The following is a 144,179-nucleotide window of genomic DNA, read 5'->3' as shown; positions in this document are numbered from 1 at the left end:
CGTTTTTAGCCCAAGGAGTGTTTTTGTGCAAAACTAACGGTTTGACTTGGTCTAAATTGGTTAACTGCATTAGAAACAGCAAAGCAACTGCAGGTGTTCTCTCTCTGTGCGCGTGCGTGTGAGTACATACAGTATGTGGCCAAATTTGACTGAGGGACTGCCATTGGATTTTTTTGAATTTTCGTTTTTTCATGTCATAAAAGCAGGGAATCATAGCTTCAAATTGACATATTGGTTGTTCAGTTTGACCCACCAGTTTTGGAGATATGGCTTTAGAGTAATGTTTTAGAGATGCTTTAGAGAAAACAGGCTCAGGTTCACTTCTGTGGTCTCTAACATTACACCGAGCTACATGTTTAAGCATTTATTTCATATTTACATGTCGATTTCAGCTCTGACACTTATTTCAGACATGCTCTAGTATGTGAAGAGTCTGCCTGTGCTATTAACTCATTTTGGATAAAAAGTACATACAGAAGCGGGGGAGAAAACACCAGTGATATGAAATTAATGCCTAGAGGGGAAACTACCACCCCACCCCCACCCCACCCTAACCCACCGCCACCACCACCCCCCGGCCCATACTACCACCCCACCCCCACCCCACCCTAACCCACCGCCACCACCACCCCCCGGCCCATACCCCAGCAAATCTGACCACCCTGAACCATTAGTCTGGACTTATTAGGATGCAGTATACAGTATTAGATCTGACCCGATAGCCTACTGCCCTACACATGATGAGGAGAGCAAAGCCCTCTCTCTCTCTCTCTCCGCTCCACAAATAGCCATTTTGGCATACTAGTACAGTAAGCGCTCAAACAATTTCACCTGGTTTCCTGCCAGCCATAGCCACCAAAATGTGCTGACCTCATCACATTTGTGCTGACCTCATCACATTTGTCATGACGTCTATGGCCGTTTTTAGCCCAAGGAGTGTTTTTGTGCAAAACTAATGCTTTGGAATGGATTCAGAATCACGAAAAACCCCCTAGTTTGACATGTTGTAACGGTTTGACTTGGTCTAAATTGGTTAACTGCATTAGAAACAGCAAAGCAACTGCAGGTGTTCTCTCTCTGTGTGCGTGTGCTCTCCCGTTTTGGTTAAGTAAGTTTGTATGGTCTCGTGTCATAAGATACGACACGTGCGTGTGAGTACATACAGTATGTGGCCAAATTTGACTGAGGGACTGGAGTTTTTTGAATTTTCGTTTTTTCATGTCATAAAAGCAGGGAATCATAGCTTCAAATTGACATATTGGTTGTTCAGTTTGACCCACCAGTTTTGGAGATATGGCTTTAGAGTAATGTTTTAGAGATGCTTTAGAGAAAACAGGCTCAGGTTCACTTCTGTGAACCTGAACCTTAACTGCATTAGAAACAGCAAAGTAACTGCAGGTGCGTGTGCGTGCGTGCGTGTGCGTGCGTGCGTGTGCGTGCGTGCGTGCGTGCGTGCGTGCGTGCGTGCGTGCGTGCGTGCGTGCGAGTACATACTGTATGTTGGGCCAAGTGGAGCGGGGAGGTCAGAGGCTGTTAGTGTCCATCATAATGATTAGTACTCCAACATGACGAATGGGAAGTGGCCGTGCCGGCGAGTGGATAGATAGGAAAGACTTTCCAAGCAGATCAGATTACACTCATCTCATCTAGCGGACTGCTTCTTAAACATTTTCACCCACAATCGCCACGGTTCAACTCGCAGAATGGGAACCGCTTTTTTTTGTAATTTCAGGTTTTCTGAGCTCAATTGCACCCAAAAGAAATCACACCCGTGTGAAGTAAATGGTGCAACTCCGTGTGGGGGTCCCACACCCAGGGTGCCGGCCCGATTCTGGCGAGCCGCCCCGCGTCCGAAACGGTTGAGAAATGACAGTTACCGTGTGGGGGTCCCTCTACTGTACCCTCCACTGTACTGTACTGTACTGTACTGTACTGTACTGTACTGTACTGTACTGTACTGTACTGTACTGTACTGTACTGTACTGTACTGTACTGTACTGTACTGTACTGGCACACCTGAAATCACCATATATACAGTTAATATGTGCCTGTGTGTTTGTGTGTGTGTTAGGTTGCACACAGGTGGTGAAAAACAACCATGCTGTTTTCGTGCTCATACCCAGATACCCAGACACCCACCCAGCCAGCCACCCACACACATAGTCACTTAAGGAAGTGGTTGCACCACTTAAAAACATAACTTTTAACATTCAGTAGATTTTCTGTGGTGTGGGGTTTTCTGGCTGTTTGTGGTGCTCTGAGTTTCCTGCTGTTTGTGATGTAAGAGACAGAAAATCCCATATATGTCAATGGGATTTGCTAGCAGATTTGTTTTCACTGTTTTGCCTGTTTTCATTGCAGCTCAGAAAGACTTCCAAACCCCAGAGAAAGCTCCAGACCACAGAAAATCCACTGAATGTGGGGTCATAAAACCTAAAATAAAAATGAAAAATAAAAATAAATGAAAATGAATGTCATGAAACCTTTAACAATGATTGTTAACACATTGATTGTCGGGTATTAGTTAATTAATTAATTCTTCTGCCGCTACCAGTTGTTTTTCAGTGTTTTGACCTCATTTTGTCGACCCACGGGACCCGTGATGTGTCCATGATGTAAACTAAGGCTGTCTAGAGCGGTGGACGATCGTGGTTTAATTCCACTATCAAGGTGTTCCAACGACCAGGAGCTGTTGTTTACATGACGTGTTGTTTTAACCAACACAGAAGCGTAATGCTGATGATAAAACAAAAACTCAACTAGAAAAAGTGCCCTTCCGGGCACAGGTCTCCACCAGGAGGATAGGAGTGTGTGTGATGTTTGGCAAAATGTTTAGGAGGATGTTTTGGGGTTTTTTTGCAACAATTTTCTACATTTTGTTGAGGAAATGCAGAGCCAGATCACTCATAGCATCTCTGAGGATAGAATTCTGGATGAGCAGGACATGTGCAGCATTTTGTACAAAACGGGCCACTCCTGAAAACTTAGGAAGGCAATCTTAGCCAATCAGTGTACATATCTGAGAAATCCAACAGACTCGTCTTGATCACATGACTACAGAGATCATGTGTACCGATTGCCATTTCTTCATACGCCTTTGATGGCAATTGGATGATTTGAGGCATTTTGTTCCAAAAATGTGTTTTGCAAAAATCATCCTGTTGGTGGCGCTATAACAGGCCAATGTGAAAAGGGTGGGATATATTCCTCAGCCTAGTAAGAAAATGTGTGAAAGATTTCACGTAAATTGCATGCTGCGTTCATGATTTGAGGCTATTGTTCAAAACGGGGCAATCTTGCAAACTATGAAAGCCAATTATAGCCAATTAGGATGGAATATGAAATATCAGACAGATCCGACTTGAGCACATGACCATAGAGATACTGTGTAACGATTTGTGAGATTTTTGGACAGAATCTGGAGGAGTAATATCAAAAAATGTGTTTTACAAAAGTGGGCCTCCTGGTGGCGCTATAAAAGGCAGATGCGGAAAATGCAGGTCAAAGGTTTGTCCTTGGCCTCTAGGGAGTGTGCATGCAACGTTTCACGCAGATCGGTGCAGTTTTAGGTAAAAAATGTGAAAAGCTTCCTCATGGTGGCGCTATAACAGGCCGTTCTGGAAAATGTGGGGCAGAGGTTCATCGTTGGCATCCAGGGAGTGTGTGTGCAAAGTTTGGCATCGGCCGGGTTAACGGTGCCGGAGATTAGCTGTACACAGACGGACGGAAGGACGGACGGACGGACACACACACACACACACACACACACACACACACACACACACGGACGGAGTGCAAAACATACTCTCTCCCCATGCATTCGGCCTGGTGGAGACAATTACAAGCCATTGGAAATTTCACTTGCACTACTTTCACTTCACTATACGATCACTCTAAGTGTGGGTTGGAGCTCATGAGCCGTCTCTCTCACATGCTGTAACTGCATGAGGTCAGAACGTCCTGATCGAGTGGCTGAGAAAAAAACGAAATGTCTGAGAAAATCCCCTGCTATTCATTTGAGCCTTTCACTGAAACAGACATGGAGGTTAGGCTATGTGATGAGGACATAGGACAGACATGGAGGTTAGGCTATGTGATGAGGACATAGGACAGACATGGAGGTTAGGCTATGTGATGAGGACATAGGACAGACATGGAGGTTAGGCTATGTGACGAGGACATAGGACAGACATGGAGGTTAGGCTATGTGATGAGGACATAGGACAGACATGGAGGTTAGGCTATGTGATGAGGACATAGGACAGACATGGAGGTTAGGCTATGTGATGAGGACATAGGACAGACATGGAGGTTAGGCTATGTGATGAGGACATAGGACAGACATGGAGGTTAGGCTATGTGATGAGGACATAGGACAGACATGGAGGTTAGGCTATGTGATGAGGACATAGGACAGACATGGAGGTTAGGCTACGTGATGAGGACATGGGACAGACATGGAGGTTAGGCTACGTGATGAGGACATAGGACAGCACAACAGACATGGAGGTTAGGCTATGTGATGAGGACATAGGACAGCACAACAGACATGGAGGTTAGGCTATGTGATGAGGACATAGGACAGACATGGAGGTTAGGCTATGTGATGAGGACATAGGACAGACATGGAGGTTAGGCTATGTGATGAGGACATAGGACAGACATGGAGGTTAGGCTATGTGATGAGGACATAGGACAGACATGGAGGTTAGGCTATGTGATGAGGACATAGGACAGACATGGAGGTTAGGCTATGTGATGAGGACATAGGACAGACATGGAGGTTAGGCTATGTGATGAGGACATAGGACAGACATGGAGGTTAGGCTATGTGATGAGGACATAGGACAGACATGGAGGTTAGGCTATGTGATGAGGACATAGGACAGACATGGAGGTTAGGCTATGTGATGAGGACATAGGACAGACATGGAGGTTAGGCTATGTGATGAGGACATAGGACAGCACAACGCAAGTTTGAAAGAAGTGAGACAACAAACGGCTGTGATTCCAATCAGTGTTCTGTGTGTGTGTGTGTATATATATATAGTATATACACAGTATTACACACACGGCGACTGTGGCTCAGGAGGTAGAGCAGGTCGTCCAATGATCCATGGGTCGGCGGTTCGAATCCCGGCTCCTCCTGGCTACATGTCGAAGTGTCCTTGGGCAAGACACTGAACCCCAAATTGCTCCCGATGTGCTGGTTGGTACCTTGCATGGCTTAGCGGATTCGACCGTTATCACTGACAAGACCGCAGTTATCAAGGTGCATGGCTTCCGCTGCCATCGGTGTATGAATGTGTGTGTGAATGGGTGAATGTAATGCACAATCTATGTAAAGCGCCTTGGATAAAGGCGCTATATAAATGCACCATTTACCATTTACACACATGGACATCCTGATAGTGGAGTACCACATGGGCACTATAATGGTGAAAATAAATTAATCTTACATTTAAAGTTTTCAGAGCCCAGATTCAGCTGGCTTTTACCTTGTTGCCAAATGTTGGCTTATACTCTACCTTAATCATTTACTGTTTTCTATGAAGTAAATATATAAAGTATGATTGGAACAATAATCTCTTTGGGTGTGAAAGTGAAACCTGCGAAATCCCCAGTCGTTATGGTCTAATTCCAGTAAACGAATCTTAGAGCAAATATTTATCAAGTTATGTACAAGTCTAAGTTAGTCATTTCCTTGAAAGTCCCTAAAATCACCTGGTTTCGTACAAGCTCTTGCTAGCTCACATACATCGTAATACAAGTGTTATGCATAAGGCCTTGAGAAAGATGTCACAAAACAACTTTTATTATTTTTATTATGAATAATGTCTCTGCATTACAATATACTCTGGGAAAACAAAAACGGAAAAATATAAGAACATGCCCTTTTTTAATTCACAATTCATTTTCCTTTCATCAACAGAGCACAATGCTTCAGATGACAATGATTTGAATATCATGTTTGGAATGAATAAAACACTGAACTTGCATAATTGTTTCCTAATTATTCATCAAACATTATAGACTGATTAATGGCGAGAAAATGTCTTTCAGAGGATATTGCCCCATTCAATTAGATCTAACCCTTTTTCCACAACTTTCTCATATTCGATTAGTGCTCTTTGCATCCTCTTAATTTGGGCCAATGACAAACATGGCTCATCAAAAACGAGGACATAATATGAGCAGAATTATGCTGAAAGAATGACTCTTTTCCAACTAGTCCCTGAAAAGTTGAAAATTGTTTCACACTGAAGAGGGTAAGAGGGTGATATGGGTGTATGGAAAGAACCGTTGTACAATGAATCTCATTTCACCATGAAGCACTGAAGTCTGCCACCCACAGCACAGCAAATGCAACTGCTTTTAAATATTTGATTCCAATACTAAACTGCCGTTTGAAATTCACACAGGATTTTAGTTCAACCAAAAACATAATAATAATAAAAAAGAAATCACAACATTTTCACAAAAATAGTACAAAAAAGAAAAAGAGGAAAAAAAAATCAGTCTCCTTGGAAATAAAGGCAAAACAAGGCAAAGATTAAACAGTAGCCGGTACCATTGTGTATGATTTCTCTTTTCCTGAAATGTACAGGAGCAACAACTACAAATAAGAATAAAAGATATATACCTGAAATCAAACGGAATTCACTCATTTAAGGAATGTGAAGTGCCATCAATGCTCACAATGGAATTTATGATTATACCATTAATAACAAAAGGCTGACATATTACTGCATCACATTTATAGATAAAGGTAGTTTTTAGGGATAGGTGTGTGTGAGGGGTTGGAGGCCAGCCTATTATTGGTCTTTCACGAATCCCTAAACTAGCCAATCAGAAAGCTTTACAACATCAACAACAATGCTAATTGGTTTCTTCAACATAGGGTTTAGGTTCTCTTTTAATAATCTATGTGGCCCCACGATTACCAATCATTCACTCATTGGTCCATGATATGGAGAGAGGCTTCGACCGGCTCACTAGGGTGAGAGACGGTCTGGTTTGGCTGTGTGTTGTCCTGCTGCTATGAGGTCCTCTAGGGCTGCCAGTGCGCTGGTCTAGGGAGTGCACTGACTGAACCCGAGCTTTAGACCAGCTCTACATAATTGGCTGGGAACATTCCAAAATGGCCACCTGGGCCATAGCCTCGCCACCAACCCTCGTCGATCATTTCGATGCCAGTTATGATTTCGTCAGGATCGAATGAGATCTCGGTGTCATCGGCTGAAAAGACACGACAGGAAAAAGGGATGAATTTCTCTGCAATAACACCCCAACCCCTCATTCAAAAGAAAAGGTTGAAAACCAATTCGGTATTTAAGTCCGACGTCATTTTGTAGTCCTACGTTAAGTCCGGGTCCAAGTGGCACCAGCTCCCGTCCGCTTCTCATTGTAAATAGCAATATCGAAACGCGTGAATCTTTTTACAATAACGTTATTTTTCAGAAAGGAAGCCATCGAGGGTTAAAATGGGTCTTAATGCTTCCAACTCCAGTAGAATTATTAATGTTCTGTACAAGTGTCCATGACAAAGAAAATATATGATGGGGAGACAACAAAGTCTATTATTATCATTTATATTGAAGGTGGTAACAGTCCATTTGCTCAGTAGAATATTTCGGGGGCATATGTAGAATGTGTGCAGGGTTGAGTAGGATTTAGTTGACACAATGAAATAAATTGGCGATAGTATTCAGTGTGTCACAGCCAGATTTGGGAGACCAGTAGCTTTGTTGTTGCAAGGAAAGCGGTAAAATGTGACTGTCGTGGTTATTTTAGTCTCAGATTTAGTCTGACAGAGGGACACAGTATAACTCTATGGGGGACACAAAAGCAAAATAAAATTAAGAATTAGTGACAATAGTTACTTCATGCTGCATTGTGAGCTTGTTGAACTGATATTTTCACTAGTTTGCCACTGATCTGATCAACATCATACGTTTACAGCAGGGCTGGGCAACTTTGATGATGGAGAGGGCCACTATATTTCCACACTCACTCCCTAGAGCCATATATTACTGTCGTAGGAAAAATAGCCGATCTACAAGGTCAAAACGCGTCGCGCTGCGACGCGTTTTGAGCTTGTAGATCGGCTATTTTTGCTATATTCTAATTGAAATCTTGAATTATTTTTTGCTATTTTTGAATTGGAATCCTGAAAATTAAAATGTTTATGTCATTTCAAATGCCTTTAATTATACTCGTGTTGAGCATTGAGCCACTAATTTAGACTGAAGTAATTAAAGCGGGTCATGTTTGCATGTTGTGGAATTGTAAACAGCTGAAACCAATATTATATCAGTATTCTGACATTAACCTGAGGGCCACATTAAGTGAAGGTGGGGGCCGCATGTGGCCCCCGGGCCGCCAGTTGCCCACCCCTGGTTTACAGCATCCCAGCTTCAAAGCTATCCATACTGCCAGGTGTACCAACCCAAATGGGAGTCCACAATCACAGAGCTTAGAGATTGGCTATCATCATCTGTCCCTTTGCAGAGTGTAAAACATTGGTTTTCAGCACAGCAGTTGAGTGAACAGAAGACAGACATACCAGCCTGGTAGTCATACAGGGCTCTGGCACAGATGCCTCTATCAGCAGGCATGTCGTCTGTGTTGTTCTCCTCCACCTGGCAGAAACAAAAAAACAAAACATCACTTTTGTAAAATTATCAATACTGCAACGTAGAAGACTGTTACAAGAAAACAAAATTGGAATTCTAAATGTACTTATGTAAAGTACAAATGAGGGGCACGGTGGCACAGTTGGTAGTGCTCACAGCTAGAAGGTTCTGGGTTCGATTCCCGCTTGGGACGCTGTGGGGTGGCGCTGGGGGCATGTTCCCTCCTACGCGTCTATCAGTGCCCATACCCGAGGCGGGGTTGGCGGAAGTGCCTTTCTGTGTGGAGTTTGCATGTTCTCCCCGTGCCTCCTAGGGTAGGTACCCTCACAAAAAACATGCAGTAATCCTGGTCTCTAAACTGCCTCCCCCTGGCCAGCCGGGGCGTCTGATGGAGGGAAAAGGAACTGGTCGGAATAACGTGTTCCTTCCACGCGCTACGTCCGGCTGGTGAAACGCCCCCGTCAGGTGAAAAGAAGCAGCTTGGACTCCTCATGCATAGAAGGAAGCATGAGGTCAGTCCGCTGCCCCCCCCCCCCCCAGGTTGGCAGAGGAAGTGTAGCGCCCAGGATTACATTAGATAATTGACACTGGGTGAATAAAGTGGGTTGCAAAATCGTGGGATCAAAAATATTTAAAAAGAAAAAGAAAAATGTAAAGTACAAATGTATTGGCATCAAAATGTACTTAAAGTACCAAGAGTAAAAGTACTCATTATGCAGAATGTCACGTATCAAGTTTTCAAATGTATATTTTGAAAATATCCGATCTACAAGCTCAAAATGCGTTGCTGTGTGCGACGCAATGTGAGCTTGTAGATTGGCGATTTTCTAAAGCCTGAAATGGCCTAAAATGGTTAATGCATGTTTTGTAATAATAATTTAAAAAATACAAATCTACAAAATAACTAGTAACTAAAGCTATTGCTTTAGTTACTAGTTGCTTTGATGCTTTGATGCTGTAATGCATTGCTGCATGCTTGCTGTATGTCATGGCCGCCCCAATGTATTTCCAATGTTAGTCACATGGTTTGAGGACTACATTTTCAAGCTCATAGCGCGCTACGAGCTTGTAGGTCTGCTATTTTTGAAAAATCGTGAAAATGTGGTGCAAATCTTTGAATATATATTCTTTCAGAGCGAATGTTTTTAACTCAAATATTTGCTTCTGGGGGGTCCCTGGAACACCATATTTTCAGATGGGGGTCGGCGGCCAAATCCAGATATTTTTGGGGGTCCTTGACATGAAAAAGGTTGAGCACCACTGACATAGAAACATAGGTTTTTCAGAAAACTCTGTAGGATTTAGAAGACATTTGTAGATGTCAAAAGGTCAGGTCAAAATGGGTTAAATCAGTGGTTCCCAAAGTGGGGTCCGGGGACCCCTACGGGTTCTTGAGGGAGTTCCAGGGGGTACCTAGGTCAATTAGAGATAGTTAGGAACCAAATGGACCTTTATGGGTCTGTAACTCTGTAGAGCTGCCAACGAATATTCCATATTCGAACGAATTTTCGAATCAAAAAAATAAATTAATAACTGAATATATAAAATTAAGATTCGAATAAAAAAAAAAAAATGCTGTGCAAGTTTTCGCGAGACGGTTCCGTGGGTAAGCGTTGTGAGCTTGTAGATTAGTTATATTTGCCACGCGACACGCCGACACCGGCATACATTGAAGAATAAATCAGCTGCCTCGCACTCTTCCTAAACGCAGACTACGCAGGCTGCGTAGATCCGATTCACAAAAGGCCCCCGCCCGCCCTGCGCAAAGTCGGCAAAGAGCGCACTACGTTATTTGCGTACGGACGGTGCGCTAATAACGGTGAGCACAGGGCGGGCGGGGCCTTTTACGTTATTTGCGCAGTGAGTGTACGCTGCTCAGAAGGGTGAAATCTTCCGTCAACAGCGTACCTAGTGATCAGAATCAGAGACAGGCCTGGCCTACACCGAAACTTATTTTGCTGTGTTGTGTTGTGTTGTGTTGTTTCGGACGGACGGGAGAGTATATTTTTAGACAACAACACACAGATCTATCACTCATCAATCTTCAATCATGAAGCGACTTTATCCTTCAGGAAATTATAAAAAGAGAAATAAAATGCGTAAGGATGAACTGCGGCGCCGGTCCGGCAGCAGCAGCAATGCCGTGTTCTGTTCTGTGAATTAATACTGCCTCCGTGCCGTGAAGTTTTATGGGAGAAGGGAGAATGCATGCGTTGTGTTCCAACTCGGTTTTCAGCAGCGCCAATGCGCGGAGAGAGAGAGTTGCGCCAGCAATGCGATCTTAAATGTTATGTCTCAGGTTGTATTGGTGTAAATATAATTATTAAAAAATCCGAATGGCCCCGAATCGGAATCGAAATCCGAATGGGTTGAATTGCTCGAATCCACGTGGGTTTTTAAAACGAATATCCGAATGTAGTTTTTGGACAATTCCGGCAGCACTATAACTCTGAGAGTGTACAAATGGAACCAAATGGACCCGTAACGGGTCCATTTGGTTACATTTGTACAGTGGTTACAATTAACACCATGGAGGACCCGGGGCGGAGATCTCCGTCAAGTTCAAGTTCATGGTCAAGTGCCCAAGGCGGAGATTGATAAATAGGACGGAGATTCATGATATCAAAACCGATCGCATCGCTCCACAGCCTAGGAGCGCTTGTTGCCCAATCCTCGATGACGCGCAAGAGTGACACGTCATCGAAAATGTTCCCTGCCTGTTTAGCTGACGAAAACGAAAATCTTAAAACGTTCATAACTCCCGATCTAAATCATCCAGTCTAATTCTGAAAAAAAGATCCTGTGTTTGACGGCCTTCCGCGGTCCAGTCGCTAGTCGCGATAGATTTATTCTTACCTCTCGTTGTTGTCGATCGACTCTAGAGTGGTGTGGCTATTGTTAGCTGCTACACAGACATTCACAACAACTTCCGGTACGCCGGTAAAAGTGGTCTGGGCGCTATAAATGATGGGCACATTTTAGTAATGGATTAAATAGGTCCAGGCAAGCAAGGTGTTAAATCGGGGGTCCGTTGCATAATGCGTGTGAAACCGGGTTCCCCCCCATGTTTTCAAATGGGGGGGTCCGTGGCCTAATAAATGTTGATTTGGGGGTCCTTGACAAGAAAAAGTTTGGGAACCACTGGGTTAAATGACATCAAACTGTTGCTATACTGCAGTAATCACCTGAGGTGGCTCTTCGTAAAGTTCGTTGACGACGGGCGCCTCCGGGACCGGAGAACGGGTAGCCGGCGGCGGCTCCTCTGAAACAACTGACACATAACAAGACACTGTCGGTCAATTACCGGGATTCAAACTAAAGCATTGGTCTTATTCTACCAGCAGGTGGCAGCAGCTGATCCTGAAAGCAGAAGACCTCCTGGGTTAATATGAGGGATGGAGAGGTATGGTATGGTCATGGTGAAAATACAGATGGTTATTATAAGAAGCAGATGGATCCATGTGACCCTGATGTGTATGTACAGTATAGTATAGTGTAGTGTTACTGTGTACAGACAGAGACTGGAGTGTGTGTGTGTGTGTGTGTGTGTGTGTGTGTTGAGGCGTGCAACAGTTAAATTGATTTAATTCATTTAAAAAAGAAAATTTAATTTAAATAGTAAAGGAAATTACTTATTTCCCTTTTTTTCTTTACAAATGGTTGAGCTGATCTAAAAGCTTAGAACGTGACCTGCCGTGAGCTTGTTCATTGTCTATTTTCACCATCTTGTGTGAAATTGTTGTATGATTTGATATATGAAAAATAAAGAATAAAAAAAACGGATTCTCGGTTATTTGATTAATCGTAAAAGTAGTGGACAGAATAATAAAAAAAACTATGGTTGCAGTCGCTGTGTGTGTGTGTGTGTGTGTGTGTGTGTGTGTGTGTGTGTGCGCGCTTGTTTGAGTGAAATGGGTCCCACCTTGTGGCGGCTCTTGGGGAATGGGTTCCTGAATTTGGGGAATGGGTTCCTGAACTTGAGGAATGGGTTCCTGAACTTGAGGAATGGGTTCCTGAACTTGGGGAATGGGTTCCTGAACTTCCTGTTCATCATACTCACACCCGGTCAGCTCCTCATCGTCCACATCAGGCTCTTATCACCGCAACAACACAAACACAGACGCACAACGTACACACAACCAACACATGATGCATGAAGTTCACCACACAAACATAGGGAGGGGCATGACTGGGATTCTTTTCTTCTTGTAGGTCGGGAGTGGCTTATTGTCGGGAATCAGCCGGTAACACGCGGGAGTCTGTACCCGTTACAATGCGCTAGACCCCTGGGAGATGGATTGCTGAAGTGGAGCGCCACACCTACCATCAGCTCAAAGTACTTTCCGCACGACTTGCCGCACCCAAGCCGTGCTACTCATACGTTGAGTTGGCGGTGCCCGGGATTGAACCCATGAATTTGTGGTCCAAAGGCAAGAGCTCTACCGACTGAGCTACCCAGACACTTTTCTGGAAGCCGGGCAGAAATGTATTTTGCAGAATGGACAAGAATGCAGACAGGACAGCTGATGCACAATGCTTAAAAATGATCATGAGGATGACGTTACACAGAAACTAGAGAGAAATTAAGCAGAGCTTTTGATGATATTTAAAATAAATGTGGGCGACAGACTTTAGTTTTGCATGAGTCAGCCTCCAAGGATTATCCGACCGTGTGTGTGTTTATTCTTTATGTATTTATTTATGCATGTGTACATGCATAAATAATATGCATGTGTGCATTCTTGTGTTCATTTTGTTGACTAAGACTAAACAATTTCAGATGACTAAAATAGGATTAAAACTAAATGGTGTGTTCAAAAGACTAAATCAGAATTCGCTGTCAAAATGAACACTAAGGTTTTTGATATTTAGTCGACCAAGACTAGACTATGAATAAACAACTTCAGATGACTAAATAGGACTAGAAACGAAATGGTGTGTTATTCAAAAGACTAAGACTAAGTCAAAATTAACACTGCATTCTTGGCGTACGTGTGTGTGCGTGTGTGCGTGAGAGATCACACCTGTGGCAGGAACAGGAGAGACGGAGCTTGCTGGCACAGGAGAGGCTTGGCGCAGGGGTGACTCGGCTCGCTCAGACTCACATGATTGCTTAGAAGAGAGAAAAGGGCTTTGCAGGCGCCCTGAGACCCGCCCCCAAACACATGATGAACAGGACAGGAGGGGTAAGAAAAAGAACAACAAACAGAAGATTTGCAGACAGGTTGTCCAGAGAAGCAGAAACGTACAATGGCTTGAGGTTTGAGTTAAGAGTCAACTATGATGACTATGAGACAGCTAGACGGTCTGATGGAAAAGCTGAAGCACGGCAAGAGGGCACCTAGAAGAGACAACAATCTGCTCCAGCGTGTTCCGACATGGCTGGGACGAGCGCTTTGACAGGCCACACCCTCATCCCCATACCCGAGCGCTGGGCCAGGGCGTTTAGACCAAAAGTATTTCAAAATATTTTCAAAAAGTAAAGAAAAGCATTTCTAAAAACATTTTCTAAGATAATTTCATTAATAATAATATAATAATAATAATAATATGGCCCTTCCTGCCTGGGGTCTGGCGGGGCAGTGTGTGTGTGCACTGGGCTGGGGCCCTACCTGGCTGGGGGCTGACAGGGGCAGGGGCATCAGCAGCAGCAGCAGGGGCCTCAGAGTCACTGGGAGTCATGCCCCTCTCCCTCTGTTTGAACATCTCTCTGGGGTTCATGGACCGCTGAGAGATGAGAGAGGCTGCCTCCTGAAACCAAACGGGAGTGAGAGGAAATAATAAGCACTCGGAAGCAGTGTACGAGTGGTGTGTGTGTGATGCTCTTTTACTGGAGTCACAAGCACGATAAACTAAAATGTTCTTCTAACCATGCATTCTCTGTAATGGCTGTAGACAGAAGAAAATAGCAAGGAGTAACTGGACAGGTGTGTGTGTGTGTGTGTGTGTGTGTGAACAATTGTTTCAAAGTATGTAGAACGAATACAAGTCAATACGAAAACTGTACTGCTACGAAGGTGGAACCAGAAAAATCAGGGTCCTTAATTTTCAATTAATCAGAAAGCGTGTGTGTGTTGAAACACTAGATATGGTGAGTGACGTTGTTCCTGAGTTTAAATAAGCAAGTGAAACTTCTGTGAGAGTGACTTTAAATTAGGTACAGTTGTGAGGATGAGTTTAAATTAGGTACAGTTGTCTTGACTGTCAGAATTAAAAGGCCCAATCAATCAGTGATACAGACATAAACACAGATTGTATTTGCGGTCTTTTTAAAACGGTATCATGTGCATGTCAATGTAGCACTAATCTGATTAAAGACATCCTGGATTGTGCCGTTAACATAAAGCAGATAGTCCAGAGGAGAGCCGTTGGTTTACAGGTGCAGTAGGTGAGGGGACTCACGTTGGCCTTCTCGATAGATTCACCTCGCTTCACTCCTCTCCTCTGGGTTGCCTGGAACTCCTTCTCCTGCACCTCCTGGTGATGTTAAAAAAAAAGGAGTAGTTCATGCTTTCTGTACTCTTATAATAAGGTTTTGGCACTTTGGCATGCTAGTGAAATATCTATCAATCAGCATCACTGTCTGAAAAGTAAAGCCAGAACAGGAACATTAACCTCTTGTAGTAAGTAAGTAAATCACAACCCCCGATCGCCTTTTGACGCATTACACACAAATATATATATATATATATATATATATATATATATATATATATATATATTAATGTTATTACAAAGTAACAGTGTTATTTATATATTCCTTATCGTCGCCGCCTCGAAAAAACTCTAAAATGACAGAAATTATATTTTATACATGGCCATAATGTGGCATGTTGACACTCAGAGTGACACTCTGGTTAAACAATAGTCTACTCTACACTCTGATTCCACAGTAGTCAGAATGGAATGAACCCCAGATTTTCTGTCATTTGGGCATCAGCAGTGTGCAGTTAGTTGCTTCTAGCTGCGAAGAGGTGAAGCTAGTCTGAACAAATGTCCACTCACACACACACACACACACACACTCACACACGACAGGGTACAACTACACTGTTGCATCAAGAAACACCTAGTCCAGGCGTCTCTTCTGGGATTTTAAACAGCTGGTGGATGGAAATGACGCTCGCGTGCGGCTGCAACTTGACACGGCGGCAAAAAAACTGAAACGCTTTGCCGACACTACAAGTTGAAGCCACACGCGAGCGTCATCCACCAGCCGTTTAAAAATCCGGAAGAGACGACTGGACTAGGCGCTTTCTTGCCGCTTCTTCACGCGTATGTGCCCACACTCATAGCGGGGCAATATGCAAGTCACAACGAGACCAGTGTTGACCGATTATGAGAGAGAAATAAGCAACCAGGCCTATGAAAACAAGCCCAAAAGAAGCGACTAGGGCTAGGCTATTCGAAAATATCGCGGGGGGAATTTTTTTTTTTGTTTTGGGGCATTTTATGCCTTTATTGACAGGAAAGGGGGAGAGATGGGGAGTTACACGCGGCAAAGGCCGTTGGGCTCGGGAGTCGATCCCGCGGCACGCCATCCGGCTGGTCTGGCAGCCTAGGTGCCCAGACGGTTGAGGTAACCGTCCAGGCAAATGTGGAATATTTTTAACAACACAAATCTGTTATGGAGGTCCCTGGACCCTGGCACAAAATATTTTTTAGATGTAGGGTCCTTGGACAAATACATTAATGTGGGACTCCTTGACATGGAAATGTGTGAAAATCACTGGTTTAAACAACACTCTAGAAACAAGCCCAAAAAAACTACCAATATTTACAAGCAACTTTACATAAAAAGAAGCCCAAAGTCGCTTATAATAAGCAGACATGGCAACAGTGAACGAGACAACTCACCCATTGTTGCTTCTCCTGGTCTCTGTTTTCAGCTTCCTGCTTCGCTTGGAACTTCCTGTCAAACAAATGGCCATTTTAGGAGGCTGAACGGTTTGCTGAATGGGAGCTGCTATGCAAAGTGATACTGCACTCACAGGTCAGCAGTCATTGGGACACCTACTTCGTTTGATCAATTTGAGAGGCTATGTCCTTTTCTCTTTTGTCTCTCAGCACAGACTCCTTGGTGTCTTGATCCTTCCGCTCTCTATCGAGAAGTTGGCGGTCCTCCTGTGCCTTACCCTGCTCCTCCTTGCGTCTCTTCTCCTCGTCTTTCTAAAAAAGAAAGGCAAGAAGAGTGCGACTGGTCGATTAGGTTTTTTGGTTGGTTGTAACTTGTACCGTTAAAAAGTAAAGAAACCGCAACACATTCTCACACATGGTACCGTATTCTATTAGGAGCAAAATGTAATGAAACGGTCTTCATCAGGTCTGACCCTAATTTTGTCCTACATTGACTTGCTCCTTAGTTTAACTACACGGTTTAGCTAAGTTTCTGTTTGCCAATTTGCCTTTTTATGCCACTTTTGTGAAGATATCTGGCTCTCCATGTACCACCATTACGGCTGTTAAAATACAGTTGCATAGACCTGCCCCATCCTATCCAGCTATGCATATTAACACACGAGGGAAATTAAATGTATTCCATGAATTGTTTTTCTTCCATTCCTAAGCCAATGATGCTGCTGCTCTGACGAAACTATCTAATCAGCCAACTGATGATATTTCAAATGTGATTAATCCGTTCTCAAATCTTCTATTAACGGCTAGGTGTGCCGTCATGCTCAATTCAGCACGGCTGGACAGCCTATTTCAACCAATTTCTTGGTTAGAAGAACTACCTGTGGTAAATATATCATTCCACTTTTGTCTTTTTTCTTCCTTTTTGGGTGACCAGTGGTACACATACCACAGCGTATATCTATTTTGCGTCCGAGCATCGACATGGTAAAGCCCCGCCTGCCTCTGATTGGCCTACCGACACTGCCCGTCTTGACTGTCCACTGAGGTGGATATAGCTATGCTGGATAGTCTGATGCGAGGTTACTCCGTGGTGAGAAATAATACAAGTACAGTATGATACAAGAGAACTGTAGGTTTTATTTTTGTAGAAGAGGCAAACTAATATTGTTTATGCCGTTTGCTTTGATGGAATAATTGATTGAACATGTACACCGTAATATGATTTGATTTGGGTGTGTTCTAAATAAAGTGTTTGTGTTGATTATTGTGTAACTTATTTGTATGTGTAAACTTGAACTGTACTGTAAAAAGGTATATTTTCCATTCATCTTTATCCTTTTTAGTATAATAGTATTAGTTTACTATAATTAGATTAATACACAATAATCAACACTAACACTTTATTTAGAACACACTCAAATCAAATCATATTACAACGTACACGTGTGTTCAATTATTCAATCAAAGCAAACGGCATAAACGATATTAGTTTGCCTCTTCTACAAAAATAAAACTTACAAGTTAGTTACAAGGCTGCATTCTGTCGCACGTGCCACTCTGTCATTGTCTTGTATTATTTCTAGTTTAGTAACTAAACCTCGCATCGGAGGACAGTCAAGATGGGCAGTGTCGGTAGGCCAATCAGAGGCAGGCGGGGCGTTACCCCACATGATGTTAGGAGGTTGAGAACCACTGGTACAATTTATTATGTTAATGTGAAGCACTTTAGGCTACATTTTTTGAATGAAAGGTGCTATACAAATAAGGTTATTACCCAATTATGTACTGAGTTTTAAACCTTTAAGTTGTTTCAGTCCAGCACCATTTTCGATGTGTATGGCTTGACTACTAGACTTTTATTTTGGAAAACACTCATTTAGATTATATTACAAGGCAAGATTTTGAAGGGAAACCCCCCCAAAACAAACAAAACATGCATGGCAAGTTTCTGACATTTTCTGTTTATTTAAAGCAAAATGGTTGCACTCGGCAAAACCTACAAGTCACAGGACATATGTCACAATAATTTGTTTATTTTGTGCTTTCTTTTACATTATGATGGACTTGTTTACTATTGTGGTAAGGGTTGTTAGCATAAGAATGTTAAGTCTCTGTGATTTATTTTTTTGAGAATGTGTGTGGGTGGGGGTTCTATAATACTATAAGTAATAAATGGTTAAAAACTGCAAGCTCTTGTGCAACATTTGCTGGGAACTCGTTATCTATCTATAAATGCATCAAGTCTCTGTCTGTCTGTGTGTAATCCACGTAACTCGAGAACCGTTCGCCCCACCGACTTCAAATTCGACACACGCGTTCCACACCACAGCAGGGGGTGCAGTGCCCGGTGTCGAGTCGGTCAGACCCACGGTTGTCCAGAACCGCCCCAAAAAGGCCCCTGCCCGGGCTCTGGACCGGGCCCCTGCCCAGCATCCATATATGGAGCTGGCCTGTTCTGACCTCACAACACTCGATATTTGGGCATGCCTGACACAGAACTCCACAAGCTGGCTGCATATACTCCATATTTGGGCATGCCTTACAAAGAACTCCATATATGGGCATAAAAAGGAGACAGGCATTAATATCTGGGTGGGGCATGCATTTCCAACTTGCATCATTCCAAGTAGGCCAGTGTCCAACGGGCACCACTGTAGAGGCCCCACAGGCACCGTTCTAGTTTTACAAATTCCAGGAACGAAGAGGTTTGTGATATTTATCCTCGCCGCGGTTAATCTGAAACTGAAGTATTTATTAGTTGAAAATGTCAAATACATTGACGTACCTCTGCCTGTGCCCAGAAGTTGTCTTTGTTGGTCCTTTTGATTTCTGACATAGCATTGGTCTTCTGGTACACTGACCCCTGTAAAGAAAAGAAAGCTGATGTCATACAACTGGCTAGTCTTAGAACAGCCAGACTATCTGCACCCTCACATTGTGCAGCCTAGCAGAGAGGTGCACTCAACTGTGCCTCAACTTTGCCAGGAAGCTGTTCAAGTCCAACTTCGGAAACTGTCTGTATGTCAAAAAGCAATTAGGCATAAGGCTATACTAAAAATATAGGTGAACTTATTAAAATGACAGGGTGAGGAAACAAACATGTTTGTGACGTCAGAGAATATGACAAACATGTGTTCTAGAACTGATAGAGCCAGATGGCTCAATGTGCTGAGATAACAGTCTGATTTTGTGTCTCTTGCCCCAGACCAGCACAATCCTCATGACTGCCACTAAGCCACTGAATTCTAGCTGAGTGAGATCATTGTAAACACCACACCCCGTTTGGTGACAGAACTTCATACATACCGAGCTAGGCTAATTAAAATCAAATCCTACTCAAATCCTACCGACTAATTCTCAACAAATCACATTCCTGCCATAGGATCATGCCAGTCATCTTGGCTGCTGCAGTGAATACTACATCTATAACAATAGGCTTTAATGAGTGAGATGAAAGTTCAAATCAATATAGCATGCACATATGATTTTGAAATCAGGGTCTCAAGACTTGGGACTTCAACTCTAACTCAAATGACCCTCAATAGGATATCCGATGAAACATTAGACGGGTGGAGGGTAAAGAGAGGAGTGTGAGTGTGCTGTGTGTGGATGCATACCACAGGGCCCTGAGGACCAGTGTCCTTGAAGCGGTCAGATTCTTTGTGGAAGTTATAGTTTGCTCCCGATGCCTTGGCCACCTTTTCAATAATGACCTCGGGCTCCACATCCTCCTCTGCCCTGGCGTTTATTGTGACATGGGCACCCTGTAAATACAAAGCAGGCATTTTAGCTGTCACATCACTGTTCCTTTAATGCTCAAACAAGCAAACAAAGGATTGGGGCCAATTTATCGCTATTATCTTGGTTTTGGCAGGCACCGCCCAATTGCCTGGTCACATGCAGAGATTGCTGGCATGATATAAATTACAATCCAACGCAGCTGTGTTAATCCAACAAGGTTTATGATGCATGGTATTTTTTATCCATGGTTCACTTAATATAATATCCTGTTGAAAACCATTACAAAAATAGACTTTCAAGTGCAGCAGCTTTCTGTCAAACATGAGGGGATTGTGTGGACAAAAAGGCAGATTTACTCCAATATATTCAAACACTGCAACATGAACATACAGTACAATCACCTTGAGAAAATTTGCCATGGAGCTGACATGGTTGGCACACATCCCTTTCCTGGCATCTTTCACTCCCTCTCCAGTCTGGGGGGGAAAAAGGGGGGAAATAAATAATTCTTCAACAGTTAATGGCCTACAAGGACGGCTCCACCAGAGGGGAGTGTAGGCGTGGAGCTGACAATGAAAAACTGACCCAGTTGATGAGGACGTATTTGCACAGGCCAGAGTTTGGATCCTGGACACGGCAGAAAGCGTACATAATCTTCCCACTGTTCAGCTCCTCCACCAACTCCTCCAGTCCTCCATCTGAAACACAAACATTGTGGCAAAGTCAAGTGGTTTGTCGTATAACTGAAGAACCTTTTTTTTTTATCCTACCAAAATAATGGGTGGAGAAACCTAGGTCAAAACTAACATTGCACAGTTCAGAAAAAAAAGTCATGACCGAACGAGTTTAGGCAAACTGCTTGGTAACGATGAACAATAGTTACTCACCCCCCTTCTCTACCAAGCGGATGTCATTACTGTTTCCCTCATACGTGAACAAGGCCCTGTTGAGAATAATGGCAGAAAGACAGAGTCCAAAATAAGCCCACAGACAGAACACACATTCAGACAAGATGGTGAAGATGATGACATAGATTCCAAGTTGGTAACATGCCGTGTGAGGAAGCTTTTTAAACTGAAATGATCCATGTTTTTAAAATGTGCATGTTTAAAACAGCTGTTATTTTATATAGCACTTTGAGATTTACCCAAATAAAGTCCATTATATATTAGTAGTAGCTTAAATCAAATCAATACTTAAAGTTAAAATTGACTGAAGTCTTCAACTTAAATTCCATATTGTAAGCCAATACATGTTTGAATAGCTACAGTATCCCTGTGCAGACAATCATGTCACCACATTGGCTAGCTGGGGGTGGTAGGTGGAAAGATATGTGCTACAGCAGAGAACTAGATAACTCAAAGCAGCAAATTATTCAGTGGAAAAACTATTTCAACGACGTCCTGTCCACAAAGTCTGCGGTCCCAGGGCTGACGAGAAGTGCAAGTAGGCTAGAAACAGGAAGTGTGGTTGGAGAAAATTATTTAACAGTTTTGTCATCAAATCGTGTAGAAAATAAGAGCGATACTATATTTAACTTGAATGTCAGTATAAATACATTGCAATAAAGCACTGAAGCCATTTTTTTTTGGGTTACAATTGTGGGACAAAGAAAATTGTAGTCTTGATAGCTACAATCCATATTTGTCCATCCATTTGTCTCTCCCGAGGGACGTAAATGCAACAATGTCCTAATTAGTAAAATAATGCCGATGCATAGTGTCCAATCCAGTGTGCAGGGTCAACTTCAAATAGCTTTATTGACAGTGTCAAACAGTAGGTGCCCGACAGGTACCTGCAGATGTACCGTTTTATTATATTAACAAAATCGATACAGATTGTATTACATTGTATAATTACAATGTTATAAAATAGCTTAAATTGCTACTGTAACGAAGACTCTGACTAGGACGTTGGGCTATATGACATGTTTAGTATGACAATCCCTATATTTGGGCCCGAGCCGACCTAGTGCTGATATCAGATAGATATGGTAGAACCATATATGGATAGATCTAACTGGCCTAGTCATCGTGACAAGCCTGGTCGGAGAATATATAGAGGGTCGGCTTCAGGGTGAAAGCAGAAGTCGAAGCATCCTGGTTTAAGTTCTAACCGGACACCACTGCGGGGGTCCTAACCTAAGTAATCAGCAATAGAGCCTTGAGCTATTTTATAGCTACCATGCAAAAGACCATCATATTCCATTTCCCATGAATGCCTGGACTCCATTATTCCACTAGCAGTGGATATTCCCCTAAATAGGAGATTGCTGACAGGTACAATATGCTGCGACTCTACTGCAACTATTTTTTTGCGGCAGAACATTCTTATTTATTTCTTTTGGACATCGGACACCACCATACCAAGTGTCATTCATTATGCAACTCCTCTGACAGACCTTTCAATTATTTAAGGTGCTGATTTACAATTACCAGTGACCCAAACAAAAAAAAACAATATTTCAAATAGTCTTTGGATTTTCATTATTTTGGACATGAGTGGCAGACAGTAGTAGTACAATAGAAGGAATGAAGAAGACATGACTGGTCCTTGCTGACACTGAACCCCAATCAGTGCAGCATCACGTTGCTATGTGAGGCCTGTCAACATAAATAGTAGCCAACCAGCCAAGTAGCTAAAACAGTGCTGCTACACTTTGACAGGGGGTTGGCTGGTGTTCCACCAGCCACCAGCCAACATAGGATCTAATCTGTTCAGTTCTAAAATATGTTTTACGGCAAAATGATAATAGTGGCTGGCTGGTGATTTTGGGAAGGAACCAGCCACGAGAAGAAGATTGAGATTGAGGAACAATTACAACAGTACTTTTATGAGTGCATCTGGAGCAGCCAGGGTGATACAATACAAATCCCTAGACAGGAGACACACAGCTGCTCCATGAGATTAATTAATTCAGGTCATCTTTAAACACCAGCGTGGTTTCACCAACAGGTTTCATCCTGCAGTCAGATAGATAGGGAATGGTTCTCATTGCTTTCCCAATTGCAATTCATGACAGGGGTCATCAACATGTCCGTAACTCTGTATACGCCGGACAAATGTGTCTGTGACTCTGTGGCAAAGACTTGGTCTTCTTGTCCTTGGAAAGTTTGTTTTTACACAGACACCACTATAAATAATGATCCTATTTTGACCACAAGTCTATAATTGAATGTCAAGTCTCCAGATTTTCTTCAGAATATGTATGAGACTTATTTACTATGACACTATGGCATAATTAGGAGTCCAACTAGTACTCAAATGTTCTCAAAGTTTTATTTGTGAGGACACCCTTAACTCTGAGAGTGTACAAATGGAGTATGGACACTACAGACATGTTATGATGCAGTGCTAGCTAGCTAGCTCTTTATGAGTTTCTCAGAATATTATTGTCCACTAATTTTGTATATCTGTGGCAAAAACTTAAAAATGTCCACAAGCCAGCATGGCATGACCACCTCTGAATCATGATACTTAATGTGCACTTACCAGGAAGTGGGCTCACATAACAATGAGATGTCTGTCTAAATGCCAATGTCTATATCTGCAATAATGATAGACACGCTTGAACAGAAGCAGATGAAGAGACAAAGGCTGCAGCAAGCTCATTTCTAAAGCCCCTGCTGCTGTTGACTTGTTGGGTCACATTACACCACTTGTATGGATGAATAAGTTAACTTCAGGCTATCTGTCCTAGTGTAAAACAGCTAATCTAACCTAAAGTCAGTCCACCCATGTCTGAAAGGAGGTTAATGTTAGTTAGACACAATTCCACATACTTCCTCCTAAGTTTAGCCCAACCTATATGCTGTCTGATATATAACAGAATCCAAATTAAGCTGCAGGGTAGATAGATCACTTCACACAGATAAACCACTGAGTGCTGCTGATTCTTCTGCTAGCAGCCAACGATGTAGCTAGCAGATCTAGCTGCCCAGATAAGGCATAGGAGGAACCATTTAATTCGCATGTTTCTGCCATCTTACCAGTTGGTGTCGGATTTTTCGTCCACGACCTCTTTGTATGCAGCTGTCAAAGCAGGGCCATTTTTGCTGAGGTTAACTGCCATTGTTACTGTACACTAGAAATAATAGCTAGCCAGCTAGCTATCCGGGATGCGCCCTTCCTCTAGTGGAGGTGTGGCGACGGGCGGTGCTCTGCTGCTCTCTCCTCCTCTCGCTCTGCTGACTTCAAAAGTGACATCCCACAGCCCGGAGGGACGCTCACACTGTGATTGGCTAGTTGGTTGTCAGGCGACCGCCACGTGTCTCCTCCCTTCCCCTCTGGTGACAGAGGCCAACGTCATAGTCTGTGTGATGATGTCACTGTGTGTATTGACTGTTTACATAACATAATATATAGACCCTTTACACAGTGAGATCTTTCAAGTGACAGCAATGAATTGCTGTCACTTGAAATATCTTTTCAAGTGACAGATTTTTTAGGTCTAGAGGTTTTTAGGACTATAGAGGGTTTGCGCATGCATAAAGTCAATGGCAAATCGAGTGGCAAAGTGAGTTTAATATTGTTAACATTGTTTAATACAATCAGATAAGACTTTTCTGGATGTACAGGCTGTCAAGGCCAAAAAGTAGTTTTTGCCACTCAGTAGGCGTTCCTGCATAACTTGATGTGATGTCACGCGCATACCCTCTATTCAAATGACAGTGTGGTTTTATAAAAACTTGGCCAAATTGTGAAATTATATAGGAAAGAGGTAAAAATTGTGAAAATAACTTATCTACAAACTCATATTGGCTATTTTCACAATATTTATCAGTGGAACCAAGTCAAACTAAATGTACTACCTCAATTCCGACAATTCCAAATGCTTATCAGAATGGGGTTCCCATGCAGTTCAAATATGATTATTTTGGGGGTCATCATGGCCTGAAAAGGTCGAGAACCACTGCTCTACGCATCACACTCAAGATGCTCCAATCACGTCTCTCTCATGGGGTGTGGTTCGTGTGTGCATAAGGTAAAGGTTACACCTGTTTCTATTTGTTATAACTGCCAGTATCCATGTTGGCCGTTATAGGTATTTGTAGGACAGAGAATAACATCGACAACAATTATAATCGCTCTAACATCACGAAGGCCCTAGTGCATTAAGTCCTTCAGCACATCCTGTAGTGTAGTGCATGTTGATATTCATTCCTGGCTATCCACTGCAGTACAGTCTTCAATTCAGGATGGTATTGGGATGACAGTTGATAATATATTCCCTCAACTGAAGTAAAAAATAATTACAGACCAGTAAAAGAAAATGAGCTTTATTTGTTTGTTTTTACAGTCAATGGATATTTCCCCATATTTTGTGTATGCAAGGAGTATTTTATTTTATTTATTTTTACTTTTCTTCTTTCTTTAATGGAGAAGCACATAATATTCAAAAATGTATGCATTTATATTCATGTTAGAAGGCTGGTCCTGTATTTCAGAGAAAGCTAGGCTGAACATTTCAAAAATTAATAGTACTATTTAAATAGTCTTATAGCAACTTGCAAGTCTACTTATGAAATGAAACACCCTTTGTAGGGTGGGGGATGGGGCAGCAGCCCTGATAGCAAATTTACAGTTCATGTTCTCTGTACTTATATACAAGATGAGGGTTAAGGCTAAGATTTACTCAGAGGTGTCAGGCAGATGAATTGTAACGAAATCCCTGATATCTGGCAAATGGCTGGGAGAATATTCTCCAGAGTGCAAAGCATGCCAAGCTGCCTACATGAGCTCCATTAAGAGGACACTGGACAAAATGAGCTCTATCTAGTTTAGCATCACTCACACCAGGCTGTCAATGGGAATACAAGGACCGAGGCGCTGTCAATGCTCTCAATCGTACGTACTATTGGAAGATACACGGCTTACAAATAAATAAATAAATAACCACACAAGCAAACAAAACAGTTTTCAAAGATGGTCGGTGGGCAACACAAGGATTTTTGACTGCATTCAGTGGACAAAATGTATTCAATATATATACCCTACAATTTAGGACATCCAGTTCTGACATTTTTATTTTTCTACAGCTCTTCATAATTGAACATAGCATTTGGCTAAGTCCATAGATGTTTTGAAATGTTTATAGCAAATCCCTTCTCTATGAACCCATTGAATAAAACACACACCAGTAGCATTTTGTTATCCCTTTCCAGAAGTTTCAACTCCCTTTATATTGGCAGCAACCAATTTGAGCTCCATAGGCTACTTTAATTCAAAAACTGGATTATGCTTACAAGTCAGTCCAGCACCAGCATGGGATTATATTTAAACCATTATTACAAGACATACTGTATAACAATCATGTTCATTTCCTATGACCAAAAAAAAAGAAAGCTTTTGTATAAGATATAAAAAAGAAAAGGTTGTGAATATTTCACCTAGGCAAACTTTTTCCTGTAAAGATGTTAATACTAAAACAAACAGACAGACCCATGGATAAATTAGACATGAACGTGAAAGATGAACGTAAGAGTACAATGTGTCATAAGATCAATTACTATGAATTGAATTAAGTTACAATGGCCTATGTTATAACCAATTAAATCATGAACAATACGAAGAATTCCCACAAATACAAAGAGATCTTTGCCTCAAGTAAATATCCCAACATTATTTCAAAATCCTACGGTCTGCAAAGTGTCATGTCTGTTTAAGTTCCCATCTTGGTACTGGAAAAAATGGATCCCCAGCATAACCAAAGGCTATTTCAATTTTCAAAAACAGTAGCATGTACAGTACACGTTTGTCAACAGCATAAAAGCTGTTTAAAAACATTCACATCCAAGTGTTGTTCAAAAAGCAATGAAAACCTGCGGCGATGGTGAGAATAGTGAGCAGAGTCCCATCTCAACAGGAAAATGACAATACTTCCAGAACTGTATATTGTGAACAGTTTGATCAGGGCCTATATGCACAAAGTATCTGAAGACAGTTTGACTCTTTTGTCATAGTGTGGTTTCTAGTTTGTCATGTAAACTGACCACTGATCCTAGATCAGTACCGTTTCTTTGAAGAAGTACAGTACACATGTATGGGCCCTGGTCATTTTTCTCACCATGGGTCACGGTAATGCCGTGATTGGCTAGATACCTGAGCAAGTATATTTAGGTGGCACACGGCTGAGTTGTATGCCAAAGTGAAGCTATATTATGTTCATAACTACAGAAAGAGACATAATACAACAGCAGGAGTTTGTGTACTATAACACCAGCCATGGATGGGAATTTAAAATGGGGTAAGGGCAAGGACAATAGGGCTGAACAATTTTGAAAAAATATCAAATTATGCTTTTTCAGACCAATATTGCGATTCGATTTGTTCTTTAGTGTTTTAGGTCAAGCTATTCTATTATGTATTACTTTAAAGTACAGTAAAATTACATTAGATAGTAAATTAGATAGTAAATAGATATTTCTATGATCATAGTGGTTTTATTGCCCATAACCCAATGTCTCTAGAAGGCAAGCATATTTTACATTACTATTGACAGTTTTCCCAACCAAATGTGTGTATGTATATATATATATATATAATTTTTTTTAATAATTCCAGATTTAAGCAACCTAATGTAGATTAAACTTCCAGGTGATAAGCCCACTTCTATAGCTAATATTCATTTCAGCATGATGAAGCCATGTGCATTGGAATTTAATTCATAAAACAAGTTTTTCTCCAGGGACAATTTTCAGCGAGACAAAGTAAATCCACCCCTTCAACTGCACTACATTAATGTAACTAATAAAATAAAACAAATGTAAAAGGTCGGGTCACTGCTATAGATTACTTGTCTCAATCAACTCGCTGCACATTGATTTGCATAACAATGAAATGAATGGACACAATGGCTTTGTAGAGGGTCACAAAAATGGAAAATTGTCAGTAGAAATATAAAGTATACAACATATGACTTTTAGACATTGAGCTAAACATGCAAAAACATTGTTAGGATGAAAATAATATTGTACGTTATTCAAGGACCACATATAACCTAAACCGCTAGATAGAGAATGAATAGCTTGTTTAAAAGTACTGTTTCCTCTCTTTTATGCTATTCATTGCAGCCAGATCTGATTTGGATCTAGACTCCTAGAGCATCATACATTGCAATTTTGATTATTTTTATGACTGTTCAGCCCTAAAGGAGTGGACATAATTGAGAAAAATGGTAAAGGACATTCCCATTGTCTTTTTCCAATTAAGCCCCACAAAAAGCCAGAGTCAGCTACCTTCTATAGTAGCTTTCCAGTCTCCTCAAAATACACCAAATACCAGTACTGCATCTCACAAATGCCATGTGTATGATAAAACAAATCCTTCTTTATCTCTTTCACATTGTTTTGGGGGCTAGAGAGACAGTATACAAGCAAAAGCAGTCTCTGAATGTGAGCAACAGATCAACTGCTGGTTAACAGCCATGCACCGCATTGTGCTCCACAGTGAACATTCTGCCTCAATTGCACATCTAAATGTCTGAAAACAATAATACAGAAAAGGCCACTGCATACATGGAAATACAGCAACACAAGAAGACATCCAGTGGGACACAGTACCGTTGACAATGAGGGAGACCTCAATCTCCTGCATCAACCAAAAATATTTTACCATTCAGTAACACAATGATATGACATTTATATCCACAGTGATCATGATAAGAGTATGTCGATTAACACTGATAGTAATAATCACGATAGCAGTAGTAATAGATTAAGTCTGAGTGTGTAGGTGGTGATAGTTGTTGTGATGGTGGGTGGCAAAGGACCGTGAGCAGGCTCCTGTAATCCGTATGGGAGGGTGTTCAGGAGTTCATTGGGTCCTGCTCAACAGATTCCATAAAAGTCATGAACAGCACACCGCAGCAGCTCAGCACATGGAAGCCAGGTGGCGCTGTACCTCATTGTACCGCCTCCTCCTTGCCAATAGTGTGTAGTGTAATTAGTTTTTTCCCTCTCTTGCTCATTTGCCTTGCGTTATATCACAAACATCATGTTTCTTTACTTCTTTTTTTTTTTCTCTTTTTATATTTTGATTTCACCAAGTTTCTCACATTGCATACTTCTGTGTCCATTCTCTTGCGAGTCTGTTGTACCTGGGAAAGAAATTGAACACATTGAAGTTCACTTCATACATTTCAATTCTAATAAGAGGAAGATCATTGCAACTCAAGTTAATAAGTCTCAATAAGTCAGAGCCAGACAAGATTGATAGAGGCATACATATTTCGACACTCACTTTTCCCTGTCGGCTTTGTATGTGTGAGCAATCTCTGGTACCAGCGGGTCGTCCGGATTTGGATCACAAAGAAGAGAGCAGATAGACAATAGAACTATAGAAGAAAGAAGATGATTAGAAATAAAAATAAAAACACGTTCGCACAATACATGTATACCGATTATGATTGGCCCGGACCGCTGGCCTAGCGGTCCAGGCACCTATGCTCCAATGTAGCCTAACTCGAGTCGCGATCCCAAAGGCCTTTCCTGCGTGTGACTCCCCATCTCCTGTCCTGTCTACCTACTGTACTATCAATAAAAGGCATAAAAAGGCTAAAACAAAAATCTTTAAAAAATCTATACAATAAATATTAATAATGGAAAAAACACTTAACAGGACTGAGCCAAATGCATCCATGTTCCAAAGCTTTGTTCATTGGAGATTCTAAATTCAGATAGTTCAGCTCTGCTTTTAGCCTCTTTATTTGTGCATGCATGCGTGTGTGTTTTTCTCCAGTGCAGAGTTTATGCAGCAGGCATGTATAGTAGCCAGGGTTTGACATAACATTTTTGAGGCACTTGTCCTTCGAACGAGCACATTTCCCATTCACTTGTCCGAGCACAAAAGACACTTGTCCAGACCCCGAGAACATGCATACATTTTAAATCAACTAACTGTAAGTTGGTTTTGGTGAATACATGTTTGTATTCTAAATACACAGTCATAGATCGGTCCTATTAGAAGAATGACCTCAACTTGTAGCACTGTGTGTGCACTCACCCAATAATTAATTGCTAAGACGGAGTCTTTTTCGGGACTAGTTTCATATTCATTTGAAAGTTCTGGCAGAAAACGTGTATTTAGTCAAATATCTATTTCCACAAGCTGCACACAGACGTCATCTTCTCTGATGAGGGGCCCGGAATGAGTGCAGGACTGAACATATCAAAAACTTCCTTTAGGAGGGATGCACACGCAGATTACTGATTAGACACACCAACGGACCAACATGCGGTCAAACATGCGCTGCTCCCATGCCTGCGGTTAGGGTTTGAGGTAGATTGTCGGTCTAATGACAGTCGGACCAATAGTATGTCTAAACTAAAGCCTGTACCCCTTTAGGAAGCACAAATGTATGGGGCACAAAAGGTGTGATCAATTTCCCCACACGAATCGCAACATATCTGTCAATTGTGTGCCTCATACGTTTGTGCTTCCCAAACATTGACTGTTCCCAAAGGGAAGTTTTCTCAGGCCAACTTTTCCTTGTGGATCCTTCCTTTTACTTAACACGTTTTCTGCCAGATCTTTCAAATGGATATGAAACAAGGTCAATATCTGACTCCAAGTCTTAGGAATTAATTATTGGGTGAGTACTGAGTACACAGGCAGTGCTACAAGTTTAAATGCAGACGTGGTCAGTCTGCTAACTGTGTGCGGATAGGTTGCAAAAGGGGTGAAGTGGCCCTTTAATAAAAACAATACTTCTGGTTTAATAAACACCCATAGTGGGTAGAAAAAGATAAGGATCAATCAGTGCTATTCAAATAGCACTACATAAAAAGGTAAATGCACACATAATCAGGTTAGCTTATCAGTCATGCCAGCTTCCAGCATAACATAACATGTTACGTATGATGATTACGAGCGACATGCTTTGGTGTAATAAACCAGTGATGTAGTTCATGCCAACGTTCACCCACACTGTTTCACAGAGAGGATAACAGTGACATCAACTATGTGGGGCTGGAGGGCTTGGGCCCCCCGTGAAGAATTTGTAACTCCTCTTTTGATCATCCATTACTACTGTTATACAGGCGCGTAGCGTGGATGAAATTATTAAGACTAGCGCATCTCCGGCCGATGGGTGTGAACGGTTTTGCCGACTTGCTAATGGAGGACCATTTAAAACAACAAAGGTGGCTTGCATGCTGTGGTTTGCTAACAGAAATTTGCATGCACAAAGGCTGCCAAAGTAGGCTATCTTTTGTTGTTTTTTCGCCACCTCTCTTCGAAGTTAGACTGGGCAAGCTCTAAACTGACCCTACGCCGGTGTATGGTGCTGAAATGTTGAAACAAGTCATGAAACAAGTCATTTGTTCGTTGTGAACTGAAATCGTACCACTGTGTTTATTACAAACCGTAAATAAAAGTACCCAACGAATAGAAACAACTTTGGGTGTGGGGTGCGCCGCGGTGCGTGGCAGGCCCCCATGACAATTATAAGAACTCTTCGTCTCTGGAGGATAACACTGTTACAGTGCCAGCTTCCCTGGATGTGTTCATCTCACGCATGTGCCATTCATCCATGGATAGGCCGTGCACCGTTTTACCATGGAAAATTTAAGTTTATCCTGCGCATGCGCCATTTATCCATGGACTAAACATTGGTGCCCGTGCAAAGGTGTGCATGCACCATATGTCCATGGACATATGCAGTTGTTGTTGCACATTGTTCTGAATTTGGTGTTGTATGCCCAGTGCCCACGGCTTGGGCAAGTTCATTTGGACCACCCTCAGCTTAAAAAAAACAAAACACGGTACTCATAATTACTGGGTATAGGCTGGTTATCTTTGGAAAGTTTAGGGTACTGAAAGCAAACTTTAAAACATATATGTAAAATGTGTATGCAAGTAAATAGTGTTATTTTATTTAACGCAACATTTGGTTGACTAAATATATATTGCTTACTGCAATATTAGGAAAATAAATTATACTCATGCCTGCCAATAAATCAATGTTTTGTTAAACAATCCAATACAAACTCTTTTCTGGATTATGGGACCACGGATCTTGGACAGAGATAAATTGTCAGGCATGGACAGGCATGATGACATTAATAAATCCCATTGCTGGATCAAAATACCAAATATTTACTGTAAATATTCCCCGTCATGACCTACCTTTTGATACAGTTAGCGCAGGTGACCACTGTGATCGCAATATATCCAGACAGATACTTCCGTTGCTGTTGATGTTAGGATGGTAGATCTTTGTTGTGAATGCAACCTGTGATGGAACAGTAACAGAATTGTGTTTTATGCAGGTAATAATGTATTTTAGATTAGCAGATTTCTAGTTTTTTACTAGTAGTAAGAGCACAATAGATGAAGGGAGAGTATTAAGTGTCGATATATATATATATATATTAATAATAAAGTAATAACCAGTAAGACGCCCTAAAGGGCGAGGTCACGGCTGCACTAATAACTTTGGGGCAGGCCCGTCTGCCCCAAGAGTTTGAATGGACAGGTGGGCCTGTTGAGAACTCTAGTTTTTGCTGGCTGCTGGGCGCGGCTGCACTAATAAGTTTGGGGCAGGCCCGTCTAGAGTTTGAATGGAGAGGTATAAGTCAAAAGGGAGACATCGAAGAGGAAGGATGGATGGGGAAGGATCAACATATGGAATATCAGAACAGGTTGACATATATATATATATATATATATATGGAGATCTGAGGTCAGATGTAGAGTTGCTGGCCAATATTGATGGCATCAGGGATCTCCATATATGGGCTTAACTGCGACAGCAGGTCGCATTTACTATGACATCCCTGATGATGTCATGTGATGTCACGATGACCTGGGCACCATATATGGTGGCTGATGTCACGTGATGTCACGATGACCTGGGGGCTTTCCTGGTGTGACACAGACAGGAAATGCAATATTCCATTTTGGAAAATGTTCACCTACAATGACAGCAGTCCATTTGACTTACTTTTGGTGGTTTGAAGGGGTAATCTGTGGGGAAGTGAATGGTGAGGAAAAACACGCCACCTTGATAAGGGCTGTCATTCTGTTAAAATAATGTAAAAACATGGTAGTTAGTTAGATAACTCAGTAATACTCATAATATATAATATCACCTACATAATGTACTTGGTATAACTGAACAGTTAGATTCACTTACTGGGCCCATTATTGTCGCTTGCCAATGAAACACTGAAAAAAAAGGAGGAAAATACAGGCTATAATAACATGACATCTAGTCAAGGCATGTATTCACGCTACATTGCAATAACACAACTGCACACAACTAGTGTGGGTGGCCTCGGTCAAAACAAACAACCCCCGATTCAGAATACATTCTGAGAATAAGTGTGCCTCTCAAGAAACCAAGCACTGTATACACATATATGAAGTAGTGAAATTATGTTTATGCGTTAAGATGAAGAATTGATTGCGTTGTTGTTACTCACAGTCATCTCCAACTGGTCCAGCAGAACACTGTGCAGGTGGGTCCCGCTGTAGATCTGTGAGTTCCTATCCATAATAAAATTAAGACAGTAAAACAGTGTCTCCACCATTAATTCTCCACAATTAATTACCCATCACTAATCTCATTAGACCCTTATGGGGCAGCCGCAGGCATTGAATTCTGGCTATTTTAAACTGTGTAATAAGTAAAAACATCTTCACTCTAATTATTGCCCAAGTACGAGATGAAGGTAAAACCTGTGCTTAAGCCCTTTACTCAAACTGAATGAGAAACAAAAAAACATGGGAGATCTTTTTGCTAGGCAATAAACAGAGTTTAACTGTGTATATGCAACTTTGACATTCAGTCTATTTTTTTTTACAAAGAAGATGCCTTTGGCAAGTAGACAAATGTTTAAAAGGAAATTTCCACCACCAAAATATACTACGCTATTCCTCTTGTGCTGGGCTGGCAATTTCGAACACAACTTCAAAACAATACTGTTATTTTAAAACTCCAGCTCTAATCAATCACCTGTTGTCATGTTGATGACATCATATTTATAACATCGGTCTTGCCAAAATACAGATGGCAGGACAGTGAATCTGAAGTATGAATTCCCCCCAAAAACGTGAAAAAGCACACAAAAAATATTCACAGACGGGGATTTACATCCTTGGCCTACTCTACTGGCAGCGAGCACAAGACCTTTGGCGCTGATCACTGATCAGTCAGAGAAATAGACACACAAATACATTACACACCCTCTTCTAGACAGCTCAGCTCACACAGTAGGAGTACATCAGATTTAATTTGAAACTAATAATAACTCACAACTTTAGTCTAAGTATTAACTCCACCAATGAAGTACTACTGTCCCCCGTCTGTTTGTCTGCCCACTTGCCTGTCTGTTAGGAACAGATTTGCTCAAAATTTGGTTGGTCCTGGCCTGGGCCAATCAAGAACTGGTAACCCTTTTTACACAGACAGACTGGTCAAGTAAAGAGGGGTGTGTGGCGGTGTGGATTAGCAAACTGCCACCTTGGAGGAGATCTGTGTTCTGACTGAGCATATTTTGTAGTTATTGATAAGCCTTTCTTAAATAGATCTTCAAATAGGTCCATGTCAGGTCTCCTGTTGCAGGCCCAAATATTGCATTTAATTTAATTTTATGTTGTATAATTATAATTATGTAATCTGCCATGTACAAAGCTTTTTAGTTGGTTATTCATTTGATCATTGTTTGTGAACTGTCATGTCGGAATGAAAGTAAAGGTGTCCTTGTAAGTCCATATGGGCTGGTCTTCCTTGGAAGCGTGACACTTAAATAAAGAAAAATCAATCAATCATATAACCAGTTTGAATGGTTAAAACTACTTCCTTGAGAATGGAGAAATATAATAATTTAAAATGAATGTTACGCAGCTTTGGCCATTTCAGTGGCAGCCATGATCAGTCCACATTAATTATGTGACTGTTGCCAAGTAGCTGGTGGTAGCTGAGTAAGCAAATATATATAGGCACAGTAAAGACAAGTTAATCTAAAAAATAAAATAAAACGTTAGTATGACAAACAGCTCATTGGCTTGTCATATCAGTAAACATTTCAAAATGTGACCTATTCCTGCTTACTAAACCATTTATGCCAAGTTGCCAACAATACCAACACAAAACTATTATCTAAAAAGAAAACTAGAATTTCTTGTGTGAATTATTACAACTCTTTCGCATGATGCCTGTCCATTCTGTTATATAAATACACACACACACACACTGGCCTGCTCCAGTGCCCCATTTGCCATCCCATATATGGCAACGTTGACGTTGGGATTCAATTTTGGCAACATGCAAACAGCTGTCAAGCAACAAGCACGACCATCTTCGTGGTAAACCTCCACAACAGTTGACAAGATAACAATTTGTATTGTAAATTATAGATGTCACTTGTCAACCAATCAGATCCCTTAAGTCCCCACTAAAATAATGCGTACAACTGGACCACTCTTAATTGTAGCGTGGTGGTGATGATAAAGTCAATGTTAATGTTGTGACTCACTTGCAAGTTGCCACAGTTTAGTGGTAAAGCAGTACGTCTTGTTTAGCTCGTCTTTGTCTAATAATTAATACTTCTTTGCACTACCATGTCCTCTTAAACTTACGTGTTTTCAACTGAAACGCGTCGCCAAAAATGACGTATTTTCGGCAATAAATCAATCAATCCTCAACAGAGGAAAGCGGCGCGTCGCCAGCTCTAGAAGTAGAAAATACATATTTTTTACGTATTTATCGAGTAACATAATCGTGCGAATAAGACACATTCTTTCCCATCGACACGCTCGTGCCAGTAAGTATAATAAATGTGCAACTGTCAAGTATTTTGGGGCACATACACCACCACACAAAGCAAAACAGCGACCAAGTCCTAGTCGAGCTACGGGGAATTTATCAAGAATATTTTCATCGAGTGCCTCGCGTTAAAAAAACGCTCTAGTCAGAAACGAGAACGTGTTCTTCTATTAAAGGACACAAAACAAAAAAATCATATAAAGCACAAACAATATATCGAGCACTCACTACTCACCTTTTGAATTCTTTTCAACGCCATTACTGAAATGGCTATGCTTGCTTGCTAGCTAGCTTGACAGCTAACAGTTAGCACTTGACACCATACGATTTGGGTTTCAGCTAGCTTGCTTTCAAATCACACCTGATGGCCAAGGAACGCGCCGTGGAGCACACTGCTGGGTGAGTCTGAAGTTTCAAGCACAACAATCTCTCTACGTTTCAAATGTTTGATCAATTCTTGTTCTTTTACTTCAGCTTCTTTACAACCACAGCAAACCAGATAATAATTCACTGCCTCTGTCTCCTACTCTTCTTCTCCTTCTTCGTGATGCCTTGCAGGCTTGGAAATATCGCGTTGTTACGAGAGTTGACAAATGGCCTCCATGATTGTAGTTCAACCGTCAAAGCCTAATTTTATCCCATATACACATGGCGACCCCCTATTCTTGAATTCTTCGGCTATTTTCGGCGATTTGGTGTAGTAGACTGAGACCCAGAAGAGGGATAAAATAATAGGGGGAAGAGTCTACAAATAAAACGGAAAGTATGTAGGAACTTGTAAACGTTTTTAAACTGTTAATTGTCCGTAGGAGTGATAGGACCTCAATAGATGTCCACAAAGATTTTTTTTGTGCACAGTATCCTTTTAGAGTAGACCAAGTGTATGGGTCTGACTGTACTGGTGCTGTTTGCGTTTCTTTCTAATAAAGTATACTATTCAATCAATCAATTACAGTATAGGCAGAGTTAATTACACTCCATTTGACTGGCTACAATCAGGGCCAGAGCCGATTATCTATGAGGGGCCCCCATCATCATGCTACCCAGAATGGACACTGTCCATTGATTGGACAGTCGGGCAGGCACGCAAACACAGTAGTAGACCTACTGCAGTTGTAAGGAATGTGTGGGTCAAGAAAGCACCTGTGGGATTTGTCTAAAAGGTCTGTCAGATTATCTCGCACTATAGACTACTCAGGTAGTCAAGGGCCCCTGGGCATTGGCCCCATTGGCCTGGTCTAGAATTTGTCCATGGCTACAATGCCTCTGAAGAAGAATGGTTTTGGAGTCTGAATAGTATTCAATGAATACAGTATGCCCATCACCAGGTTCTTTATTATTGTCTCCACCAGGCCGAAGGTATGGGGAGAGAGTATGTTTTGCACTCCGTCCGTGTGTGTGTGTCCGTCCGTGTGTCCGTCCGTGTGTGTGTGTGTCCTTCCGTCCGTCCGTTACCAGCTAATCTCCGGCACCGTTAACCCGGTCGATGCCAAACTTTGCACACACACTCCCTGGATGCCAACGATGAACCTCTGCCCCACATTTTCCAGAACGGCCTGTTATAGCGCCACCATGAGGCAGCTTTTCACATTTTTACCTAAAACTGCACCGATCTGCGTGAAACGTTGCATGCACGCTCCCTAGAGGCCAAGGACAAACCGTTGACCTGCATTTTCCGCATCTGCCTTTTATAGCGCCACCAGGAGGCCGACTTTTGTAAAACACATTTTTTGATATTACTCCTCCAGATTCTGTCCAAAACTCTCACAAATCGTTACACACTATCTCTATGGTCATGTGCTCAAGGCGAATCTGTCCCATATTTCATATTCCATCCTAATTGGCTATAATTAGCTTTCAGAGTTTGCAAGATTTCCCCGTTTTGAACAAAAGCCTCAAATCATGAACGCAGCATGCAATTTACGTGAAATCTTTCACACATTTTCTTACTAGGCTGAGGATTATATACCACCCTTTTCACATTGACCTGTTATAGCGCCACCAACAGGTTGAGTTTTGCAAAACACATTTTTGGAACAAAATGCCTCAAAAACATGTTTATATTAATCCTAAACATTTTGCCAAACATCTCATCCTATCCTCCTGGTGGAGACCTGTGCCCAGAAGGGCACTTTTTCTAGTTTCACATGTTTCCAAACAAGTGGACTGACATTGTCCCCAAAATACTTCTCATATAAGCAACGTTATTAAGGGGACACATGTTGGACTTGGATCAACTCCTCACTGGTCAACAAAAACACCTTGAAGACCCTAACAGGAGCCCTCATACAAGGTTTCTTCGACTATGCATGCACCTCTTGGTACCACCAGAGGCGGTCTTACCATTGGGCTAGGGTGGGCTGCAGCCCGGGGGCCCCCGACTGGGGGGGGGGCCTCCAAATAAAATGATTTAATGATTATTTGAAATTGTAAAGTATTGCAATCCAACTCAAGTGAGATTTATGTTTAGTTATTGTATATTTAGTATTATGGTTAAAACATTGAGAGCTTCTGCTCTGCTGTCTGCACTGCAGACAGTGACGCTGTGTTGTGGGGTAGCTGTGGAAACCCCTGCCAATGTCGCCTGCCTGCCTGCCTGCCTGCCTGCCTGCCTACCCCAAAATTACAGCGAAATTAAAACAAAATACGCCAATTTTTTCACCGTGCAGCCCAGGGGGGCCCTGAAATGTTGTCTAGCTCCGGCCCTGGGTACCACAGCACCTCAAAGGCCCTTAAAACAAGGCTACTTCATGGTCAGGGGGTTGAGGCTACTACTGGGTCTCACCCCCCGAACCCACTTCACCCCTGCCCACTTTGACAGGCTGGAATGGCTTAGGGTTGACGACAGAGTACAGCATCTTGCAATGGGTCTGGTCCACAAGATTCGATACACCGCCAAGATACCCATGTACCATTGTACCTGTCTAAATACTTCCTTAATGTCAATGAAGTCCACACCCACAACACCAGAGGGAGTTCAACAAATCATGTGCAACCCAGATTCGGCACAAATGAGGGATTAAATTAATTTTGCTCCTATGCCACAAAAATGTGGAACGCCCTACCAACTGTCATTAAGACATGTGAATCCCTTGACTCCTTCAAAACCGCTCTCAAGGGGGCACAGTGGCACAGTCGGTAGTGCTGTCGCCTCACAGCTAGAAGGTCCTGGGTTCGATTCCCGCTGGGGACACTGTGGGTGCTGGGGGCGTGTTCTCTCCTCCGCGTCATCAGTGCCCATACCCGAGGCGGGGTTGGCAAAAGGGCCTTTCTGTGTGGAGTTTGCATGTTCTCCCCGTGTCCCCTAGGGTATACCCTCACAAAAAACATGCAGTAAGCCTGGTCTCTAAACTACCTCCCCCTGGCCAGCCAGGGCGCCTGATGGAGGAGAAAGGAACTGGTAGGAATAACGTTCCTTCCACGCGTTACGTCCGTCCGGGGAAACTCCCCCCTGTCAGGTGAAAAGGAGCAGCTTGGACTCATCATGCATATAAGGAAGCTTGAGGTCAGTCCACTGCCCCCCAGGTTGGCAGAGGAAGTGTAGCGCCGGCCCAATCGGTGGCGTAACCGTCTGGGCACCCGACTGGTAATCCAGTCGCAGTGTGCCACGGGTTCGACTCCCGAGCTCGACACGGCCTTTACTGCATGTCTTCCCCCATCTCTCTCCCGTTTCCTGTCAGCCTACTGTCTGTCCCTTCAAAAACCAATAAAAGGCGTAAGCCGCAAAAAAAATATCTTAAAAATAAAATAAAAATAAAAAAGGAAGTGTAGCGCCCAGGATTACATTAGATAATTGACACTGGGTGAAAAAATGGGTTGCAAAATCATGGGAAGAAAATTACAAGTTAGTGTTGCACAGCCTAACACACAGACACACACAGGCCAGGGAGGAGGGCTTGTACAGTACGTACAGCACAAGTACAGTACAGCACCACTCACTTCAGACTGGTCTGATTTTACCTCCTTTATGATAATTTCCTGTTTTTGGCTAGAAGTGTATATTTCTATGTCTCTACTCTCTAATTGTTATGATGAATTGAAAACGGTGGACCCTTTTGTAAACAAGTGTAATGCTTTATGGTGTCGTCCACTCACAGTTAACAGTTTTTGTATTGAGTTGTGCTTGAAATGTACTGTAATTCTGCAAACTGTTAATAAATAAATCAATCAATCAAAAATGGCTTGACTGAAATGTGGAACCGGTCATTGACTGAAGTTTAATTGCTAATTATACGGTTCCAATATTATATTTATTATTATATTTTTATATTTTGAAATTATTTAAGGCTTATTATGTCACATGATCAATCATTCAAATCATCACCGGCTTTTACATTTCCAATGGGTGATTGTTCCAAACTACATACAGAAAGTGAATATTATGATCAGTCGAATACAGCAGTGATTCAAAACCTTTTGAATTTCAAGATGCCATTACGGACCCCTAAGAGTACATTTGGTTATCATTGAATCATCTAGGGACCCCCTGAAACCCCCCCCCCCCAAGCACATCTGCGGTCCATGGACCCCTTGGTGAGACCCACTGGATTACGGTGTTTACTGAGTGACACTATTGTTTACCAATTGCCATTACATTACTCTTCAACAATACGTGAGGGTGTATGACCACAAGATGTCACTGTGTGAAAAGACGAAGAAGTGGAATTGCCACGTCCAAAAACTTCATGACCAGAGAAGTAGGTTTATTCAGCCCACAGCTCAGTCATAGTAACGAATGACTGCTGGGAAAATGTATGTGAAAAACATTTTGTCCACATATTAGATGAATGAATAAGCAGGAGTAGTCATGAGATTATTTTTGTATTAGTTCTATCTATCTATCTATCTATATATCTATCTATATATATCTATCTATATACATATTAGATAGATAGATAGATAGATAGATAGATAGATATTATATATAATTATTATTATTGTTGTTGTTATTATTTTATTTGACTGTTTAGTAGAAATTTGCATACACTGAATCAGCAATTGCCAAGAAATCAAGCGCACGTATTCTATATCGCCCTTTCAAAGACTGTAATGAAAGACTATAGAATTCTTCATTCAATACCCAATCATTGTAAAGGCATATTCATCTGAGTCAGCTGCGTGCTCCAATTTCTGCACAGCCTTGTCTTGCAAAAGCCTCATGAGCTTCCCTTTATATGTCTTAAACAAGGGTGAAAAAAGAGCTCTCATTATTTTAGTGAGTATCCATGAATGGGTAGCAGTGTTCATTCTTCTTAAATGGCTGATTCAATGTCAGGTTGAGGATCCTATCGTCAATGTGACACTGAGAGGGAGCATTTTCCTTTGGAAGGCTGGAGATTCTTCCAGATAATATCTTATTGTTTGCTCATCTCTGTGCTCTCAATGACCTGACTGTCCTCAGGGGCTGCCTGTAATCAGATTCAGCCAGCAGTAGAGCTAGCAGTTTGAGTCTTGTGGAGCGGGGGCCTTGTGTTCCTAGTTTGTCTACTTGGAAAAGGCCATTTATCAGCATGAGGTTTTCAGGCTCAGTCAAGCCCACACGTTGTTGGCCCGGAGCCTTGGCTCACAACGCTTCCCACAGTCATTTTACTGTAGTTTTTCCTCTGAAATTTCAAAGTGCACTGTTTTGTTAACTGCTACTGTATATGCACTTCAAACTCTGGGGGGTTTGTGACTCCAGGCCACAAGAGAGCCCTTCATAGTTAGCAGGAACTGCTACTACCAGGAGTGTTAACCACGTTTACCCTGGCGTCAAACCACTTTCAACCAGGTGAAAGTGGTGAAAAAGCACTTTTTTGCAATTTTAAACAGGGTTTAAGAGTGATATGAGCTGTACAGAGATAAAGGAGGAAACTCCAAGGCAACTTGTCCATGCATATACAGTAAAATCCAATATTAATTTAACTCTGAAAGTGTAAATCATTTTACACTTTTGTTTAATTAACACGCTGCAGGTTTTACTCTGCACTCTCTTTGTGTCTTGGGTATCTCTTCTCACTGGGCTGTATAGGGAAATCCCCACCTATCCCCTGTACTTGAGGTTTTAGTTACAGAAGGGACTGGCGCCCCAAGATCCAAACTGATGTATGAGCCAAGGTGTGGATGCATCAGCAATGGGAGGATATGGGTCGGGGTGGGGGCTTAGTTGACCTATCCGGTGCTGCACAAGAGCGTAGCCTAGTTTTGTAATTTGAGATCACGCACTAAGCACAGTGTATTACTGATCTGTCTTTCTCCATCACATGGATCATCTCTGGTGGACTCTGTATTGTGCAAACTCAATTTATTGTGCGTCAGACATACTAAAAGCTCTAGCTTAGTTTTTGCATTATCGTCTCTGTGATACGTTTCCCATGGTTGCCATGACAAAGCACATATGCTGACGATAATTTACACAATTATCTTAAATGGGTCCTGCTGATGTCTGAATTATCCAATAAAAGCACAACAAATTAACGCTGAGCACAGAATGGCCTCTGAGAGTCCCTGGAGGTGCTCTACCTTCGGCCAGTCTGTCAGCTTTCTAAGAGCCCTCGCATGAAACAAAGATCCATTGTTCTCACATACTAAGAGATATTTGTACACTCTCTGTATCAATAATGTTCTTGATTTGATTATACACTCAGGCAATATGCGTATGCAGTTCTCATGTTTGCAGTGAAGTCAGCAGCCTTACACAAGCCCATAATTCTCGAGTTACGGAATTGCAAAAAAGGCATTATGTATAGACTAGACTAGTGCAATCACTTTTTCATGGCTCATTTCCTCGGTTGATTTGATTTGGTGTGTCATTGTTTAGGTGGCAGCTGACAGCCGTTTTACCCAGAAGGAGATATCTAAATCTTGACTTTAAACATTCCTATTCCAGTTGCTGCCCTGGTCAGTCACTAAGGATGCAGGATGAGCACTTACAGTAGCCTCCCCTTTTCTCCATATCTGTGGAAATGAATACCATATGTTACATGAGTATGTTAGCCTGCTTTCCTTTCCAGGGTCAGTGGCAAGTTCAGATTTGCAGAGCTTGTTGCAAACCTATGACACAACAGTGCAAACATTTATAGCCTCAAGGATATATTCATTAAGTGGCATTATTTTCTTTAACTGTGGCTGGCTGTAGTCAATTGATCAAATTAGTTAACTGGTGAAGAGGGCTCTTGTATAGAATTAAGTTTTTTTAGTGAAACACTGACCTATTTTCATATAATTAAAAATCTCCAGACAAGGCTATATCCCCAGCTTGAGATAACATGTGGTTAATTTGTTCAGCTCAATGATGTCTTTAAATTAGTTTAACTTGGGGCTCAGTTCAGGTTGTTTGCTGAAAGATTTTCTGAATACGAATGTCGCCAACAATGGTGCATTGTAATAGTAAATAACACACATTTTAGCATTTTTCCCTTCCCCGTGTTTATTTGCAGGACCCTGTGGTGTCGTAGGACAACATAGTTCTGTTGCTGTGACCTTGTGTTTGGTTGGTTAACGTTTCTTTGTTTGTCATATTGGAACGCTCCGTTACTAAAGAGCAAGGAATTGAATGAGAACACAGTGGGCCAAGTCACCATTGTCTATCACCTCTGACTGAGCCACCCTTATCACACTGTGTGGTGGAATGAGAAACGCAACACATAAAGTCATAAAGAACCAGTAATCCTTAGGGGATAAGTACTTAAACAACCATCCCCAGAGCCCCCTTTGTCTGCATGATTCACCTCAGGTCTGGCACGTTGATTGACAGCTATAGCAACTGTTTTACTGTGCTGCTCTTGAAATGAGTGGTCCCCAGAGACTTGAGGTAATAACAAGTCTGGAATATTGTCTAAAATACGCTTATTACCGTCTCTCTGTGTGTAACCATTTATTAAATGTGTTCCAGCTGTTTGAATTTCTATGACAAATTTAGGTTTTTCACAGTTTGTCGAGCTTCCTTGAGAGACAAAGGAGGGATTTCCTCTGAAATGGACAGGCGGTGGTAATGCCAACGAACAGGCTTAGTGCTGTTATCAGATAGAACGTCAGCCTCCGCATAAACAAATATGAGGACGTTGAAATGCATTATGCAATGATAAAAATATCAACCAACTTTGCCAGCGATTGGATGTTGCCTTACATTTAAATGGCCAATAAATATTGCGATTCATATTTCTGGGGACCAACTTTGCCAATCAATCAGAGCAGCGTACTCCCAAAAATCGAACCAATCAAAGCAGTGTATTGCCGAAAACCTAAGAAGGACCAATGAGGCCAGACGGCTGGACACAGAGACCGACCTCGGCCTTTCATCGTGCAAGTTCATTACTTTTCAGGGACACTTTGCTCTTCAACAGCCCAGAGACTATACAGTATATCTATCTATGAATTAACGAAACCTGTCTGTCTGCCTGCCTGCCTGCCTGCCTGCCTGCCTGCTTGCCTGCCTGCCTGCCTGCCTGCCTGCCTGCCTGCCTGCCTGCCTGCCTGTCTGTCTGTCTGTCTGTCAGTCAGTCACGGGTATAGCTCAGGCACTGTCTGACCAAACAACCTCCAACTTTGTGTTTGTCTCATATGACCTGAGGATGTGCAGTGCAACGAGTGGCAATTTGTGTCGGACCAACAGTTTCCGAGAACCGAATGTTTGTATCTGTCTGTCCTCTGTCTGAATCTCAGTGTGTTTTACTTTTGGGGAGTGTGGGCACCAACTTCCCTCCGGCTTAAATGATTGGCCTAGCCTCTTGTCAGACGGACCAATGGAGATGGTGAGGATGCAAGGAGTAGAGGTGGCGAAGGTGAACGAATTGAAATGCCCGGGGTCAACTATCCAAAGTAATGGGGAGCGTGGAAGAGAGGTGAAGAATAGAGTATACAAGCAGGTTGGAACAGATGGAGGAAAGTGTCAGGAGTGATTTGTGACAGAAAGTTACAAGCAAGAGTGAGAGGGAAGATGTATAAGACAGTAGTAGTGAGTAGCCATGCTGTATGGCTTGGATATGGTGACAGTGTATAAGACAGTAGTAGTGAGTAGCCATGCTGTATGGCTTGGATATGGTGACAGTGGCATGTGCACTGACAAAAACACAGGACGTGGACCTGGACATGACAGAATTGAGAATGTTACGATTCTCATTATAAGACCGGAACAGAACGGACTGCATCAGAGAATCAGAAGACTTGAGCATAAAGCAAAAGAGGCGAGGTTGAGATGGTTTGGCCATGTGCGGAGGAGGGACGAGGGGTATATTGGGAGAAGGATGCTGAAGATGGAGCTGCCAGGCAAGAGGAGAAGAGGAAGGCCCACGAGGAGGTTTATGGATGTGGTGAGAGGACATGCAGGTGAGGTGGCTGGAATCGGAGTGACCGACGAAGATGCAGAAAACAGAACCAGATGGAAACTTAATCTGCCGTGGCGACCGAGATGGCAAATAGCCGAAAGAAGAAGGAGGAGAAGAAGTTAATTTAATTTACTTTATTTAAATTTAATTTAATCTATTGTTATTAAAAAATAGTTATTTCAATGAAATAATTTTGGGGAAAACTATTTTTTTCTCCCGAATTTTCAAAAATAGCAGATCTACACAGGTAACTGGGATGTTTCATCACAGTCTTGTTGTCTTGACTCCATTAAACTAAATCTCTACACTGAAGGACCTTAAATAAAGACATACAAAGGACACAAACAGGGACCAGTGGCCTACACAGCGGAGCATTGACCAAAGGAAATCAGGATGTTTAGTATTAAATGGTCAGTGACAGAAGCAGTGACCTCACTGTATTGATGCTGTCCTTGAAACCAGGTAGAGAGACAGGCCTGTTTATATTGAATAAAAACAACAACGGTGGACATGGTTCATTTACTTTCTGAGTCAAGTACAAAGGTAAAGTGACCTGCGTACAATAGAATAAGCTCAGGACCGGAGAATGGGAGAAGAGAACTGTCAGAACTCTGTTCAGTTGATTGCTTCAGACAACTGTAATATTTAATGACTTAGGATGATGAAAAATGTCCTCGGTAGTAGCTTTTGCTAGTAGCGCACACGCACGCACAGACAGACAGACACACACACACACACACACAAAAGAAAAAACATTTACAATTTTTTTTACAAACAGCTGTGTCATTCGTCCACCACTCTTTACTGGGAAAATAGATTTGGTTGTTTAGATGAGGGAGGGATAAGAGTGTAAGGTAACAAATTGTGTCTGTTATTTATTTACCAGAATTATGTTAATATTTGTGTGTGTGTGTGTGTGTGTGTGTGTGTGTGTGTGTGTGTGTGTGTGTGTGTGTGTGTGTGTGTGTGTGTGTGTGTGTGTGTGTGTGTGTGTGTGTGTGTGTGTGTGTGTGTGTGTGTGTGTGTGTGAAAGTATAAGTGAGTGGGACACGGGGGCCTGTCCATCCTGCTGCATAATAAACAGTTTGTTTCCCAGGAGCACCCCTCATGTTCCTGTTGTTGGCTCCGTCGCCACTCACTGGGAAACGTCCTGGCCTCTATTGTGCACGGGGTCAGGGGTCACAGGATGCTCCTAAAGGCCCAAAGGGGGAGGTAAGAGGTTGGATTTGAGGTATGATAAAGAGCCCCCCCCCGCTCCCGACCCCAGTTTAAAAACAAAACTCCAAAATTGGTCCCTTTTTGTCTCTCTTGTCGTGCCATCCTTCACTCTAAAACACATTCATTTCAAGCATTTCAGGAAACTAAGTCAGGGTTTTGAAAGCACAATGGGAGGACTGACCATTTTAATACTAAACATCCTGATTGCCTTTGGTCAATGCTCCGCTGTGTGTAGGCCACTGTTCCCTGTTTGCGTCCTTTGTATGTCTTTATTAGGTCCTTCAGTGTAACGATTTTCCTTTAATGGAGGGCATAGTATGCATGCTTTCCCATGGAAGTATGAGGAATTCATTCTGACCAGCAAATTAGGGGTAAGGCGTATCATTAAAGAAACGGGGGGGAAAAACACAGCTAAGAAAGCTCTATTTGTATCTTGTCACACAATGTTCAGCCAACCTCCGCCACAGTGAGCCCAGACTGACCAAAAGCTATGATATCCACCGCAGTGGATGTGCTCACATTGACAACGACTACTATAGCCTTTCAACAGATAAATATTGTTTTTACCGCTAGATTAAGAATGGCATTTTAGAAAATCAGAATGGAGACACTCCTGAGGCTATACAGGATAGCAGGTGCTGAGGTGTGTGTGTGTGTGTGTGTGTGTGTGTGTGTGTGTGTGTGTGTGTGTGTGTGTGTGTGTGTGTGTGTGTGTGTGTGTGTGTGTGTGTGTGTGTGTGTGTGTGTGTGTGTGTGTGTGTGTGTGTGCGTGCGTGTGCATGCGTGTGCACGTGCGCCTACAGGATAGCAGGTGCTGAGGTGTGTGTGTGTGCCTGCGTGCCTGTGTGCGCGTGTATGTGTGTGTGCGCCTGCATTCGTGCGTGCGTCCGTGTGTGTGTGTGTGCTCTTGTGCATGTGTTGCGAAGTTGCGTGTATATGTGTGCCTAACAGCCTGTATATGACATTTCCTGTAAAGTTATTCCGTTTATTTTTGAAGACTTTGAGAAATATTCTCTTACGTTCTGTTTATTGCACTTGAACTAAAGAGATTTAGGGCCCTGAAGCGCGGTCCACTGCCCAGTGTACTGAGGGACTGGGATGAGACATTACACTTCTCTCTGGACATTTACAGACAGACACACATTCATCTTTTTTATGATGCAAGGGCCACATCTTTGAACAATATACCAGATGCTCCCTCCATAGCATATTGTCATCTTATTACCTGTCTTTTAGTGGCAAGCCATTCATAGTCATTTTTGCAGTGCCTTCAGACAACAGTAATGTGATGTTTGTGTATTATTTTAATACATTTAGATTTTTTTTTTTTATCACTCATTTCCAAATCAGTTTGAAACACGATGTACGGTGCAGAAATGCAGCAAAACATAACGGGGGCCAGTGGTTCACCGTGGTGGAAAAAGTACTTGCATGTTTTATTTAAATATAAGTATCAATACTGCTATGTACAAATACTCTGTTACAAGTTTTGAAATATATTAAAATCTTTTGAAAATAGCAGATCTACAAGCTCACAATGCGTCAAATGCATAAAGGTTGAATGGCCGAAATGTATATAGGGCTGAAGTGGGTTATGTATATTTGTAATAATAATCAGAATCCACAAAGTAACTAGTAACTTAAGTTTTCAAATAAATGTAGTCGAGTAGTAGTACAATATTTGCATCCGAGATGTAGTGGAGTAGAAGTAAAAGTACTGGAAATTGGAAATAGTCAAGTAAATCACAAATACCTCAAAAGAAGTACAGCACTGAAGTAAATGTACTTAGTTACTTTCCAGTTTCCACCACTGCCTTCAGGGGTCCTGACTTTGTAATAACATTATTATTGCAACAGCTACTGTACAACTAGTCCCTAATTTGGGAATGTAATCATCAGCGAAATGTTTAATATATATTTTAATAATAATAATAATTTTCACAAATTGTCCAAAAATAGCAAAATATAGGTTATCTACAAGCTCACATAAATGCGTCACTACACGTGAGCTTGTATGTCTGCTATAGAATACAGGTGTGCCTTGAGATTGCGACTTGCCCATTGGTGTGCCCTCGGCATTAAAAAAAGTATAAAAGCCATTGCTTTAGGCTACATACTTCGATCAGTGGCTACTATAGGCTGCTGCTATCCTTTGCATTCAAAAAGGCTTTCCAAAAACGTGTTGAGCACTGCTCAATGACTGCGCCTTATTTTTAACCTTGTCCTTGTATTTCTGACAACTTAGAATTGTAGCTGTAAAGTGAGACGTCAACGGTAATGCGATCGACGTTTAGGTGTTACACGCCAACCGTGATCTTCACTTTTCTAACCACGGGCAATTCTGAATATAATGCTCATAGTTTGAGTTACATACTCTGCATTTTCCCCCGGGCCTGACCCTCACCCCCCAACCTGCCCTATCGTATCAGGTTAGGAGTTACTGGAGCAGGGAGGTGACAGCTGGAAATGGTTTTGGGGGGGGGGGGGGGGGGGGGGCTTGGGATAGTTTGTTTTCAGACCAGGCTTTGGGGGGGAATGAGCAGGGAGAGGTGGATGACGGACGCGTGTATGTTAAGCCATCGGTTCGACAGTGCTGCTCTCCTCTTGGTGTTAATAACTGCGCGATGTCACTAGTGAACATTTATATAGCACAGAATGTCAGGTTGGCTCCGACGCATCACCCCCTGTGAGCAGGCTGTGTGTGCTGTCCTGGCATGCCAGCAATGTGCCACTATATCCAAGCCAGTTAGACACTGTGTGCTTTGAATTTTCCTGGAGCACTTTGACCCTTCGTGCCTTAATTTCCTGGTCCGTTGTGTTTCTACACACTGTATACGTCTGCGACCGGGGGTCTGGCACAGCACAACTCGCGTTCTCACTTTGCAGTCCCACTCAGATGGTGGGGTGCTTTTCCTTTCTTTATGACCAAATAAATCTGTCTGGTGCCAAAGGAGAAAAAAAAAGGGATTAAAATTCCCCTTTCGCTGTCTTGAGGAGCCCAGCTGCACTGCACTGTTTGTTTTCCACAGCACCGTGCAGCTGCAGAGCAGTGCATTAGAGAGGTAGGCCGAAGCTAAACAGAAATGACTTATTTTCATTGGCACGTACAGTCCCATTCACCGTGTGATAATTACACTGTGGAATTAGAGGATAAGAACAACAGTCTGGTTAACACCATTTTAATGTGGCCAAATATGCACTCTACTTAGATATTCCATACGTGTAGAAGATGGCTTCCTGCACTTTTTTGACCCTACGCTACATGCAATTCCACGCGCTATTTCCGAGAACTGGCTACTGCTACACATTAATGATGAGGTCGGGCTCTTGCATAAGCCTGTTTATTTACTCATTCTATATCTAATTTAAAATGTTTGCTTATCTCTTGGCATCACACGAGGCGTGTTGCTCATTCTGCATAACCTGCAGGAAGAGTTGTATGCATTAAGGATGTGGAGAGAGGTGTAAAGTTAAGGTGAATGATGTTGGGGCAGCTCAACACTGGTAGGAATGTGGGGGAGCCAGTGAGACGCATCTGTGGGCAATATTGTCTATGGCAGTGAGTGTATCCCAATATTGTCTATGGCAGTGAGTGTATCCCAATATTGTCTATGGCAGTGAGTGTATCCCAAACTATTGTCTATGGCAGTGAGTGTATCCCAAACTATTTGTCAGGACCAATTAATTATATGAAGATAGTGTTAAAAATGGGTGAAGTGCTCCTTTACGTCAGTTACTGTGTGCATTGTCAGAGCATGTTATTTATTTTAGTGATCAATCAATAGATTGATTGTGTTCCACCTTGAATCAATGGAACTAACGTAATATTATACTTTAAGTTCATATTTATTGGTATTACTTTTTTGTATTAGTGTTGGATTATCATTCAAATCTTAGTGCCAATTATTTGTGGGGGGCCCATGTGCAATACCCTCGCGGCCCACCAGTGGGCCCCGGCCCACAGGTTGAGGTCCAGGGGTTAACTCCATCTCTGCTTCTTCTCCAGCTGAAAAGGTTTGGGAAGATGATCTATGGCAGGGGTTCTCAACGTTTTTGGCCGGGGACCCCCGGAAATGCTTTGGCAATGTCTCGGGACCCCCGCCCCGCCCCCTCCCGACCCCCAATATAAATTGACTGCTACAATAACCTTAAACCATTTTGGGCGGGAACCCCTTTTGGTGTTATTGTTATAATTTAGCTATTGAAAAATAGCAGATCTACAAGCTCATAGCGCGCCACCGAGTGGCGCGCTACGAGCTTGTAGGTCTGCTATTTTTGAAAAATCGTGAAAATATATTTCTTTATTTTTTATTTTTTTGAAAATAATTTGGGGACCCCCTAAAATAATTTGGCGACCCCCCGAGGGGTCGCGACCCACGGGTTGAGAACCCATGATCTATGGCAGTGGTTCTCTTTTTGTCTCAGGTCACCCCTGTAAATACATATTTCATCCAAGGCATCCCTGAATTACATTGATATATTAAAGATCCTTACATTTATGTCATATTATGGTAGGATATATCAAGATACGGCATGTTTCACGAGGAATACCTGAGAGAATAGTAGTTTCCATTATTATAGGACAGATTTTAAATAACTTTATACACTTGACATTTAACCACTTGAACCCTAGTATCCTTATTCTGGGGGGGAACATTTATCAAAAATCGCCGATCTACAAGCTCACAATGCTCACGTCACGTTGTCAGCAAGGAGTTTTGCTGGTCTGTCTTCCTAAGTATAGACTAAGGGTCTAATAGTTAAACTGAAGTGATAAGTGTAAAGTATTCTGCAGCACCCCTGAACTTGTGTCACGGCACCCACTTTGAGAAGCCCTGAACTATGGCATCGGTTGGACTGTTCTGCTCTAGACTGGAATGGAATAAGTACTCAGATGTGTTACTCGAATACGAGTAGCAATAACACAATATATAAATCAATGCTGTTGTTGGAAGTAAAACCTAAATATATTGGCATCAAAATATACTTAGCCTACAGTACCAAAGTAAAAGTACTCATTATGCAGAATGTGAAATGGGACCATTTCACAAGTTCTTGTTAATGTTTTCAAAATGTGTCAGAATCATTCAAAAATACCAGATCTACAAGCAAACACGAGTTGCATTGCAATGCGTTCTGGGCTGAAGTACAAAATAGGGCATAGATGCTTAAGGTTTGTTTTGTATCAATACTCTGAATTGGCAAAGTAACTAGTAACTAAAACCTTTCTCAGTGGTTGTAAAAAGTACATTATTTGCAGCTGAGTTGAATAAAGTATTGACATATGGAAATACTCAAGTAAAGTAAAAGTACCTCAAAATTGGACTGCAAGTTCAGTACCTGAGTACATTGTAGGCTACTTTGTGAGGCTGACTGCTGAATACACTCACTCAATAGCGCCTGACCTTGGAGTGAGTTGGCCAAAGAAGAGAGACAGTCTGAGCTCTACTCAATACTCTGACATATCCAATACTATTTCGCTCACAAGACTTCTTTTTTTCTCCCCTCCTCTGCCGGCACATCAATTTTTAGTACTCAGAGTTCTATGCCTCCAATCAGCCAGCTTCCATTTCCCCAATATACTGCCAGCACATCAATTTAGTAAATAACAAACACGTTGCCCATTTCACCCCTCTGCATTTAATGATTACATTCAATGTCATTCTTACTTTCTGCCGGGAAATTTGCTCTGGATTTTTCCACAGAAACAGAACGTGTCTCTAGTTAAGTAAAGACAAAAACAATGTCAAGTAGACATAATAATCCAGTATATAGTGTAAACAAAAGTATACTTAAGTTAGAGTAGTGATGATTCGTTACAGCAAAGCATCATAGCGTAATCAGTGTCTCAAAGAGAAAACGAGGATTAACGCAGCTAAATATATGACTTGTTTTTCCACAGCGTTCATCTCCTCCACACCCAGTTTCACAGCTATAATGGACATAGAGTATTGGTACTCACAAGTACGAGTCAACTAACTACTAGCAGAAGACTGTTCTGTAATTCTATGGAGCCAAGTTTTATACACCAACACATAAAGATGATGGCTTCCAGACCCAGCACATTATTCTAACAGAGTGTGTGCTGGACATGGTCTTTCAATACCTAGGAAGAAAAAAAAGACTAATAATAAGTAATCCATGAGAGAAACAAAACCCACCATATAAACTGGCAATAATATCTTCTCCTGTGTATTCGCTGAGGCGGACAAGAGGAAGAAAAAAAAAGGAAAAAAAACGTGGACACTAAAAGTATGCAAAAGACTTGTGGTGCAGTTTCCCAAGGCCAGAGAAAGGAAATAGACTGACAGTTTCTCCCTGACCTCTTCACTACCCCCCTCTAACCTTGTAACAACCCCCATGGGGGATCCTGTCTCTATGTGTAAAACAGACAGTCAAAAAGCATCCTGGAAACTCTAGAGCCACGAAAAAACATGGGGACATGAGGAAGTCCAATAAGCTTGTATGTAGAGGGCTCAGTCAGGAGATAATCTGGAGGCCACACAGACCAGGGCGCCAAGCCTATAGGAGAGCTCCCTAGCAGCATGGTCCCTGGCCCTCTCCACAGACGAGCAGTAAGCCTATAGGAGAGCTCCCTAGCAGCATGGTCCCTGGCCCTCTCCACAGACGAGCAGTGTAGTCATTGTTGTCTTTGGAAAGTAAGCAGCTTTGGTGGGTCCAGTGGTGTGAAAGCCACCTCTCCTCTTCTTGAGTGTCTGCTGCTCCAGACCCGGTTGTTGACACACATGGCAGGTGCAGCTGCTTCTCTGCAGCACGCACGCACGCACGCACGCACGCACGCACGCACGCACCAACAACAACAACACACAACACATATGCAACACAGACCCAACCACTTACGGGCACCGCACAGCGCACACACAAATACTGACACACACATGCATGCACAAGCAGCGTGCATGCTTGTGCATGCATACATGCACACAGCTTGGATGTCACAAGACAGGGGTATATGGACAAAGACAAATCTGCCATTTTCTTTAATATCTCTGCAACAATCAGTAAGGCATTGCCGGGTTAACACAGGGGCCACAGAGATGAAAACAATGGCAGGATTCTTCTGGCCTGAAGATGGCTATGGGAAATGGCAGGGATGCCAATGCTGATAAGTGACCGAGGGGCTCGAGTTACTTCCAGCTGTCTGCAGCCATGCATGCCTCGGCTCTGTGGAGGAACGTATGGTTCACGCATAATGCAGACCATTTCATTCGCGGAACACTCGTAAAAAAATCTGGCGGACATATTAAATAAAGTCAACAGCCTCTCACTTGCATAGGGTTTACATCACAGAACGGAGCATCCGATCCTCCACGGACTACTGCAATGCATCGCTCAGCTGAGAAAACAACGACTGTTAAAGTGTTAAAGGCTCTGGACTCATAACTGATCACGTTAACTGGATCAATAAAACTGATGGTTCGTTCACAAAGTGGGGTCCAGGGGGGGGGGGGGGACCCCCATGGCAGTGCTGAAAAGTAACTAAGTACTGTACTTAAGTCCAATTTTGTACTTTACTTGAGTATTTCCAATTTCCAATACTTTTACTTCTACTCCATTACATTTCATAGGCAAATATTGTATTGTATAAATAAATATTTACTCGTTTTTTTCTTACTACATTTATTTGAACACTTTAATTATTACTAGTTACATTGTAGATTTAGATTATTATTACACCAGTAAGACCAGCGTGATGTCACAAGGCGTGACCATATATGGAGATATGATGGCACGAGGCGTGACCATATATGGAGGCGTGGGTGACTAACTAACTAACGGACGGATGGACGGATGGACGGGAGATGCAGGTTTTCGTACTGACTGCGTGCTATGGTCGCAAAAAAAACATACATTACCCAATTCAGCCCTATATTTCGCCCATTTGAAAATAGCCGATCTACAATCGCTTGTTGGAGGTCCCCAGAAAAATGAGAAACGGTTGAACAATTTAAGACCTAAACAAAAATCATAATGCATCGCATTGCAAGACGTTTGTGAGATTATAGATCTGCTATTTTTGCTATATTGAGATCATATAGGTATCGCTGTCTCCCCCTACAGTACAGAAAGTTGTAGAATGATGTACTAAACAAAAACAATCTCTCATGGGGGTCCCTGGGCTAGCACAACATATTTTCAATGGGGGGGTGGTCTATGGCCTAATATGTATTCATATGGCAGTCCTTGACATGAAAATGTTTGAGATGCACTGAATAAAAACTATAGTGCTAGCAGATAGCATCTGGACAGAGCCTGACTCAGGCATTGTGGATAGCAATTATAGATGTCGCTCAAGTCATGACTCAAATCGTTAATAGTAAATCAGTATTTCTACTGTGAATTGGTGGATGTATTGCCATACTTTGCTCTGTTGGTGTAGTGCGGTTGTACAGTACATTTTCGTGCGGTTTACATTTGTTCTATTTAAAGTGCAAAGCTTGCACAGTTTGTCCGTGAGAGGTAAATAGGAATAGGACTATAGCATATACTTCCTCACTGGCGACATGGAAAACAAGCGACACATTGCATTAGCATCACCTCAGTACCACTGAGGGCCTCTTCCTGTCCATTTGGAAAATATAAGTATGTTTTCAAGAGGCCTCACGTTCAGAAGGAGAGTGCTTTTGGCAGGCTTTGAAGTTCTCAGAAATAATGCCCCTTAAAAGCATCTTCTGCGATAGAGAAAAGGTAAATGACTATTTCAAAAGGCCTGCGTATATGAGCACTTCTTAAGAGCCGTGTAAATTCAGAATTAGGATTTATAGGCTAGACTTGAGGATCCTTTCAATGATAATAACTACAGTTCCTGGTAAAGCAGTATTTATGAGCCTACACTACGGTCATGATATTTTATTACATGTATGGTGTGAACAGACAAAGAAAGTTGACATTCATCAGTGTGGATCATATGGTATTCAAAACGGACAGCACCTGTTGCTCCGCTTTACCACTTCCTCACAGCCTCACAGTGATACATTATGAGCTTATAGAGTTGCTATTTTCACAGCGCGACACCATCGGATGACAAATTATAAAATAGGGCTTAAGTGGATAAGAAACGCCTACAGTTTGAATCACTGCAGAGTACACAATCAACACATTTTGGAAAGGTATACACTGTTAAATCGCAACACGACACCAGAGAGAAGCAGAGGCGGGAATACAATTTCAAAACATGGTCTTTTATTTTCCCTTCTCGGCTCAGTTTAGTGTTTCAGTTACACCCTCCAGGCAGTAAAAAATTGTCATCTAATAGTGTGCTCCCAGTCTTAAATGCCATATACGCCCATGCCCGGCTGAAAAGGGGATCTTTCTGTGGAGAGAGAGAGAGAGAGAGAAGGAAAACAAATGGATATGAGGTTATTTTGGTGAGATGTGTGATTGCATGAGGAGGCCACGAGACACTCCCATCCAGAGTCAGCAGTGTTGAGTGAGGAGGTTGATAGGAGAGAGGTTAGGATTAAGTACTGAGCTAATAGCAAAGAGGTGATGCAAAGCAGCTCAGCTGAAATCAGGTCCTGTCCTCTTAGTTAAACAAAAGAAAGGGGTTCCATTTAAAAGCTAGACAGTAGGTCACTCTGCAGTGCTAATTAAATTTAGCTTAAAACTGACCTTTACGGGTAAATTGACATTCCAGTTTTCACTCTATGGGGGACACTTTTTTTATACAGTGTTACAAAGTGCTTGTATGGTCAAATAAACTGAAGATAAAAATAGATAAAATAAAATGGCGTTGTGCATGGTTTTACCATGGTTCAGCTTCCTAACTTGAGGTTCTGTTCCAGAGTCTATAGGCCTAAAAACGGCCAATGCCGTCATCACAAATTGATGATGTCAGCGCGTTTGGGCAAGTGGGCATGGCCGTTTTAAGCCCAATGAGTGTTTTTTTGCAAAACTAAGGCTTGGAATGGATTCAGCATCATGAAAACCCCCTAGTTTGACACATCACATGCTAGATAAAGCATGATGAAATTTTGAATATTTTGCCTTCTATAGGTTTTGGTATGGTCACATATTATACCAATTATGAAAATTGCTCAACATAATGCAAGTTAGCATCCGGCAGTTTCTACATGCTGGGGACCCATACTAAACATTTATAACATAAAACCTTGGTGTACTCAACATGTCCGGGTTCACTTTTTGGCTACTAGGCTATGGTCACTCGCTGTTTCCCAAACACTGGGTCGGGACCCATTTGTGGGTTTTTTGGGTCCCCTACATTTTGATTTTAATTCTTATTATTTCAAAACATTGAAGAAATCAAAGAACAAAATTAGAAAGCAAATGTTTAAGAAGTAGTGAAAATAGGCGATCTACAAGCTTACAACGCTGCGCGATGCAATGCTTTTTGGGTCTCAGACTAAAAAGTTATGGAACCACTGCGCCTTGGTCACCATTGGTGACCAAGGTGCAGTGACTCACCAACTTTGACAAAGGAAAAATCAGTAGAGCTGTGTCAGATGACCTCAGGTTACAAACTGGCATATATTTAGGAGCTCGATTAGGTAACTAGGTGCCAGACCATGAAGAGCTTTATACGTTAACATACACATATTTTTGTGCAAACTGTCATCCAATATGGTCTACAATGTAACAGACCAATAATACATTAATGTGGCTAAAATCAAGACAAAACAATCAATAAATCACAAATTATGGGATGAAAGCATAGCTGTGTGCGTACGTGCGTGCGTGCATGCGTCTGTGTGTATTTTATATCTGTGTGAATCTACATGCATGTGCTTTTATTTATGTAAAATATATCCCAATATAGTAACCTGACTGGGACATGTGGTAATTTACAAACAAAATAAATCAGCATTACACATTACATCAGCTCTAGTCTGACTCTGTACTCGCAGAGCAGCCAGTCTGCCTGTCTCTGTCTCTTTAAGAGCGTCAGCTGTTAGTGGGGAGGGGGGCATAGTACCATCTACTTTCACCAGCAAAACAAACATTTTAAATTAAAAAATCCGCAATGAGTTCAATATAAATATGTAATATATCGATATCGGCCGATATGACCCTACAAATAATCGGAGATTTGATATTATAGGTCATAATTTCAACATTGTGCATCTCTAATTTAACAACAATTTTATTGACATTAGAGTTTTGTATATATTGCCCAACCATAATTAATTTCAGTTTAAAACTGATAATGTACAGTAGATTTGGCACAGCATAAATATGTCGGACACACTGCAACAGATCAGAGGAACGACACGAGGAAGTCTTTTACACCTCTCAAACAGTGAGGCACAGAAAGAAAAAGAGAAGAAAAAAAAACTGTGATGGAGTTGGTCTGGGAATTACTGCTGAATTAAGCACCGCTTTGATCAGAAACTGATTGACCGATGGTTGGCAAAACATGAAAGGATGACCTTGAATTCTCCAAAGCGAGTATGGATTGGCACACAGCACCTCTAGCTCTCTCTGTGTATGTCTCCCCAATACACATCCAAATCCTCATGCACACGCACACACACACACACACACACACACACAAATGCACACAGAAACAAGATAGTGGAATGGACAAGCATGTCAACACACGCACGCACGCACGCACGCACGCACGCACGCACGCACGCACGCACGCACACACACACACACACATACAGAGAGAGAAACACGTGCACAATCCCTCTTTTTCACACTTATCCACAGTCTCCCTTTTCACAGGGGGTAAAAATGAACACACAGTCACGTACGACAAGTCAGAGTTGAGAGAGCAACTTCAAAGTAAGGCAGATGCGGGGACAGCTCTCACTGAATTAATTTTCTGGCCACCAGTCGATCTGCCCTCAGGCTAAGATTGTGGCTGTTCGCATCTCTCCTGACCCCCTCATCAGCTTCCAGTTAAGACCGATCCCACACTAGCAAGGGAGCCACAGAGAGAGGAAGAGATACAGTAGGTGGATTTAGACTAGAGGAGATGTATATAAAAAAAACTTCTACTGTATGACATGTAGTGTAGTGGGTGTAAGGAATAAAACGACATTCCATTTTCGGTCACTTAGCATAATCTCTGAAAAACCCACGGCTCATTGAATAGTGCAGTAGTTTACCTCATGAATGAAATATTGAGGAAATGGAAGGTTTTCATTCTGAGCACAAGTCATAGGCTAAATGTTTTCAGGTTTTCACTCCACTCCAAATCTGATGTTAAAACAGAACATTCACACTATGGGTTCATGTGGTTAATTTGAGATGGCGCGGCATAGTAATTCTATAATGTGCTTTACTTTTGAGACAGCCAGCAATCATTTTGTAAGAGTATAGCCTAAGCAAAATTTTTCTTCAGTTGGTGATTATCTCGTTTTGCAATGAACCTTCTCAAACACAGGAATATGAGGTGTTTTTTCTTTCTTTCTTTTTTTGGTTTTTCATTTTTCATGGACGTGTCATATCTCAGTGTCCTGTTACAGGTTACTGTGGACAACAGTGTAAATACTACATGCCAATGGCACTTAATAGCACACTACTGAAACTTGTGTATGGGTGAGAAGTGTCAATGTTTGAGAAATCATCTGGTTTAGATTCACCAATGGCCTCTAATGTGTCTCATTGTGATGTTTTTATGTTGATTTGAATTAATATTTGATATGTATTAATCATTCATAAGCATATTCTATAGCCTATGAACACTGAATGTAATTATGCCTGCTGGGACATGCACAACCCGTCATATTTCTCACTTAATACTTTCTCACTTAATAATATCTTTTCCCCAAACTTTTCTACAGTGTAGATGCTTTCACTCTTTTTTATTTGAGCTTAAAAATATAACTTACGTGTCATTGCTGAGGGAAAGCGGGATGGTTGCATCATTAATTTTGAATGACTGAGATGAACATGGCTTGTGTAAGCATCATTTGGAAATTGCAATCTATTACGTTCTGCGCACACTGCCATACAGAAAGACAATGATATGTAGCCTGGAGGGCAAATATTCACCTGCGTGTGCATGTGCATGTGCGTGTGTGCGTGTGTGTGTGTGTGTGTGTGTGTGTGTGTGTGTGTGTGTGTGTGTGTGTGTGTGCGTGTGTGCGTGTGTGTGCGTGTGTGCGTGTGTGCGTGCGTGCGTGCGTGCGTGCGTGCGTGTGCGCGTAAAGAAAACCCGTTGTCCAAGACCACCATGCATTCGATTCATAGTGATACAGTATGGAGTATGCAACCACAGCTCTTAACACACACACACACACACACACACACACCCACACACACACACACACACACACACACACACACACACGCACATGCACCCATGAGGTGTGGGGTTCTAATGAGGCCCGTGGAGACACTGCTGGATTGTCAATCAAACCTCAGCTTGCTGACACGTGGTCGACAACATCAATGAGTCTCTCTCTCTCAAACAGAGGGAAGCCTGTCAAATTGCATCCGAAGCTAAGAGAAATCGGAAGTCCACAGGAGTTTCGCTGAGAAAGGTGAGAGTCAGGGTATGAAAGCGAGATAAAACTTAAGAGACAGACTCAGAATAATAGGTAACAAGGCAGGAGATGTTTTGGCGGAAATGAGGAGGAAAAACCTTGATTTCTGTGCCCATCTCAGAGTTTGCATTGCAGTTTTACTCTCTCTTGCATTTTAAAGCATGCACATCCTCCAAAAATTGCTAAAGTTTTACAGGCAAGTTCTTTTGGCACGAACAAAGAAAGTCACATGGACTTCAGCTCTTTTTGAGAGTGTGTGCAGAATCAGGACTCCAACCCAATTCCTCGAGTCAACAATGCAGCCATGTATTTCAGTCTATGGGGGGGGGGGGGGGGGGCACTGAGCCAGGGCTGTCCTGTCAAGGTGGGAGGCCTGGATCCAACCTGCTATATTGCATGGTTTTTCGCTACAACCCAAGCCAAACCTGCTATGACCGTGCTATAACAGGCCATGCTTATCCCCAGCACTGAAGGGCTTTGCCTTTCCCAGTGTATTGTTTTAGGACACACACAGACATACAATTTACATGGCAGTGTGTAATTATGACTTTCTCACTAAGCCTGGCCTGTCATTATAACACTGCTGAAGGCAACATGGGTGCCGGCGGTAGACACTAAATAGGAAACACCACATGGCCATCACTGTAGTAGAGGCAGTGCACAACAGGGACAATTCAATCACTCAGTCTCTCACGTAACACTTTTTTTTAAAAGTCATTTTGCACTCATGCGTATAGCCTATATATACACGTCCTTCTTGTTGTCCGTTGTGTTTGTTGTGATGTCTTGTGGCGTACCTGCATTAAGTCAAACAACTCCTGTCCATACATTGTATAGGGATGATTTATACACATGTGTACGATGAAGTGTAAATCGGGCAGCAGTCTGTGTCTGTGTGGATAAAGTATTTCACATTCTTGCTTTGCCTTTGAATCGTAACTTTGGGTGAGTTGGATAGTTACTAAGCTTGTCCCTCTGCTTCTTGCAACAAAGAAAGTGAAGTTCCCTTCCCTTTGTCTGCCTGCATGATTCATGATTCTACTACCCTGAATGACTAATAGACCACCCTGCCAAATGGTTCTTACACTAATATTTAGAAGTTTCATCTCATGATTTACACTGGCTGTTTTTGAGAACTGTTATGATTTTGATTCATAGATATATATTTTTTAAGTTTAAGTTTAAGTTATAAATGCCAACCTTCATATCAATAAACAGGAACATAATATCAGCATAATAATGATATATAGCTGATGATAATAATAATAATAATAATAATAATAATAATAATAATAATAATAATAATAATAATAATAATAATTCAGCACTGCACATGTTGCCTACTTTTAACACCACCATAAGCCAAATTGAGTGTAAAATATTACACAAGCATCCACCATGAAGCAATGGTTATTTGTTTATGTAGTCTGTAAAAGTATTCTATATGAGATGAAGACATAATAGCCTTTCTGTCTATACCACCACTTATTCCTGTATGATGATGAAGTTGTAATTAGTTTTATGGTTATGTTGGGTAGCATGGCTGGCTGTATGTTGGTCGTTTGGGGGTTAAGAATAGCTTATCTACATGGTGGTGGTGAATGAAGTGTCGGTTTTCAGTGCAAACTCCTCCTCTACGGACAAGCTGCGCTTTTCTTCCACTTGAACAACCAAGTTGTTTAGAGCGCATTCCCCGGCAGCAATGTGGAGGGAAACAGCTATTTCTTCTAGCTGAAAAAAAATCATTATTATTAATATATTATATTTGTTTGCAACTGGTTTGTTACTATCTTTTGCCGTGTATGGGCTTCGCGCTTTGTAGGGATATTGTGAAACGTTTGCTTGAAAACTTCGGGAAAAGAAAAACCAATCGACTCAGTGCTCAGACAGACAGACAGAAGTCAAGAAGAAAACTGCAGCTAGTTCGCCCCGTGGGTTGTTACAGTAAAGACGTCCTGTCCTGGCTGTCTTTTTGTCTGAACTATTGTTTCTTACACATGGATAACAGGAGGTGACCGGGGCGTCATTCTTCACCAACCTATCAATCGCCTGGACGCTAGTAGAGTTCATTATTATTGTCGCTCTCCCGGGAAACGCGTCGCATTCGTCACAAGGAGATATACAACACAAGGCTACAACAAGTTGACAAACAACCAGAAGACAAAACTTTTTTGTCTGAAGTTAAGTTGCAGCATCCGGCGCACAACTCACGCCACAATTTGTGGAGGACTTCACGGTGGATTATTGGAAGAAGATTCGTCATGGAAAAATTGGAAAATATGAAGAAAAAAGTCAGCATGGAGCTTTAAAGATGCACTATTGATTTCAAAGTTTTTTTTTAGTTTTAGGGATCGACTGTCAGAGCGATTTGGACTAATTTCTTTCGTGCTGATAAAAGTGTCATAGATCTTAGACGCAGTGTGTTTATTTACTTTTCTATAAGTAGGCTAGTGTCCCCCTTTCTTGTCCCCCAAAATGCCACAATTAAACGGAGGCGGTGGAGATGATTTGGGGGCGAACGATGAGATGATTTCTTTCAAAGACGAAGGGGAGCAAGATGAGAAAATATCCGAAAACGTGTCGGCAGAAAGGGATTTGGATGATGTGAAATCGTCGTTAGTGAACGAGTCGGAAAATAACAGCAGCTCGTCGGATTCGGAGGTAAGAGCGTTTTGCGCAGAAATAGTTGCTTGCACACTTTGTACCAATAAGGGTCTTGTATATTATCTAAATGTTGCTGTTTGAATACTTTCACTAGTAGTATCCTTTCCTTATCAGCAAGCTGAGAGGCGCCCCCAAACCAGACCCGACATAGAAAGTTACGAGAAAGCCAGAGATTACTTCCATGAAGGTAAAAAAAAAAGTGTTAAAGTGTTTTTTGTTTGCATGTTTTTCCTGGCGCTTTATTATTATTGTTGTTGTTGTTCTGACATTTGACATTTCCTCGCTTTATTTGTCACACACAGCACTAAGGAGACAGCAAGATGGTGGATTTTTCAAGAGCCCCCACTACCCTGGCTACCCATTTCTAATGATCCCAGATCTGTCCAGCCCATACCTGCCCAACGGCGCGTTGTCTCCCAGCGCAAGAACGGTAAGAAGAAGTGAAACAAAGTATTGTTACTTTCTCCACCACAACCCTTCCCTCCGTCCGTCAAACAACCAAGCAGAGTCATGCTTTGAAAAAGTTATTTCTGCAGTGTATCGGACCGCCATATTTTCCCGGAGTGGCCTCACAAGGAGTAACTAACTACTTCTTTGTTCCTTTGGGATGTTTCCCCCTGTCACCCTTCTGTTTTGACAAGTTCACATGAAGCCCAAAGTTTTCACACTTGACGTGACGTGGTGTTGATTTTATTGCAAGTCGCAGCCTATTTGGGACCGTTTGTGTCTGACAGAATATGCTACTTCTTACAGACTAGCCTACACTTACTTAAGTACGTTGACATTTTGATTATTTAAAGACACCCGTTAGTTCACAAACTTAAATGTTGAGGAGTTTGTTCAGTTTGGTTGTCAGTCACCTCCAAGTGCATCAGCATCCGATAACTGCCTGAGCCCTGTTTCATAGGCCTAGGCTACAAGTGCCAGTAAAAAGTCGAAAAATAGGCGTTTGCATGAAGTCATGTTGTAATATTAATGCTTTTACACACACAACAAGGATTGAATTGTATATGACATCAGCTGAGCCAGTTGTGAAACGTATTAAGTGTACTTAAGTTGTACTTGACAAGGGATGGCAACCATACAGATGTTGTTTGTGGTGGGTTTTAAACTGGTATAGTTGTTGGAATTTATTGCCGTTTGGTTGACCATTAAATCAATTGTGGTGTTTTAAGTGAGGCAAGAGATTAGTTCTAGCCATAGATATGCATCTAGCCAACAGCTGAATTACCATGTTTTAACACAATGTTGCACTTAATAAGTAGAAGTGCTTTCTGGACATGGCATATACAGTAAACACACATTTGAACATGTATTTTGTATGAACAGTGAACCTCTGGTGATGGACACTAGACAAAGTAGACATGTATTATACAGTAATTAACCATGACACCGTGCATAGGTCACTGTAATAACATTTGAAAAGGGGAGGGGGAAAATACTCGTACTAGGTCAGCTAATAGCTAATACAAGAGTATCGAATCTTTATCGCATTTAAATATGTAAAATTGGTGTTTTGCATAGTATATGCGTGGCCTGCATTATGTGATGTGATGCCATCTAAAATGCACTTGAAGGACATGAATATTCAAAGTTCCTTGAAATAACCCATACTGGATTACTCTGTTTCTCAGAGCATGTCCATCCCCCCCAAACCTGCCCCCAGCCCAGCCCTCCGAAAAGAAGGGGAGAAAAAAAAGAAAAACAAGCGCTTTCGTTAGGACCGGGCATGCATTTGACTGAAAAGACCCCCCCCTCCCTCCCTATCTCCTTTTCACTGTTCCAAGCTCACCCCCCTGCCTCCCCTGTACCTTCCATTCAATTAGAAAGGCGTTAGTTGACCATTGTTATTCTGAACAGGCTTGATGGCTTCATTGGAGGTCTCCATCGGGGGGCTCATTAACTAAATGGCTACTCTCCTCCTCTCACACTAGGTGCTGCATAAGGCTCTGTGGAGAACCTGTCATTTGTTTTTGTTTGCTTTTCTTTTTTACCGCCAGAGTTTGTAGGAATAATGTGAGTAGCGTACTTGTGATGCTATGATAGAAATGTGTTTTGTATTATTATTGCGGCGTGCTGATTTATTTATCTCCCTTCAGCAATGATCAGATGTCGTCCCCCCCCCCCCCCCCCCCCCCAGAAAACTATGGCAACTCTTACTATTGACGGAATAGACTAATAGGCTGAAGTAAGTGCCTAAATATGTCAGAAAGCCTTTATCTTGTCGTCACTTTGTTTTGTCTCTGTGACTCATAGAATTTAAAATCCTTTTGCCTCCTTCCTTATATGTATGTGTTTTTTTTGTCTTCGGCAAAGCAAACATTGGAATGAGGACAAAAAGATTGTTCTCATTGCTCACTGCAAGGTAACTAATAATTACTAAGGATTTAAAATCTGGTGGTTAAAGCCCCCATATTAAAGAAGGAATTGAGAATGAGGTCAACGGGCCAGTCTGTGCCTACTATGTCAATCACCACACTGGTAGAAAAGAAAGCAGGCAGACAATGGCTGGCATACTTTAGAATGTATACCAAACTGAGGCATCTTAAGCTGTTGGAGTGTTTGCCATGTTGCAGCAAGGTAAACACACTCCTCACTGGAAATGCTGCGAATTTCAATGATGAGACATTGAACTCTTATTTCATTTTTCTTCTGCGTCATGCTAAGAATTTTCTATATTTGTTCATACAAATCACTGGAGTTCAGTGGCAAGCTTTTAACGGCAAATACTGAGACAGTAGGATTTAGCAGGGACTATTTGCCACTAGCCTGTGTAAACATTGGGTCAACCAGTTAGTTTAACTAATGAGCTCTACTGTGATATGTACACTCTCCCTGTATGTGTATCTGCAGGCTCTCCTAATTGGCTGACAGAAAAGAAGGTTTCTAACTTTAGGAATGCATGCTTTCGTACTCTCCCTCTTGAATCTGTTTACAACTCCCTCCTCTAAAACGAGGGGAATCTAGGGGTGTCCATAGTTCAGCCACATGGCTCATCATTGTCGACCTTGAACTTTGGCCACCAATCTTAACCACATATCAGATATTGAGTGAGTTAATTAAAGACATAATGTAGGAAGTTTCATGACCTTCTGTTGATGATGGCACAGTGTATTGGGTAATAGCAGACAGAGTGACACACACACACACACACACACACACACACACACACACACACACACACACACACACACACACACACACACACACACACACACACACACACACACACACACACACACACACACACACACACACACACACACATAATATGACATTATCCATGAATATGAAAAAGAGCATCGTTGAGTGTTCCTTTCCAGTCGTTTCTATAATAAGCCTTGTGCTCAACAGTCAACGCAACTTTGCAATTCTGCAGTGTGCGCTGCAGAATTACAATGGCTGGTTATGGTTTTAGACATAACTTTTTTTAAGTGTGGATGTAGCAACCCCTATCATGAGCAATGAGAGACAGGCCTAGATGGGATCAGCACAAAGTTCCCCCGAGGGGCAAGCATAACTGATTTAAAGCCTGTTCTGAGTTGACATTCCGCTGTAATCCATCGAGACTGGAGGAGGAGGAAGGTTTTATGCCTGGAAAGATGTTCCACCAGACTTTTGCCTGGTGTGTGGTGGAGGGCCAGCGAGTCCCCCCCCCCCCCCTTGCGTTGAGAGTTGTCAAAATCCCAGTCATTGTTTTGAGGTGTGGTCTAGAGATTCATTGATATGGTTTTTTTTCTTCACTCGCTTGCGTCTAGCGCAGGATTAGTGCAAGGTTTAATTGCCGAGCACAGACTGCTTGACACCACCTCTATCAGCCTCATCAGCAGTCTAGATAACTCTCCTAGTACATCATCATCAGTAAAGAGTGAAATGTCTCTTGTGTGTGAGATGTGGCAAGTAAGTGAGAGGGAGGTTAGTCACTCAAATATATCTTTATCAAACACACACACAGTGGGGACTCTCAAAATCCCATGCATGGTCGTTGAATAGAAAAATTTTCGGGATTGAGCCTCGAATAGAAAGCCTGCATAAGTCTGAACATGTTAGGAGACTACAGTTGCATGCCTCTCTGACGTCTTTTTTCTCCGTTCTTTCTGTTGCTTTTGGTGCTTAAAAATGTGCAGACAAAGAAAAGTCAACAGCGACATTGTCCTGTTGAATAAAAGAGCCTCTCCCTGCATAAGCAAACCGTGTTTGTGTGGAGGTATCTTTTCATCAGGTTACTCACTTGGCTTTTCCACTTAAGCCCGAGATATATACTCAGTTGCGCATGGGTGTCGCACACCGAAAATAGCAGATCTATAAACTCACAACGTGTCTCGCTGTGACGCATTGAGACCTTGTAGAGCTGCTATTTTCGTTGTGCGGTGCACACACGCAACTAAGTTTAAGGCATTACTCTGCTGTGTGTGTGTGCGCAGACTGCGCACGTGTGTATGGTTGTGTGCAAGTATGTCTGTGTGCATGCACTGGTGAGCATGTCTGTGTGTATGGGGGGTGGTAGGGGGTGGATTTCAGGTGAGGGGCTGTGGATTCTGTGCAACAGAGGGAACAGTGTATGGAGCTTACATTCTGACAACCCTCAGTGTTGTATGCCACTGCTGAGAGCAATCCTGAATGTTGGCTTGCAAATATTTTTTTAACCAAGGACTGTGTCAACAGAGCTAACATTTTTGACTAAGTTTATATTTTTGAAAAGATTTCCCCCCCCTCCCCCTTTAAAGGCAAACAAACATCTACATCAATTTAGTCTCAACGTTCAATTAAAAGTAAAGATTGGAGGCAGTCTCCAAAAGACCCGAGCTGGCGTACAGTACATCTTGTTCCTGGGTAATTTATTTATACGTTTTAAATTATTTTAAGACTTGAGGAAACTGATCATGGAGTAGTTTGTTTTAAAATATTTCATCAACCATGGATTTAACGTTTCATTTCTTTGCGTCACATTAACAACAGATTGACTGCATGTTATACACATACACTACAAAATCGCTGGTGTGTTTACGCAGATGTATAACCGAAAAATTACTATATCATATCACGCGAGTGGAATTAAGGTCAGTCACCAGTTTTTAATTACCGAATCGTAAATCAAAGCAATTCAATTAACTCATCAGTGCCTGATGCAATTATAGTGTCATCATAAAATATGAATGCAAGTGTTAACGTTTAGCATCTTCGGCTTTACAGAGTTTTGTGTTTCTTCAGCAAAAGAATTTCCCCACACACACACACAAAAAAGAACGAAAAATTGTCACAGGTCCACAGTATGTGTCAGTAGAAGTTATAGTTGGAGAGAGAATACATGCTCGTCAGTATCTGTTGCACGTTGGACTTTCAGGATGTTCCTGTCCTGTGTGTTGTATAGGAGGATCGTGGTGTGTAGGGCTTTTGCATTTCAGACCTCAGACTTGGGGAGCGAGCTACATGTTCCCTTTCCTAACTGCACTTGTGTAGAACTTGTGTGAAATGGTGTCAGTCCCTGTCTCTCTATCCCTCCCTCCCTCCCACCCCCTCTCTGCTCCGGTCTCTGTGGAAAGCGTGAGCTGGCGTCGGTTCCTCTCGCCACCCCGTAGCCTGCTAGTGCTAGAGTACCTACCCACCCCTCCCGCTCGACATTAGATATTCTGTTTATAGCACTCTCTGGCTTCTCAAGAGCAGGGCCCATCAGGAGCATCTCAGCACCCTTTGAGGCAAGGATAACCACCCCTCTCCCCTCTCTCCAGCCGCATGCAGACTCCCTGCGTTCAGTGACATCAATGAATCCCTTTGATGTGCCAAGATGAATATGTGTGCAAATGTGTTTTTTATCAATTTATGTGTTTTTCTCGTTCGTTATGTTTTGGCCGGTGCTACTATGCAGTTTGAGATCTGGTACACTGCTTTTCCCTAACTCAAAGATATGTTTCGTATATACCTGAGTTGGTTTACAGTATGCATTGTACAGTGTGTGCTTTTCCTTAGTAGGAATGTGTCATTTTTAAGGGCACTTTTTGAGAAGGTGTTGTGACAACGTCCTGACAATGGAGATGAGCCGGAATACACCTGGTCCCGTGTGCTCATTCACTCGCAGTCAATTATCGAAGAGAATCACTTTTTTATGCATATTGTCATTTTCTACTCATATCCGCACACTTCATATTGTTAGCGTATTTCTAATGAATGCAGTCCTCTCATTTTGGATGCTCTCTTTTCTGTCATATGCTTGGGACGGGCTGTCACAGGGCTCAGAGAGTTACAGGAGTTAGACTTGCAGCAATCGAAAACTGCTCAACTTCACTGTCAAGACCGTGACTATAAGTGTAGTTTCCACCACCAAAAAATAGAATTTCCCCTCGATGTCAGACAGGTGATAATCATCAAAAGTGAAAGCACAGATTGTCATGAAAATAAGTGATGGACGGAGGTGTACAGTGTGCGTGTGTGTGTGCGTGTGTGTGTGTGCGTGTGTGTGTGTGTGTGTGTGTGTGTGTGTGTGTGTGTGTGTGTGTGTGTGTGTGTGTGTGTGTGTGTGTGTGTGTGTGTGTGTGTGTGTGTGTGTAGGGGGGGAGTATATGCATGTATCAAGTGTCATGTGAATACCAGCTCAGTAATGTCTGCTCCGTGGTATAATGGTAGAGCCATGGAGAACGAGGGAAACAGTCTCTCTGGTTTTATCAGGGGGGTCGGGGGTTAATCAGCCTCACTCCCAGGTGATCTGGACTCTTGTTTGATTGATGAGTGTGCACGTGTGTGTGTGTACGAGTGTATGCGTATGTGTGTGTGTGTGAGGGGGGGGAGGTTAGTGTTGGTACATGCTGCTATAAGGCTGCCCCCAAGTATAATAAGTAGCCACAACATGGCCGCAACCCTCATTGTTTATTTCATATAAAGAAATGTTTGCCCTCCATAATTGTACCTTAAACTCTTCACTCTGTGCTAATAAAACTTGATTGTACAGCAGGAAGAGAGAAAAAAAATCTAAATAGGGTTTCATCAGTCTGGTATTCCAAACAGCTGTTTTCAGTTTAAGCAACACAGGCAGCAGGAGAGTGAGAGATAGATAGAGAGAGAGAAAGCAGGGAAAGAATAGAGATTGTTGATGAGATGATGTGTGTGTGTGTGTGTGTGTGTGTGTGTGTGTGTGTGTGTGTGTGTGTGTGTGTGTGTGTGTGTGTGTGTGTGTGTGTGTGTGTGTGTGTGTGTGTGTGTGTGTGTGTGTGTGTGTGTGTGTGGGGGGGGGAGGACATAAACTGGGGCAGATATGGGTCTTGCTATCCCTTTGCCTGTTATCCTGAGGTAGGCTGGCTTCCAGACCTTGCGGCTCTAACTTATCTGAGGGATTCTGTCTCCCACAGAGCAGCTAGGGCTACTCCGCCACGCCGGACCACAATGCTTTGCTGCCGTTTCCCTCACAGCCACAGCCCAATCAGCCAGCAGCGGGAGGAGGCTATCAGATCATGCACATGTAGTATCAGCAACACTCAGATTTTTATCAGGTTTCACTTGAAGTTCACACATAGGCCGAGGGAAAGGCTTTCTCTGGGCTCTTACATTTTAAGCGGTCAAACCGGTGTGCGTGTGTTTTGCCAAAGGCCATGTCGTATACGTGTAGTATCAGCGAGGCTTTTCGGAGACGTCCGAGGTGTACTAAATAAAGCAGTGGATGGATATCAAGTCCAAGGATGAGGTTAGTTGACTTGACAGTGAGCAGAGCAGCTGTTCTTCTGGCCGGGAGTTATAAATCAGTTGGGCTGCTTCCCACCGAGCACGTCCCCCGTAACGGTACAGTGAGTTTTGGACTGCTGATTCAGCAGCTCAAGGCCTCTTTGGTAGACGGGTGTCAAGTCAACGCGTTGCACCTGCACACACTCTCAGTTGCAACCTACAGTATACGTACTCCTTGTGATCGGCTGCATGGATCAACCTTCCGCTCCCTGATGAAACACCCCCCACCCAAGTGACACTGAACGTTAACACTCACGGTCACAGGGCGTGCCAGTGTACTGACCAGATAGCGTGATGAGCACAAAATCGCAATGTCCCTGGTCCAATTCTAGCTGCGTTGCATGTCCTTCCCCCTAGCTCTCTCCGCCCTCACTTTCCTGTACATCTACTGTAGTATCCAAACGGGCTAAGATTGTAAAAAAACATGTACACGATCAAAATGTTAAGTTGAAACTGACGTGCTACTCCGTCTCAACTCTTGATTTAAAACCGCAAGTAGCTAAAATGTATTGCTGTAATTATTACATTGCCATGATTTAGAAGGAACACAGGTCCTATAGGGAGGTATGTGGATGTTTCCCGGTTTTATGAGTATGTAGAAGCACACCACATATTTCCATATGATCACTTTTATGAGGTTTGTCTAACAGTGCTCCAGGGGTGCAAGTCGAAAGCATCGAGTTGAAAAGGTCAGGGGATGAAGCAGGATTTGGGAAAATGTTCCTGGGATAATAATATATGTGCAGTGTACATGCATTTCAACAATACGCCTTTTGTCTGTATGCTTAGTCCCAGTAGTGCTTATGACAACCAGGCAGGATCGAAACAACTCTTCCAAGTTTACCCTTCTTTAGTTGAGTTGTTGGAGCTGTTGTCCTGGCTGACACTGATAATGACTTTGCCTTTGGGTGCCCTTTGCTACCTCCAGTAACCCCAGTAAACCAATTGTACTTGTTAATGACTCACAGTGTTCTGCAGCGTGTCGAATTTGATTAAAGCCAGAGCAAAGACACAAGTCATCTTAAATGTGTAGCCTCCTTATCTCTCCAGCCACACTTGTGGATCCTGTTAGAAGAACTGGGGGGGAAAGGGCAATAGTTTTTGGACAGTAGTTTTATTTTTCCTCAGACATGGATATTCTTTCATTTCATTAGTGTGGGATTCCCCTGTGGCTTCCCTAAATTATTGATAGGATCGATGTTTTGGTTTATTTAGGTTTATTTTTTGTTTCCCCCCCTTGTTGATGCACCGACTGACACAGAGGTGAATTGGATGTCTTCCAGTTTTTTTTCTTTTGTTGGTTTTGAGTTGGAAACGTATGCCTATTGTTGACTCAACGCATTGTCCAAAGCGATATTGTTTACTACACAAAATACAAAAGATTTCTTCTAGGACATCTTGTTTTAAAACACTGCCGGCCCGGTATGTACTGGTATATGGTGGATCTTCCTCTGTATATATGGGTGTGTGTGTGGGGGGGGGGGGGGGGGGGGGGTCCTGCACCTCCACTGACATAATCCCTCATCCATTTACATGGCTGGATACCAAATCCCTACAAATGTGACTGACTTATTTGCTTCAAATTCAGAGTAGCTACATTTGGGGGGAAAAAAGGTCTAATCGGCCCTATATGACATGGAGTAGGCCAAGGAGCCCTTTTGTTTGATTTGTACATGGGCTGGAGGGCTGGCTATTGGAAATCCCTGAAGCAGGCTTTAGGGGCAGGTCTGATTCTCGTGTGAAATGGGAAGGCTCTATAGCTCTCGGCTGACTTGACTGGGGCTGTATGGGTGTGTTGGCAGGGGGAGCGCCGGTCATGAATAGGGTCTTTGACTACCTCAGACTTGCCCTGAAAGGCAGGACAAAGACCCTAGGGCAACGGCTTAGAGCCTCACAGCTGAGCTACAGAATGCTCAGCCCCGTCTTCCTCCCTCCTTGCCTGATTTAAATACTACAGTGGCTTTCAGCGTTCTGGAGATGAAGGCTCACATTCACCATTGCCACATTTGCCATCAACTTTTTCTCTCTCTTGTTTTTGTTTACAATATGCTAATGCCAAGGGCCCGTTTTTACGTAATCCATTCTATGGATTCCTTCAAAGGATGGTGAACATGCACCAGTAAGTCTCTTAGTGTTCATGTTGCTTTCATTTTCCAGAATTCATTTTGATACTTTCTTTTTATTAACTGTTAACACTCGTATGAATGAAGCTGTTCAGGGCTGTGGATTACAGAATGTTTTTTTTTTTAATTCATGGAGATATTGGCAAGTAAACAAGATTAAATTATATATAGGACTCTAATTAGTAGCGTTGCTGGATTGTGTGTGATAAGAGCCGTATCTTCATTTGGAGAGTTTGAAGAGGAGAATTAAATAAATCCCCATAAATCTTTTCTGCAGAGTTAATGGGTCATTTGAGTCCTGTCCAGACACTCTCTCCCCATAGAGTGTCTAGTTTCAGATGTCACTCAGAGCTTTGTTTGCCCCCCAGGGTGAAGGGTTAGGGGTCAAGGTTCGGGGCCAGTTGGCTGAGTGGCCACCAAAGCCCGGTCTTCCCTATAGGCATATCCGATCCCCTCGTCCACACCAGTCCTACAGACCTGATCCCCTCTTCCAAACGGCCTACGGCGTCAATAAGGGGATTAATTTTCAACGTTTCGAATTTTCTTATCATAATCGGCTGCATAAAATTCATCTCGCCTAAGCTGTCAGTGATGCCTTTGTCAGGGATGCATAGTTAATAATGCTAGCTTAGAGGCTTACAGACAATTTGTATGTAGCCACTTCCGACAAGTGTTGGAAGTGACATGGCCTATTTTCAATGGAACTACCGGAGTACACTTTTTCCACTTTAAATTGCTGTATGACAAAGCTGTGGAATGAAGTATAAATTTGTGTCTGACTCTGAACCCTGATTCATATAATTGTACAACTGTGTCCCATGCCAAAAATAATAAAAAATAGGAATTAGTGCAACGGCAGTTTGTTGTGTTGTTAGAGTGTGCAAGTTGGCTTTCCACTATGTAAAAAAAAAACCCTTCTCATTGATATTGTTTGCATTATTTGAGAGGTCCTATTTGTGATGCTTGTGCGAAGACATTCTCACATGTCTGACCAGATCGACAATTCTGTCTTGCACCTCTGCAAGATCTCACACGGGCCCTTAAAAAAAACACGTTCCCTCAGTCTCTTTGTCCAGAACACCTCCAAAAGTTTGCAAACTCAGGGCCTTGCCTTCCGAAGCCCCCACCCACAATCTCAGCGTCTCTCTCCGCCCCGCCACCACCCAAACATGTCCTCCAGCCAGGTTTATTATGCCGTTTCACGCAGACCAAAATTGCAGCTGCATGGAGAACAATCTGGAGCACATTAGCTTAGGCGCTGTGATTTATAAATTGTTTCTCAGGCTATAAATCCCTGCTGTAATTGTGCACAAGTTCCCCTCTCCCTTTTCTCTGTCACTCCCCCTTCTTTCCTTCACAAGAATTCTCCCCCCCCTCTCTTAGTCTCTCTCTCTCTCCCTCTCTCTCTCTCTCTCTCTCTCTCTCTCTCTCTCTCTGTAACACAGCTTACAGTGCTTGGGTCATCACTAATTGTTTGCAGAAGTGTGCAGTTTGGATTCAGTAAAGTTCATTGCGTTGTGGCACATATTTGTCTTTACGGAGACAAACAGGCTTTACGGAAACTATTTTTATGCTGTTGTTCATAAACGTTTTTCTGTGACACACCATAAGCCATATACTTATACATCCAAAATGGGATAGCCATGAGCCTTTGTCCATGGCTCTTTCTGTGGTTCAGATTCTGCATTCCTGAATACTGTGTAATTGGTAGGGGCCTCTCCTAAACTCCGTCCCTGGAAATCTGATATTTGCACCAGCCCCTGATCATAATCACCTTGCCCTTCTCATCACAATGTATTGAGATTGGAAGATAGTAATAGTGGAAACGGAATGCATTTTTTTAATACCACATCCAGCCTTGAGTTTATAATGGCGTAATTAATGCTATAAAGATATTTGTAACCATCTTTGGACGGCCAAACCAGCTCGTAAAATGCACAAATTCAATTTGGTCCAATATTGATTGAGAAAAGGAGGTTACTCTGTTCTCAGGAAGGTGAGGGTTCCTTGCATATGTTTGCCACTCTATTGTTTTGCTTTCAAGAGACCTGGTGAACCTTGAAGAGGTAGGGGGACCCTGTGACCCAGCCTCGTCTTGCTTTGTGTGTGTCCCTCCTCCTGAAATGGACGTTCTATGGACGTTTCAAAATCCTACACAAAATTGTGAGTTTGAGGCAAAAATAAGCGAGGGTTTTTAAATGTTGAAAGTGCACCACTGTATTTGTAGGTAAACCTACATTATATCATGCAATCATGACCCAGCGCTGAATTCCAGTATGCATTATGAAACCGAATCCTCTTGAATACAGCCAATGGCTGTTGCAAGTGTGTCCGATTATGAAAAATACGTCATCTCCTTCCCCCCCCAGACCTTTCAACCCCCTGTGACAATACGCTTTGCTAATTTTGGAGAAAAACAAAGGAGGATGTTGTTCCTTTTAAGCGCTGAAGCTGAACTGTTAACTACTTAAAAATGGATTTGTGGATTCAACAAGATCCTCTGTTACAAACAGTGAGATTCATATCACAACTGAGTTGTGATATGTAATCAGACAAGTGTAATCCCCTTGTCTGAAGCAAACATGTCAAATGTTTTAGTTCTCGAAACAAGACCTTGCGTTACTGAAAAGCCCTTTATTTTGATGTCTGACTGACTAGGCAAGTGGTTTGCTAGAATTGGAGAACTGGCAACAATGAGATTTTAATAGCTCCCAGCGCTTACAATTGATCTCATCATAGCAAACCTCTGACTCCACTTCTGAGTTCACAAAAGCATTTGTTTATAGTGTGGATTTCCCTTGGGATCAATAAAGGTCTTTCTATCTTATCATCTGTCACCGAGTGTTTGTAAATGCAGCCAAAATGATGCAGCCAATCAAACGGCCGTATTTCATTTGTTATTATCATTAGTGCGATCGGCTATAATCCCTACAGGACAGGCTGCTGAGGATACCTGCGGCAAGTGAACGAGTTTCTAGAATATGAGTATGTGAGAGAGTGAGAGAGAGTTTGAGTGTACGGGGGGGGGGGGGGGGGGTGAGTGGGGATAGCAGTGGGGTGATAGGGATGTCAGGCAGTAAAACTGAGATGAGGCAGGGCCCAGGACTCTCAGGGGCCTGGAGATTTGTGCCTGCACTCAGAGCAAACACAGGAGGCATCTGCAGGCAGCTGTGTGTGTGTGTGACTGTGTGTGTGTGTGTGTGTGTGTGTGTGTGTGTGTGTGTGTGTGTGTGTGTGTGTGTGTGTGTGTGTGTGTGTGTGTGTGTGTGTGTGTGTGTGTGTGTGTGTGTGTGTGTGTGTGCACGTGGGGGGGGGCTGCTGCTCAGGACAGGGGGTGGATGCGTGGTGGAGCAGAGTGGTGGTGGTGTTGGGGTGGTGGTGGGGGGGGGGGGGGGGGGTACTTGCAGAGTGAACACAATCAGCCCTCTGTTTTCATAAGACTTGTGGTATGTGAGAGCAGAAACAAATGTGTTTAATTTAGGCCCTTTTTTTCCTCTCTCCTGCTCCCCCAACGCCCACCCGTGCCCACCCCAGTTTTTCAAACTGACTTTTTTCCTTCAAGATGTCTCTCATGGCCTCCTGCCTCTCTCTCAGCTGCTCTTAGGACGTTTTTTAAAAGACCAAGAAAAAACCAAAAAAAGAAAGAAAACGAAGTCACCCAGCTAGTGTGGCGTGTCCAAAAAAAGAAAAAAGGAAAAGAAAGCACGTTTGGAAAAGTTGGCAGACACACTGTTGTTTAAGATCAAATTTACTCTTGGGGGGTAAATATTTATCTGCAGTCTCTGGAAAAAAAGGCTTATTTTTATGTTTTTACCTAGAGGTTAGAAATGATTACTGTACTGTGGTATTTGCCCTGTTGTGAGTGTGTGAGCATGGTACACTTCTTATTGCCTCCTAACTGCCTTGGCAGTCTGAACACTTAGCTATATTGGTAACCCATGCTGTCTCCAGTCAATTTGTGTTTGGTCATAAATGAAAAATGCAGCACTCGATGGTGTGTCATTTGCGTAGACCTGGACGAACGTACATATGCGCACACGCACGCACGCACGGACACACACACACACACACACACACACACACACACACACACACACACACACACACACACACACACACACACACACACACACACACACACACACACACACACAATCTGAGTTCTATGTTGGGCTTTACCGTAAACATTCAGCCAACCACTGCTAACCACCACATGTTCTGGAGTTAATTATACAGAGGTTTATGGCTGTGAATTTCAATGAGACTAGGCTGCCTCCCCAAACAATAAAAACTTGTGTTCCTGTATAACTGGACAAACAATGCCAGAGGAGGAAGCGATGAGAGGGGCAGACAACATCTCTGACATTAGCGGTGCTTAGCATGGCTTGACATTAGATCACGCTGACATTGACATATAGCGGGAGTGGTCCGTCACAATTGAAAGCATGTCCCCCAGGTATGGAAAACCACATAACTGACTTCGTGTAATTGACTTAAATAGTGTCGCTGCCTCCTCTCTGTCTTTATGAGAGGGCCTAGCCTTTACCAGATGCATGATTATTTTCTTGTGGGTCTAATTACACATTGGATTTTATTTGACCTGCTGTTGTGTTCTGCAGTACAATTGCTGACTTATTCCAAACTTTCACCTCGGCAAGGCTGAATAAAGGACTTCTATTCCTTAACTGCACTTGATTAAAATTGCCTGAAAGTAAATGAGATAGAATGGGAACAATGGGCTGCTTCATTTAAAGAGACATATTAGTGGGGACTGTAACGCACTAAAAGTCTGGATACAGGAAGCCATAACTCAGGATCACGTCAAGCAAAAGGAAGAAAAAAAATAAACCCAGAAACAAATAATTGCTTGAACTGCAAAAATGCACACTCCTAGCTGAAGTCACAGCCTCAGCCCCGAGACAGAACGTTAAAGAAACTTTTTTAGGGGAGTTTAACTTGGCCTTGTATTCTGGTAATGCAGTTTTACTGCTGAGGCAGCAGTAAACTCACTCATTAGACTTTTCAAATAAACGAATGTTTGCGGAGCAGTTTGGGCATTGTTCAGAATACGGCATGAGGCAGTCATATGACACCAAATAAGCTCATTGAGTTCAGCGGAGTCAAAGCGCTGGAATGCTGTCACATTCAGGCATTTTCTTACACAATGGCCAATTAAGCAATATCTGCAACGGTCGGCAACACAAATTGCCCGTTTTCAAAATAACAAATTGTGTAGGTGTCATTTTTCCAGGGATACGACTTTCACGCCACGCTTTTCCGAGATGCTTGACGTTACGTATAGATTAGCAGCGTACGAGACGGAAACCCACGGATGTTATATATAGACAACTGTTGAGTGATAGGCATAGCATGTAACCGGTTGAGAGTCTTGTGTTTTTAAGACCTCCCCTCACGCTGCCTCCTCTCCTCTCTCTCTCTCTCCTTGCACTAATAGTTCTTTTGTGTATGAGAGCATGTTAAGAGGCCAATGAGCCTGGCCTTAATAGGCCCCGTCGCCATGGAAACCCCTGCACTCTGGATGTCTGACCTTTGACCCAGTTTTTTTTTACTGGCTGTGAATAAGAGTGCAGGACAACCGGCCAGGTCACAATGGAGACCCGGCGAGCGGAGGGAGTGCCCCTGTCACAGTCACTTAACTTCACTCCTATACGGACTAATGGACACTTCACAAATCTGGTAGCCATTAGCCAGTATGCTACTTCTGCGTTTTGAATTGTGGGACAGCAGGCTTCCCAGGGTTAATTTTATATAAAAACCTGCCTTGCCTCGCTGTTCCTCCGTTGGCAGGAACTTTCTCTCGTAATGAGCCAAGTGATCAGCAAAAGTAGTTGTGCTGGTTTTACGAGTGCCTGTGTTGATTTGAGACTATCCAAACGAAGGGGAAAAAAATATATGCCTCGATATTTTTGCCGTATTGTTTTCGATACTGTGTTCTACTCATTCTGATGCAGGTTGCCGGAGCATATTATTGTCGACTAACGTCACTGTAACCCGTAATGTTTTTATATGCAAGATGTAAATACAGGGTGTCTGTATTTGGGCAGTATGGATTTATTTTTTCCACCAATTATGTTGGCACCAAAATATTTTTCCGTTGTTATTTTCTCTCTCCGTGTGTCTTCCTTCGGTTCACCCAAGATTGTTTTCATTTATAACTTCCTCCCTCAGTAATCTGCCTCATAGTGGTCTGGAAAACCTGGACATGATGCATGCATGCATGCATGCGCTTCCATTCAGAAATGTTTGCCGAGGGCCAAAGAGCAGCACTTGCAGGTCTGACCAGCTCAGATGCTTCGTCGTTTCCCCATCAATTAAACACTAATTAGCACAATGAGTGTTAGCCGTTTGCTTAAGAATTGTCCATGTAATTGCCTGTAATGTTGGCAAACAATGGGTCTTAATGCAAAAGCCCCTAACAGGGCGGAGAGTACTTACTGCATTGTCTTTGTCCCCCACAAGCTCTAATTGTATTTCATGCATAGATCAAGTTAAGGTGTCAATGGCCCTGCATGAGCAGGTGATCTCAGCTGAGCAAACCGGGGAGGGACTGTTGTGTCGCGGCTTGACAAGGCCATTGTCTGGAGTCGCTGTTCATATGGGTAAGGCGAGGGTAATTATCACCTCAGCCAAACAGCAAGCTGTGTGGCCCATTTGTTTTCTGTTGGGGGCAAAGGAAAACAATGGGGAGGGGTTCTCCACACGGTAGGTGATTGACATTATCTGCTGGAGCAATCCATGGAGGCATTCCGGCTACCCTGCTATTCAGGAGAGGGATTGGGAGAGGGAGGGGGGTTAGAGCTGTTGCACAAGTTTTAGGTCTCGTCTGAAACAGCGGCTTGCATAGCGTCACTCTTTTGGCTGTGTCGGTCTTCACATTTTTGGAGTTGGAACAACATTGAATTGGATCAACACGAGTCACCCCTTTTCTACGATGTAAACACAATAACACATCACTCTATGATGTATTAAAATACAATTACATTACATAAAAATGTATCTACGACTCACCAGTGCTACTTTTAATTGGACCGTAAACTAGGCCGGTTCCTGCTAGCTAGTTCCTGCTAGTAGCTAGTGACAAAGTTTGGGATTTTTCCCCCCTTTTGGCAGTCTCTGACTTAGTAGTTTGACAGCAAATGTCCAGGCATCTGTCTCTCGTCCGTGCTCTGATGTTGGCCGGCAGTGTGGCACCACACACTTCAGAGTTGACAAAGACTGTTGGCTGTGTTTTCCAGAGCTCTGTGAGAGCTGTGTAACAATTAGAACCCAGCTCTGGTAAGCTGCATTGCCCACAGAGCATACTGTATGGCTGTATTCTCTCTGTCGTGGCTTTTGAGATTTTTTTCTGTGGCATCATTGGTACCTTTATCGCCTCTGCGTCTTTTTAACAGTAGCGTATTCTACTTGTGTCTATTCGGAGTGCTGGAGGCAGTGGGGAAAGTTGGACGACAATTAGAAAGTGATGAAAATCGATGAGGTAGTTACTAAACAGAGTTCTCTCAATGCTCTGTCCAACACTATTTAACAGAGCATTCTGCTCCCATGCTGAAGCAAGCATCTCTATGGGCCTCAGCCATATGTCTGTCTCAAATTGTGTTTGTTTCTAATTAAATAAGGGCATCTGCAAGCCATTACTAAATGTCCCGAAGTTTAATGCAAAATGTAATTGCTCATATTAGTTTATCCGCGGTTTCAATCTTTCACAAACATTTAATAACACTTCGGCCATGGGATAGGCGAGCTCTTTAAAAAAAGAAATCGGTTTCTAAGTGTTTCCTCTTATTTAAATGTCCCGTCCAATCTCCTCTCTCTCCCCCCTCTCTGGCGTGCTTTTTTTCTCACAGCAGAAAGCAGCTTTACAGTGTTATAGAAGTTTCCGCTGAGTAGCTTGGCCCTGGATTTCTTACCTTTTGTTTCCTCAAACCGCTCCGAGGACTGTACCCAGACAGACACCCTGCCACTGCCTCTCATGTGCTACCGAGCAGCGTGCTCCTATGGGCTGTGACTGTGAAGAGTATAGGAGCTAATGTGACATTCTGCGGTTGGCAGCACCTGGGTAGATGTTTCAGGGTATATCTGCGAGCAGCTTGCTCCATAGGGCACACTGGCAATTAAAAAAAAAGTAGGCGCTTAGGGAAAAGAAAATGCCCGGGGGCATGTTCCTCAATCCTGGCAGAAGCTGTCAAATAAGGGGATGGATGGGAAGGAGAGGCGAGGTGGTGGGCATGGCCAGGACAGACCAAACGCTCACAATAGGGCTCGTTTCATTTGTGGAAGGACTCGTGATTGACATAGATTAGACAGGGAAAAGTGTATTGTTTTGGGTTTTCTCTCCAGAGGGTAGCATTCATTAGGCATCATGCACAGAGCAGAGTACAGTTTCAATAGGGAGCTAGCAGCCTCTAAGAGCAACTGGCTGCCTGACAGTTGTATGGACTAGGGCCCATTAGCTGGAACCTACGATTCAGCCTTGAGCAGTATGGTGAAAATGAAGAGGGCTGATGTCAACTCACAGAATTTCCCCCCTTTTGGAAGGGAAAAAGGGTCCCCTTCCCCCCTCCCCCTGCTCTATTGGACTCCAGCTGTCAGGAAACAATACCCGCTGCCTGCTCCGACAAACTCATTCCTGAAAATGTTTTTTTTTTGTCCTTCTCTCCCTTTCCCCCGCTTGCTATAATGTCTTTTCCATTTTTAACCCACGGTCATCCAAGCTTCCTTCCTCCTTACAATCCCTGAGTGATGAATGAAGCTTTAAAAAAGTCAAAACATGAATGCATGTGAATTTCTCTTTTCGAAATTGTAAAAGTCAAAACTTTGCTATCTGATTTCACGGTGGTGTAGTACAGTATACTAGTAATCACTATTTAAAATATGACTATAATTCTGATCTTTTTCAATGCATATTATGCTGTAGGTGGATGTCATTGTGCAGAACTGAAATCCACACTACATTGAGTACATTCATGCTATATAGGAATTCTGTTAAAGTGCATTGATTGTCTGCAATTCATCTGCACAAGATGAGTGATGTCGTAAACACGAAACAGAATACTTGATAGTTTAATTCCATGCCGAAAGGCAACTGGAATTATAAATGATGATATATCACTACAGGCAGTTTTTTTTTATCTACATTGTGACATAAGCTAAAATATGAAACCCTTTTAATTAATTTGAAATTGTACCAGGCAGAAAATCCACATGCATGTCAATGTGCTGTATCCGGTGTTTCAACTGATTCACAAACCAGATGGCTGAGCTGTGCTAGTGCAGCTTTGGCTCCATGCTATCTCCAGTGCTACAGGAAAAAAATAAAATCCGGTTCAACTTGTACCAAGTAACAAATGGCAACAACCTTTACTTGTTGCACATCAGGGCCCGCTGCGTATTACATATAGCACATAGCACATAGTACATAAGATGGGCAGCCATCTACAAGTATAACTGTTGGTAAACTTTCACAAGAAAGAGGTGGGGGGGGGGGGGGGGGGGGATACGTTATACATTCATTCACAATGGGAGATGATCTTAAGTTTTGACTTTTATAACAGCATTAAAGATTGATTATGATTGCATTTGGGTATGGGTTACAAGGACAAACAACGTGAGTGAAACGGAATAGACCAGACATAGCTCAAAGTCCACACCCAAGTCTTTAACTTCATCCTCCTCAAGATGGGGCTTCCTTCCAGCTGTCTCTTCCCACCCGCTCAGCGATGGGCGCCCACAGCTGGACTCTTGTTTTTCCTTGACAAACGGCAATTTCACAGTTCTCCAGCAGTCAGTCCACTGTGCTCACATTGCTCTCTCTCTCTCTCTCTCTCTCCCTCTCTCTCTCTCTCTCTCTCTCTCTCTCTCTCTCTCTCTCTCTCTCTCTCTCTCTCTCTCCCTCCCCCCGCCCTCATGCCAGAGCCCACTGTCTGACCCCGGCAGCAGAATGGCTCTCATACAGGTGTCTGGTAGAGTTATGGCTCTCTGTTGGCTCGCTTTACGCCATTCATTACCCTCATGTATGTTCTCGGAAAAACTGCAACCCGGCATACTTGTTCACTCTCAGCAAATAGTGAAGTTTGTCCTGTAGCGTAGCAGTAACATCTCAATCTGTTTTATTTGGCGTTACTGCAGCAATGGCGCTTTCAGGAATGTTTAATTTGTTTAAAAAAACACTAGTCATCAGTGGATACTGTTGCGTAATATATGGCATGCTCACCTATTTGTGTGTTATGTAAGCTCATAATATTGTTTCTTACATTTCCGCCCACAGTACCTGCAGATGAAATGGCCTCTTCTGGACGTCCCTGGATCAGCAGGACTGAAAGACTCCCGCTCTCCAACCCCGGGGCATTTAGTAAGTAGACACTATAACACTCCTATCTGTCCATCTGCAGCCTCCTCCTCCTCCTCCTCCTCCACTATAAACCTAGCAACAACAGCACCTGCGGGCTAACTATTGCACACCGCACAGCCACGCTGTCTGTGTGTCCATGCCACAATAACTCAACTCGTTGTAAATCATCCGAGTTGGAACCACCTAGCCATTCATACGTTTTTTTCCCACACAGGTGCGAAGCAGTCATGCTGATGTCTCTGACTAGAGTCTACACACACACAGAGACGGGTGTGCTGAGGTCCCGCATTGTCTAGTCACTAGACAATGTGGGACCTCAGCGGACCTGTTCACTGTGTGGTTTTGCTGAAGGCTGTGTCCTACAGGCAGGGTTGTGATAACGTTAGATAAACAGCAGTCTAGATCAGCCCCCTGAATAAGAGCATGGAGTCCCATGCATGCTCCTATCACCTGTCAGATCACATGCAGAGTGATCTCTGGTAGGGGAAGTCGTGTTTAGTTATGCATGGAGGAGAGGGTTAAGCCACCCTCGCTGCGCTGTGGGCAAATAACCGCTGTGACTCAGCCCCTTGACCTTACACGTCCTGGCTAGACGAGCCTGTTTAGTTTGTGGTGGATTCGTCGGATCTCATAAGCACAACGATGCAAACAACAAAGTCTCCATTGAGGCCGGTCAATGGGAAGCTGTTGCGAAGGGGAGAGTGGAGCTCGCCCAGGGGAATCCAAAGCTGCTCTGTGGTTGACTTCAGTCTCAATTGGAAACCAATTAAAGATATTTTATTACAATAAGTGCTGACCCCTAAGTGACTCGCGCACGGCTGGGTTGTCTGTCAGACAGAGCTTCTGTTCAATGTTTTGTTCCAGCCAATTGCCTTTATCTTATTTACTTAATGCATAACATTATGAAATGCATGATTCTTGCATTGTGGGACAGCGGAGAGAGAGAGAGAGAAAGAGAGAAAGAAAGTACAAGGAGCGGGTTAATGTCAATTGAATTAGGCGGAAATGAAAGAGGCCATTGAAGACTTGATGCAGAGTTTGAGGACTCTAGTTGGATTGTTTCCACTCTGCGCTGCAATGGTTGCTGCTGCAGGATTCACTTGAAAGGAAACTTCATTTGCTGCAGTGTTGGCACCCTGTAACTATTAGTTTGACCTTTATCTCAATTGAACATCATTGATCCAAGAAGGTCAATACAGACAGAGGACGTTGTGTACTGTAGATTATGCCTGGGAAATTGAAGTTGTTGAGCGGTTTTCTGTGAGAAATCTGAACGTTTTTAAATGAATATTAACTCCGTAATACCTTGTAGTAAACTAATTATTTGAACTATTTAAACTCTTTTCATTATCACAAACAAATATATTTGATTAATAATAGGAATGATAATAATCATATCATGGCAAAATACAAAAGTAATAATAGTAAAAGTGTAATACACTCAATGTACCAGTAAATGCCTTTCACTGTAAAGGTATCAAAACAATTATGCTAGGTGTATTATATATATATATATATATATAATATATAATATATATATAACACACACATATATTTTGACAGTAGGTAGCAGCGCATATCCATGCAGCTCAAGTGAAACATTTGTGCGACACACTGACCCAGGATGCAAAATAACATAATTGTTTACGCTGCTCTGTCAACTCTCTCTGTGAAGTTCAGAGAGAGTTGAAACATCATGTGAACTTCCAAGAGGAAGTGTTCACGGCCGCGATCCGGTGATCTCAGCAGCCCTCAGAGAGGAGAGGGTCATTTGATGTGTGTGTGATGGGAAGTAGTTTGTCTGGTGGTTGCTGCCTGGTACCAGGCAGTATACTGTATACCCTGGGCACACAGAATAGAACACACCCCACTGTGCCCTTACCCTCCCCCACCCCCCCACCCACCCACCCCGGGCCAGAAGCTCACATGCCCCCTCTTTGGCGCTAGCGGCTGGCTGACAGGGAGCCAGGCTGATTATGTGCTCATTACCACCACCAGAGGAGACACGCTCGGGAGTGGGAGGGTGAGCAGAAGGCTGCTGCTGGCTCCCCAGGCTTGCAGGCTCCCCAGGTCCCCCCCCCCCCCCCCCCCCCACGCTGCACTAATGAGAGCAGAGGGAGCGGATGGCTGCCCATGGGGGTGGGGTGGGGGTGTGGGGGGCTAAGGATTACTGGCCAGGGCCAACAGGAGGACCCAGGGAGGAGAGACCCGAGGAGAAGCGGGCAGGGAGACCCCCAGTAGGGGGTCCTGCATGGGGCAGGGTCCTTCTTCATGTGATCCTGCAGTTGTCACATTCAAGCTTGTAATACATCTAAATAATGATTACAAAAATGCTTGATCTAATATTGATTATTGATTATTAATATGCAGTGGTGAGTCATATCATGTACATGTGGTTTTATTTTAACCTTGTTAACCACTTGTACGATGGTGTCACTCACGCGACAAAAATAGCAGAGGGTCATTAAAAGGTTTAAAAGAAGGAACGTTAAAACGGCCTTAAAACATTTATATGATATTCAATATATATATACATTATATATATGTACATATATATACATATATATACATATATACATTACATACATATTGTTTTTTCATAGTGGCTGGTGTGATTTGATCTACTATCGATTGGTAGGAGGAATATGTGTAGTGACTGAGAGCTCCACTTGTAGGCACATCATGTACATCATTTTAACCTCATCAACCACTTAAGCCTTATTTTATACGCACAATGTCGTACGATGGTGTCACGCGGCGAAAATAGCCGCGTGACACCAAAAATTGCTACTTTTGAGAAAAAAACAAAAAAAAAACAGGTTGTCTCTCATGACGTCCCCAAAATAGGGATGCCAAGTTGAAAGTGGTTAATCTGGCTTCTTAGATCCACTGTATGAGCAGTGGCGTCATCAGTGCCTTCTACGGGCTGGAGTGCAGCGAGCCTTGAGATTATGACAGCGATGATGAGCATCATAACGTTAGCGCTCCTCCCCGATTCTGACACGCGGCGAAACCGTTCGCTAACGAGGAACCGCATGTTGACTTGCTGCCCTCGCTCACGGCACGGGCCGTGTGGAATGGAGACAGAGAGAGGCGTATATATTATATACACAAGACGTAGGAAATCAGAGCCTTCTGTGGGAGTGAGAGTCGAGGGCAAAGCTGTCCTGTCACTGCGCAGATTGGGTCCATGAGGCCTGTATGCTAATCCGGAGCCCACTCTGGCTCGAGATCCTCAATTATTCAACAGACAGGTTTGTTTAGCATTCAGTTGGTATTGCTTTTGGTAGTAACGGTGGCTGTGATGGTGATTGGAGTGTATGTGCTGCGGGGGATAGACTGGGAAGGAGGGAACAAGCTATTCTGCGGGTATCCCTTACCACCGCACGGCGCACACACATTACAAACCATATACACACACGCGGGCACCCCAGCACTCCCATCTCAGCCTCCGTGTTCAGAGAGCTGTCTATTCATGAATAAAACATCAAAAGGCGCTGCGGGCCCAGGTGATGCAGTGTGTGGGAGACTCAACCTTGTCAGTCCAGCAAGCAGTGGCTGAGCTCAAGCTGAGGAGGAGGAGAACGGAACGGAGGAGAAGAGTTGGAGAGTGGAGAAAGGTGGCTGATCGTGTGCATTCATATAGCAATCATCACGCCAACATGCCTATTACAGCCATGTTGATAGTGCTGTCATGGCTGAATACTTCCTCGAGTCCGCTGAGGTCATTCAGTGACTCACGTTAATTTGTCCGGGAGGGCCCATTCTATGTGTCATTATGTGACAAGCGCTCGACTATTATGTTGGTTTAAAAGGAGCAGTGACACTCTAATGAGGTAGCACTGACCCGAGTGACTGCCCCACCATCACTTATCAGATCAGGACTCACATATGGGCTGGTCTGAACTTGAGTCTTGACAGACACAGAAGAACCCTGCTCTCTGTTTCAATATTGTATTAGTGTGTAGACACTGTAGAGTAATCAAGACAACAAGAGACCTGCTCTTGTCAGCATGTCATAAGTCACTTAGTCACCAAATTTCTAAACAAATTGAAGTGCTGCGAGGTCCTCCTGAGCAGCATTCCAGAGATGCCTTTTGTTTTTCGACCCTCAAGTGTGTCCAGTGCTGTTTTCAACACATTGTTGGACACATGACAGATTCCGTTGAGATGCTGAGTGACGATGAGGCAGCTAAAAAAGAAAGAAGAAAAAACATTTTCCTTTTCTTTTCTGGTCGATTTGGTCCTTACTCTTCTTCTTGGCCCATATTAGTTTCTGCAGACCTTTGGCTTGGTGTGTCCGGTGAGACTTTCCCATTTTGCATTAAGCAATGAACATCCAGGGTCCATGATGAAATCAAAGGCTTCTGCAGGCCTGCGAACTGAATACTGATCTGAGGTCTGCAGTCCTGCTGGGCCACTGCAGATACAAGAGCTTCATCAGACATGAGGAATGTGGATCTGAAAGTCAAAATGATAAGGTCATAGAATGTGTCAGTTATCGCATCGCGAGTCCATGAATGAATTTAAACACAAACAAAGTTAGCTTTTCTTTAACATGTCAATGTTAAAGAAAAAATATTACTGAAGCTTAATCAATTTACAGATATTTCTTATTGAATTACATAGCACAAAGATATTGAGTTTGGCGTTATATCCCACTGAGCTTGTTTTTAGTATGCCTTGTCATCTGTGTGTGTGTGTGTGTGTGTGTGTGTGTGTGTGTGTGTGTGTGTGTGTGTGTGTGTGTGTGTGTGTGTGTGTGTGTGTGTGTGTGTGTGCCCTTTAATGACCGCAGAGAATGGTCACACTACTGCTGCTGACCGACTCCAGTAATATGACACAGCGTGCTTTATTATTCTAACCTAGAATATTAGTGCCATTGACCTTTTCAAAGGCGATGGGTAGAGGTAAAGCAGCAAGTTGTCTGTGATGAATGGCACGGCTTTAGGAGGGGCTGATTCTAAAGGCATACGACACAGTCAGACCCCTCTCACGTCCGCTTCCTGTTGGCGTTGACAAACAAGGCTTGGATTTCTCAGCATGCCAGGCATTCTTTTTCACCCTGTCTTTCCTGGCCGTTTTGAAAAGGCCTCTGAACCTCCCACCCAGAATTGCCTAGCAGAAAGGCACACAAAGCTGCAGGGTTATTCAGTTTGTTCTAAGCTCTCTTCCCCGTCGGCTGTTTGCCTAGTAATTCAATTCAGATGTGCAGGATCCAAAAACATGTTTGCTTGAATGAAATCCACCCCTCCACCCACATTGACCAAGGACTGTGCTTTTCTTAGCACCGTTCCAAGTTGAACAGCCCATCGAGGTATTGCCACCTCTGCCTCTTTAGCCCCAAAACCTCTTAACAGAGAGACACCTATTCTCTGCACTGGCTCAGCAACCCTTTTGCTATTTTTCATCTTCCTGCTACTATGTCGAGCCTGCTCTAATACCAGATCCCGGTGTTGTTGCTTGCGAGCCGCGAGGTACTCTGCACTATGTTGCAGGCCAGTTCTCAACAAGCACGTCTATGTAAAGAGCATGATTTCGGCTGTCTGTCAATGCAGATACCATCTGGTTCCAGGTTGCTCTGTATCCGTCCTGTCACGTAGATGTTGTTTATATTTAAAACACAGCTCATGTTCCATGTGGTTTCCTTATTACACCTTGCCCATGGATCATGAAGCTGAGCATATGAAGCTGTCGCGGGTTTGAGGAATATTACCCCTACACATAAAGCAACTGAATGAAGGTATTGATGGGTCGCGACTTTAGTTTTACACCAACACTGAGCCACAATTTTACATGACTGCTTTTTGTGTTTGCTAGAGCTTAATTCATTAGCAAGAAGTTAATAGCCCGTGCTTTACTTTTTACAGTGTTTTGTTTATTTAACTGTGAAACGGCTCCGAAGTAGGGCGTTTTCCTTAGGAGGTCGCCGTCTTTGTAAAATGTTGACCATGGTATAACCTCTCTTCGGTAGTGACCGGCTCAACAGGTAGGCGGCAAGTAAAAATGCATTTTGCACGTGTACAGTCTGCACACTCAATTGTACAATCACAGTTCTTTGGGCCACTTAATTTAAATGAATGCTGGAATTGTGATGTCGAAACTGGTGCCTTTAAACTTATAAAATCTGTTCAAAGCAAACACACGATTGGCGTATTCCAGAATATGAATTATTAATGAGAATAATTTCGAATTCTAACTGAAGTGCTTCCCAAAATGTGTTGGCACCCAGGTCTAGAGGTCTCACTCAAACAGCATGCACAATATCGGGAGAATTCAGGCACATTGTACGTGAAGTAGAGCAACAAAGCACAGCTGAAATATACATGACATGTGGGATCTGGGGTTGCAATCTCCATAAAGCATTTTTTTCCTGCCATCAAATGATATCAAAGCCTTTTCTGTGTTGTATGAAATCTCGTTTCCGCTCACCTAATGTAGGACTTTCAAACATATTGACCTTACACGCTCTCCAGGTTTAGGGAAAACATAAAAAGATCTGTTCTAAGTAAAGTGATCTTAATATAGCCTTGTTTCACACCAGTCAATATTTTCTTCACCAGGGCTGGCATTACCCCGAATCAAAGTACGCCTTTAGACGTGGTGCGAAATACGTTTGCTAAGGGTTTTTAAAAAAAAAAGAGAAGGAAAGGTTGGACCTGCCTTAAAAAATAAATGTAGCACGAAAAAAAAGGAGGGGAAAAAAAAAAGAGGCACGGCTAAAATTTGGAACAATTCTAAGCAGCGTGAAGTAAGAGAGAGTACAGAAGTCTCAATGCAAACCTTGTTCCCTTACCAGACCACGTTGGTTGGAGAGACGAGAAACTGAGGAGGAGGGGTGGGGGGGGGTGGGGGAGGGATATTGAAGAAAGGTTAGGCTGGAGGAACAAGACTCCTTTCTCCCCCCCCCACCCCCACCAACCCCACCACCCCCCCACCCCCTGACCCTCCCATGTGACAAGTTGAGCCAACAAGCGCTCTATTCAGCGGAGCAGCCAGGGGAAATGACTGCGAGGCCAAACACTACCCTAATGAAAGCAGAGACGCTGGTTATTATTATTGTCTTCATCATCATCGTCATCATCATCTTCACCACCACCACCACCACCATCATCATCGTCGTTGTTGTCATTGTCATTGTCCAGTACTGGTCAGGTCTGCATGATGATGACGATTGGGCCACAGCCAAGGGTCTGGGTTTTATCACCACATGTGGTAGTATTGTTAACCCACTTAGACCTGCAGTCCAATTCTAAAAACGCCTAATGGAAACCTAACCTAAAGTTTTCTGAAAACCTTCAAATTCTTACCGGCGGTATTAAATAAACAAACGAATGAGACACAGAGGTAGCGTCCAGATACAACAGGTCCAAATGGATCAAAGTATATTTAACAACAACGTAGAAAAAACTAAAATCTGGATGGAATTCCTATAAAACACCCTATGTCATGGGCATTCTTGACATGATGACATGACATCGTTGTTGTCATGACTTCATTTAGATTTGCTGTAGTAGTGTTGGCATCCGCTTTCTATATTCCTATAAATGGATGGATTGCTGTAGAAAATGTGGGATTGATAATCTTTCCAGTTGATTATGTGTAGCCATTTATTCTTAGCCTCATTTTGTGAGTGCGTGCGTGCATGCGTGCATGCGTGCGTGCTTGCATGCGTGCGTGTGTGCACGCGCACACGTGTGTGTGTGTATGCGTATGTGCGAGCGTGCACACGTGTGTGTGTGTGCATGAGGTGCCGGTGTGACTTCTGGACTGGCGGCGCTGTTGTTTTGCTTGTTGGGCTGAACAAACAGTTCTCTCCTCCACTAAATGACTGTAATGGTCTTGGCATGTGTCCGCAAGGCTTTTCAGTGTTCCTTGGTGCCGGTCCAGATTGCATCATAATACGGCCCGTCACATTCACATGCACATGTCTGTTGTTTACTGTGGAGGGCGCTGCACTCAGGATAGTTCAAACACACAGGTACTCCAACACAGTGGTTCCCAAACCTTTTAGCCCGGCCGTGACCCATAAGATACATTTGTTGTTGTCTCCCGGGACCCAAACTAGTGAAATGAGCAGATCTACAAGCTCACAACAAGCTTGTAGATCGACTATTTTCACTACTACTTTTCGTCTTACACAAAGATTAAATTCCCATTGACAATGAATGGAGAATGTACGACATATTATGTGGACGAGCAAATTGACATGTTACGTCACGATGATGTACGATGATAAGAGCGCCCCTCACTTCAAACGGTTGTGATTTTTTTGGTGATGTTTCTGAAAAGGTTTTGAAATAATAATAATTAAGAATAAAATGTATGAAGCAACCAGCGTGTGGGAACAAGTGCTGTAACACATGCTAATACCATTGACCAGCAGGAGTGTGTGGTACTGTAACACATGCTAATACCATTGACCAGCAGGAGTGTGTGGTACTGTAAGGCACTGGCTGGCTCTTAAGCCTTTCAGGGCCACGACCCCCCAGAAAAATCATATTTGAACTGGGGACCCCCCAGAAAAATCATATTTGAACTGGGGACTCGCCAGAAAAATCATATTTGAACTGGGGACTCGCCAAAACAATCATATTTGAACTGGGGACCCCTCAAAACAATCATTTGAACTGGGGACCCGCCAAAACAATCATATTTGAACTGGGGACTCGCCAAAACAATCATATTTGAACTGGGGACCCGCCAAAACAATCATATTTGAACTGGGGACTCGCCAAAACAATCATATTTGAACTGGGGACCCGCCAAAACAATCATATTTGAACTGGGGACTCGCCAAAACAATCATATTTGAACTGGGGACCCCCCAGAAAAATCATATTTGAACTGGGGACTCGCCAAAACAATCATATTTGAACTGGGGACTCGCCAAAACAATCATATTTGAACTGGGGACTCGCCAAAACAATCATATTTGAACTGGGGACTCGCCAAAACAATCATATTTGAACTGGGGACTCGCCAAAACAATCATATTTGAACTGGGGACTCGCCAAAACAATCATATTTGAACTGGGGACTCGCCAAAACAATCATATTTGAACTGGGGGACCCCTCAAAACAATCATATTTGAACTGGGGACCCCTCAAAACAATCATATTTGAACTGGGGACTCGCCAAAACAATCATATTTGAACTGGGGACTCGCCAAAACAATCATATTTGAACTGGGGGACCCCTCAAAACAATCATATTTGAACTGGGGACCCCTCAAAACAATCATTTGAACTGGGGACCCCTCAAAACAATCATTTGAACTGGGGACTCGCCAAAACAATCATATTTGAACTGGGGGACCCCTCAAAACAATCATATTTGAACTGGGGACCCCTCAAAACAATCATTTGAACTGGGGACCCCTCAAAACAATCATTTGAACTGGGGACCCCTCAAAACAATCATTTGAACTGGGGACTCGCCAAAACAATCATATTTGAACTGGGGACTCGCCAAAACAATCATATTTGAACTGGGGACCCCTCAAAACAATCATATTTGAACTGGGGACCCCTCAAAACAATCATTTGAACTGGGGACTCGCCAAAACAATCATTTGAACTGGGGACTCGCCAAAACAATCATATTTGAACTGGGGTTCCCCTCAAAACAATCATATTTGAACTGGGGACTCGCCAAAACAATCATATTTGAACTGGGGACTCGCCAAAACAATCATATTTGAACTGGGGACTCGCCAAAACAATCATTTGAACTGGGGACTCGCCAAAACAATCATATTTGAACTGGGGACTCGCCAAAACAATCATATTTGAACTGGGGACCCCTCAAAACAATCATTTGAACTGGGGACTCGCCAAAACAATCATATTTGAACTGGGGACTCGCCAAAACAATCATATTTGAACTGGGGACTCGCCAAAACAATCATATTTGAACTGGGGACTCGCCAAAACAATCATATTTGAACTGGGGACCCCTCAAAACAATCATTTGAACTGGGGACTCGCCAAAACAATCATATTTGAACTGGGGACTCGCCAAAACAATCATATTTGAACTGGGGACTCGCCAAAACAATCATATTTGAACTGGGGACTCGCCAAAACAATCATATTTGAACTGGGGACTCGCCAAAACAATCATATTTGAACTGGGGTTCCCCTCAAAACAATCATTTGAACTGGGGACCCGCCAAAACAATCATATTTGAACTGGGGACCCCTCAAAACAATCATTTGAACTGGGGACTCGCCAAAACAATCATATTTGAACTGGGGACTCGCCAAAACAATCATATTTGAACTGGGGTTCCCCTCAAAACAATCATTTGAACTGGGGACCCGCCAAAACAATCATATTTGAACTGACACCCCGAACCCCCGCCATGAGAAGCACCAGTTTGACTCTGTGTCAAACTGTGTTTGTTTTTGTATTAAAAGGTCCTTAAATTTTGTCACTTTACTGTCATCTGGGGACAAATCATGTGGGGACCCACACAGGTTGAGAACCACTGCTGTATTAATGCATTGGCGAGTTTGAGATGCTATCTCTGTGATAAACACGTTGTGCATAATGTGTTACGCGTAAGCTCCTGAACAGATGCATAATATCAGATGATATCACGTGCCGCTGTGTTTTGAATAGTGCGTGCCAGAGGCGTCAGAGCGCCGTGCTTATCAGCTCCTAACCTCCCCCTCCTCCTCTTTATCTGTTCTCTCTTTCTCTTTCACAGTCCAACAAGGTCCCGGTGGTTCAGCATGCCCACCATGTCCACCCGCTGACCCCCCTAATCACCTACAGCAACGAACACTTCTCCCCGGGCACGCCACCCTCACACCTCTCCCCAGAGATACTAGACCCAAAGACAGGTACGTCACCTTGTTGGTGCCCCCCCCCAAACCATAACAACTTAACCCATTCAGGCCTGACGTCAAAAAAAAAGTTTTCTAAATCATTTTCTGAAAGATTTGAGGCACATTTTAACGATTTTTCAAAAATAGCAGACCTACAAGTTCTTGTACAAGAGCTTGTAGATCTGCTATTTTTCAATAGCTAAATTATAACATAATGTTTAAAACACCAAAAGGGGTTCCCGCCCAAAATGGGTTAAAACTTTATTTCATTTTGTCGTATGATGGTATATATATATATATATATATATATATATATATATATATATCGATCCACAAGCTCACATTGCGTCACAGTGTCAGCCACTGTGAGGTTGTGGATCTGCTAATTTGGCTATTTAAATAATAATAATAATTATTATTATTATGGATGCCAGGTTGAAAGTGGTCAAATTTGGACCATTATACTTATAACTTGTGCAGAACATGGTTTGTCTCCAGACCATGAATATATCTGGCTATTTTATCTCCACTCTCCATACGACAGTACGTTGTGCTTCAGCTTGTTGTTGTCATTGCGGTGCCTGCAGGTATTCCTCGGACTCCTCACCCGTCGGAGCTCTCACCGTACTACCCTCTGTCTCCTGGAGCCGTGGGCCAGATCGCACACCCTCTGGGCTGGCTCGTGCCACAGTGAGTTACTCTCCTTCATTTAGTTAAAAACTGTTTGCATTTGAGAATATTACCTTCATCTGTTCAAATAAAATCTGAGTACTTGTATTCCCTAATATAGCTTACTTAGAAACTCAAGTACTCAAGTCCAGGTTCTTTAACTAATTTACTGAGAGCTAAGCAGACGGTGGCAAAGCGTGATCTCAAACCCGAATCAGTAAAAGCCCCAAATAGTCATCAAAGTCATCCTTGGCAGTAAATGAGTTAAAATGGTAGGCCAACAGAATGTAATATACAGGTATGGGTTTGATTAAACAAAATCACACTTTGTGTGAAGTGAGGTGCGCTTCACTTCAACAAACATTGTACTCTAAACAAACATTAAAAGTCCATAGACTATAGGTCCATAGACCTATAGTCTATGAAGAATGTTCGAAAGCCAGACGTTGGAGGGGCTAGCCCTCAAAAACGATGAATAAAAAGGAAAGTCCAACAGATTGCTGAAGAGTAGTCATTTTGTATTCTACCTAGGGAGCTAGATGCATTGCTCTGCATAACCTCCTGACCGGTGTCACGCAGCTGCTAGCCAGCAAATCAAACTGACTCTGCGATTTCACTGTAGGCTGTTATTTATTTTTTTTTACACTTTTTTTATGTTCCATAATGTAGGTGCAGGTGTACCATATCCAAACAACAATAAATTATAACATTTGAGTTGACCGGGATAAATCCTGAGCATTTATGGGTTTTTGCTACGGGTGTTGTAATCAATTGCAACGCTGCTGTTCCGCAAGCAAGGGGATTTGAGTTGATGAGGAGAGGATTAGTGCTGGTGGTTTTTTTTTTAAGTCTGTCAGCTGTGTTTGATCCACCTCTCACCGTAGCCTCCTCTCGTCCTAACTTTGCACTCTCTCTCTCTCTCTCTCTCTCTCTCTCTCTCTCTCTGGCTGTCTCTCTCTCAGGCAGGCCCAGCACATGTACTCCATCCCCCCGGGGGGTTTCCGTCACCCCTATCCGGCGCTAGCCATGAATGCATCTATGTCCAGGTGAGTGGATCATGTTCAGCGACACCCCCACATTCCCAGAGGGGGATATCTAATATGTACAGGTTATATGACATGCTGTAATCACGTTTAACTTGCACGCTTTGCCAGTGGTTTTAAACAGTACAAGGGGTAGAATACAGTTGAATACATGCAAAAAGGCCCTTTTTGGTTATCATTACGTGTTCTCACTGAAGCAAATGTTTTTTTTGCAAACTTTTGAAATATTGCAACATGTAAGATATGCGGTAGGTATGTTTCCGTTGGTTCATTCACTATTTATTGCATAATGTCGTTATTGACAAAACTTTTCCACTGTACGTGAGCAAATTATTGAGGAATCTTTGCATTGCGAAAAAATAAAATAAAACATTGATGGAAAGGCTTCTTTTGTTAAGCTGCCACTGCAATAATTTGAGGAAGTAGCTTGAATATTATCGCCTATCATTTAATATCTCTGTGGAAGAGCGTAGAATGGAATATCAGGTGAAATAACCCATAAGATAGGACAGATGTACGTTCTATTTCAGACATCAGTGGTGTCAAAACTACAAAGGAATGTGAGGTCTAATATCTGAGACGAGGTTGAGACTTTTTTTCGAAACTTCCACAGTCAGGCCAATCTTCTGAGCTGCTTGACTACGCACGCACACACGCACGCACGCACGCACGCACGCACGCACGCACGCACGCACGCACGCACGCACGCACGCACGCACACACACACACACACACACAAAGATGAAAGGGCCAAGAATCGATTAGGACAAATCAAAGCTCATCTGAAACTACAAGTCCCATCAGACTTAACTCACTGACCCGCTGTCAAAATCAGAAAGATTTGTAGTGCAGCCTTCCGGTGTTCATATGAGATGAAATATTCAAAAGGGTCTCTGTGTGATCAATAGTATTTGTAGCTCCAGTCGAAGAATGAAAGATTAAAACAACTGGCTGGACACATTATTGCACATTCCATGACCAGTGTTAGTTAGTGTCATAACACAAATCTGGCTAGCCGGGCACTTTTTTGCAGCAAGAGAGAAATAACATTTGATTAAAACATTAACTACGGAACCTGGATTAGGTAGCATTAGGCATGCCGGGGTAAGTTTGCTAGTGCAAAGTAAGATTTCTTTTTTGGGTTGAAACCTGTGTAGCACAGCAGATTTTGTTAACGTTAACATTCTGACTGAGTCTCACTATCGTCCGTTAGTTGAAACAGCTGTGTGTGATTTATCAAGGGCTAACCGTGGTCTGTAAAAACATAGCAGGCCTTGTTTTATCCCCGGGGGACAACAATGGCACCCCCTTGTTAGCATAAGCTAAAATATAAAATCTGGCTAAGAAGAAATGGCAGTGAAAGCACCGTATCGCCAGCAAATTCCTCAGATATTTTATGAGATTACATTGTTGTGTCGACTAACTGCTATTGTTTGGTCCGTGCTCGCTGTTATTGATCTAGTGTCTTTTAAAAACTGCAATGAAATCATATGAATGAAATGAAAAGCAGCAAATATCAGCGCGTGTCATCTGTGCACGGGGCGAGCCTTAGCGTCCTTATCGAGGATGCTTTATCGTGCCACTAAGACTAACTTTTACAATGGCTTTGTTACAAACTGGGAAATCTTAGATGTATCAGGTAGCATTGGACAATTTTAGCTGACAACTTCATCCCCGGGGCAACACACATTTCTGATGATGCTGCCCTGCATGAAATGTTGTAAAGGGCTATTATAATGATTTATTCAGTGTTTTTACATTGACCATAATGCCTTGCAGCAGTAGTCTATAACAGGGGTTCTCAACGTTTTTGGCCGGGGACCCCCGGAAATGCTTTGGCAATGTCTCGGGACCCCCGCCCCGCCCCCTCCCGACCCCCAATATAAATTGACTGCTACAATAACCTTAAACCATTTTGGCGGGAACCCCTTTTGGTGTTTTAAGCATTGTTATAATTTAGCTATTGAAAAATAGCAGATCTACAAGCTCATAGCGCGCCACCGAGTGGCGCGCTACGAGCTTGTAGGTCTGCTATTTTTGAAAAATCGTGAAAATATATATTTGTATTTTTTATTTTTTTGAAAATAATTTAGGGACCCCCTAAAATAATTTGGCGACCCCCCGAGGGGTCGCGACCCACAAGTTGAGAACCCATGGTCTATAACAGTTCCTGGTTTAGCAGTACATTAAGGGCGCGTTCGGAAATAGCGCACTGAGCGCAAACTAATAGGTGAGTGCGCTCCGGTGCGGTATTTCCGAACGCGCCCTAAGAATACATTGCAAGTAGGTGTGTTGTAAATTGCAAAAACGAATGGAAAAAAAGTGACAAATGTGAAAGGTATTCATCTATACAGGTTCAGCTTATTTTTTAGTATCTTGTGAACACGTCCTACTGTATTAAAGGAAAATAGTGTATTTTGTGGGGCCTTTTAAAAGAAAAAGAGAAACGGATTAGCGCTAAACCGGAACCTGTTACGGACATTACTTCCGGCAAGCGTTATTAGAGGAGATTATTATGAAGAAACGTTAGGTATTATGATTATGTGCCATTATGTAAAACCACCCAATAGGGTATTTCTAATATGACAGTGGCTGAAGTGTGCAGGTTTTCAATGCAAGCCAAAGAAAGGATAATTGCTTATATCGTTAAAAAAGAGATTTGCTTGGCATATGAGCTAACCATGTTTGGCAGGGAGGGAGGGAGGCTGCTCCTGCAATCCTTAAGCACAGGGCTGTTGTGTATGTTGACTGGTATGACAGTCTAGACTTTTATGAGATTCCTTTTTACCTTTTTTTTTGTTTTCTTAAGCACTGAAATATTTTCCATTGTAACACATTATTTAACAAGAATGCGTGGCAAGAGGTGCGTGGAGCTTAATTCCCCGCCGTTGTCCACTACAATGCTCCATTGTGTTAACAATTGGAAAAGTAAGGCAGTCGCTTATGTATGTGAAGGTGCTCTGTGCGAACGCACGGCTGTCGAAGGACCTCCACGGTTTGGAACGTGTTGAGGAAAGTGGTTTCAGGTGTCAGGGCCATGCTGTCACCATGGCAACAACACACTCCACTTTTCTCCAGCCGTGGCTGCATAAAGGGGCTTTTGAAAAAGTCTATATTTGAACAAAAACCAAGCATGTAGCTCATTGTGTTGTATGATTTACGTCTAGACGGAGCAAGTTTTCACACTGAATTTGACCTGACATGCAGCGGTGGCGAGGCGCTGATGAGGCGGGGCCTGTTCAAACTTTTATTATGCCGGGGTTAAGCACTTTCAAACAGGGGACCTTATTTTGGGCATGTCACTTTAGACAGAAATGGTCAAAGTTTTTCTAAAATAGTTGAAAGTGGTTGACCCTCTCTTTGGGTTTGTAAATATTTAACCAATGAAAAGAGCTTGTGACTTAATAATAACCATTGGAACACAGGTTCTTTTTTTTCTGCAAACCTGGCACACTTTTCATTATTTGTCAAAGGACGATTTGACGAAGTGTATTAACCCATTTTGGGCGGGAACCCCTTTTGGTGTTAGCGTTATGTTATGCTTTAGCTATTGAAAAATAGCAGATCTACAAGCTCATAGCGCGCCACCGAGTGGCGCACTACGAGCTTGTAGGTCTGCTATTTTTGAAAAATCGTAAAAATGCGGCACAAATCTTTGAATATATATTCTTTCAGAGTGAACGTTTTTTTATTTTCGACGTCAGGCCTAAATGGGTTAAGTGGTCAATGCCAGATTTGTGGTAACGTTAAAAATAAAAGACCTTTTTTGGCAGGGAATGAGTTCAATGGTCCTAACGTTGTGGTCTTTGTTTCCTCTCAGCCTGGTGTCCAGCCGTTTCTCGCCGCACATGGTGACCCACCCCATGCACCAGCACCAGACGGGCATCCCGCACCCCGCCATCGTCTCGCCGGCCATCAAGCAGGAACCCAGCAGTGACAACATCAGCCCTTCAATGCATGCGTAAGAGTCCTTCTAGTCTAAGCAGTCCGTTTACACACCGTCGGAGGAGTTCTTCTTCTCTGGCGGTGTGCCGCCGAGGCACACTGGTGTGCCAGGAGACAAGTTTTGACAAGCACACATTATTATTGCAATGTACAGTTGGGTGCCACCGATATTGTCCCTTATCATTTGACCCATTTAGGCCTGACCTCAAAACTTTTAAAAATCCTTCTAAATCCTGAAAAAATCCTTCTAAATGTTCACGATTTAAAAAAAATAGCAGACCTACAAGCTCGTAGCGCGCCACTTGGTGGCGCGCTATGAGCTTGTAGATCTGCTATTTTTCAATAGCTAAATTATAACATAATGTTTAAAACACCAAAAGGGGTTCCCGCCCAAAATGGGTTAACTGTCCTTTTGCGCAGATCACGCAAACCTCAGCAAAAAGAAAAGGACAATATCAATGACCTCCAACTGTATACAGCTATACGATTTTTTTTTTTAGGTTTTAGGATATCAGTGCTAATTTCCCAATACAGAGGCAAATTCTATATCGTAAAAATATAGATATTTTAACCACTTTAAATCTGACAAATCTATTTTGGCCATGTCATTATAGGTGAAATAAAAGGTGAATATTAATACTAATAAGGCTTTTCTTTTAAATTAAAAGGTAAATACATAAATAATAATAATCTACAAGCTCACAGCTTGCAGATGTGAATACAGGACGGTGTGCCTCAAGATTTTGACTTGCCCATCATTGGTGTGCCTTGGACACAAAACATTTGAAAACCACTGCATTCATTGGTATACATCTTTCTCATTATCTCGTGCTTTACCAAAAGTTGTACTTATATTGTTGTACTTGTACTTGTATTTGTCATCATCTCCGAAGCAGCTGCTATGGTCCCATCTCAACGTATTTTGAAATGCCTGGTTTCAGCAGAAAATCCCCGGGGCCGGCCAAGAAGGAGGAAGAGAAGAAGCCACACATCAAGAAACCTCTCAATGCCTTCATGCTCTACATGAAGGAGATGAGGGCCAAAGTAGTGGCTGAGTGCACTCTGAAAGAGAGCGCCGCCATCAACCAGATCCTAGGGAGACGGGTGAGCACAGACACAATTAGAATCATTTTTTAACAGTATCAATACTGCAATGTAGAAATACTCTGAGACGTAGTGTAGTAAAAGTAAAAGTATTGGAAATTGGAAATACTCAAGTAAAGTAAAAAAAAATACCTCAAAATTGTACTTAAGTACAGTACTTTAGTAAATGTACTTAGTTAATTTCCACCACTGAGGAAGACTTGTATGAGGAATGCTCTTGCTATGTGACCTTCCCATCACAAAACACATAAGAGTGGACAAAAGACAAAATGTTTTTAGTGCATACAATTTACAATTTAGGCATATAGACACTCTCATCCAGTGCGACTTACAATTGCAAGATCAGAATAAGCAGGGTGAGCAGAGTGCAGACAGAAAGAACAATGCAGTGCCTCCAAGAAACTAGTATGCCAACAATACGCCTAATGTCTGTCTAAACAATATGCTATCTAAATAACTTTCTTAACATTTGTGGTCAATAAAAAACAATAAAGTAACACAACAGAATATCTAACTAAATAACTGTGTGTGTGTGTGTGTGTGTGTGTGTGTGTGTGTGTGTGTGTGTGTGTGTGTGTGTGTGTGTGTGTGTGTGTGTGTGTGTGTGTGTGTGTGTGTGTGTGTGTGTGTGTGTGTGTGTGTGTGTGCGTGCGTGCGTGTGTGTGTCGACTAGTGGGGGGATTGAGCGTGTGCATTTGCATGCGTGTTGCTTGTAGGCAATTGTGTTGGCATACTGTATATGTAACGTACCCTAACACAATATCCACTGACTTCTTATTCCTTTGTCTGCAGTGGCACTCCCTATCAAGAGAGGAACAAGCCAAATACTATGAGCTGGCGAGGAAAGAGAGGCAACTACACTCACAGCTCTACCCAGGCTGGTCAGCGCGAGATAACTATGTGAGTGGCTCTTCTCGTCGCGGATTCCATCTCTCTCAACCACCAGCTAAAAGTGGTCTCCACGAGTGGGATATGTTCTCACTAAAGCCTAAAGACAATTTTAATTGTTTGTTTCAAGTAATGACAAAAAAACTACACTTTTGTTCTCATGGACTGAAGCAGTTTGCTTTCCCTTTGTTAGTGAGACGTTTTTCTTTTCTTTTTTTTTCTTCTGACAGCATTGTTGTGTTTATCTGTGCAGGGAAAACGGAAAAAGAGGAAGAGAGATAATAAGCCAGACTCAACACCAGAGGGTAAGGGGCTTTTCTCTCCTTTCTGTTGGTCCCTTCTTATAGTGGAACAAAAACAACACAATCTGTATAAAATTACCTTACAGTATATATATGCTTTACTCAGCTTGCAATGCCCAAGGAATTGGTCGTTGCAGACCAGCATATACAGTTGGAGGCCATTGATATTGTCCTTTTCTTTTTGCTGAGGTTTGCGTGATCTGCGCAAAAGGACAGTTAACCCATTTTGGGCGGGAACCCCTTTTGGTGTTTTAAACATTATGTTATAATTTAGCTATTGAAAAATAGCAGATCTACAAGCTCATAGCGCGCCACCGAGTGGCGCGCTACGAGCTTGTAGGTCTGCTATTTTTGAAAAATCGTGAAAATATTTATTTCAGAAAACTGGAGGATTTAGAAGGATTTTTTAAAATTTTGAGGTCAGGCCTAAATGGGTCAAATGATAAGGGACAATATCGGTGGCACCCAACTGTAGGTCCAAGCGACCTGGGGCTCAACTCCCTTTGTTTTGGTTTTATTTATTTATGTATGTATTTCCTTCACTAACACTAACACCTCTCTACTAACTCCCTCCTCCTCCTCTACACGTTGACAAGCAGCATTTGAGGTTCAGTGCTAATAGAGGCAGGTATGTCTGCTGCGGTGCAACAGTAAGACCATCGCCATCTGCTCCACCCACACGCCGCCGGTCTCATTTCAGTGTTTCACCGCTCACTGCTGTTATGTCGAGTCGGATCATGGCGGCAGATTTATTTCCATTGTTAACGCATTTATTGTCGCCGTTGGGTATATGCGTAGGATACGTGTTTGAATTCTGTCGTGCATCTATTTATTTGAATCCACGTGTGTTTTCCATCGCACCCATCCTCTGTTTTATGTCGACCCCTCTTCCTGTTATCAGGAATCATCGCCATGTTGGCTTGTGGTGGACATTTTTGTCAAAACTTTTGTTTTTACATACAAATGGACAATAATATTGCCAGAAACAAATAAAGAGCTATAGCCTTGAATGCCCTTTACAGGTCTGTAACTCTGAGAGTGCACAAATGGAACCAAATGAAGCCGGAAGGGTACATTTGGTTCCATTTGTGCACTCTCAGAGTTATGGGGGTCGGTGAAAATAAAAAGTTAGAGAACCACGGTCCTAGTGGACTCCTAATGATTATGTGCCATAGTGTTATAGTAAATCAGTGGCATACATATTCTGAAGAACACCCTGTCAGTAATTGGGTATTATGATCAAAATAAGAACATTATATTGCCAAGTAAAAAACAAAAAAATGTAAAGTTTTTCCAGCGGACAAGGTCATGTCAATATGTCCGTACCCCCCGCCTGTCATCCGACGAGCATTGTCGAGGGACTCGTATTAAAATTTTAGGCCAACGCATAATATTATTTTTTGCTCTCTTTCTCTCTGCCTCTCCTCAGACTTCTCGATAAGAAACAAGAAGCAGTGCGTTCAGTACCTTCCCTCGGAGAAGATGTGCGACAGCCCCGCGTCGTCTCACAGCAGCATGCTGGACTCCCCGGCCACGCCCTCGGCGGCGCTGGCGTCTCCGGCCGCGCCAGCCGCCACTCACTCGGAGCAGGCCCAGCCGCTGTCTCTCACCACCAAGCCGGAGGGACGCATGCACCACCATTTCCACCTGCCCGGGAAAGCTCCCGGATCCGCGTCATCTTCCTCCTCTTCCTCCTCCTCTTCATCCTCCTCCTCCTCTTCCTCCTCCCACCACCACCACCACCACCACCACCACCCCGCCATCTCCATCCATTCAGGTAGCCATTCGAGCCCCATTCTCACTCGGCCAATCCCCTTCACTTCCCTGCACCCCTCCATGCTCTCCCCTCCCTCCCCGTTCCACCAGGCGGCCCTCCACTCCCATCATGCTCTGTTCCAGTCACAGCCCCTCTCCTTGGTAACCAAATCGAATGACTAAATCTTTTCTTTTTCTTCTTCTTCTTCTTTTGCAAAAAACATTTTTTTTTGTTTTTGTGGTCCTCCCCATTTATTGTGCTGTATATTGCTTTTCTTTGAAATAGGTATTAGAACAACTTTTTTTCTAAATAATGAAAAGGAAGAAATATTATTGGTCAATATTTGATCGCCTCCTTTTCTACATCTCTCAATGAAATAAAAATGTATTTTTTGTAAAGTTTACTGCAGAACTGGTTAAAATTTTTGATGCATTTATCCAATGAACCTCTTGTATAAAAGAACCAATGTACATAAAGTTTCTTTATAAAAAAACAAAAAAGGAACAAAAATACCTTTTCTTTTTAGCCAAAACTTGATTAATGTTAGTGTTAAGTTTAATTCATAGTACTGGCCAATAATTGCAGCCCCCTTTCAATTCTGAAGTGTGTGCCCCTCTTTGACATGTTAAATAAACATTTGAAATTGTTTCTTAAAAAGTGTGTCAGTGATTGTTTTTATCATGTGTACCAGAAAACACTTAAGTGGCTTAATTAGGTGTTCTTTTTAACAAGCCACTGAGGGCTTGGTTATTATTCCCATAACTGTAACCACAGCACTTTACATGTTGATAGCAACTGACTGTTTTAGCTGTTTGGAATGTAGCTATAGTAAGCACTGCTATTTTATTAGTCATTATGAAACCGAATAGAAGTCAGTGGCACACCTGTCAGTGGTTTTGTAATTATGTTGTTTAACAGGCAAATTTGTTTGCAGACATAAATGATTTTAGTAGTGTGCTTGTCTCTCTCCAGCTCTCAACAAGGAACATCTTGATAAAAAAAAAACATTTCGGGTAGTAGAGTCGTATTCAAGTTTAATGTTTAATAAGGCAGATTTAGGCTAACCACATTGGAAATTTAAAGGGGTAACAAAATTTGAAGGGAAAAAAATAGACATCTGTTCCTTCCTGGAAGATACAGTTCCATAACAATGACAAAAAAAAACAGGTCAGTCCCCACCCGCCCCTCGCCCGCCCCATCCCCCCCGGCACACCAAACTGTGCTCGCTTTCCCTGTTTCCCTTGCACTTTTACTGCTTCTGTATTCACCGTTTGGCACATTGCTAAGGCTTTAATTAACTCAGAGGTAATGGGATGTAGCCCCTGGGACCTCATTAGGCAATTCAATTAGTGAAAAATACACAAGGTAGGTTACAGTTTTTGGTGGCATTGGAGATGAGGAGTGGAGCCAGGGATGGACCAATTATCCTGGAGCAGGGGGACCGGGCCTGGAAGTCCCCTCAGTCGGGGATCTGGAGCAGTAGGGTGTATTCCACCACAACATCACCAACAACCAGACAGATGGTACTTGGATGTGCCCCCATTCCATTGCCATTGAGTTTATTCAGGCTCATTCGGTGCACAAGTTGACGGACTAAGCTTACATAACACACAAGAACTTTATTAAAGTATTCATCGCTGATAGTTGAGTCTTTTTTTTTAATGCAGATACATTTTATAACTGAGTTGTATTTAGCAGGACGATACCCACTCTACATTGTGTTGATGAGTGGAGATGTAGGCATGAATGTGGATAGGCTAAAGCTAATTATCAATGTTATTTTTATAGGCGATTTAGGCTGTTTCTTTATCATCACTTTTTGTTCTATGGTGCTATTGCAAGATTGTTTTGTGGTTAATATACTATTTATAGCAACAGTACATTAATCACATTAACCCTGGCATTTGCATTTTTTGCATTCTTTCAAAAATCGCAAGCTTACGAATGCGTCACACTGTGGCATGTGGGCTTGAAGATCTGCTATTTTTGCTATTTTATTAGGCCTATTTGTAGGACTTTGTCCAAAATGTCACTGCATACATACTCATAGTGAACGCTCATTCAATTATAATATGGATCGATCATCAGATGATCATTATCCTTCCATGATGTCAATAACGGCTGAAGGCCTGTGCCTTCAGACAGGCAATTTCTTCACTGGACTTCAAGGCGAAAGACGGATGGATGGACTACTCACTGAGGATGAGGCCTCTCTAGTCTCCTATGGCCCTGCAGTGAAGATACCAAGCGTCAGCCCCCCATCATCATCCCCACCCCTGTGTCTTAAGGAATCATTAGCGATAATAAGTCTTTGCTTGTTTGCTTTTCTGTCTTACATCATTCCAGGCACAAGCCTTGGTCTCTGGTGCCATAGCTGCCCACTCTCAGCTGCTTCACCAATCCATCACTGAAATTACAGGTAATGAGTTGTCAAAACAGCCAGGCAAGCTGCAGCTCAAGGCCACACATCCACAGCGGTGTTCAATTCTCTATAGATAGTCGCTCCCATTATGAAGCTCAGCCTCCAAGAGAAGGACTTCAAATATACTGGCCGCTTCGTGTTGTTTTGAATGCCATGTGGTGTATTTCCGCTTATTGGATTTTTCTTACTGTCTGCCACTCTCATTTTTGTATTTTATATTCACGTACAGTGTTGGGTGTTGATTTATTGAAGGAGATGTCTCCTTTTCAAATAAGATTATTGTGCTGACAAATGCACTGCACATACGCCCATTATTTTCGCTTGCAGTATCTGAGTTAAAACATTAATTTCGAAGGAATGTGTGCAGTGTATGTGTTGACACCTCGCCCATGATTGATTGTGCTGATGGAGTGAAATCAAACTTGAGAAAGTTATGAAATAATATTCAAACTGAAATTGGTAGTATCTGGCATTATGAATCATACATTGGGCCACAAACAATTCTAATACATTACTGTTTATTATCTAATAATGCATTTGGTTGCCTCTCTAAATCGACATCTGCCATGTAAGCACTGGGTCAGACTTAATACATGTTAATTTTGCTCATTAAATTCTTGCAATCTCTTGCCAAGGTTCTTATTTGGGCTCTCCTTTGATCTTGAATGTATTCCAGGTTAACCCTTTGATATGTCACATGATGTGACGTGGACACATTGCCTGTTGCCACTAGGAGGCCAACATTGAAATCCCAAATGAAAAGAGGGAAATCACATCATTATTATAATTCATTATCATCATCATCATCATATGCTAGTATGGTCCATGAAACGCCAGTATCCTGTGATTAACAGTTGGACATAATTCTTGATATTGGCAGTCGGTCGGTCACTTTGAATGAAATCGCATAAATACACTTCCATATAATTTATTAAATTATTATTGTTTCTTTTGAATGACTCATGCAGTCATTGTGTTAAGATACTGTACCACACAGTAAAGATTCTCAGTTTTAATTTATCCACTTGTAACTCCACTAGCATTACACCAGTGTACACCGAAAGAATAAGGTCGCGAATACAAGCGGCCGAGTTTTCTTCAACGTGTGGCTGGCATCTCCCTTAGAGATAGGGTGAGAAGTTCAGTCACACAAGAGAGACTCGGAGTAGAGTCCCTGCTTCTTCGCTTGGAAAGGAGCCAGCTTAGGTGGTTCGGGCATCTGGTTAGGATGCCTCTCGGGTGTCTCCTTAGGGAGGTCCTCGAGGCACGTCCCACTGGGAGGAGACCCCAGGGCAGACCAAGGCGCAGTTGGTGGGATCACATCGACTCACTGGCCTTGGAACGCCTCCGGATCCCCCAGGAGGAAGTTACTAATGTTGCTCTGAAGAGGGATGTCTGGAGCTCTCTGGTGGAGCTGTTGCCCCAGCGACCCGACTCCGGATAAGCGGTTGAAGATGGATGGATGGATGGGGGCAGAGAGAGCGGTGTGATATTAATTGATTGTTTCTCTCACATCCAATGAGCTCAGTTGTGTGAGGAGGAGAGGAGAGGTACGTGTCTGGCTGCGAGCATACAGGAGAATATCTCCGTACTAATGTATTATTCATGACCATTTGACCTTAAAAGAGGGGAATGCAAATCGGCCTCAAGAATAAGAGGGATCATCTGACTTTTGAAATGTCAAAACAGCCTGCCATAATTAAGACATATTCATTACAAGGATCCACAGGTCGCCCCCCCCCACCCCTTCCAGCTGAGATGTAAAACACCTCCAATTAGCGTTTTAATGCAAATGCTATCTCCTAATCAATGCCGAGAGATATTGAAGGGTGTGTGTGTGTGTGTGTGTGTGTGTGTGTGTGTGTGTGTGTGTGTGTGTGTGTGTGTGTGTGTGTGTGTGTGTGTGCATGCGTGCGTGCGTGTGTTTACAAACATATTCATATACAATATACATATATGTTTGAGTTTATTCATAGCCTACTGCATATCTCTGCTGTCAGGAAGAAACCACCTAACTCCAAATTGATTTTTCAGGAAACGAAAAAGAGCACGCGCGCGCACACACACACACACACACACACACACACACACACACACACACACACACACACTCTGAGGGCAACCAAAGACAGCGAGATTATATGGATGGGGGACAGACAGGAAGGATGAGACATTTAATTAACGCTTGCATTGAAGACCACTACTGCCACCTGCTGCCGATAGGGTCACATGCTGGAAAACGGATCATCGATTATCCCCCTGTCCTATCTGCAATTAACCACTGCACGGCACCATAAGGAGCTACTGTACTGACACGAAATGTGCAGCTCTGCCCTGAAGAAGACTGGTGGTTGCTAAGCGTTGCTATGGCATCATGCGTTGCTGTTGCTATGTGCTAGAGTCTCCATCCCATAGCCTGAAGGGAGTGGGACTACTGGGCACGGGGCCAACTTTACGCCTGGGCCATATGGGCTAGTAAATTCAGGAGACAAGACAACATTGGCCACATTTGTTAAATATTGTGTTCCTTTTGGACAGCATTCTATGGAGACTGAGGAGGTGTTTGTCATGACAGTTTTTTTCTTCATCTCTGTGGGATATTTTAAGCTACAAATCAGTTAGTATGCTGCAGTATGCACTAAAGTTGAATTAAATGAGTATGTCTTACCTTGGGCACGCGTAGATGTTTGGTTGCAGGTAACCTATCACAGCGTGACCGCCCTCCTGAACTATGGGCTCTTTAGTAGTGTTGCCAGATTTTGTGAGAGAAATAAAGTCCAGGAAAAAAAGCCCAAAAAGTGAACTTGCAGATCAGATATTTTCAATCAATCTTGATTCAAATCTTCTTCTTCTTCTTCTTCTCCTCCTTGTTATTATTATTATTATTATTATTATTATTATTATTATTATTATTATTACTTGCGCAAGCAGAGCGCGCAAGTAAAGTTGTTTGTCCGGTGCTCCGATGCATATGCCGTGGCTGCATGATTTGCTTTACAGAGCAATGGAGAAAACTCCTGAGAGTGACGTAAAGTCATTTGAGAGTCACGTAATGAAGATATGTACCAATGCCAGGGTATAACTGGCTCTCGATGGTGACGTAATAAAGGTAGGTTTCAGATTACATACATGTATACATAGAGGCATTACCTTTAATCCACCCGACACTGAAACATATCTTTATTACGTCACCATCGAAAGCCAGTTATACCCTGGCATTGGTACATATCTTCATTACGTCACTCTCAAATGACGTTACGTCACTCTCAAATCGGAGCTTTCTCCATTGCTCTGTAAAGCAAATCATGCAGCTACGGCATACACATAAAACAACCCAAGTAACCACAGTATACTACTCATCAATTTACAAATTACATATACATATACAACTTACATATACGTATATATGTAAGTTGTACTGTTTATATGAAGATATGTACCATATGTTTCAGTGTCGGGTGGATTAAAGGTAATACCTCATGTATGTAATCTGAAACCTACCTTTATGATATCTCGTGAATGGCACAGAATTTACCCTGTGGGATTAATAAAGGTCTACATTACGTAGTAAATGCGTCGGCTTGGAGTTGTTATTGGTGACTCCTATGGTCTACTCTACACCATACAATGCAATCAGTGGCTTAGGATCAATAACCTTGTATGAAAAGGTACATACACCTGTCCAAAATTAAATTTTAATGGCCCTTTTGTCCATAACAAAACGTGACATTGAAATTGGCTGACAATATTAGTGGGAGGGACCTATGTAAGCGACTGCGGCAATTTTTCAAAATTGCGACTTTTCTAGTTATTATTATTATTTATTATTATTATTGCTACAGTAGTTTGCAGATTACTATGAAAACAGGCCTCAACAGGCCTGAAAATTAATGCCCGGCCCTACCTGGGCCCTCATCAAACCCTGTACACTCAAGACACTGCTTCGCTGCCACCCTTAGATCTCCATATATGGACCTGACCTGTTCTAACATTCAACATCTGACCTCATCAAACCCTGTACACTCAAGACACGCTCCATAGACTATGTGGCCAGTACAGAATTAATTCCATATGTTGATCTGACCCCCCATGCCAAAGCGCCAGTGCTCGACCAGCAGTCTGCCGTCGGCCAGGCGGATGCGTGCACGCGACCAGGCGGATGCGTGCACCTCGTCGCTTCTCGCCCTCAGGGCGTCTTATTACTTGCGCAAGCAGAGTGTGCAAGTCATGTTTTCAGTTAGGTGCTACGATGCGCGTGTTTGGGGCCAGCACATGTTATGACGTCATATGCTGGCCCCAAGCTGACCGTGCAGGTGTGTTTTTGTCATGCTACGAAGCATATGTCCCATGACGTGATGAAGATATGTACCAATGTCCCTTAGAATGCACGTGATATGAAGCTGACCGTGCAGGTATGTTTTCCGTGAATCGTGATGAAGATTATGTACCAATGCCAGGGTATAATTGGTTGACGATGGTGACGTAATGATGATAGGTTTCAGTGTGAAGTACATACGCATCAAACCACCCAGCCGATCACATTATACCACCAACCACTCAGAAAACTACATATACATACATATAGACATATACGGACATATGAGCATATGACGTGATGAATATATGTACCAATGCCAGGGTATAGTTGACGGTGACGTAATGATGATTTTACCATACTTAAAAATACTACTTTTTTTCCTTCAGAAGCAAGGTACGTAGCAAATAGCTAAGTTTATAGCGGTCTACAGCACTTGCACGCTCTGCTTGCTCACTAGTAGGCCATTATGGCCTACTTGTGTTCAACAAGCAAGTAAGCACTCGACAGAGTGCAGTTCTAGTTATTATTATTATTATTATCATATTCTTCACTCATGTATACATATTCATTCCTTGACATGAAAATATTTGAGAACAACTGGTTTAAACAATATTTGGAAACGTCCAAGAATATGCAACTACTACACTAGAAAGTAGAAACAAGCCCCCAACAGCAACCACCAAGAAAAAAAACAAGCCCAAAGTCGCTCAAAACAGACATGGCAACACTTGTAGTAGGAAGTGAAAGAGAAGGAGGAGGAGACTGGAGAGAGCTCGCTACTTGTCATCTGTGTTACACGCACACGACAACACGTACACTGGAACCCAAAAGCCTTCTTCATCACAGCACATTCATTGTATTATTATACGACTGTGACAGCATCATCACTTTATGTTGTTGTCATTAACAAGGATCACAATGAGGAAGATCTGTGTCCTAGTGACATTTTTACTGTGTTGCAGCATCATTAAAGGTAAGAACATTCACTCAATTTTTTTACCCAAAAAAATAACTGATCTACAAGCTAACACGTCGCACCGCGAAGCCTTTGTTGTTAGCTTGTAGATCTGTTATTTTTTTGGCAAGCGACACCGTCGTACGATTGACACGAGAGCTTTGAACTGGAGGAGCGAAATGCATTCGTCACAGTCACCGCTGCTTATGTGGTGACATCCGCATTGTGTTCCGGGTATATGTTGACATACTTTTAACTGAATGTATTTATTATTCCCATTTCCACGGTGTTTAAGCTGTGATAACTCAACCAAAATGCCACATTATGTTATGTATGGCATTGGCACAATCAGGTGACAGCTGGGTCCATTATTTATGGCCCGTCGAATCACTATAACAACAACACGTTGATTGCACAATTAGTTTCGATATCGAACGCATGGACAGTACACGTTTTTCTAAATGAAATCCTGCTGAGACATGAATCCTTTATCTTATTCCTTGTTATCTCTGCTCATGGTGATAGTTGACTGACTGTCAATCATGTACACCAGGGTTTTTTCGCTTGTTGAGGAGGAGGCTTCACCTGTTTCAAAATAGTCTGACTGTAGCCTACTATTTGCAAATCTGTTAATAAAGTATTCAATCAAAACCAGTCTAGTTCCCCACATGCCAAGTCGTCTGTTGGGTGGTGGTGGTGCCCACTGTTCTGGTGGGATGGCTGGAGATTGGGACCCTACTAGCCCCTTTCGGGACTTTATTTTCAAAATTTGGTCGGCGGTACCCTAGGGTCCCTCGTAGCTTATTCCACCGTCCATAGGACGCAGATTTACCTGTTCACGGAGACCTGCTCGGTCGCTTGAGTGTTGGTGAGATGTTTCAAAGATGCATACAACAGCTTTAGGAGACCGCCGCAACGTGTGCGAAAAGGCATTAACCGCCGTTGCCGTTAAGTATTTTTAAACTTTTTTTGAAGTTTTGCTTCACTGAACTCCTCTCCTCTCTCTTCCTTGACTTCCTTGTTGACTTCGCATTGTACCACCTCCCGAGCGGCGACTGGCTAGCTGCACGTCCTAGTTATTGTCTCTGATTGGCCCACCACGTGCATGCAGGATGTTTATAATGCTGTTGTGTAGTGGCAGGCGAGACATGGGAAGTGAGGAAGAGAGAATTTCAGCGAAGCAAAACTTCAAAAAAATACTTAACGGCAACGACGGTTAATGCCGTTTCGCACACGTTGCGGCGGTCTCCTAAAGCTGTTCTATGCATCTTTGAAACATCTCACCAACACTCAAGCGACCGAGCAGGTCTCCGTGAACAGACAGTGGGTAAATCTGTGTCCTATGGAGGGTGGAATAAGCTACGAGGGACCCTAGGGTACCGCCGACCAAATTCAGAAAAGGTAACCGAGGGTCCCGAAAGGGGCTATAGCCGGGACTACCTATAAGGGGCTACCTATGTTCCCCAGGTTCTATGTGCAAAAAAGGTTATTTGTTCCCTGCTTACAACAATAAACCTATCCCCAGTTTCCACCCCGCAAAAAAAAGCATTTTTTCACCCAATGTCAATTATCAAATGTAATCCTGGGTGCTACACTTCCTCTGCTAACCTGGGGGGGGGGGGGGGGGGGGGGGGGGGGGGGGCAGCGGACTGACCTCATGCCCCCTTCTATGCATGAGGAGTCCAAGCTGCTTTTTTTCACCTGACAGGGGAGAGTTTCCCTGGCTGGACAACACGTTATTCCAACCAGTTTATGCAGTTTATCCAGTTCATGCAGTTTATCCAGTTTATTCCAACCAGTTTATTAAACTCCACACAGAAACGACCTTTCTCCAACCCCGCCTCGTGTATGGACACTGATTCAGTGCCTGTGTGTCTTTAACATTATTGAAGTAGTTTTACAGGTACATGGTTATCCTGATTATTGATTATTATTTTGAATATTAACCTAATTAAATGTAATATTTAAAAATGTACATGCTTTAAATGCTTAGTATGATGTATAAAGTACAGCAGCCATGTGTTCATAAAACAGAAAGATTGGGTATTGGGTAAGACTGACGTTATGTATCTTTCAGGACCTTTCACTGCTTTGTCTCAACATTACTCAATGGCTCTGGTCAGACCCTGCGGTGGATATTTTGACATTCCGTTTTTTTTGTTTTTTTTGGGAATGTTGCCACTACTGTTGGAGCAGCCATAAACTAAACAGGTTCATCTCGATGTTCTGGGCATCTTTGTAATGTTAGTGTTAGTAAAAAGCAAAAGAGTAAAAGAGTAAGTTTGAGGCAGACTAACATCAGTCACTCTACCGTTCACTGTAGTAGAAGAGGTGTGCCTGGTGAGGGTTTAAACCCCGCAGCTATGTCAAATCCACCTACAGGAAATAGTGGATGCACCACTCAAAAAACATAAAAAGTTGAAATATAGAGAATTGGAGATACAAGGTTCCTGCCTGACAGTGGTGATATGTAAGGGATAATATCTGGCTAGGTGGTCATTGTCGGGAGATAATTCACCGACAGGGAGTTTAACCACCGAGGCGAAGCCGAGGTGGTTACACTCCCTGAAGGTGAATTATATCCCGACAATGACCACCTAGCCAGATATTATCCCGCTTATTACATGGCTAACTAACATAAATTAATCCATTGATCCAAAACACAACAAAAAAAGTATTCCATAACTTCGCGCTGGCTGAGTCTGCCCAGCTGCAGGGCTGAAGCACTGTCGGAAAACAAGGAAGTGAGTTGATCAAATAGAATCCATTTTCGGGTCCAGCTGCTTCGTCTATTTCTCGCTCAAATGTTTTCAAAAACATTTTTAAGAGCAATGTTTAGCTGTAAATTACATTGTGTGTCAGTAGTGTGTGTGTTTACATGGCTGTTATGTTGGAAACGGCAGTAAATCAAGCGGGCGCAGCCGCGCAGCTGGTGGTGCTCAGAGGGTTTGATTAGGCAGCGGTCATTATACAGCGGAGCGGTCATTATCATGAGATAACTCACCGCTGAATTAAGCGATTGACCAATCAGAATCAAGCATTCAACCAAGCCATGTAATAATGTGATTTAATGAATTGGAGTGGTGACCTTTTTATTTATAATAAGAAAAGAAACCCTATTGATATTAATTGAAATGTACATTAGTGTACTGTAACATAATTCTGCACAGATTTAGCTGCTGAAATTGATTATAAGTTAACATGACAGAGCAGAAGGTTCAAGCATGTGGCAGATGACTACTATTATATACTGTTGTCTGAGAAAGAGATTTTAGTTAGGCTGTGGAGCTGCTGCTGCTGCTACTTGTAGACAACAAATATATATTGAACATTATTTATGTCTCATTTTCATATTATGCAGGTTACCAGTACCACACTTCAGTATGTCAGGTTCTGATGAAGGGGAATGCTCAACATTACAATATATTATTTTTTGAGTGTTTGTGTGTAACAAATTTGAGATGATTTGATTGGCTAGCTATGTGTGTTTGTGTGTAACAATTTTGAGGTGTTTTGATTGGCTGAGTACGGAATGTGATGTATGACGATAAGAGCGCCCCTCACTTCACACAAGTGTGATTTTTAAGGGGCGCTAGCCCCTTCTATAAACCGCTTTTGTCCCCAACCACACGTCTCAATATTTGCCATTGACAGTGAACGCAGAAATTACGTCAGAATTCCACTAAATATGATTTTTAAATTAAACATCAAAACATTAAACGCAATTGACATTGAAGGGAACATTTACGTCATATGTAAACGAGCAAATCAGCTAACCAATCACAGGCAACAGGCATTCTGATTGGCCAGTATGAGATGATTCATGAACATGTATGATGATAAGAGCTGATAATTCCGCTATTTATATGATGTAAATTAAACATCAAAACATTAAACGCCATTGGCATTGAAGGGAAAACTTACGTCATATGTAAACGAGCAAATCGGCTAACCAATCACATGTTGGTGGGAGTGCTTGGCCAATAAGGGACTACCTTATGTAGCAATGTCAAATGTCCGCTAACATAAATTGATGTACGATGACAAGAGCGCCCCTCATTTATTAGAGCTGTTGTGTGAACATAAGAACAAAGTCTCCCCTTCTCTGTAGAAGCAGATACTCAATATTTGGGGGTCATGTGATAAGTGTGCTTACTGTTGTCCCACCCTCTTGGCAGACTAGAATAGGGATTCTAAAACGGTTAGTCCCAATACTTGATTCTGATTGGCTGGTTGCCATGGTAAATCTCACGATAATCCACACCTTCAATCACTTTATATCATTCCCAGCTGTGTTACATTGATCCCGCAGCGCTGTAGCTGAACTGGGTCATTATTTTATACTTATTTAATTTTTTTGTGTTTTGCAAAACAGTTCTAAGACTTCCAGACATGAGAAATATCATACAGAGAAATACATTGAAGGTTTTTGTCTTTTCGTAGTCTATGTTGATAGTAAAAGTATAGGAGATGTATTGAGCCATAAACTGAATGTACATTACATGCATGCTATTTAAATTATTTTTCTTTATTTACAGGAGTACCTGTGCAACATGCTCAGACCAATACTTTCAGTGGAAATGCACCAGCGACTTTACCACAAGATGACAACCCAATTAAAGGGAATGGAAAAAACATAGCCACAGTAGAGAATCAAGCAGACACAAGCAATGGACAATCTCAAATAGATTCTTCTAAGAAACAGCCAACAACCATTACCGAAACTAAAACAAGCAAGAGTGGAGAAAGCGTGGTACCTAAAACGAATCATAATACTGTGGACTTGGGGAGCTCTGCGAATCTGAAGGATGTCCAACTATCTGCAGTGGGCACAGAGAACATCCAACCTGGAAAAGAAGCCGAGAACAGCCAACCTGGAAAGGAGGCAGAGAACAGCCAACCTGGAAAGGTGGCCGAGAACAGCCAACCTGGAAAGGTGGCCGAGAACAGCCAACCTGGAAAGGTGGCCGAGAACAGCCAACCTGGAAAGGTGGCCGAGAACAGCCAACCTGGAAAGGTGGCCGAGAACAGCCAACCTGGAAAGGAGGCAGAGAACAGCCAACCTGGAAAGGAGGCCGAGAACAGCCAACCTGGAAAGGAGGCCGAGAACAACCAACCTGGAAAGGAAGCCGAGAACAGCCAACCTGGAAAGGTGACCGAGAACAGCCAACCTGGAAAGGAAGCCGAGAACAGCCAACCTGGAAAGGAGGCAGAGAACAGCCAACCTGGAAAGGAGGCCGAGAACAGCCAACCTGGAAAGGAGGCCGAGAACAACCAACCTGGAAAGGAGGCCGAGAACAGCCAACCTGGAAAGGTGACCGAGAACAGCCAACCTGGAAAGGAAGCCGAGAACAGTCGACCTGGAAAGGAGGCCGAGAACAGCCGACCGGGAAAGGAGGCCGAGAACGGCCGACCGGGAAAGGAGGCCGAGAACGGCCAACCGGGAAAGGAGGCCGAGAACAGCCAACCGGGAAAGGAGGCCGAGAACAGCCAACCTGGAAAGGAGGCAGAGAACAGCCAACCTGGAAAGGAGGCAGAGAACAGCCAACCTGGAAAGGAGGCCGAGAACAACCAACCTGGAAAGGAAGCCGAGAACAGCCAACCTGGAAAGGTGACCGAGAACAACCAACCTGGAAAGGAAGCCGAGAACAGCCAACCTGGAAAGGTGACCGAGAACAGCCAACCTGGAAAGGAAGCCGAGAACAGCCAACCTGGAAAGGAGGCTGAGAACAACCAACCGGAAAAGGAAGCTGAGAACAGCCAACCTGGAGAAGAATCCAACCAGGACCAACCTGGAGAAGAATCCAACCAGGACCAACCTGGAGAAGAATCCAACCAGGACCAACCTGGAGAGCAAATCAACAAGGATGAAAAGTCATCAGGCAAAGCCACAGATGATTCCATGCACGCCATGCCTTTTCCAGATGACGTAGAAAACAGTCACTTCTTTGCCTATCTTGTGACCACAGCCGTCTTGGTGGCAATGCTCTACATTGCTTACCACAATAAGCGCAAGGTAGTTGGCTAGTTGCCAAAATCTGATTTGTTTTTCACTGTCTATTGTAGATCAAATTGTCATGTTGAAGTAAAGCTGAAGCATCTAAATTATATCAACAATAACAAATTGTGAGGAAAAAAATGTTTGTCATTCAATTAGACTATTAACACTTTGATTGCTACAAGATCTCGACAGGCCTATTTGGATGTTGCTACCGTTTAACATTGCACAAAGGCCTTGTTCGGGGGCCCACAGCAAAATGTTCTCTTATAGCGAGAATCACACGCATACATCAAAAGAAAGCTGAACTTGTCCACTTCAATTTAAAAAATACATTTTGATTTTACCATGTTCCATTCTGGAGATATTGACCTTTTTGCAACACCTGCATTTGCCTGGAAGTGGTTATCTTGAACAGCGAGCAGAGTTATGGATGGTTTAAAGTCAGAGACATTGACAGGCAGATATAAAATTGAACCCAATAAATATCCTATACATCCTATACACCGAATGAAAGCCCTGAATGTGTACTTTTACGAGGAAAAGAGTAAACATTGATCCCATGTACAGTTAGACAGTAATTGGTTATTGAATGCAGCTTGTGCCCACCAGATAACTTCAGAGAAGACATGAACTCCTCAATATTCACAAAATAAGGCCTATAGCGACATATAAATACTATATACCGTATGAAACAGAAGACTCTCTGCTTTCATAAGAAAAAAACTTCTACTGTAGTAATAATAAAAATCACACCCATGTGAAGTGAGTGGTGCAACTCTGTCCCATATTCTGTTCTCTGCTTATTCAATACAGCTCGCTATATACGGACTGAGGCAGAAAGTCATGTAAACCTTTTATTTACAGTTTGGTCTGTAAACTTCTACTGTAATAATAAAAATCACACCCCTGTGAAGTGAGCGTTGCAACTGTTCTGTACTTATTCACTACAGCTCGCTATATACGGACTGAGGCAGAAAGTCATGTAAACCTTTTATTTACAGTTTGGTCTGTAAACTTCTACTGTAATAATAAAAATCACACCCCTGTGAAGTGAGCGGTGCAACTGTTCTCTACAGTTGCACCGCACAACTGTAGAGAACAGTTGCACCTTCTGTTTCATACGGTATATAGTATTTATATGTCGCTATAGGCCTTATTTTGTGAATATTGAGTTCGGGTCCATGTCTTCTCTGCAGTTATATCTGGTGGGCGCAATGTGCATCCACCCAGTAACCAATTTATGACAGACTGTACATGGGATCAATGTTTACTCTTTTCCTCGTAAAAGTACACATTCAGGGCTTTCATTCGGTGTATAGGATGTATAGCATATTTATTGTGTTTATTGTTATATCTGCCTGTCAATGTCTGACTATAAACCTTCATAACTCTGCATCCTTTAGATGATGATGATGATTCACTGCTTTCATTGTTTTGATCGCAGTAACATTGGGGGGGGGGGGGTCATGGGCACATTGGGCAGCAAAAGTCTTGATCGTACGGCTATAAAAAGTCCCATTCCACCGTTCGGTTCAGAACTATAGTATAGCGGTGAGACGCGTTGTCATCATGAGCTGATTTTGTTTTTCAAGCTAGTATAGGGAACATGCCTGGGCATGCACGGTTTAGGACGCGGAAAAGTTCGTTATACATTACACCCGGGTCGATTACGTCCCCGACGCGTTCATTGCGGTCTTATCACTACAATTATAATGAATAAAAAAGCGTTACAATCACACGTCTGAGCGATCTCCGATTATGACGGCTCTGCATGGCGATACGTGATCCACCAACGGTAGACTGTCTGTTGTCATGGCGGCCCCTCTCGATACTGTAGTTCGTTTGTTAGTTCGTAGTATTGTAGGCTCGGGGATCGTTTGGTCGCTACAGTATGAAGAAGTAAACATGCATCTGTCCATGTGTGTTGCCGATCTGGTGCAGAATCTGCAGATCATGTGTTAGGCAGCGTAACAGCGTTCCGTTCATGTTTTTTTCCGAGACATGAGCCCCCATCTCGCAAGGCCCTCCTCCTGCAGGAGAAACAGGAGGGGAGGGGGGAATCGAGTATAAAAGCCAATAGGTGGAGGAAAGCCTGGTGAGGCGAGGTTAGGTGAAATTTGATTATTTTCACACACAGACTAGATCGGCATGGGCGCATCCATTTTAGACTGGTTTATACACGTAAAGCGGCCCGCCCTCCTGTTTTCAGGAGGGGAGGGGTTTTTTTTTTGGGGGGGGGGTTTTCTGATCACGTGAGCGGGACTAAGCAGCAATGATAGGGCGATGGTTCTTCATTGTCCGGGTGGGTAAAAAGATGAATGAAAGTATGCTATAAAAAAGTGATTGAAACGTATTGATACGTGATTCGCACCCGACGTTTGATTAATTGATAACGTATTGATACGCGATTCGCGTCGGCTGTGTTAAGAGACCAAAAGCCATGTTAGTAGCCCCCAGCACTTGGAAGTGAGTGCTGGTACCTGTTTATGACAATGGACAAACCATCTTGGAAAACTATATACAGTATATATTTATCATATCTCACATCTGTTTGTTTTGTTACTCAGATAATTGCCTTCGTTCTGGAGGGTAAGAAATCCAGATCAACTCGTAGGCCCAAATCTACAGATTACCAGAAGCTGGATCAGCATGTGAGTAATTCATTGGAATAATTACATTTTCTGTTTTCCTATTATTATAAAGCCAACTTTAATATCACCGTTAGTGTTGTCAGAACAAATTTATTTTTACCAGCAGCTTCGTAGAAGGTGCTGGTTAGTGTTTGCTCTGGATGGTAGATAGACACCGCTAGTTTACACCGCTAGTTGCTGAAGAGTGGGTTGCCAAGTCCGCATATTTCAAAAGGCCACAAAAATACCTTTCAACACACTACTTACACGCACTCCAACTCGCTTATAATTCGCGGACCTGGCAACACTGCCAACCTCCCCTCTCCATTGGCTCACACACACACGCTCACACGCACGCACGCACGCACGCCTGGAAGCCACCGCCCACTCCACAAAGTGTCATCTCGACTCTCGCCTACTCATGCAGGAGACACAGCGGACGGAGTGGAGGAGGAGGAATTGCCGTATCACGCTTTTGCTTATTCCTTCTAAATCTCTGTATATAAAATATAGCTCACTCAGCGAATCTCTTAGTTACATCAATATTGTTCTTCGACAATAGTTGGTTTGTGCCTAAGTATTACGATTAGACAGTTTGCATTGGCCATTTCCAATGCGACGCACTGTGCACCTTCCCAGCCATTAGCCATGATCGCACTGGTTTCAACCTGTCCCAGAGCCAACTAATACAGTTATGACATTGAGGGGGCAAATAACAGCGGAGCGCCGCTAAAACGTGGCAGCAGACTCGCTGATTTAATGGGTAACAGACAATAACACATTTGAGTCTCAGTGACTGTACTCACGGACTCCCACGCATACTACCGCGGACCCCCTCCGCCCCGCGCCGAACTCCTCGGGGACCTCCACAGCCCACAGCCTCTACCCGCGGACCCCCACGCAGGCTACCGCGGGACTTCTTTAGACCTGCCAAGCCTGTCAACACTACCGACAGCCTGTGCGTGCGGAACGATGCGAATCATGCGATAGGCCCTATATGATGGTTTGGAGAATGGGTGACCTAAGTGTGTACAAATACAACCAAATGGACCCATAACTCTACAAAATTTTAGACTCTCGTTTTAGGAAAGATTGACATGTCAATGTGTTCGGGTGTCAATCAAACCAACTGCGTGAGTGCCGTCAAGTGGAAACCTCATACTCATAGTAGCCAATTTGAATGCAATCTGGTCAAGCTGACTGATACTGATACAGTCAGATATATTGCTGTCAGGTGAAAACCTTGTATGATAAACCATTCCTTTACAAAATATATAATAATCAAAAATACTAAAATAGTTAAAATAGAGGGTATGCGCATGCTTAAAGTGAATGGCACACCGAGTGGCAAATCGAGTGGCAAAGCAACATGCAAAGTGAGTTTAACATTGTTTAACGTTGTTTAATGCAATCAGATATGACTTTTCTGTGTGGATGTATGGGCTGTCAAGGCCAGAAAGTAGAATTTTGCCACTCAGTAGGCATTCCTGCATAACTTCCTGGTTTGATGATGATGTCACGCGCATACCCTCTATAACCTATCTACAAGCTCACACTGCATCATATTCATATCTTCACACGTTGGGAGCTTGTAGATCTGCTATTATTTTTTACTGTGGACCACCACCGCCGCAAATATAAAAGCTGCTGGTAATAATATGACGAAAGTCATAATTTCTTGTTTTTCTTCTTCTTTCTTTCAGATTTGAAGGTATCATCGTGTTGAAGCCCATTCCTGATGCAGCTAAATACACTGTGGTTTTAGAAGTAAGAGAAGGCATGATGATGTGACATGTTCTTTGGTTTAATCACTTTATAGTTTGGAGAGTTGTATTTTGTACATTTATTGCATGACTATGCAGATAACACTGTTGCCTTATTGGAATTACTGAAGGTCAGCAAAGGTTACCGTAAGCATGCTGTGTTTGCACTTTTGTTGTTATGCCACATAGAGGCAACCTTTTTATGTTTTTTCACTTGGTCTGAATGATGCTGCCCAAGGGCACTGACTCAGGATATTTTAATAAGATAATTTCTTTCTTTTTGGGTCAATCTTTGTATGTAATTGTTGTACTACATTAATTTAAATGACTAAGCCATTTAAAATAAGATGTTGGTGTTGCAGCACTCCACTGATGAAGGAAAGTTCTTTATGCATATCAGATAAAATTCTAATTTATTTTCGTGTGTATGAAATGGCATTGCGATGTACTGAAGGGGATGTTTCAATGTCTGCCTTCTAACATGACCAAATGACATCGGCCAGATGAATGTACCGTACTAGTGACTTTTACTGTCCTAAAGAAAGGCTAGCATGTTGCTCACCTACTGTAATTCATTGTACAGTCAAGCTAACCAAACATTTGATTATAAATTGATCTGTTGTTGGGCATACACACTACTACTTCAGATGTACAGTATCTGAACAATCTTATCTCAGAACTGCAGAACTATCGATATATTCAAAACTAAGTTGACAGTCTGAGTACTGTGTTTGTGTCCAACACATCCATAGATGATTTCTCCGTTTTAGGTGAACAGTTTGTAATTGGATTGGTGCGATGGGACAAGTCTTATAAATGTTCATTAAACAAAAAAACAACTAATGTTCGTCAGGGAAACGGGCCAACAATTCAATTGCACTGTTTTGATTGGAGTGCAATAACGGAGAAAGGTTGTAACTTGTGTGTGTGGCAGTACGCTTAAAAAATAATGACCATATATTTTTGTCCAAATTGAGTGCTATATATAATTTTGATCTATAATAGATGTGTGTATGTTTTCAATACTGACATGACACAAAGAAAGCTGTGCCAAATGGCTTGACAGAGAGATCAGTAACATTTTGCTATAATTTTCTTGCTTCCTACATTACCACTATATTTATCTTCATCATCCATTTCCTACTTCCTTACTATTATACTTTGTGACCCCTTGGCTGTATTTTCATTTAAAGGTATATTCAGTGAATATTTCACTTAATTCAAATATCACTTTTTTTGTTTTGTTGTAATAATCCTCCCTACTATAGTGTTTGCTGACCATATAAGGAGTTCCTCCCTGTCCCCAGTTAACCCCTGGGGTAAAAAAAACATAGGTTTCATTTTTGGCTAGGTGGCCCAGCCGTCATCCAATCAGGATAGAGAGGGGCCTTCCGCCAATCATGATAGAGCAGGGGCGGGCCTTGGTGTGCTGTTGGCCTGTTGTGTGTCTCCCACTGTAATGCGTGCATATGCAATTGTGCACAGCTTGACACCGGGCGGACCGTTTTTTTTCTCCAAATCACCCAAATCACTGAATGCTCCTTTAATATTCTTTCCCAACAGTTGCAAAATGTGTGACGTTCCATTATAGCTGTGATAGATCATCTTTCTTAATTGCCATGTCATGCAAACAATTATTTCACCCACTAAGTTGAACAATAATGTCTTTTAATTGACCTGAAAAGTGATAATGACAAAAAAGATAGACTAACATACTTTGTAACCTAATACATTTTCAAATCTGAGAAATTGCTGTTTAAAGATTAACCACATGTGGCATGGGCATAATTTTGTTTTACATAGTGGCTTTCTGTTTACTGTCATTCTGTCTTTGAAATGCAAATGTGTGCACATTACTTTCTTGTATGCTGGACCAATTGAAGTTTTAATTTTGAAATAAATAGTTTTATACTTTCCAGCCTAATCATTTAATTAGCCTACACAATACCCTCCCTCATGCTGTCACCAATACAAAATACAGTTCATTGATTGGATAAAAATAATGTATTGGCTGCTCAGACAATAGAATAGCAAGAAGTAGAGTAGAGGGCACATACTAGTATTTATCTTTGTCTCAAATATACACCACGCACGCACACACACACACAGAATACCAGACGACTAACAGCTAGGTAGAGTAGTGGGGCGAGATGGAAAAGGGGCGACCGTACCTGTTATCCACACACACACAGAATCAGTTTAAGTTAGTAATATGCAGCCTAATGTAGATTGTGATTGATTTCCAAGCTCGTCAAATTAGGCCTATTTCAAACCACTACACACATGTCAGTCACTTCATATTGTCTATTAAGAGCAGTGGTCATTACATTACTTGTTGTTTCTATGGATAGTTTATTTTATTTAACCGTTTTACCAGGTACAAATCATGGACAGTCAGACAGTCAGCTATCTCGAATATGTGTGGGTGCACTGGTGGTAATGATACATAAATTCGAAGTCAAATCATATTTTTGGTCTCTGCTTCATAAATATGTGGTATCTCTCCGATGGAGGAGGACACCATTCGAACGGTGTTGTTTCCACGCAGACCGAGTTCATATTGGATGAGCTGTTTCCAGAACCCGGTGTTGGGTCTGACGATGGGGCGCCGTGACTTGACCCACGCGTGCGCCTCCAGCAGGCTCATGGCGCGGTGTTTCATCAGGTATGCCATGCAGAGCGTCGCGGAGCGGCTCACGCCGGCGTTGCAGTACACCAACGTGCGCCCACCACCGTGCTCTCCGACCAGCTGTATTTTATCCGCGACCTGGTCGAAGTGAGCGTCCAGACGAGTCAGCGGGGAGTCTGTGACGGGAACGTGGAGGTAGTCCACCGCGGGGGGCACGGTGGCATCGCGGTCTCTGCTCTTCTCTGTGACGTTGATGATGCACGTTATCTTGTAACGAGGTATCACGTCGCCGTCATTCGCCGCTCGGCTGTTGCTCAGATAAAGTTGATCAGTAATGGGGCATAAACCAGAGAGTCCCCGAGTACCTGGCTGGTGCATCATGAATTATAAATTACTAAATAGCTTACTCTCTGTGAAATCCGCTACAGTACGGCTCTGTCTTTAAAAGCCTCCACTTTGAAGTAGAAGTGACGTAATTTATATAACGTTGACGACACAGCCCCATTTCCTATTAAGGAAAGTATTTGCAACATTATTCAAAAGCTAGCAGTGAATGTGAATGCATGGATAGCCCACCATCATGCCTGGTTGTATGGCTACTCAGTGAGACCAAAGTTTGTTTAAGCTCATTATAATAGCCTATATTGCCCCCTGCTGGAGGTGTACATGTAAGCAAGTTCATGACAACAGAACCACAACTGCATGGCTGGCGCGTCCATTTTTGTGTAGGCCTATCCTCCTGGGTATTGGGTTGGGTATATGCTATGCTGTAACAAGTTCAGGGACTTACTACAGTCACGGGAAAAAATGCCCTGAAACATGACTGTCATGCTTGTGAAGGACGAGCGTCATGTGTGAAATGGGCTGGATATAGGGAATAATCAGAAATCAGAATCAATTTAGTTACATCACATATATTACACATTACAAGTAAGGTGGGCCACCTTACTTGTAATGTGTAATATATGTGATGTAACTAAATAAGTTGTGCTGGCTCATGAGAATTTCACCCTGCACCTGCCACCTCAGCAGGTGGGTGAAATGATCATGAGCCAGCACAACTCCCAACCTTACTGATTCTGATGACTGTAAGTCCCTCCCTGAACATATTTTATATAACAGCACTGGTCAGAATATCCGTAGGCCTATACACCCAGCTGTAACCTGTCTTATAATGAGGAGAGAGGGAAAAAAGAGAAAAAATAGGCCTATACTCCAGTAAACACTGAGTGAACGTTTGAATTAATTATTAGGCTACTTTCCCTGGCTTATTCCTTATGACACGACAAGTCTCAGATTCACACATGGAGCTCTACAGGCAGCTCAAAGTGTTTTACTCGTAGTGAGTGGAGAATAGGATAAGAGATGATTTTCCTAGACTGGGTGCCTATAGGGAACGCAGATGGTGAATGCATGGGCTTGGCTGTGTACAAAGAGCTAATAAACCTGAGGCAGCTGCCTGGGGTCCAAACAGCCTATTGACTATTCAAGTCTAGCCTTAGGTTAGGTATATAGGCTCATGTACTGACATCTGTGCTGCGTGCTGTTTAAATCATCCACCTACAAAAAAACACGTTTCTTTGTTCGACGGGTTCCCCTCCCACTTAGTCCATTTAGTCTATTTCTCTGGCTTCGTAAAACGCCCAGGCAGACAGCCATTATGACCAGTGCGCAGCTGTTCTATTACTGAACGCCGAAGAACACTCCCTGATCTGCGATGCTGCCCCTCAGACTCACTCGATCCGCTCTGCGACGCAACGAGAGGTTGGTGGCTACTACTGGTGTCATGTATAAGTGCGTATTTAACATGGTCGGAGGAAATAATCGTCTGCGTTTATTTGCAATTGAAAATGACAGATTTGAATGCGTCCTCCTATTCTATTTTATTTTTCGTTTATTTCCACGGTAGAAGCAGATGTGAAGATGATTCCAGTTGCCGTTTTTTGATGCTGCGGACAGACAGGTGCATATAGCCTACGCTACTGGAACTGAACATGAATACTGGTATGGCGTATGGTCATGTTTTAATTATCGCAGTGGAATTTCTGTTTCTGTTACTCATTGCACTTTGACTTACGGATCTTATTTTGACTGTTTATTTTAGGGGGCGACATTGTGGTCCTTTCTTTCTTCATATAAAATGAACATGCCAAAATTAAGCATTTCCATTGTGGGTAGGGTAGATGCACTGTCCTATTTGATATATCCTTACACAACTTATTTTGTGTATTACATTTTGAGTTTTTCTTCAGATTTTCATGTCAGGGTTGATTACATAGGTTATGGTTAATAGATAGATTCTTTCCACATATCTCTTAGTCTTAGGCCTATATATTATATAGCCTATGGCTATCTATAGCCTAATAGCTTAGCCATGCCATATTTATTTTGTCTGCATTTGAGATGGTAAATATTGATATATATTGATGAAATGTTGGTATTGGTAGTGGATAAATATCCCTAAGTTTGTATGGTATTGCATATTTCTTCAGTTGTACCAGGGCACAAAGTTGTGATATGAAGTAGTGTAAAGCTAGATCCAGCCTAAGTATAATGAGTTGTTGTTTTTATTTATTTAGGAAACATTGTCAATAATGGTTGGCTTCGCCTCCTTTGGAGACATCTACAGACCAGCAGTGATGACCCTAGTTGAGGGACCTGAGTGGACCTGTGAGGGACATGAAAAGCTGCACAAGGAACAAGAGACCAGGACGTATGTGCTCAGGTCATTAGCTCTTTATTGAGATCAAGGAGCTATTGTTATATCATTCAGTGTATGAGATAAGAGAATATATTCATTATTTTATGCCTCAATCAAGTAATTGTTAACACATTTTTATTAAGTTGAGGTCACACGTGACTGGGTTCAAGATTAATAGATGAGACCTGGGAAATTCAGTGGCAGTTGTGTCCTGGGGGTTGGGCTGGGAGGACATAGCCTCGGTAGCCAGCCTTAATCTGCCTTTGCAATGCAAATTGCCCCAGGCAGTGATATTAGTAAGGCTAGTAGCTACGCGAGGCGACAGGTGTTAGAGGGGGTTGCGTTCCACTTTCTGCTGCTTTGTGTTCTGTGCTCTTCTCCAGGTATGCTGAACGGAAGGCAGGAGCAGCATCCCACGTGGTGTGATGTCACATGAGGACCAGAGACTGCCCTCTTTGTTGAGCCTCCTTACAGACCGGTGTATGTTATTTATTTCTGTACTGTACTGAATTATTTTACTACAATAACTCAGCATGTATCATCTAAATCTAGATAATTAGGCTATGAATTTCACAGGATATGCCCTCCCGTATGTGGATTTAGCTTTGCTGACTGAGCGAGCACTGCAGAGAGGAAGGAACAGAACAAGATGAGGGCTTTGTTGTGTTGCTTGCTTGTCAATGTTCACTACATGCCAATGTAGTGAACATTGGCAAGCAAGCTGCTCTTTACAGAATTGTGTGAGGAATTAAAACAACCTTAAAGACGAAGTGCTGTGATCCCCCCCCCCCCCTCAAACATGATGATCATCAGGCATTATGATTATACTGGTAGGAAGATTTCCTTCAAAAAAAATTACGGAAATTGTTAAAATATTTTACTACCCACCTGAACTGAAGCCACACCCACAGCTGTTGTTGTATGATAATGTCGGAGGGGTTAGGGAAGGGGATGATTTTTGTGTGTCACTGAAGTGGTGTATTTCAAAAATACACAGGGAAGACACATTTTAATCTTATAACCACACCCAGGGGTCTATTAGAGTAATGTCAACGGCACAGACACATACTTAACAGAAAAAGTACTCCATCTTTAAAGCCAAAGTCTGCAGTCAAATCAGATCAGTAATCGGCTGTAAAGTAGCATAATGCATGTTACAAATCACAAGATTTCCCACGAAAGTCCAGTTAGGATGAGAGAAATAGCCAGTAGGATGTGCGAATATATTCATAGTGAGAGAGATGAAGTGGTTGTGTTAGTAATGAGGAAAATATCACCCATTCCTCCCCAACCCTGTCAATTCCTCTGCAGTGGCTGATGTCCGAGGCCATCGCTGCTGGTTGGGTCTGCCAAGCAAGAACCAGCCTTCACCCATCAAGCGACAGATCACAGATGACATTTGCTGCTATAATGTGTGTGCGTGCGTGCATGCATGTTTTCATGAAATGGGTTGATTTCCATGAACGATGGTTAGGAGATTAACAGAGGTAGCCTATATGTCAGCCATTTTCCTATGGGCTTTACAGCATCACATTTCATGCCATAGTAACATAAATGGGGGTGGGGTATGACTATGAACCCATGGTGATTCACTGCAGTGATCCTACCCTCCTTCCACTGATATTGGTGGAAGGTTGTTTTTTTTCCTCCCTCTCTGTGAATAATACTAACCTCGCTTCCACCACTCCCACGCTCTCCCCCCCCACCCTTTTTTCCCCCCTTTTTCCTTTTTTCTTTTTGGCAGATCAGAACGCTTTGCAGTCAGTTAACACCTCACGTCTACTTATTTTTCTACTGCTATCTGCAGTGTCCTCCTTTCTCCCGTAACCTTGGAAACTGCCTAATACCTCGGGCGCTTCCTCACACATATTACATCTCAAAATGAAGCCGTTATTGATGGTTCCAGGCTATTTGTGTACACACATGGGCAGTATGGCAGGCCGCATCATATCAGTGTACCATCGAGTGAAACATATCACCTCAGCAGGTTTTGCAATAGTCTTAGATTTGTGAGACAATAGTCAGAAGAGAAGTATCTGCTAGCATGCAGTGCACACTGCACACACCAGTATTGTAGGATGAATGCTGGGTTTCTCATGCGTTGTGCAATGTGCTCATGTATTTCTACTTCTTTCTTTTTCTCTAAAAGCCTGTTTATTGTGGTTTAGTAGCAGCTATTTATTTATTCATTACTGTATATAGGCAATGGGTCTGGCTTTTGAGAGTGTGTGTGTGTGTGTGTGTGTGTGTGTGTGTGTGTGTGTGTGTGTGTGTGTGTGTGTGTGTGTGTGTGTGTGTGTGTGTGTGTGTGTGTGTGTGTGTGTGTGTGTGTGTGTGTGTGTGTGTGTCTGCGTGCGTGCATGCGTGCGTGTGTGCGTGCATGTGTGCGATTCATCAAGTATTCATCATGTCTCTAGTCATTTATGTATGTTTGTATCCTAATTTTAAAAATATATTTTTAGTTTTGATGAGGATATGGAAAAAAACAGTTTTACATCATCCTCACATTAGAACTATTATGATCATGAATTTAGGTTCCTTTTTTTATTGTAATGGACCTGAATCCTGAGCCACTAATTGGTATAGGTTAATGGTTTCCCAAAGGATTTCCAAAGGATCTATGGAATGGATACAGACAAAAGGTCAAGTAGTATTTACCATTTTTAGCATTTGTTTTGATCTGGTACACAAAAGCATGCACAATCATATAAAATGAACATGCCAAATTTCAATTGCAATTTCAATTAATTTAGAATTTTCATGGATGACAACCTGACAATCTGAATTGTCCTCACAGAATCATCCCCTGCAGCTGTTCGATCAAAAACAAAACAAATGCTAAGCAATCTGGTCAAATTCTATTTGATCGAGGTCTGGATTATACTAACTGTATCTCACTAATATCTAACTTTACTACTAATGTTTGCTAACAAGATGTATTACTAACCTGTTCTTTGAATGCTGATGGCTGCCTGGTGCTTGGCCTCTAACACACTGACTAACCATCTGCTTTATGCCCGCAGTCTCATGCACAGAAGCATCTCTCATGATTCTGCAATCCTTCTCCAAGTGTAAGGGTAATTACAGTTGGGTGCCACCGATATTGTCCCTTATCATTTGACCCATTTAGGCCTGACCTCAAAATTTAAAAAAATCCTTCTAAATCCTCCAGTTTTCTGAAATAAATATTTTCACGATTTTTCAAAAATAGCAGACCTACAAGCTCGTAGCGCGCGAGCTTGTAGATCTGCTATTTTTCAATAGCTAAATTATAACATAATAAAACACCAAAAGGGGTTCCCGCCCCAAAATGGGTTAACAGTCCTTTTGCGCAGATCACGCAAACCTCAGCAAAAAGAAAAGGACAATATCGATGGCCTCCAACTGTAAGAACATTGACATTTCTGGATTTAAAGTTTGGAATCTTGTTATCGGCCAAAAAGGCAAAACAAGCAAAAAATAAGTGGGCGATGAGAGAAGGGTTTCAGGACTTGGGATGAGAGACTACATTAACCACAAGATGAAAAGTGGAGCGGGAGCAGTTGTCAATATCAAAGTGTGTCGTCCATGTACTGTAATTATGTTTGGCAGAATCTACTCAAAACTCCAAGCCATGCCATTATACTGACATACATATTTAAATTTCGGATGCCAAATTACTTTACTTACTGCTTTATTAAATCACAACATGGCAGTCAATGGCTGAATTTGTGATCCTATTCACTGTGTGGGAAGGAGTGACATTGAAAGTAATGTTGCAGAGTCCCTTACTTGTAGCCCATACCCCCTGTAGCTCTGTTTTACACTTGTAGAAGTTTGCCGACAGTGTCCACACACAATAACGGCTTCTCAAACTAAATAACGGTTTGTTGTTCGACACTGTCGACAGACACTTGTCTTAAAGTATAAAACAGACTTTAAACAACGCACGGAAAGAAGGCAAGCAAACCTCTCCTGCTCCCTACTAACTTTGGCGTATGGTGTTTATGCTAACGATGGTGAGACTGGACAAGTCCACCTCTGATTCTCGCTCTCACTAACATCCCGTTCTTATCGCAGATTAAGAAAAACAAACTGTTCAGTCCTGGACCTCCTGGTGTCTAGGACCAACTTCTATACTCTAACACATCTCTTTTTCTGTTATTCTTGGATGCAATCAAAGCATGCCTTGTACGACGTCTGATACCACGTTGAGTGCTTTTTTAGTGTTGTCAAAAGGAACATGGAAGGTTTTGTTCCCTTGACTAGATACTAACAACGAGCTTAACAAATACTAACCTGCAGAGCTCAAAGCAGCTCTGCACAAACTAACTAACAAACTAACTAACCTACTAATGAACTAATCTTTAGAGATGTGCCGATACCATTTTTCCTTCCCGATACAAATACCCATAACCTGTATCTAAATTCTGTATCTAAATTCCTTGACGGAGTTCCAAATGGACCCTTAAAGGTCTAACTCTGAGAGTTCACAAAATAATGTGTACATTTGTGCACTCTCAGACTTATGTGGGTCCTTGAAATTAAAAGGTTTGAGAACCACTGATCTAGAAATACATTTAAATTCCATTGATAATTGTTAAAATGCAGCTACAAGTATAATAATAATGTAAATAGTACAGTAAGAGTATAAAACAACCAACAGTCAATTTAAGATGTAAATGAATGCAAATGAAATATCATCGTGATAAACTACATGGTATCGACTGGCATACTCGCCGATACCAGCATTTTAGGCAGTATCGACAGCTTTTCCGATACTGGTATCGGAACAACTCTACTAATCTTCTAACTCACTAACTGGTTTTGTGCAAAATGTCAGGGAGATTTTGTGTAGGGTTTCGATCAATCTGCACATGTGCGTTAACGGATTAAGTTGTGACGTTTGATTTGAATGACTCTGTCAGACAGTCTGTCTCACTCTGTGTGTGTGTGTGTGTGTGTGTGTGTGTGTGTGTGTGTGTGTGTGTGTGCGCGTGCGCGCGCGTGTGTGATGTGTGCCATGTTTTAAAATGAGCAAGCATGCATTCATCATGTGCATGAGGGCTAATGGTATTGTAGTTATGTTTGCACACGCTATAATGACATTCCACCCTGCATGTGTGATTGTCTCCTCAAGCTGTGTTAAATAATATGGCATAACATTGTGGTTCAAGTAAGAGCTGTTATAGACCATAATCAAGTCTTAGAAGCCTGCCAGGCCTCATCTAGGTGACTATGAGTCCAATCTAGCCCCAGGCTTGCCCATCACTATTGAATATTGACCGTATGTTTCTCAGAACACAATATGCATTTGGTTTGATATTGTTCGTTGGGTTCATTTTGGTGACGTGTCTTTCTTTTGAAGAAAGTTAAATGAAAATGTGAACCACCAGTTTTACACATTTTAAATCAATAATCTTTTGTTATTATATGCTTTAGATTTCTCTTTGTAATAAACGTTTTCCAATTGAAAGAAAATGTCTCTTTTTTATGGCCTCTAATTTCCAATCAATAATTGCATTTAAAAAAAAACTAAAAACTAAACCCATGGCCAGTATTGACTAGAGTATTTCTGAATCTGAATATTATAATGTATTTATTGCCATCCCTACAGGTCTGTGCAACATCAAAACACATGTGAATGAGTATTGTGCCGTAATAATGTTTTGTCCACCTGGCTGGTATTTACTGTAAGGCATTTTATTTCTATGGCATGGAGTACCATTTCCCTAAGGCTGCAACAACTCTCTTGCTTGCTGTAGTCATACAGTACTGTATATCAACTTCTCACTTGTACAGTACTGGTTTCTCACTTTTACTGTATAGATTTTCACACATTTTTACTTTCGTGCCATGCTGTGAGCTTATAGATCTGCTATTTTTGAATAGCCAAAGTATGAAATAATGGGTAAAGTGGTTAAAGTGATGAAGTCTAAAATGACACAGAATCACAGATGCTTTCCTGGTGTGAATGGGTGCAAGTGAAGGACACCTGGACAGAAAGTCTGGAATTAGCTCTGATCTACATAGTCCCAGGTTCTCCGAAGGGGGCCTCGGCCTACTCATATCCTGTTCCTGTTCATATCCACTATACCAGGGCTCGGCAACTTTGATGATGGAGAGGGCCACTATATTTCCACACTCACTCCCTAGAGCCATATATTACTGTCGTAGCAAAAATAGCCGATCTACAAGCTCAAAACGCGTCGCAGCGCGACGCGTTTTGAGCTTGTAGATCGGTATATTCGAATTGAAATCTTGAATTATTTTTTTGCTATTTTTTAATTGGAATCCTGAAAATTAACATTTTTATGTCATTTCAAATGCCTTTAATTATACTTGTGTTGAGCATTGAGCCACTAATTTAGACTGAAGTAATTAAAGTGGGTCATGTTTGCATGTTGTGGAATTGTAAACAGCTGAAACCAATATTATATCAGTATTCTGACATTAACCTGAGGGCCACATTAAGTGAAGGTGGGGGCCGCATGTGGCCCCCGGGCCGCCAGTTGCCCACCCCTGCACTATACCTTCATCATAGGACCGAAGCAATAGTTAAACAACAACAAAGAAATAAAGAATAGCAGTAAAAACCAACACAGGGCAAAGGAAAACGCTACCCCCCCCCCCCTCCCTCACACCTTTGCCCTCTTCTTGCATCATTATCCTCGAACTGCACCTTTCTAAACTAAATTGTATATATTGTTGTATATATGGAACTTAGCCTACTGTGAAGTTGTTCACACAAAGTTCACCTTAACTTTGCAACTACAGGGAAACATGCACATGTACATAGGCGGCCTACTCTTTTTTTATCCTTTTTTTTTTATTTTTTTATTTTATGTTATCTATATGCTGCTGCATTGTCTGAAGGCAGCCAAACACAAGATGTAACAATAAAATAGGCTTACAACCTTGAACCTTTACTAAACAAACTTTATCCGTAACATAAACTTGACTCTAACTCATAACTTTTATGATTTTCCTTTTCAAATAACAACGCAGTTATTAGATATTGTCTTGATCAGGATTCACCTACAACCAACCACACATTTTCACATTTAAAGTATTTCAAGAATTGCACTCATGTAGTCACACAGCAGGGGGCAGCAAGGTGCAAGTTTAGAAGAACTGAATCGGTGTATGTTCTGCCCTATGGTTCTGCCACAAGTCAGACAGACGTTCTGCTTGTGTTTCCATTCCAAAGTGCCTTGCTGCGTAATATGAAAATTGGTAGCCTTTGCCTGTGGTGGTGATGATGATGATGATGATGATGAAGATGAATCCATTTAACTTTTCATTTGGATGGTAAGTCAGCTATTTACAGCTCAAGGGGCAATTCTATGCCATCATGACATCTTGTCCACAAAGCAGTCTAAACTTATATGGTCTTACATGGCACACAATGACACAAGAGCACTGACAATGTTTAACTTACATGGCTCATATAAATTATCTGAACACGAAATGTTTATTAATGACTAAATAGCTACCTTTTAAGTGTGGGCTCTGTGTTTGGCTCTAGTGAAAAGAACACACATAGGCTACATTAGGCTATATCACTTCTACTAGGCCTACACTACAGTACTACGCACGCACACACGCACGCACGCACGCACACACACACACACACACACACACACACACACACACACACACACACACACACACACGTCACACACACACACACACACACACACACACACACACACACACACACACACATTTTTTGTCCATGTAAGGGAAACTTCCAAGATGTAGAAGAATTTGGGTCTCTTACTCACTGTATGTGATCCTTTCTGGCAGTGCTGCAGTTGTCTGACCAGCAACTCTAGTCTCTCTGTGTGTGTGTGTGTGTGTGTGTGTGTGTGTGTGTGTGTGTACACTGTATACACTGTATATCATCATGCAGTTTTTTCATTAATTCTGTCATAAGAGAAAAAGGTGCATGACAGGTGCGCCTAAAAATCTTATTTTGAAAAATCCCTTCCCTTCAGATCATTGTTGCTATGGATACCATGCAGGGCCAAAGGTCAGCTGTCTCCATTATGGAAGGCTGCGAGAGTCGGTGACTGATGGAGACGCAGCGGTATGGACACTTTCTACTTTTTATTGTGACTGAGCTTGTAGATCGGCTATTTTCAATAGGCCGAAATGTATATAGGGCTGAAGTGGTTAATGTATGTTTCGTAATAACCAGTAAGACGCCCTGCATGCATCCGCCTGGGTGACAGCAGACGGAAGACTGCTGGGCGAGCGCTGGCGCTTTGGCATGGGGGGTCAGATCAACATATGGAATGAATTCTGTACTGGTCATATATGGAATGTGTCTTGAGTGCACAGGGTTTGATGAGGTCAGATCAACATGTCAGAACAGGAAGGACGGGTGGGGAGGATCAACATATGGAATGTCAGAACACTTATATTTGCCTCTGAGATGTAGTGAAGTAGAAGTGGAAATACTCAAGTACAAAATACCTCCAAATTGTTCTTAAAGGGGCATTCCACTCATTTTCAACATTTTACTATGTCATTAATGTACCTTAGAGCTGTTGTGTGGAAATATTAAAAGTTCCCCCATTCTGTGTTTCCTAGAACTAGAGGTCTGAAAAAAAATATTATTATGAAAAAAAAAAGATTTTTTTCATAATTACAGTTCTAGGAAACACAAAATGGGGGGACTTTTTTTTATTATTTCCACACAACAGCTCTAAGGTATATTAATGACATAAAATGTTGAAAATGGGTGGTTTTCCCCTTTAAGCACAGTACTAAATATTTTCACGATTTTTCAAAAATAGCAGACCTACAAGCTCGTAGCGCGCCACTCGGTGGCGCGCTATGAGCTTGTAGATCTGCTATTTTTCAATAGCTAAATTATAACATAATGTTTAAAACACCAAAAGGGGTTCCCGCCCAAAATGGGTTAACTGTCCTTTTGCGCAGATCACGCAAACCTCAGCAAAAAGAAAAGGACAATATCGATGGCACCCAACTGTACATGTAGAATGACAAAGTTGGACATATATTTACCAAAAAACTAACGTTATGTAGGGTGACCATGCAGACATCTGTCCGAGACTGCCCTGGTTGCAAGCGTTGTGTCTTTTGAGTCCAGACAATTAAGTATCGGCTTTCCTCAACATTCACTAAAAATTATAGAAAAATATATAAATTATTGGAAGATGTGTTTGCAAACACCTAAGGTACTGTATACATGCATGTGCACATACACAAACACCTAAGGTACTGTATACATGCATGTGCACATACACAAACACCTAAGGTACTGTATACATGCATGTACACATACACAAACACCTGCATGTACACATACACAAACACCTAAGGTACTGTATACATGCATGTGCACATACACAAACACCTAAGGTACTGTATACATGCATGTGCACATACACAAACACCTAAGGTACTGTATACATGCATGTACACATACACAAACACCTGCATGTACACATACACAAACACCTAAGGTACTGTATACATGCATGTACACATACACAAACACCTGCATGTACACATACACAAACACCTAAGGTACTGTATACATGCATGTACACATACACAAACACCTGCATGTACACATACACAAACACCTAAGGTACTGTATACATGCATGTGCACATACACAAACACCTAAGGTACTGTATACATGCATGTGCACATACACAAACACCTATATGTCCCGTTTTGGGGGATTGCAAAAATGGACTATACTGACTATACTAGCTGTAACAGAAGACATGTTCTATATGCAATGCATGTGACAGTGTATGAAAAGAGTGTACCCAGATTAGGGATGTTAATAGTTAATCGTTAATCGATTAATTGCAACAAATTCTTCTTTAAACTTTTAACAGTTTAAAGAAGTTTAAACAAAACCTTTAAACTTAACAGTTAGCAATTCATTGAAAATTCTGCGGCAATATCATTGGGCGGTTTTCTGCGAATGAAATGTTGTTAGCCACAGAAACGTCTCTGCTTTTGCATGTGATGTGACAGACAAGACAGACGTTTCATTTCATTTTATTCCTCATACAAAGATGCCATGTATCGCAAATGTGTAAGTTTAATTAAGATTCTCAGATAATAATAATAATTTAATTTAAAAAACGCAGCTTATCAACTAACCGGTTAATCGATCGCTAAGGTTATCAAAACGTATCAATTATCAATTAATGAATTAATGGATAATTCCCATCCCTAACCCAGATAGACCTTCCTCCAGTTTCATATACAGTAGTAAGGGTGTAACAATAAGTTCTGGTTTCCCAGGTGGACATAAAAGTATTGAAAATTGCAAATACTCAAGCAAAGTAAAAATTCCTCAAAAGTGTACTTAAGTACAGTACTTGAGTAAATATACTTAGTTACTTTACACCACTGCACACAGCATACTGAGCAGAAGCACCCCTCTCTCCCTCTTCTAGAAGAGACCCCCCTTTTCCTCCTCCCCTCCTCCTCCTCCTCCTCCTCCCCTCCTCCTCTTCCCCTCCCTCTCCTCCTCCTCCTCCTCCTCCTCCTCCTCCTCCCCATCTCAGACAAAGGGGTTGTACTCTCCATTGCAGCCCAATGTGAGCCAGATGACGGACGGGGGTTTCCATGTAGGTAGGAGGCTAGCAGCGGGGCTCTGGGTCTTCATGGGGGTTTCCATGTAGGTCGGAGGCTAGCAGCGGGGCTCTGGGTCTTCATGGGGGTTTCCATGTAGGTAGGAGGCTAGCAGCGGGGCCCTGGGTCTTCATGGGGGTTTCCATGTAGGTAGGAGGCTAGCAGCGGGGCCCTGGGTCTTCATGGGGGTTTCCATGTAGGTAGGAGGCTAGCAGCGGGGCCCTGGGTCTTCATGGGGGTTTCCATGTAGGTCGGAGGCTAGCAGCGGGGCTCTGGGTCTTCATGGGGGTTTCCATGTAGGTAGGAGGCTAGCAGCGGGGCTCTGGGTCTTCATGGGGGTTTCCATGTAGGTAGGAGGCTAGCAGCGGGGCTCTGGGTCTTCATGGGGGTTTCCATGTAGGTAGGAGGCTAGCAGCGGGGCTCTGGGTCTTCATGGGGGTTTCCATGTAGGTAGGAGGCTAGCAGCGGGGCTCTGGGTCTTCATGGGGGTTTCCATGTAGGTAGGAGGCTAGCAGCGGGGCTCTGGGTCTTCATGGGGGTTTCCATGTAGGTAGGAGGCTAGCAGCGGGGCCCTGGGTCTTCATGGGGGTTTCCATGTAGGTAGGAGGCTAGCAGCGGGGCTCTGGGTCTTCATGGGGGTTTCCATGTAGGTAGGAGGCTAGCAGCGGGGCTCTGGGTCTTCATGGGGGTTTCCATGTAGGTAGGAGGCTAGCAGCGGGGCCCTGGGTCTTCATGGGGGTTTCCATGTAGGTAGGAGGCTAGCAGCGGGGCCCTGGGTCTTCATGGGGGTTTCCATGTAGGTCGGAGGCTAGCAGCGGGGCTCTGGGTCTTCATGGGGGTTTCCATGTAGGTAGGAGGCTAGCAGCGGGGCCCTGGGTCTTCATGGGGGTTTCCATGTAGGTAGGAGGCTAGCAGCGGGGCCCTGGGTCTTCATGGGTCACCTCTAATTCACCACAGAGCTCAGGGAGAGAGAGAGAGAGAGAGAGAGAGAGAGAGAGAGAGAGAGAGAGAGAGAGAGAGAGAGAGAGAGTGCTCCACACACAGAACTGGGGTAAACAACAGGAACCAGTCGGGCCCAGTCCGGAGAGTTTTGAATATCATGCTGAACTCCTCCTGCTCAAAGTTACGCGGCTGTGACAAAACACACGGATCGGTTCAGTTAGTGATAACTATATTATCAGTCACTGTCTATGAGACTTGTGTAGAGTAGACTTAATTCTGCAATCCTGCACTTAGTTGTTTAAGTGAATAAAACGTTCTATTAAACCAATCTGTATGGTACAGCATGGTTCTCAACCTGTGGCACGGGACCCCCAAGTAATCAACAAACTTTAGGCTACTATAAAGAAAGAGGCAAAAACGAGGCGCTGTGCGCTTATCGATCGGCTATATTATTTTCACAATATTAACTATTTGTTGTAATGCCACCCTACAAAGTGCGGTGGATCGGGTCCCCATTTCAAATATTTTTTGGGGCGGCCCCCAGTTCAAATAGGCCTATGATTATTTTTGGAGGGTCTTCAGTTCAAATATGATTCTTTTGGGGGGTGAACCAATCAAAAGGTCCCCTCCATTCAGGCTATGGGACGTTTGAATCTCAATCACTGCTCCTCTATTTCCTTTATTTTATACAGCACATTGAAATGAGGAATGTGAGTGAGTACAGTTTGAAAATGAATCTACTGTGTGTGTGTGTGTGTGTGTGTGTGTGTGTGTGTGTGTGTGTGTGTGTGTGTGTGTGTGTGTGTGTGTGTGTGTGTGTGTGTGTGTGTGCGTGCGTGCGTGCGTGCGTGCGTGCGTGCGTGCGTGCGTGCGTGCGTGCGTGCGTGCGTGCGTGCGTGCGTGCGTGCGTGCGTGCGTGCGTGCGTGCGTGCATGTGTGTGTGTAAAGCTGCACTACGTAACTTCCCTCATCTTCTACTCCGGTTTTGTACTTAGTTCAAATGCTGAAATGTTTACCATTGAGCTAATATAGAGGGTATGTGCGTGACATCATCGTACCTGGAAGTTATGCGGGAACGCCCACTGAGTGGCAAAAAACTACTTTCTGGCCTTGACAGCCCATATTCATCCAAACAGAAAAGTCCTGTCTGATTGCAAATGTTAAACTCACCAACATTGCAGCTGAACGAAAAGCTTGAATTATCCTCTTTCTATCGTTGTCATGATTTGTCACGACTCGAGTTGGCTTCGTACGACGCTTAAAAGGTCTTTAAATAAATACTTTTTAAAATGTCTATGGGAAAAATGCATTGGGATTCATTTCCTGGGCCTGGCGTCGTCATGAAAGGGGGCGGGACTGCGACGCTCTATAGACTCAGCATGCCTGCTTGCTCAGGGTATTTTTGTCTCAGGGAGACAAAAATACAATCACCGCAATTGTATAAGTTATATTGTATTAACTCTACCATAGAGATTGGACTACATGACATGCATACTGCTTAAAGTATAGTGTGTTATTTGTAACTTTGAAAGGGTACAAATGTAACCAAATGGACCCTTACAGGTCCATTTGGTTGAATGAGCAGTATAGGATTGTTTTTACTGTGCAGACTGCAGAGAGGGCTTCCATCACAGGGAGGACTCGTGCTGGAATAACAACACATTGCCTGGAACAGAATTTGTGTCTAAGCTATAAAAATGGCAAGGGAGGAAAAGAGAATCTAAGCTGAGGAGGAAGTATTTCTCTCCTGCTCTAATCATTGTGGCAGCGCTTGGCCCTGCAGAGTTTAAAATAGTAAATCCGCTCAAAGACAGTTCAAGGGCTGAATAGCGATGGCTTTCCCTGCAGTTGTACGTGCGTGTGTCAGCGTCCATGTGTGTGTGCGCGCGCATGTGTTGTAATTTCCCTCAAAGGCACAAACCTAATTCATGGGATATTGTTTTTAGATGACATATTAAAAGCATGCAAAGTGACATCCATTAGCTTGCCACCCCTACACCCCCCCCCCCCCCCCCCCCCCCCTACTGAACTGACACCACAACCAACCAGTAGGGGTCCCTACAATAACATAACCTATGCAGTCTCAACACTTACAATTGTGTTTGCTGGGCGCCTGGTGCTGGAATTATCACTGGGCACCAAGCTCATACAAATCATACAAATCCCTTCCTGGCAGAATTGTCGACGTCAACAGAGTGCCATTGCTCCCTGCACTAAAAACACTTTCCATTTCAATGCCAAAGTTGAGTTTTAGAAAGTGTGTTTATGTCTTTACATTACAAGCTGTAACCCAGTAGGGGTTGCATTAAAGTATACAATCCAGGATTCATTTGAATTAATACAATTGTGCCAATACAGAATCACATTCACTGTATAGGCTATGATCTGTCGCACTGTACAAACTCAATGCTGATACCTGTGTTGTTGCGCCGCCGCCTCCTCCAAGATGATGGCAGACTTGGCCACGTGTGTGTCTCAAAGAATACAATATACCAGGGGTCTTCAACGTTTTTCAGGTCAAGGACACCTTAGCTGAGAGAGAGATGAAACAGGGAACGCCCCACTCTACATATGGCATGAAATTGTGTTGCAGATTAAACCTTTTTATAGATTTCATAGATAGACTTGTTTGACAGCACTGTCATGTTGTGTAAATGAATGTTGGATTAATGTTGATCTGTATTTTCTGACAGTTAACCCTTAAAACTGTTTAGGTGCCACCGACGAGATCACGAGATGAATCTAACCATGCACTGGTTGCCACCAACGAGAAACCGAGATTTTTTCTTTTAATCCATATTTTGAAAATTCCTTTAATCTAGTGTGCAGGTGATGACATGCACATGACATGCACAATAGAATTACATTTTCTTTCTTTTATTTATAATGGGAACAGTGGCACCCAGGACCAAAACTGGTGTCCACCCCTGGCACTTAGAGTTAAACTGATGGCTCTGTACTTTGGTCTACACTTTTCCCCTCTGCTCTACACACCAGTTGTCGCAGTACGAAGCTTTGTGAACTTGTAGATCTGCTATTTTCGGCCAATGTTTCCACATCACACAAAGATTTGGCGGAGCCCCTGTTGAAGACCCCTTTAACATACTGTAACATGGTGGTTGGATGTTTTCTCCCTTGAGTCCCTTCTCTTCCACTGAGAAGTTTTGACACAAAACACCCGCTGACGGCTGATTGTCAATTTGGTGATTTGACACGCAATCTTTATTGTAGTTTGGACATTGCAATTACCTCTATCCATCAGGAGAGGGAGATAATATACACTTACAGACTCTAGCTTTTATTGTGAGATTGTTGGTATATAACAACATCGTAGCCTTGTTGATGGTGTTGTTTAATGAATGATCTTATGACCGGTGATGGCCTCTAGCCTAATGACAATACAAATGTACATTTCCTCTGTAACATTGTTGTAATACTATAATAGTCTAGCATCCATCACACCACAACAAATTAATCAAGTACATACAGTAAGTAAAGTGAAGTGTTTCAGAACCTTCCCTTTTCCCTTTCCAGTTAACAAAGAGAAAATGTGCTCTCATGTTATTCTCAACCACAACAGTTGCCTTTTACATGCTGCTTCTGAACTAAAAAAATATAGGAATTAAAAATGTTAATTATCGTCGGCATGCTCATATTCCTTTTAGTGTCAAACATTTAGCCAAAGCAATCTGCTGCATAGCGGATACAGACAGGGCTGTGAGACAGAGGCCAGCACTCATATTATTTTGGGCCCCAAGACAAGTATTGGAGAGTTGGAGGGGGCGGGGACAAGCTTTTGGGTCAGGGGTTGTGAGTCTTAAAATGTACAATGGAGGCTTTAACACCAGGCCAGGGGGATGTGGTGAAAATGGTTTGCAGACTCTTAAAACACTTGTCGATTAATGCCTATATAAACAAGCTGATGCCTTGACCTGCAGGACAATGAAATCCACTCTACTTTACAGGATCGATGTGTATCAATGAATGGATCAGGCATCGTATTGTTCTCTATAAACTATTGATTCATCGCACGGATTGCTTTACTCACAATAACTGCAGTCACCTGCATGTAGCCTTTGTTTGGTCCTCTAGCCCAGTGGACTATACTTGGCCCCCTCCAGCCCTAGCCTGGCTTTGGCCAGACTCATAGCGTGGATTCACTGACACAGTCTGGCCAAAGTCAGGCTACTCCAGGCCCTTCAACAACGGGCTTTTGGAAATTATGGTAGCCAAGTCGATGGACCTTTTTTTTTTATCAAAGTTTCTTTATTCATTTTTCAAGTCACATATGAGTCAAAAATAGCATACAAAAATTGTTGCCATTTTTTACCCCTCCCTCCCCCCAGAGTTCACAACCCCGGTATCTTGTACCATTAACAATGAAATAAAAGGCACATACAAATATACATATACATATTCAAAAATAGAAGAAATTAATCAAATATTGAACACAATGTGCAAACAAATAATAATAATAATAATAATAACAATAACAAAATTAAAAAATAAAAATAAAATAAGTCGATGGACTTTTAATGTTTGTTTAGAGAACGTTAGATCTGAGGCCAATTCTAAAAATGCCTTCAAATTAATAATCTCTGGGCGCTCTGATTTAATGGTCCTAAATACCCCCGGGCGTTCGGGGTGTTTAAAGGAGTGAGGCGTACTGGCGTACCTCATTTCACACTTCACACCAGTGTGTCTACACCAAATCTCTTCATGGAAAATAGCTGATCTACAAGTTCACAATGCTTCACATGGCGACACGCTGTGAGCTTGCAGATCAGATGTTTTGCTGAATTTCCGGCCCCAGAATAGGGTCGGGACTCGGTACTATTATATGGTTGAAGTGGTTAAGCCTCGTCTAGTGGGAAACAAACGCTCATCAATATCGTACAGCCAATGACATCTTCCCTCATTCCTACCTCCAGTCCTCATTCCTACCTCCAGTCCTCATTCCTACCTCCAGTCCTCATTCCTACCTCCAGTCCTCATTCCTACCTCCAGTCCTCATTCCTACCTCCAGTCCTCATTCCTTATACCTCCAGTCCTCATTCCTGCATCTCTGCCCAACGCATCTTCCATTAAACTATTTGACACATGATCCACATGTTCTCAACACCCCCCCTCAGCTCATTCCCCACCATACCCCAACGCCTGGCCGTTAATAGCATAAAAATGATGATATTAAGCCAGAGACCCAGTGCTTCCTCAACACCCCCTCCCCCCATGCACCCCCACCTCCGGCCAACACTCAGACACCAGATAAGCAGACAGGCAGAAAGAGCCAATCTATCCCAATGGCCGGTGAATGATGGACAGTAATTAAAAGTTAGCTAATAACCTCTTCACACCTGACATTTCAACAGGGAGGTCCTGGACACCATTATCTACATATAGATTAAACAGCGTAATTGGCGAGGAGATAGGGCCAGGAGGAGCGCGAAAGGGAAAAGGGAAGGGAGAAAATAGGGGCCAGGCCGTCGCCAAACCATTAAGCAGAATATCTGAGTGACACTCTGATTTTGCTCCTCTCGCTAATGCGACAGGAATTGAGCTGAACTAAAATGCTAAATGAATGAAGCCTATCTCACTGTGGTTATTACCGGGGCAAACACCGGCCACGGAAAATAGCTTTAATTTCATAATAATTGCTGGATGGACGTGACTCGTTAGAGACACAATGTTCCGCGTGAACATGGCGAGGGGACAGGAGGGTAGGGGAGGACTCAGGAAACTGTCAGTGGTGGAAAAAGTACTCACATTTCTTACTTAAAAGTATCAATACTGCAAT

The 144,179-nt window shown here is 42.6% G+C and overlaps 5 protein-coding genes across 10 annotated transcripts; 2 read left to right on the top strand and 3 right to left on the bottom strand.

The window, feature by feature from the left end:
* Positions 1-5,808: 5,808 nt before the first annotated feature.
* On the bottom strand, positions 5,809-24,454 carry dbnlb (drebrin-like b). Of its 2 annotated transcripts, XM_079516147.1 has the most exons (15): positions 24,224-24,453; positions 21,122-21,177; positions 20,820-20,932; positions 20,636-20,710; positions 20,111-20,257; positions 19,279-19,356; positions 16,654-16,805; positions 16,494-16,548; positions 15,039-15,113; positions 14,249-14,387; positions 13,661-13,780; positions 12,559-12,729; positions 11,822-11,907; positions 8,567-8,642; positions 5,809-7,239 (listed from the first exon to the last, which is right to left on the bottom strand). In XM_079516147.1, exons 1-15 carry the CDS (start codon positions 24,304-24,306, stop codon positions 7,103-7,105), a joined length of 1,563 nt encoding a protein of 520 aa, XP_079372273.1. In that variant the 5' UTR covers positions 24,307-24,453; the 3' UTR covers positions 5,809-7,102. The 2 variants fall into 2 exon arrangements, with proteins under 2 accessions (XP_079372273.1, XP_079372274.1); XM_079516148.1 differs by lacking the exon at positions 13,661-13,780 and having other exon boundaries at positions 24,224-24,454.
* A 3,423-nt stretch (positions 24,455-27,877) lies between these two features.
* On the bottom strand, positions 27,878-36,616 carry ube2d4 (ubiquitin conjugating enzyme E2 D4). The gene is made up of 7 exons (XM_079517301.1): positions 36,239-36,616; positions 33,659-33,722; positions 33,370-33,401; positions 33,178-33,255; positions 32,361-32,466; positions 29,475-29,568; positions 27,878-29,331 (listed from the first exon to the last, which is right to left on the bottom strand). The coding sequence occupies exons 1-7, from the start codon at positions 36,260-36,262 to the stop codon at positions 29,286-29,288; spliced, it is 444 nt and encodes a 147-aa protein (XP_079373427.1). The 5' UTR covers positions 36,263-36,616; the 3' UTR covers positions 27,878-29,285.
* A 25,065-nt stretch (positions 36,617-61,681) lies between these two features.
* tcf7l1b (transcription factor 7 like 1b) lies at positions 61,682-104,059 on the top strand. Of its 5 annotated transcripts, none has more exons than XM_079516672.1 (12): positions 61,682-62,665; positions 62,783-62,855; positions 62,971-63,098; positions 82,787-82,870; positions 93,586-93,721; positions 94,294-94,396; positions 95,338-95,421; positions 99,239-99,379; positions 100,308-100,467; positions 101,260-101,367; positions 101,609-101,660; positions 103,087-104,059. In XM_079516672.1, the coding sequence occupies exons 1-12, from the start codon at positions 62,480-62,482 to the stop codon at positions 103,593-103,595; spliced, it is 1,764 nt and encodes a 587-aa protein (XP_079372798.1). In that variant the 5' UTR covers positions 61,682-62,479; the 3' UTR covers positions 103,596-104,059. The 5 variants fall into 5 exon arrangements, with proteins under 5 accessions (XP_079372798.1, XP_079372797.1, XP_079372796.1 ...); XM_079516671.1 differs by having other exon boundaries at positions 100,305-100,467; XM_079516670.1 differs by having other exon boundaries at positions 100,260-100,467.
* A 6,844-nt stretch (positions 104,060-110,903) lies between these two features.
* tgoln2 (trans-golgi network protein 2) lies at positions 110,904-123,416 on the top strand. Its single transcript, XM_079516687.1, has 4 exons — positions 110,904-111,126; positions 115,647-117,124; positions 119,677-119,760; positions 121,443-123,416. The coding sequence occupies exons 1-4, from the start codon at positions 111,045-111,047 to the stop codon at positions 121,446-121,448; spliced, it is 1,650 nt and encodes a 549-aa protein (XP_079372813.1). The 5' UTR covers positions 110,904-111,044; the 3' UTR covers positions 121,449-123,416.
* LOC306934166 (dual specificity protein phosphatase 18-like) lies at positions 123,026-124,715 on the bottom strand. The gene has a single exon (XM_079516688.1). The coding sequence runs from the start codon at positions 124,510-124,512 to the stop codon at positions 123,961-123,963; it is 552 nt and encodes a 183-aa protein (XP_079372814.1). The 5' UTR covers positions 124,513-124,715; the 3' UTR covers positions 123,026-123,960.
* Positions 124,716-144,179: the final 19,464 nt, after the last annotated feature.

Source organism: Electrona antarctica, assembly GCF_951216825.1.
Source record: "Electrona antarctica genome assembly, chromosome: 12".
Taxonomy (NCBI): Eukaryota; Metazoa; Chordata; class Actinopteri; order Myctophiformes; family Myctophidae; genus Electrona; species Electrona antarctica.
Note: the sequence above shows the minus strand (reverse complement) of the source record. Positions and strands in the feature narration are given on the sequence as shown.

Coding starts and splice junctions, on each gene's coding strand:
- dbnlb (XM_079516147.1), bottom strand. CDS start 24,306: ATGGCAGTTAACCTCAGCAAAAATGGCCCTGCTTTGACAGCTGCATAC. Junction 16,806..19,278: donor ACTTCTGGGCACAGGCAGAG/GTACGTCAATGT, acceptor TTTCTTTTTTAG/AAAGACGAGGAGAAGAGACG. Junction 11,908..12,558: donor TCCCCAAGAGCCGCCACAAG/GTGGGACCCATT, acceptor GTTATGTGTCAG/TTGTTTCAGAGGAGCCGCCG.
- ube2d4 (XM_079517301.1), bottom strand. CDS start 36,262: ATGGCGTTGAAAAGAATTCAAAAG. Junction 32,467..33,177: donor ACCCCTTCAAACCACCAAAA/GTAAGTCAAATG, acceptor GTTCCATCACAG/GTTGCATTCACAACAAAGAT. Junction 29,569..32,360: donor TGCGCTAACTGTATCAAAAG/GTAGGTCATGAC, acceptor TTTCTTCTATAG/TTCTATTGTCTATCTGCTCT.
- tcf7l1b (XM_079516669.1), top strand. CDS start 62,480: ATGCCACAATTAAACGGAGGCGGTGGAGATGATTTGGGGGCGAACGAT. Junction 95,422..99,238: donor ATGAATGCATCTATGTCCAG/GTGAGTGGATCA, acceptor GTTTCCTCTCAG/CCTGGTGTCCAGCCGTTTCT. Junction 101,661..103,086: donor GCCAGACTCAACACCAGAGG/GTAAGGGGCTTT, acceptor GCCTCTCCTCAG/ACTTCTCGATAAGAAACAAG.
- tgoln2 (XM_079516687.1), top strand. CDS start 111,045: ATGTTGTTGTCATTAACAAGGATCACAATGAGGAAGATCTGTGTCCTA. Junction 111,127..115,646: donor GTGTTGCAGCATCATTAAAG/GTAAGAACATTC, acceptor CTTTATTTACAG/GAGTACCTGTGCAACATGCT. Junction 117,125..119,676: donor CTTACCACAATAAGCGCAAG/GTAGTTGGCTAG, acceptor TTTGTTACTCAG/ATAATTGCCTTCGTTCTGGA.
- LOC306934166 (XM_079516688.1), bottom strand. CDS start 124,512: ATGATGCACCAGCCAGGTACTCGGGGACTCTCTGGTTTATGCCCCATT.